Source organism: Amphiprion ocellaris, chromosome 6 (genome assembly GCF_022539595.1).
Source record: "Amphiprion ocellaris isolate individual 3 ecotype Okinawa chromosome 6, ASM2253959v1, whole genome shotgun sequence".
Taxonomy (NCBI): Eukaryota; Metazoa; Chordata; class Actinopteri; family Pomacentridae; genus Amphiprion; species Amphiprion ocellaris.
Genome location: NC_072771.1, coordinates 23,055,450 through 23,189,144, shown reverse-complemented (window position 1 = coordinate 23,189,144; position 133,695 = coordinate 23,055,450). Strand labels below are relative to the sequence as shown.

The following is a 133,695-nucleotide window of genomic DNA, read 5'->3' as shown; positions in this document are numbered from 1 at the left end:
GACTGCAGCTGGTGGGGTTGCTAGTTCGCTAGGCTGGCAGATGGCCGCTTGCTGTTCTAATGCCCGCTGGCATTCAGCACCATCAATAAGCCGGATACCCATTTCTGAGGCCGCGGAGATACAGAAACCACTGCTTAAAATCCAAACATCCCAATCACACCCTGTCAATCCACTGTCAAACCTGACAGCTGAGTGAGTGAAGTGGGGGGGTGGGGGAGGAGGGGGAGAGGGTGAAAAACTTAAGGGAGGGGGGGGGACACACATCACAAACTATAAGGCACACATCTCTGTTGTTATAAAAGTTTATTAAGACTTTCATGTGTGCATCCATGATGAGGAAAATGCGTAAATGCGCACACAGCAGCATGAAAAGTGCCGTGATGGGATGTGTCCAGGACTTTTGCAACAACAGACTTCACACTGAACTCGGGCAGAGAAGCAGTTTGTTCATTCATAAACATGCTTCTTCCCTCTGACAGGTTCCTACATGAATCTGAAGCCCTATAGGCTATTGTGGAATTAGGGACCTCCCTCTATTTTATGAATGTGGGCAGATACACTTGTGTTTTACTCCAGGACTGAGGTTCAGGAGCTTTTCTTGATGAGACTGATGGATCCTCAGAAGCTTATGGCGGCAGAGATACAATAGTGGCCTTTTTTTCTGGCTTACGGCCTGATTACAATTAGTATTTTTAGTATCAATCTTTACAAAATACAAGTGTTTTACTCTTTCGCACACTGTAAAGTGACTGTAACATTTGTCCACTTTAGCCAAACATCATCATCATCAGTTCCCTTATGCACAATTTCAACCAACAATTCTGCTACTGACTTGTAATTATAACTGCATTTGTTAGTGAATAGCATAATAATAATAATAATAATAATAATAATAATGATGATGAGAATACTAATAATAATAATGATGATGAGAATAATACTAATACTACTACTACTACTACTACTACTACTACTACTACTACTACTACTACTACTACTACTACTACTACTACTAATAATAATAATAATAATAATAATAATAATAATAATAATTATTATTATTATTATTATTATATTATTATTATTATTATTATTATTATTATTATTAATAATAATAATAATAATAATAATAATAATAATAATAATAATAATAATAATAATGATAATAATGATAATAATAATAATAATAATAATAATAATAATAATAATAATAAAAAAGAGCTATTATTCAAAACTGTTATTTTGTGGTTTCTCCCTCACAATAGAGTTGTAAATAGCCTTTTTTTTATATGTGATTTTAGAAAAGTTTACGCTGATCCAGAATATCTTTTTAGATGTTTTTCTTCCTCTTGCCCTTTCTATGACTTATGTTATTGTAAAGTTAAAGCATTGTATGCTACAGTGTATTTATCTTGTTGACTGATGCAGTGTTCTTAATCATACACAAACAGCCTATTAAGTCAGTTTTATTACAGCTGGGAGCAGAAAATGTACACCGAGATCATTCAGTTTGACTTAAAACAACAAAACACATGGTTTACTTGGTCGTCTGAGAAAACCAGTTAAATCACATCCCTTGGTATGGGGGGGATGGGCTGCAGGAGGGGTCCTTTCCGAATTCTTTTAGCTGTGGCCTGAGTCTACATGGCTGGCTGAGCACTGGGTTGCTGCCCCTGGGCCCTGCTGCAGAGGCACGATTTATGCGTCCTTCCTCACTAGCTTATTGCACAGATTCTTGTTGTCTCAGTGGTATCATATTGCCTCTCAGAGCTACAGGCCTTACTGCTGTTCCTATCTGCAGAGGAGGGACTGAGGCTGTGTGAGCAGCGTACACTGGGAACCAGTATGTAGAAAAACAGTGGAAAATGAGGGAGGCTGTGGACCTTCAATATCCAGCCCAAAAATAGAAGGAAGGGGAAAAAAATGGTTCACTCCAGCGTTTCCAGGCCCCTGGAGCAGAGTACTGCAGCAGACCCCTCAGAGACTCTCGCGGTGGGGTGGAGAGACGTCGACCAATGGGGGCTCAGCCGTTCAGTGTGTGTGTGTCTGTCAGTGTGTGTGTGTGTGTGTGTGTGTGTGTCTGTGCGGCTAACTCAGCTCCTCCACAGCTCAGATCCTTTTCTAGGGGATGAGTTCAGAGATGGTTTCTCTGTATGTGTGAGCGAATGGTGCAAACCACTGCAGCTGAAGACAGACCAAACTCTTCCCTCTGTCAGTCCCTGACATCGCGGCTGCGTGGCTTATGTGTGTCTGTCAGCTTATTAAAAATGATCTCTCCTTCCACTGCCAACGGCACCCGTTAGTCTCAGCTGATGTGATTGGAATTAAGACAGCAAATCACATGCGGTGTGGTGGATTTGTTAGTGAGTAAATCATTGGCTTATTTAATGAGGCTCTTTGACCTAATTGGGGACACTGATGTGCGGTGGTGGTATCTGACTAACTAGCTGTTTCAGGACAGCTGTGACTTTGGCTGAACTGCAGTATCACATCTGGGAGACAATTGCATCAGTTATAGTTGACATTCTCTGCCTCAGAGAGTGCTGCCTCCTCATAGACTGGTGGTGTGCTGTCGTGAACACTGTTACCTGTTCAAACAATTAGTGTGATGTGTAACATTGACCTTGAAAAGCACTCACCTGATTGCCCCCTCCCTTTAGGCAATAGTCTCACACTGCCCTCTAGTGGTGGATGCAGAGAAGTAACTACTCAGCACTTTGGCAAAGTTGGATTAAGGCTAGAATAAAAAACTTTCTTTGTTTTTATTGAGGAAAAATAAATCAGATTTGCTATATCCTATGTATTATATAGTATGGTTGAGATCATCTATGCCAGAAATGACAGATGCAACATTTTAGTAATGAGTAAGAACAGGGTTGTCGTGTAGAGACGTGAAAATTACAGGCCAAGAGTCTCAACATCTATTTCAAAATAAATCTGGTAGTGACTGTGGACATTTATTAAATAAAGAGCAAGAAAAGACTGTGATTTTACAATCTGAGCTGTTTGTGTTTGCTCTAAAGCAGCCAGCTGTTTCTGAATATCCCTTTATATACATACTAGTGTATATGTACCTATAAACGTAAACAACCCAATACTAACTACACGAGATATGAAGCATCCCTCAAGGTAGGCAACAGGTTATCTTACAGATCAAATAAAGCAGCTGAAGAACTTTATTTACTTTTGACCACTAGATGGAGGAAGAAGACAGTACACAATCTAAACTATACATCATGTTTTATACTTTCTGCGTGAACAAAGTTCTCCTAACAGAACAGTGGAATACAAATTGTTCGTCTCATTCACTGATCTAAGATCTCACTTGGTTGTCAGACCATGTGTTCCTCATTATGCCTTTCTGTGTTGGACCAGGACAGAATGACCTGGTCACTGAGGCCTTGGTTCTGGTCTGGACACACTTTCTGGGCCTCTGCCATTTCTGGTCTCAGTTAAATTAAACATCCTAATTATTATAATTATACATCACTTTTTGAGGTTTCATTGGCTGACATTTAAAATGCTGAATGAAAAAACACAATTACTCTGTTCTGAATGATGTTGAGGCAAGTTAGGCGACTAATTCTGCATATGCATGAGACAAGTTTAATATCTATGTTAAATATGAGATTTTATTTCTGCATGCTTCTATAGCCTGGACTTCTCTCTATCACTGCATCTAAAAACTAGAATTTTATAGCTATTATTGCTGTTAGAGACACCTCTGTTTGATTCCGATGGCTTTATGACACCTTGGAAGCAATTGCTGATTCATTTGATTTCCCCTGCAGGAAACATGAAGCTGTATGTAGGTGGTGAGGATGGAAAAAAGGAGAGAAAAAAAACGTACGAAATTGACAAATTTTAAACACATTACACTGCAATTGTTCACAAGTAACATTTAAACTCCTCATGATCAGGGAAAGAACATACAATTTGTAAATGTCTTTCTTCAATTACATAACTTTCTGCTCATTTTCAAAGAGAAAATCAAATCTTCTTTGAAGATTTGTGTTTTTTTTCCTGCTTCTATTTGTCCTAAAAGCAGCCTGTGAATTAATACGTCGATCACGCACATCATCCTATAAAGACACTTATCTTATAAATAAGAGAGAAAATGAAATGTCTGTGGACTGTAGTGAGGGTAGCTGTTTAATTTGAACTTTCAGGATGATAATTATTAGTCTGAGAGTTATCAGTTATTGTCCCGATGTGAACTGTCTAGCTATGGTGGAAAGTTTCCATCAAGAAGATCTATGTGACTGAGGGAATCCCACTTTACCATCAACCCCTGGCGAAGCTTGTGGCTGTTGTTACTTTGTCGTCATGTGACATAACACCCAGAGACAGATTCCCACAATGACGCATCGTAGACCACAAAATATGGCACATTTGGGTATTGTGCAGAAGTGTTTAGTCTGCTGATTACAGAGAATGACCGGAAGACTTTTCACACAGTAATAAACAAACACGGCAATTGTTTTGAAGAATGTGTCACTAATCCACTTACACATGTCAATAATTCACACAGTCCTTTGTATGCATTCGTGGGAAACTGAGCATCACAACTGGTCTGAGATGTAATTAATGTTCTGAATGGATGGCAGTTGATGCAGATTGCCTATCATTGGCTTATCCCCTTTCAGCTTAATACTCCGCTGTGATTTTATTATTAGCAGTAAATCATCTGTTTGCGTCTGAGTCTCCCAGATTACAAGAACTGTTTACATGTTGTCTTTAATTAGATCCAAATGGCCTGGATGGGAAAAATATCAACAAATGGATTGTGGGTAGTGCAAGATTATTGAGTATCAGAGTTGCGAGTAACAAACAATTCATTCATTTCACTGTTAGTTTTTTGCAACTCACATCATCCACAGCAAACTCTAAGCAACACAAAGTCGATGCTCTTGTAGAGGTCTTTCTAAATCCACATCAACTGCATGTTTCATTATTGATTTAACATGGTTTTGTCTAAATTACACAGGCTTATGTTGGTTCTTAAGTTCAGAATCGTGTGGACGCACGCAATACCACAAAGTCTTACTAATAGCCCAACAGATACGTCAAATATTTCCCTTGAATCTCAGAAGTAGCACATTCAACCAGATGACAAACTCATTGCTCCTCACTGGGCCCGTGTGATGCAAATAATATGGCGCTTCAGCTTTTGTTTCGAATCTTTTTTAAGGTGCATTCATGTCTCAAGAGAAAATTAGGCTCATGGGAGCTTGACTGCACTCCTGTATGATTCTGCAACAATCAAGGTTAAGCACTGCACTGCCAGGAACAAGTCGATCCACAACAAATTCAGACTCAGCTTCAGATTGGCTTTCTTTGTCATCTGAGCCTCGTATGTTTCACACGCTTGGCAGAATGAAAAGGCATTTTTTTTAGCTGGGTGTGCGTGCCAAGACCACTGACATAACGAGTACAGATAAAACAACCCTCACCTAACCCCCGACTTAAAAAGATCCCACGATGAGGTGCCAGGTATCTGTAATCCTCAGGACATCCCATTCTCTTATCACTCTTAAAAATCGTAAAAATCTCAATTGCATCAGCGTTGGATGTTTGTGTGTACTGTTACTTTTACAGACTTGATTTGGGATCAAGATGTCAGTGACCAACTGCATGATCTATGATGGGAAGCAAAATGTTTCCAGGTCTGCTTCTTGATGCACATTTCTCTCTTCTCTCTCTTCATGTCAAAGAAAATTGTTGCACAAGGAAGCTTGTAAGACTTTTTTCCCCCTCTCTGTTAGTGTCTTTCTTCTTCCTCTGGAAAGTTAATCAATGGATTCTGTAGTCTTGTTAATACAGCCTCTTCACATTAGGGCAGGAGAGGGAGGAAGTGACCACATATGGACCTTGTTACCAGCCCTTGATGCACACTACAGGTCACAGAACAAGGGGGTACGTGGGGTGATGCATGTGTGTGTGAGAGAGGACACTCTAAAGCCTGCAAATGCCTGTGATCCTGCTGCACAACCACAACCTCCCCCCTGAGATCTCATCTCTAGGTACTTACCACTTCAGTTGATACCTAGTTTGACCACAACTGCTACACTGGCGTCCAAATAAAAGAGTTAGGCGTATTATTCTTTTTTAAAATGGTGTTGCACTAACATAATGACATGAACTTTAATGAAAAACGTTTGTATGCAGCGAGTCTTTTGAGGGTGGGGGCCTTAAGATGAAGAGGACCATGTTCTTTAAAAGGAAATGACTAATGAACCAACTTGTGAATCGGAACCTAAACATTCTCATGACTTCTGCAAACAAAAAAGGGAAAAGCAATATATATCAAAGTGAGGGAACTATCACCCCTCTGCAAGTGTTTGGGCTGAACACAAACTATTCCCCGAGCTCTCTGTAAACTATAGGTGATTATTTTCACCAGCGATTTTGAGCGCAAAGATTTAGACATGGGAGCGGTTAAGAGAGTGAATAATATATCAACATGTGGCACAGTTTCAAACTGTCAAGCAACACTTCCGCAAGAGACAAACGACATTATGGGCTGTATTTCATGCACGTGGCTTTTAAAGTAATTTCCCAAACGTGACACTGTGAGTTGATGAATCAAGGGGTTCCCAGTGTGGTTGTTTCTTATATCTGTTATCAATTCATATGGCTCCTTCTCCAAATTTTGAGCATTTTCCCTATTTATGCTCACCTACATGCAAATATGCACACTCACACTCAGTGCAAGCACAGAAATCTGCTATCTGTAACCACAAGCAGATGTGTTGAAAGTTTTTGAATATGACTAACGTAAAGACGCATATCTGTTTCTTTACTGTTGCTGTTGTGGCGTCACAGCTAAGAGCCAGGAGACATCAGCGCCCTCACTCAGCCTGAGTCATGTCTGAGACCAGGAGGGGACAGAGGAGCCTTTGTACCTCTCTCAGTTCCCACATCTGAAAAGCTTGTCTTATCTGGGCAAAAACATTTTTCTCTCCTTCGCAACAGCACATACAGCAGTTTTAGCTCCACGGTACTCCTAAATATTAACTGCTTGCTTTACAGCATAAACACAAAACACAGCCTTGACGGATTTATCTGAGAGACCACTGTGGTTTGTTGTGATCAACTGTTCTGCTGTGGATTTTCCTCCTCACTCAGCAGTTTAAACCTCGTTTTGGTCATTGCGTCACACGAGGTCGCACCCATGGGCAGAAAAAAAATTAATGGTGATTAGGAGACTCAACAGAGCAACAGGAATCAAAGACAAAAACAAATGAAGTTGCCAAGATTGTGGAATCGAACTAATCGTTCACACCGAGTGCACCATGAAAGGCAGTGAAGTGAAATTTTTGGAGAACATCTCCATAACATCATATCATCTCTATAGAATTACTTTATCTATGATCCCGCAGTAAGACAGACATGCCCAATTTGTCTTATCTTGAAGTGTACTTAATGTGTTTGACAGTTTAAATCTAAGAATAATCTCAGTCTTCACTAGAGTTTCCTTGTAAGAACAACACAGCAATTGGCACAGAAACTGCAGATAAAAGTGAATTGCTTATTAAAACATGTCTCTGTCAAGAGAATAGAAAAAAGCGATTCTCCAGTCAACCGTTATATCTGTGCTTAGCTGCCTCAATATATCACTTCTCTTGTCAAATGTAAAACTCCCACTCACTGCAGCAGATTTCAGGCCAGTTTAACTCTATTTATCCCTCGAGTCACTTCTGAACATGGGAACCTTTTTTCTATCACTTTACAGCATTAAAACGAAAGGATTTACAGAAACTTGAATATCTCGTCCCACTGGTCAATTTTAAACCTTTAAATCTGAGACTGTTTAGTGATTTCTGTGATTGTTGCTAATTCTGTATGTGCTTTTATTATAGCTGGATTTGGTTTTTGGATGTTATGCACTTTTCTTTGTCTTGTGATGCTTGTTTTTTCTTTTCTTTCCTCACATCTCTGTTACACAGGATGTTGATTTCAATAAGAATACCTGAATAAATGAAGATTATTTGAAGCTGTCCCCAAAGTAGTAGAGTAAAAACATGTTTATCTAAATGTGTCGAGTCTAAATAATCATAATTTCATCATGTTTCTTACACTTACACCCAAAAATCTTGTATTTCCCAGTATTCTCTTTGAAGCTCCACAACTTCCTATGAGCTGCCGCTGTTTCCTCACCATCTGCTTCAGTAAAGACACGTTTACAACTGGAAAGGGCTTCAACTCGAAGTAATATTTAAAAATCGGTGTCAAGACCCTCGTATGCGTGATTGATACGATGCTTGTCGAAGTCATCCAGTCGCTGACTTTGTTTGTGGAGTGAGGCGAGGTCACTCAGCGGCGCGTGTGTTAGATGATCATGTTAAGAAAATAAATAAATAAAAAGAAACACAGTTTACACTTTGGATGATAACTCATCCTCTTGCTTGCGCGATCTGACAAGCATGTGTTAAAAAATCCCATGGACAAGATTTATTTTATGGATATTGTTTTTCTTAACAGGTAAACAGTTTGAGGAAATAAAGCCGTCGGCATGTGAGTGACATCTGGAAACTCCTTTTCATTTATGGATTCAGGACGTCCCAACACTAGATTTTTTAGTGTATTGTGTGTGCTGAGGGTCCAAATAAATATACAGTATTGCAATGTTCTGATTATAAATAAGAAATAATGATGCTTGGAAAAAAAAAAAAATGTGAGCCAGATACAGAAAACAGCGTCCAAATGGCAGACTGCCTTTCTTTTCTGGAAAAGTTCAATGTGAAATCACAGTCAGTGTGCCACAGCATATGTTCTCTGTATGCAACCCACAACTCGCCTGCAGCCTCTGCCTTGAACTACTTAAACCTAGAGCTTTCATTTCAGTTTTACTAATTCACGAAATATGTTAAGCTGAGCGTTGACGGTTTGTGATATTACATTTTTTTCTCATTTCACATCCAGCCAGTGACTCGCAAGTGGTGATGGTGGTGAGCCGCCCCTTAAGTTTCTCCTCTGACTCAAGATTCTCCAACCCTTCTGAATTTCACGCTGCAGCTCCAGCTATTGTGCTTATGTGAATATTAAGACAGGAAGCCATGAGGTAGTCTAGCTGCTCTAGTGTAGCTCAGGTGAAACAGCAGTATGAGAAGGGAGTGTTTGCAGAGAATTCAACCCAATAGCCCTAGAAACATGTTCTTGTTTTCACCACGTCAGTGTTATTAGTGCTGCACAGTTTTCCACAAGGCATTCTGATGTTGACTTTAACTGCAAATAACTGATAATATATTATTTCACACAAAATAAACAGCTTCAGCTAATCAGCACTGTTGTTTCTCAACAGAAAACAGTTTTTATTGCACAACACCAAATCCTGTGGTCAGCTGAGTGTGAAAATGTTTGTGGCCCCGTACAACGTCACTGCGTTGTTGCATCACTGCTGTTTTCCATCGTTCAGCCAAAGAAAATTTACTGTAAATCCAACTTGTGCTCCAGAATGTGGCAGGCCAATAAATAAAACAAATGATACACTTGTAGGCTAATTAGAAACACACCATTTTCTGTTACAGTTTTCCTCTCTCTTGTGAAGATGGTAAACCCTTGCAGACGTGCAGCGGCGTTGGGTGCAGCCCCTGATACAGCTGGAGACTATTCATGGTATTACTTCTCAACTTGAGGTTACACCCATGAGTTTGACTCTAAGATGGGCATGTGACAGAATTTTCAAACTAACGACTTCAAGCGAGCTGGTGTGTTTGCTTTGGCCAGCACAGCTCTGTGAGTAGCTCTGCTGTCATTACGGGTTACTGTGCCAGGACACGCCTGGTGATGCCTCCGACTGTGGGCCCTCTATGCATTACGCCAGCATTAGTGTAGGACGACAGTCTAACTCCAAAATATTATTGCACTGCCTGTGTTTTTAAGAAAACCAATTAAACAGATGAAACACTACAAGTCATTCAAAGTCAAAGCAGTAGAAGACTGAGGGAAATGCCACTGCAAAGTCAATTATAGACCAATAAAGTGAGTTATGCTTATGTGGGAGAGTCGTGATAAATCAAAGATGTTTACCGAGAGTCTTGTTGTGGAACAAGGAGAAGTTTAATTGTACAATGCATATGATATCCAGCTGTCGTCCACATGGCACTGCGGGATCCCCAGTCTTTATGTGACAGAACCCTCTGAGGACTTCTGATAGTGCTCAGGTCAGGATTTATTAAGTGTTTTGAAAATTATGACCAGTAAATTATCATAATATAATTTCCACTTGACATAGACCTGGATTGCTACTCACAGCTTCATACTGAAAATGTATTGGAATTTAATAGAGATTGATTGTTAATTTTGACCATTCTCTATACCGAATGACTGCAACATGACAGCTTGTAATCTGTAAATATTTGTCTCACAATGCCGTAAAAGTAAAAAGTAAAAAGAATGCTAACCTGCAAAAACCTGTTTGATCTTAAAAATTTCAACAGACTCCCATCTCTTGAAAGAGCCTATTCATTTCAAACAAAAAAAAGAAAGCTCTGACCTGATGTGACTCCCCACAGCTCCAGAGCAAGATAATCAATGAAGTGGATTCAAGTATGGTAGTTACAGTTTACAGTCAATTTTTCACTATTGTTTGATAGAAAATAAGTCTCTATTAGTGCTTTGGAAAAGAAGGATTGTTAGTTTCCTAGAGGTGGGTGTATAAAAGAGTCTGGATGTATGTGCTGACTGACCTCAGACCTGAATACCGTATGTGTAAGTGCACTGTGTGAATCATGCAACAGCTCTCACATTTCATTCGGTGACTGGTTCGGCTCTGTCTGCTGTTGTTCCTTCATCAGCAGGCTCCGCTCAGCCCTTCAAGTGCAAACTGTTACTGTATGTGTGTTGTTCTACTGCACAGTTCCTATGGCAGCTCTGAGAGATGAAGCACAAGAGCTCAAGTCCCAGCTCATATCTGGAAACTTGCCTGCTGGACTCGAGTGAACATCTCAAGTGCCAAAATGGAAAAACTCCTTGGTCTTCCTGGAAGTGATAGAGGAACTGAAACTAGTCAGAACCACAGATTCACACAAGTTAAAGGGACACAGAAATGTAGTGTCCTGACGTGTTTTCATATAGTTTTGTAAAGGGGAAAAATGCTGTAATAATCCTGATTTATATATGCAAATCTGACTGCACAGGCTTTGTTTTTTGTTTTCATTCATAAATAGATCAAATGTGTTTTTCTGTCTGTACTTGCATCTTGTCATTCATTTTATGTGTAATTATGTCCCTTCCAAGAATATATTACATATTGTTTAGCCAATCCTGTTTTCCACTTTAAGTTTACATGGATTGAGCTGAGACACCTGGTAAGAGAAGGACATCTGCCAACAATAGCAAATCAATAAATTAAAGAGTCAGCATTGAAATACTGACGTAAAATGTGAGTGCAGCTTCTCTGTAATCGCTGTCTATTACTACGACTTCCACAGAGGCCCAAACTGTTTTTTGTGGTTTTGAACATACCTGCATTGCAAAATCACTCACATCACCAGCTGACAAGAAAATAATGACTCTAAACAAATTCTTCAGATTGCAACACTTACACAGAATCTGAGGCAAATGTAGGTTTGCTAATGACAACAAAAAACTGTGACTGTGTGCGCAGAGAAGTACGGACTCGGTGATAGCAATGAATAAGTACTTACCCAGTATTGACTACATCTGAAAACCTGAGGTCATGGGATCAGAACAGCATTTTCTGTGTTTGAAGAGAATGTGACCCACTTAGACACACACAATGCTTACTTTTCCTTCTGTTTTTGCCATTCTCTTGTTCCTTTCATCATTCTGTTTAATCTCTTTATTATACCTAATAAATTGCAGTCAATGCTTTGGAAGCACTGACATTTATAACAGTAAATAACTGATTAACTTACAGTATCAACATCTGACTACTCAGCTTTATTGTGACAGAAAAGCAAATGTGCAAATACCTTTGTAAGTCCTGACGTGTGTGAATCTCACTTAGTTAAATCATTTAATCTTACACAGCAACTGACATGTTGTTACATCGTTTGCTGGTTATTTTCTGGTTAGTATTGCGGTGTTGTTACTTTAGATGGCTGTGAAGAGCCACATACAGTAGTCATTTAAGAAGAACAGAAAATCAAATAATGACAGCAGTCTTTTTTTTCTGAACCAATGATTTAACAAAGTTTGTGAAAGGGCAAAATAACTTATGTAAGGTCCTACTTGTCTTAGCAGGAAAAAGGCGTGTTTAAATAACAGCCTGCAATATGACTTTTTTCTATTTCAGTGTAACAAAATCCCACACAAATGAGACGGCATGCCTGACAACCCAACCACTTTCATCAAAATTAAGACACAAATTGCCATATCAGGACTATAAGGTTTAATTTCCCATTTGTTCCCTTGGGTGAGTAGGAAGTCTAACATCAGTGTCTGTTGTTCACCCTCATCCAGACCCAGTAACGTCTCTCCACTGGCACAGACCTTGGGTTTTGTGGAAGTGCCTTGGTATGCAGAGCCTTCTCCTGCCTCCTCAGGTTAATGAGCAGCACTGAGATGTCCTATGAACAAACTGTGAATGGCACCTTCAAAGGAGACACGCAGCGCCCCGGTTACTGTGGCCACAGGGAGCTGTCTAACAGGAGTAAGTTTAAAAATTTCTCTTGTTACCATAAAATTTCTGGTAAAAGATTACATGTGGAAGGAGTTAGAGTGACCCAGAAGAAACGGGTCTCAGAATGACACTACATAAAATAATGTACAAAGTATGTTGGAAATATCTAGAATCCATTATGGTGCCATTCACACACACTGTCATCAGGCTGCCCGCTGACCCAGACTTGCCCTACGTTGAGGATATTGATGTCTTTCAGCCGGCAACATTATTCTTGTCGTTTGTTCCCTCAGAGGGCAGAAAACAAAGTTTGCATGTTTCTAATGAGGAAGTGAGGACAGAACAAAGGCTTTACAGTATGAATGTGATGTCAGGCTTTTTTAATCTATGATAATATGGTCTTTGTAATCCTCTGTGTCTAAAATGGAGTTTGGGTGTGCAGCCACAAGAGAGAACTCGCTCTCCGAAGTATCAGTAAAAGAAGAAGCCTCAGGCTTTTAAATAAATAATCAAGCAGGAAAATATGGGGTCATGAGGAGGTTGATCACAGAGATACATCAGCGGTATAATAAATAAATAAAATACTAATCCACTCTACTCATTTACACTTACCTCCCCTTATGCTGTCTCCCTGTCATTATCTGGCTCTCGTTCTCACTTGCCTCTTCCTCCGTTCATCTTTAATTCCCTTTAACAGCAGTCAGCGCAGTGATTCAAACAGGCTCCACTGAAAATTTTAAGGGTCAGGGTCTGTTTGGACACTTCTGGTTCGCTCAGCAGGCGATGCTGGAGGTTTTAATAGCCTGATTGCCTTTGAAGTCCTCAAAACGGCTGCAAGAAACTCTCCAACGTGATCAAAGGAGGAAGGAGACACGAAAATTAGAGTAATATGCATCGAATGCTCCTCTGCTGGAGCTGTACGAGAGCTGATGCAGGACATGAATGCTTACGATACGAGTTATCGTGGATATCATTATGTCATACAGTGCAGAGCTGCACTTGGACCATTTGCTGAAGGAAATTTTTGCAAATGCAGATAAATATTCAGAGGCATTTGGTCTTGACCCAATCTTAAAACAAACAAAAATAGGACGGAATGAGCTCAGTCTTGTACCACTCAGAGAGATCAGCATGACTCTTGACTCCCTATCAGTAATAATTATGAATGTAAAATAATGATACACATCTGTAGCGACTCCCTAATCCTTTCGTTAAGTGGGCTTCACTTATAAAAAATAACAGTTTTAAAAGGGGTCAACAAGTCTGTTTAGGATCTTTGGAAAACTGAGGTCACACCATGTTATTTTTAGAATAAACACCAACATAATTATTTCATTTTTTTCATTTGAATTGATTGTATTGTCTGTAAATGGGGCCCTAAATGCTGTTTCAGAAGACTGTAATTTTTGATACCTACCGCATGGAAGTCACATTTTGAATTCATTGGCCCTGCTTTGCACTATAAAACATTATATCCAAACGATTAGGCCTGTTCGCATTGCCTTCGTAGTTATAATACACATATAAGGTTATTAAATCATGAGGTAAAACACTACTTGATTATCATTTTGAGGGTTATTCTTTACACGAAAATGGCAGATACAGCTGCTCTGACCAGCTTGTTCCACATTGTTCAACACAGTTAGTTCAGTTGCCAGTCTTGCCAGTGGCTGGTGAGAACTGAGAAAGTAACAAAAACTTTCAGGGTGAAGGTAATGATCCTCAACAGATGACACTGGCAAATTTCCCCACTGCTGCAGATTCTCCTGCTGTGGGATTAATAAGGAATAAAGGATTCGAAAGATAATTTTGACACATTTAAAATAATGAGGTCTGTTTTCTTGCATCCTCAGCAATTTGGCAAACTCTATTTTGATCAGCCAATTCAAACACAAAAATCAGGACATGAATTAAATTACTTCAGTCCAGAAGTTGTTGTAGGCATCCGTTCACTGTGTTTCTGCCATATGATATGTTCCTCATGATTATTTTATGAGAAATTAGTAATCATTAGGTTAAATTGAAACGTAAAGAACAAACACTTGTATAGTTTGATTTCATCTCTAAATTACCCTCGTCAGCCCTAGAACTGTGCAAATGCCAACCACCAGTTTGCTTTGTCAATGTTCTGTATAGAAATTTTCCCAATCTTTCCTAGATGTAATGGGACTGAGGGTAGTAGATGCCATCATCAGCTGAAGCCGGCACATTAGGTTCTCCATATCATTTTCCTTTCATCATCACCCAAGACATTAACTGGGTTCATTGACCCTCCACCCCACCAGTATCTCTGCTCCCTAATATAGAAGCACATCACTGAGCCCTTCCTGCTCCTCTGTGTCTCTTGTGTCTGCTTCACTGCCTGATAATCACAAGTTTACCGGCAGGCTTTGCTTGATGCTTTATCTCCAGCCAGGGAGTGCCAAAACGGATGCACACCAATATGGGATCTAGGTTCCCTGACAGGGAGTCTGTGTGGGGGTGTCGGGATCTGGACACTCACCAGTGACCAGAGTATCAAAGGTGAGTGTGTCAACAAGTGTCCTCCTTTAGTCTGACCCTCTGCACCACACAGGAGATAGAAGATGTGGGTGTGATTGGTTTTTTTTAAACCGCTCTCAGTACTCACTTCTTCTCCTCTACACATTTACTAGTGCTTAAATAAGACAAGTTTGCAGTAAAGATTTAGCGAATTGGTCAAATTCTGTGGCTGATTATGAATAAAGTTAAATGCCACATGTTGAAATTAAGTGTTATGTGACAACTAATTCTGCTTTTACGCTGTCAAAGTTGTCCAAAACTAAAAGAAAAAGAACTGAGTGCATTTGTCTAAAATCAGCAACTACACATGGCAATAACTTTCCCAAAACAAACATTGTGGATATATATACACACACAGACCACAGTCTACTGAATTTTGTCCAATACTTCAAGGAATTCCTTTTAAGGCTTTCTTGGTATGACTGAAAACCCTGCAGTCAATTCTTATGAGCTTTATTCATCTACTTATCAGACTCAATATGAGCCAGATTTCTGGTGATGTCACGTTATGTGATACAGTCAGTAGACAGCCTTTTGCGGTGCGATGAGTGTTGACTGCAAGGTTATGGACGAGGTTATCGTGAACTCTCCATTGTCTATCCCACTCCAAGAAGAATCCTGAGGACTACACTTAAACCTACAACTACTCATGAGACTTTGTAACTCTGTAGTTGCTGCAGTCTTACATGTGTAATACATACAATCAGGCTGTTGAAGAGAGAAGACTGACAAAAGATTTATCATCAATATGTATTTTGTTTGTCTGAAGTCATTTTTGACACAGCGTGGTATTGTCACAACAGGCATAAGGTGTCAACAGAAAACACGAGTCAGAAAGGTTGAATTTAAATTACAAAAACCAAAAACTTAGCCTCAGACCAGTTCTTTAATAAATAGTGGCAAACTGACTGACTTTACAAAGATCAGAAGCTCTTTTAGGCAAATGTGTAAGACAACTAGACACCCGAAGAGCTATAATACCGTTTTGCTTGCTGTGGATTATGATCCCTAATTTTAGATACAACAAACACAGGACTGACGTTACAAATATAAGTCGCCGTGTAACTCCCTTAACAGCTTGAACATTAATGAGGGTCCTCTTCGCGGAGAATGTTAAACAAGTTGATGCTCTTGTGACAAAGTCAAAGTGAAAAAAATGCTTGAAATGTTTAGACACACTATGAATCATTTGATCCCACAAAGCAGCCCCTCTCCCACTGTCATTCACGCTCTCACACACACACACACACATACACACAGATCCACAGTAAACATTCCACATAAGCAAACACAAGTACAGACCTGGAAGTCTGTGGAGGGCTTCAGACACACTCTGGGGCTATCAGTTCACCCCTCCTCCTACACAGTCACATTTTGTGTCTCCGTGGCTAAGGTATGTGATGACAGGTCTCCGTTTTTACATTATCTAAGTGACAAGCACTGGAGGTCCTCTTGTGCTTATAGGATCGTACTGTCCATGCCTCATTGTCTGTTCATCTCTCCAATGTTTCCATCTGGGGTTTTTCTTTGGAGTGCTACTGTAGAAACAGTATACTAAAAGCCATGATGACACAGCAGCAAGCCACCCAGGGACTCTTCCGCTCACCTGGAGGAAAGACAAGATGTTAAGTTCATAGCTATGAGGAAAATTCGGACTTAATTTTAAAAGGTATGGGGCAATCAGTGCCTTACCTATTCTGGCACACTTCCAGAAAATTCCTAGAAGCCTAAAAGGAAAAAAAACAAGCAGTGCCTTAGTTTATTTTTCTGGTAAGGAAAGGTTAAATGTCCTTTTAGTGCATTAAAGAAAAAGGTCGACATTTAAAAAAAAAAGCTAAAGAGAGATTGCGGCAAAGCGACTTCTAGTCAGTCTTCAACTTCTAGTTTGTGATCTCTTTTCTACAAAACCAAGGGACCCATCACATTTCTATTTCCATGTAAGGATTGTGTAGTGCAAGTGCAAGAAATAGTGACAGCAGGGAGTCTTATTATCTCTAGTGACAGCTGAAGCAAACGTTGCATTCCAGGCCTTCATTTTTCTGATGAGTCTGTTTGTGTCTGCAATTGTATCTGTGTGTGTTTAAAGTCCATTTTTTAAACTTTCATACTGACCAGATGGTGTCAGCATGCCATTGCAAAATTTTCCTTTACTGGCTAAAAATGGCCTTTGTATAGAAGTTTGATTTTCTATAATTTAGACAAGACTTTTGTGTAGTTAACCACCTTTTTCTGTAGAAAACACAAATCTGACTGGAAATGGTATTCCCCTCAGATTCTAGAATTATTTGCATGTGTGGCACCAAAACAATCCAAATAGTGGCTCATGCCTTGGTCAACAAATCAATCAAGATGGAAAACTATTAAATCATCCCATCTGCCACTCGCAGTCTCATGTGTTTGTCTGAAGAGGCGGTCCCTCCCTGCTCCAGTGATGTGTGTGTATCACCGTGTGAGGCTGTTCCTGGGTTGTGACAGATTTATTAGAAATGAATCGTAGCTTTTGTACATCCAAGAATAATAATGACTGTGTAATGATGAAAATTAGGCCTTCTGCTACTTTACTCGCCCCGACGAGGGGGTTCAAATGAACTAAAAAAAATAAGCAAATGTCCATATTAGCTACAGTGAGTTGCACAGGGATAGATTTTTCTTTTTTTGGGCTCATATAGTAGAATAAGTGTATCATGGAGAATTTCTAGTTGATAAACTAATATATAAAAGAAATACAGAAGTAAACTACTTGGAATCTAGTAGCATTGAACAGAAACCATAGCACCTAAAAAACACAAAATGTGTGTGCCGTACAATTGCCTTGTCAGTGATTGATGCAGCACTACACTATGACAAGCGCCGACTAAAATCCGATGAGCCTTAAGACTAGGATTTGATGTTTTCACTGGCCTTATTCTGGCTCTGAATCTTAGGCTGAGGACTTGGTTTCATGGCCAGCTTTCCTTTTTGCCTGCTTCTATGCAAGTGAGGACTTTTTTTCCCTGTGTATATATGAGTAATAGTAACACTAAACTGCAGGTCTAAATGTACTGTCAAATTGTGATCTTGCATATTTTGCAAGATAACTGTTTACAATTTACTGAATCACAATATTGCACTGAATGTATATTATATCATGCTAATAATTAGATAAAGGGGCTGGTTGAGTGGGCGACCCATAAACAGGGGCTATAGTCCATGATGTAGTGACCATGGGTTTGTGTCCGACCAACGCCCATTTGCTGCATGTCCTTCCCCCACTCTTCTCCCCGTGTTTCCTGTCTCTCTCTCTCTCTCTACTATCTACTATAATAAAGGCTAAAAAAGCCCCCCCAAAATCTAAAAAAAACCCCTAAAATTACATAAAGAAATAAAGAGAAAGACCTTTAAAAAAAGACAAATAAATCGCTAAGTGCTGATAGAAGCAACACAGTATGTTGGCTGGCAATGACCATAACCGGAACCCATCAACAACACTTCAGTTGATTTTTTTGTTACTTTTGTTGATGTTCCCCTTTGTTACTGAACTATCCCCTTTGCTGCTGTAACACTGCAAATTTCCCCACTGTGGGAACCCCTGATTTGGTAATACAGTTTGATACTGAGTAGTGTCTTGTCCAAAAAGGCAAAGACCTTAACCACAGTGGAGACTTCAGTGGCAGCATCTGCATTGCTAAGCATCTCAAACAACAGCTGATCATACCCGGTCTTGTTCTTGTCCAGCAGGCTGGGAGCCAGCGCTCTAATGTAGGCACAGGTACAGATCAGGAGGAGAATCACTGTTAACAGTGACTGGAAGTTGAAAATGGCCGACTGAAAGATGAAGGAGAATGAAATATTTAGTACAAACAAAGTCGCTTCAAGTTTACCAGCAATATGTCTAACAGTTAAAAGCACTGAATTGTCTGTTATTCTGCTTATACTGAGGAATCTTGTTGTACCAGCTGTTCATTCCAGTGCTGTGAAAAAGACGTGGGCGGGCTGTGCAGACCCCTTTACAATAACAAGACTGTCAAAGACTCAACACCAAACTGGGAGACAAACAGTATGCTTTCCATAACTTTCATTCAGAAAAAAAAACTGTTGTGTTTGTCTGAGGGGGAGGTCCCCGTTGACATGTGTATGTATACTAATTTACAAGATCAACCACATGCCTAAATTGCAGCTTGAGCATAATCCAAATCTGCTTCTATGCATCAAATGGCAAGCAAAGACTCCTCTGTCTGTCTTCTAGCTACGCAGCTTATTTATAAGCTTTAACAAACTGTAGGACAAGATTTCATTACACTAACACACTTTGTATATTTGCATAACTTTTCAGCACCTGCATGTTTCTGCTGATGCTCCAGTTATTATAGTAATTGTGAGGATGACAATGAAATCATAACACCTTAATTAAATTCAAAAAGTTACACCGGGGTGCAGCTTTGTGAACTCAGCCTCTTAATAAGCATATGGCTACTTGACAAACACAGGCAGCTACACTCATGAGCTTAAGCAACAACTTGGACGTTCAATTGTTGTTTACTTTTAGTTCTTGAACACATATGGCACTCCAACGCTACGTTCCAAGTAGCAATGTCATGCTTTTTGAGGCAACTCCTACTCAGTTCATGTAGCAGCATATGTTGATCTCATTTGCACCCTTCGCTAGCAAAATTCAAAATTGTCCATTTAAATTAATACTGACATAGTGACAGACCTACATGATAAAATTCTAACATGTGGCTATTCAACGTGGTTACTAAAGCAAGGTTATTAAAGTACTTTCTTTTATTTATTTCAGTCGTATCCCTACATTTGTTCAATCAATATTTGTATTTCTCATAACTAGTACTTACAGTCCTGCTTAAGACATTTAGAACTACAATACAACCATTTAATAGAGGTCAAAGGAACAAATGATAGCCACGTTGTATTTTATGTCATGCTTTTTAATGTTAAGATGCTACATAATATCTGCAGCTCATTTCTTATCTTCTCTGGCGGTGTTTGGTGTTACATGTTGCGTAGAAACAAAGCTAATGAATGTTCGTCTTCGAAATATCAGCTAAATAAAGTTTTAAGGAAACGATGAACTTAATTACTCGCTTATAAGCTAATGTATATAATACTCCAGTTACTGCAAGCGCACGAACAACTTGGTAATGTCCCTGCACATTATGCAGCTCACCCACACACGCATACATTCATGCTTATTGTGGTGCAGCTACGTGGCACACACCTACTAGCGCTTATCGTATTTAATCATCAGTGATATATTGTCTTTAATATCAAACGACTCATGTTAACACGTAACAACAACTTATGTGACGATGTAAATGTTGTATGTGACGGTATATCATAACCCAAACATGATATGATAGCTAGATTTGTTAAACTTTTAGCCTCTCGTAGCTAACCAACAGTAGCTTGGTTGTTAGCATTAACTACACGTCCTGTTACATACCAAATGCTAGCATCAGTTGTCGCCAAAGTGTGTTAGCGACACATATCATATTTCGAATGCATGTCACAGACAATGCTTGAAAGTCACTGTAAAAGACCAGAAGCCGCCGTTTAATAGAGGCAAACTTACCATTTTAGTAGGGATTCAAAGCCACATCACACTTCCTGCTGTCTGGAACTTGCGTAACGTAAACGAGGACAATGTACGTAATTACGTAATGCGGCGTTGGAAAACCTTGGTCGCTGATTGGCTGAGAACACACACGGGTTGACAGTTGAAAGCTCTGTCGAAGCTGTCAACGGGGAGAAAGCTGCAGTGTTTTCTGTTTCACGCAAATAATGCTTCGCTTGGACATCGCTGTAGTTAACTCGTACAACACCGTAAGTTTTCCGAGGACCATTTGTACGCTACGTGCTTTTATCACACCGAAACTGCAATGAATTTAGACCGACTGAGAGAACCACTGTAAAATTGAATGAGCACGTTAAAGACTCGGCGCCCTGCCATTGCACCAATACTAGCACTATACTCTGTTCTGCCATGAAGTACTGCTGTAATCTAGTACTGCTTTAATTTACTGTAGTTTGACAACATTTAAAACACGTATTGATGTTATAGTATTATATTAGGTTGTGCAAAATAAAATAATTTGGGGTATTCAAGGAAAAAGAGAAGTGAAGAAAGATACTATAAAGCGTGCAATGCTCTGAGACTAATAATACTGAATAATTAATGTTTGTCATCATGTTAAAACTGTGTGGACATATTTAAAGGTTAGAGCGTATAAAATGTGAGCATTTGCTTGAATTTATTTGTTTAATAAAAATCTAGACTAGGTTCTTGACTAGAGTTGACCAGACAAATTTATTTTTTTGATAATTTGTAATCTTCACAATTAAATAATTACGCGAATAATTCTAGAAAAATATTGATCACTAGATCCTATTGTCTGTCGATGACGCAAGACTGAAATATCTGTGGTTCACTTTTCTCTCAGCGTTTTCACAATGAATTCCCCTCTCTCCAACCAGCCACGACAGCATCTTGATTGCATTTAAACCATGTTTCGTAACCCCCCTCGACCCTTCCTTTCCAGGCACTCCTAGAGAGCCCTTCATGTAAGAAGAAATGTGTCAGATTTTAAACCACACATAAAGAATGTTTTGCATATTTTACTCCAACAGTGTGGAAGAAAACTTGTTGTAAAAAGAAACTGTGTCAAAGAGAGAGGCTGGTTTCCTACAGCTGGAGACGACTGCTTTCTTCACTCTGGCAAACTTTAAAGAGGCTCACAGTCCTCTTTATTTGATTTAGTTTTGTTGTTCACAGTGCACTGTCCAGTTTTGGCCAGTGTTGTACATGCATGCCTGATTACTGCAGTCAAATCAGGGCTTGATATAGCTTCAGTATGTGCAGCATTTTTCAGTTAAAATGAGGGAGAGCATGAGGCTCAGCTCCTCTGTGTAGCTTTTAAAGAACAAGAGTAAAACTAGATATTGTGAGTTTTGATTGTAGGAAAAGTGATTCTGAAGGTAACAGTAGTCACATGTTTTCTACACAGTTTAGACCCTCAATCAGACTTGTGCAAACTGCAAAGCATGATGGGAATTAAAGGGTCTCTTTACTTTCATACAACTTTAATCTTCACTGAGAGTTGTGTGTGTGACTTAGGTTTTCACAACTTTCACTTATTCCTATATGCATGTTGGTGATATGAAAATGGCATTTTGTGAAGAGATATTTAGCAACATGTTGTATCGATGATGATTTTTTTAAATGTATGTATTCTGAGACAACTGTTGCTGACTGAAGTAATATTTAGTCCTTGTGTGAATTCAGTAAAATTTCAATGAAAATTTATGGCACTGCACTGAATCCACCGTCTGAACATGGTCTCTATTAGGCTGGCTTGCAGGATCATATAATTTCTTCAGCTAAATTGTGTTGCCAGGAGAGCTTTTGTTGTTAAACTGCTGTTCTCCTTTCATTTTCCACCCACTGGTCAAAATGTGCCATCAGAACTAGTGCTAGAATTACAATTATAAACTCCATGTTATGTCTAAAGAGATGAATGCAGCCTGTGTTGTGTTGATCTCATAATTAGTTAAAAAGACACTTTGCCAGTGATGTTAAGTATTCAATACTGTACTAAAGGTAAAGTGTGGATGCTTCTAGGTACATTTTCACACATTATTTTTGACCTAATTTGCAGAAATGTTGGTCAAAACCTTGAAAAACAATTTCTCCATGTAATTCATGTTTGTACACCATGTCATACTTGACCCAGACCCATCACCACTAAATCATTTCTTCTCTGTAAACACCAAGAATATAAGTACAAACAGTGCCTGTGGTTAAATTACAAAAGCTTTTCAAACCTGGTTTCAAAGTTAGAATAGAATAGAATAGAATAATACTTTATTGATCCTTTACAGGAAGTTACTTTGTTACTTGGCTGAAGCATCCATTCGTGCGATTGTGGTGACTTTTTACTAATTCTACCTCAGACATGATTGTGGTATAAGCCAGTTCGAATAGAGCTTTAAATACATGTCATAGTTATACCTTGATTTATTCTAGTATGCATTGTATTTGCTGATACTGTTTATATTGACCAAATGACTTGAGATAGTCAATACTTAAAGAATAAAGAATAAAGAATAATAGGCTGTAACCCCCATTGCTGCTATTCAGGGCATCACTGAGCAGGGCACAGGACTAAAGAAAAGCAGTGGACTCTCCAAGGACTTTTCCTTTTCTTCTTGAAATTACTGTATTAGAGAAAGCATAAGGGGGAAAGTCCAATGAAAGGACAGTGAGAGGACAGGCCTAATTGTCAGGGCTCATTAAGGATACAGTTTACTACAGTGGTTTTTTAGTTCTACATATGCAAGATTCATAATTAGTGACTCTCCTTGTGTCTCATTTGTTTCTTACTTCTACACAGAATCACATCTTGCAATTTGCATGTGAGGTAATACAGAAGACAAGACAATGGCAAGGTTGTGCAAAAAATACAGAACAAGAACGAGAAGAAGATAAAGTCCATGTGTCAAAGCTGTGAGGGAGTTTTGGATGATGATTTAAGCATCTCAGTGATTGTGTCCGCTGGTCAAGTAGCTGAACAGATGCTAACAGTAAGAGTTCAGGACTGGCTTTGATGGTTTTGCGCAGCTCTCCATTCCTGACAGACAGTGCTGTTTATTTAATTGAAGTGTCCTTCTGTCATTACCACAGGGTCATCGTCCCTGCACAACAGATGTTACAGTAACTAATGAGTAGCTGGGCTGACTTTATGAGGTTAAAGTTGATGCTTTCAGCTCCCTCATCTTGTTTGGCCCCTTTGCCCAGCCACACCCCTTCTTGAAGCACAAAGGGTCAACTTTAATCTGTTGCACAGTTCTTTGTGCACGTGCATATTTGCGTTTAGTATGTGCGTGTGGAAAGGGTGCATGTGTGTTTAGGTATGAGGTCTTCTTGTCTCATTGTGAATAACCTTGACCACCTGCTCTGTCAACGTACATGTCGGAGGATACATAAGTCGGAAAAAAAAGAAACCTGCTGTCACGTCATAACTTACAGGACAGTGTCCAAAGGCACTCATTTTCATTTTTTCCGACATGTCCAGCTTGGCTAACTGCCAATTTAGCTGTCCTTTTCCCTCCATCTCCACACTCTTTGCCCTGTATTTAAGTAGGAAAGCTGTCCGACTCACCTCTCACTTCACGTGGAAGCGGTAATCACATGTTCTGGCCTGGACATCCATAATCAAGTAAAAGTTTCTCAAGCAGTTTGAGAAGAGGAATGATGCTTTGCCAGTAAACTAAATGAACTGTTAAGGAACAATCACATGGATGATATTATATTCTATACATCAACTTCTTGTATAACAATCTAGAAAACATGATTTTTTTTTTTATGGCACTAGACTTAACTTTACCTGCAGCAGTGAGTTAATCAGTGAACACATTAGCCTGAGGACATGGTGGTCTTACCTAGCATGTGTGCTCGGAGTGCTCATCAAACTGTGTAGTATTCGCTTACAATGATTTAGTGTTACAGCATAAAGTAATTTGAAGTGACTGGATCCCACAGATTTTACTTTACCTCTTGTGGTCTGGCATGGCTATGGATGTATTAGCATTAATGTGGCGTTGCTCCTAAAATATCCACCAATGTCTGTATAGGTGGGAGGTACAAGATAATCTATGCAGCTAGAAAAGTGTGAATAATTTTAAATGAACTGTGTCGTGTGTATTTCAAAAGCTTTGTGAGTTTAAAAAGCTTAATCTATTCTCAAGTGAATGTCTTTGGACTGAAGTCTTGTAGAAATCCACGACAAGTGGTGTGGCTGTGTGAGGCTATAGAGTAAATGCTCTACATATTTGCATAAATGTACACACTGAATAGAATCAGACAACAACTGGTCCTTTTCAGTAATATTCCTCCATTTATCTTTAACAGCATGTAATTACCTTGCTGGTGGTGGGAAGCCCACACTCCCACACAAAAACCTGCCAAAACCTGTTAATCTCCGTGTGGTCCCACTGACTCAGAGAGACCCCCATCGAGGACACACACAGGAACTTTTATTACCAAATCTGAGCTGAAACAATGAAACACATTGATACAACTGGAAGGTTAACACAACCTTGCAATATTACAATGGATTGATTAGAGGACTGTCTTTGGAGGAGGTTCAAGGAACAAATACTAACTTGCAAAATCTCCTGAACACAGTGAGGGCTCGTTGCTGGAAATATTTATCATAATGGCTTCTTGTTAAGAGTTTCTGAATCACTATCTTTGACTTTCTGTAGGTCTAAAGGCCATACCACAAACATGAATGGTACAGTTTGCCAGATTACTCTGACTACTGATCCAGGAACCCCCTACTACCTGCGAGTGGACTGGGCTGCAGACCTGGGTGCTGGGTTCACATTAGCTCTCACAGATGGAAGCTCAGCATGGATTGGAGAAGGTAAAGAATAGTTCAATTATTCAATCATTCTCAGGCCATGTCAGTTGTAACTGACCTGCAATTTAAAGTTTACAGGCTCTCCCATCTTCGGACCGTTGACTAGACTGAGTTGTCACCAGGTATACCATTCATCAGGCTGTTCGAACTGCAGGCACCTGGCTGACCCCGTCTCATAAAGTTGTAACTGTTGGTCCTTTAACCAGAGGGACAGTGGTGACCTTGTTTCATCGTCCCTCTTCACTCCCATACTGCAGCTTACAGGTGTATAAAGCAGATTAAATTCTACAAGGCTTGTCTTTGTATATGCAAGTCAATGGTGAATGTGTGTGTGCCTGTGGTTACATATGTACATGACTGCGTATTCTCTGGAGGGACACCTGGAACATAACTGCTCCCTAGTTTTCTTCTGCTGTCCATCTGCACGGTTGACAGGTAGCGATGGGGTTGTGACAACTATGTGCGGGCTTCTGGGTCGTCAGTGTTGCCGTGTTTGATGTGTTAATTGGGACCTTCAAGCCCGCGTGAGCAGCTGTGGAACAGCTGATGACATTCTCCGTGGTTTCTCTCTGTGCTTCCTTTCAAATCCGCTTTCACATGCAGTCATGTGTTACTACATAATTAATGTTTATAGTTTAGTTCTGCGATGTGCTCTCATCTCTGTTCAGTTTCTCTCAGCTGTACACCTTTGAAATTCTGCAAAAAATTAGAAAAATGTTCTTAAAAGGAGATCGGATGTTTGATCAGTGCCTTATTTTGTCAGTTTCAGAGGATGAGGTGACAAGGGAAGCCACTGACATGGGAGTCACGAGGGAGAGATATGTGGGGGATCTTCTTGAAGCGCTAACGAAAAGTGAAGAAAGAAGAAGAGGAGGAGGGAGGAGAGGAGACGACGAGGAGGTGTATGCTTTCCACCTCACTCCAGATCACTGTCGTTTCTCCTATCAGAAAATCTGTAAGGACATTTCGGTAAGCCAAAGCTTATGCTGGATTTTTTAGTTTTATTTTAATGATCAACAGTGTCAAAGCATTATTCCTACCAGTATTCAAAAGCAAATACAGAATAAATTTGCCATCTAAACCTTCAATACTCTAATACTCTTGCAAAAAAAATGCAGGGTTGCCTAATAAAACCTGATCCTAACTCAGCTTCTCTTGCACTGTACTGTTATGTTAACGTAAACTTATTTGTCAAAGTGGTGCAATGGTTAATGAAATATATGGGCAGCACATATTCCTAGACCATTCATTTGTAAAAATAGAGCTTTGAGCTAGACTACCACTGTTCCTGTTTTGATTGTCATTTCCTAGAATATCATGAATGCCCCTGTGTAGTCAAAGACATGGCTAAGCCTTTACTGCATGAAGGGGGATATTGGGAAGTTGTAACTTCTCCGATATTGCAACTTGCAATGGTGTAGCGTAGAGTAGTTTTCCAGCATTTGAGCAGAACTGCAGTTGAGCTTGTGTGCTTAAGCTGCAGTAAGAGACAGAAGAATGGGTGGAGAAACAGGCGGAGACCTCAGTGATCCAGCCTAGACTTCAGATTCGAAAGGAGACTACAGTGTTGAGTTCCATCTTAGCCATTTAAGGCAAGAAGGGGGTATTTTCATGGAGACGAGTTTCAAAATATGTAATTTTGATAGACGGAGATGGGTTTTAGGGGGTTCAATCAAAAACTGGAGAGGGACTTTAAAGAGGAAGTGACATCTTTTGCTTGCTGGTAGCACAAGTATCAAAAATGCAGCTCGTAATAACTTACCTTGCATGTGAATGGAGCACATCAAGACTTTGCATATTTAAACTTTCCTCTCTTGCTGACGTACAGCACCAGTTTGAACTTGGACTGCTGTTTCGAAACAACAGGCACCGAGGCTCTGCTGATGAGCAATATTTGCTGGAACTGGTTTTCGGTGCTTTGCATCAGTGGCAGAATGACTACTCATTTACATACATACAGTATAATAATGAACCATCTAACAACAGTATAGATGGGCTGCCACTATGGATTGTTTTTATATTTATTAATCTGCCTATTTTTACTTATTAATACAATAATCTAAACTATTGATTTTCCTACATAAAATTACCATTTATTTTAGGTTAATTTTATTTTATAATCCAGTATGTCAGTGTATAATGCAGCACAGTATGAAATACAAAGAAATGTTTACATATTAAAGTACAAAACAGATTAAACTGACAACTCAACGTGATAAAACTTGGTAAAAAAGAGTGCTTATAATTTAAGTCAGCTGTGCCTATAAGTTCCTATTAAACCCCTTAACAAACTGAAATAATTCTGTGTGCATCATGGACACGGTGGATATTTTACAAGCACGGAGCAGCTGAAGAACTCCTTTTCTTCTTATTGTGTAATTGTGCTATAACATTGATAGTAGCTTCAAATTCTATGTAACTACCGGACAGCTGTCATCTTTAACTTGTGTTCTTGGTAAGTCGGTTGGATGGCGTCACGGCTATAAATTCAGGACTTTAGCGTTGCAGAGCAGCAATTTGGAAGTAACTGCTGATTAATGCAGTCTTAATGAGTCTTGTTTCAGTTTATATCTCATAATTGTTCCATTGTCTGACAGCAAAAACGGAAAGTATGTGAATGAGAGCATATTTACTGGTAATATGGCTGTATTAAAATAGAGTATATGTGAGCACAAGGTGGAGGAGAGAAGCAAATAGACATTAAGTACTTCCACACTGAATACTGCCTGTGTGTTTGTCTTTAGGTGTTCATACACTGCACTGTGCTGCTATGAAACCACCTTCTTGCTCTGTAATCATTTGAAGTACTCCCATACTTTGTAGCATTGGGCCTTTGGAAACCTTTAGACTGAAACGTGTCAGACTTTGTTGCCGCCACTCTTGTCTAAACTGTATCACGGAGTGCAGCTGATCAGTGACTCATGCAAAAAACAACCAACCACAGTTACTCAATTACATAGTGACACTGAAGAAAAAGAGTTGCTGTTGTGGGCAGTTTGACAGGTCTAATAAGTGTTTAATATTCTATTTGTAGATCTTTTTAGAAAGTTGGTATTCTTAATTGTTTCAGTACTTCAACGCTAAAATTTCAGAACATCACAAACTCCCCTCTTGTCATTGTTCCCTGAGGATACATGCACCTAACGACAGACAACAAAATAGAAAGGAAGTGTTATTTTTTACAGGGGGCTGTTTAAAAGATAAGGTTTACAGTCTCCCTACATTATAGCAGAATTAGAAAGGATTGGTTGCCTTCAGGGAACTGTGGAAAAGGCCACAGATAGGAATCATTCACTTTGTTACCAGTCGTCCAATAGCAACAGTATGAGGTAGTGGTGTATTGGCCACAGCTTGTAAATAAGAAAAAGGCTTGTTGACCAAAAGTTTGTTACATGGGAAGATGGAGTTGGCTTGTGTGAACGTAAACAATCCGGTTCCCACATGAAACCAAATCTCTTGCTAAATAAATGCAACAGTCACTGAGAAAATACTGAAAATGCTCACAAACACTTGTTAAATGCTGTGCAACGGAAGTTTTTTTTTTACAACAGCTTACCGTGAGAGGCACATTTGATGAAGTACAGGTCACAGTGCTTTTGGTGGATTTTGATGTTCTTCTTCCAAACTGTGAGAGGGAGCTGTTGCCTCCAGGGAACAGGTCATTTTTCTGTCCTGTGACCGCTGTGCTGGTAGAGGAGACCAGAGGAAGAAGGCCTGGAGGTCACGAACACTGTAGCGACCGTAAAATCCTGATTTATGGACAGGACCGTCCACATCTAACAATGTTAAACAGTTGATTAGACCCTGTTTCTTCTCTTTCTCCAACTTCCCCTGGCTTTCTTTGTCTCTTTTAGTGTGGGGTGTGGATACAATTGTGCCTGTGTGTGCATGTGTCCATGTCCAGACATGAGCAGACATACTGTTGGTTAAAGGAAAGGCTGCCAGGTTGTCAGCCTTCAGGTGCCATACTTGACACGACTGTTACTTGTGCTGTATGCCACAGCATCCCTCATTTCACTATTGAACGTCTGACATAAAGAATTGATATTTTAAACACATATTTTTTCTCACTCAATCAGATTTAGAAACATGTGCAGGTATGTAAGATGTAGCAAAATGTAGCTCAGTTTTAATGCAAAAACAAAGACTGACTGGTGTTATTACAGATGTCATAAGAATACAAATGGGACATCCCTAGCTGTATCATTAATGAAGACAACGTATTACTGATGGTTGCGAGAATTCACTATTAAATTCGGACACTTGATTGTCATTCTATGTTGTGCTCTGTATTAAAAATGCCCCAGTACATTTGATCAAATCACCGAGATCTATTTAAAAAACAGAATTTGACTTCTTTTTTTCACAGTACTTGACTTTAATATGAACTCTCTGTTTTGTGTAGGTGGATGTTTTTATTTTTTATATTTCTTTTAGTTGTTGCCAAAAGGAGCAACTGGACCACACAAAATGATTGACAGCGGCCCAAATCTGTGCAGCCCAGTGTGTGCTTTAAAAAAAAAAAAAAAGTAGTCCATATTCCATTGTTGCTGACAGTAATCATCGCTGTGTGCAGGATGTGTGTGGTAGACAAAAAAAATCTCTGAATCCATGGGGGACTGTTTGCATTAAGTGCAAACTACCGCTGCTGTCTAACACCTGCTTCTTTCCTGTTTTCCTCTGTTTTGCTCTCTCTTGCTTGTCTTTTTAATTTTTTTAAACATCAGAGGTGAAAAAAAAACAAAAAAACAAGTGGAGCATATTTCTGCAGCCAGATAATTTGAGGGTACAGAAATGACCAAAAATTAGACAAGTTTCCTTTAAGAGAAGAAGAAAAGAGGGTAGCTCAAACCAGGTGGTGAACTTAACCTGACATTAATATTTTATGAATATGGTGACCTGAGAAGTTGTAATGATGAATGTAATTGGGCATTGGTTGTTAAACTGCTACTAAGCAGGTGTTTTACATGAGTCTTTCAGACATTATCTCCTCCTTAATGTCTATTTAAGTACCAATCTGTCATTGGTGGAAAAAAAATCCTGCTACCACTTGCCAGAACAGACACTTAATGCCTTTGCTAATTAAGGACTTTGAAAAGTTTATGGCACTAACTTGAACTGTATATTTTTTTCAATTTAGTCTTTTTTTTATTATCTTGGCTTAACTGTGAGGCGATAACATAGTTGTGCGATGGTCTCGGTTGGTGGCTTACTTTTTTTTGAATTAACCACATCATTGGTGCTTTGCTTGTTAAATTTAAAGTGCATTTTTTAAAAGAGCTATCGCCTCCGCTGTATAACATGTGATGTTTTTTGACATAAAAATGCAAATGATGAAGTGTAAAATTACAGAGACATGTCAGTAGAACTGAAACGATTCAGCGATTATTAAATTAGCAGACTGAAAGGAAAGTAATGTAATTTATTTAGCAAAACTGCCAAACTGTCCTCCTAAATGTCAGGTTGCTGCTTTTCTCAGTTTTCTATCATTGTGAACTGATTGTCTTTGGACTTTTGGCTGGACAAAACAATTTGAAGTTCTTCAAAATTATGATGAGTACTTTTCATTATTATTTGATAATGTACATAAAACAATAAAACAAGAAAAACAGATTCACAAATTTGCAACTATTTCAGAATCAAGGGACGATAACTACATTTAAAATGCTTTCTTTAGCTCTAGCTTGCAGTTTTTAAGTTCTTTACTAACATTTCATTACAGTAAATTATATGCATGATGGACTGAACATCTAGATTTTCACCAGAGAGGTTTGCTTTTACTTAAATGGCTTGACTGTGCTTGGTATATGACACAAAAGTGAGGAAATTGAAAAGCTGCAAAATGAACATGTAATAACTCAAACCATGAAAAGCCAGTCACATAACAGCAAGGAAGAAAAAAACATGCCAACAACTAATCATGTATAAGTTTCTAAAACATGGCTTAGCGGCTGTAGGAAAGAAGTAGGTCGGCTGTTAGTGAATTATTACGTGTAATGTTTGTACTTCTGGGTAGATTTTTAGATTTCATTTTCATCTTGAAACACCTGACTCTGACTCTATCAAAACGTCATGCGCATGATTTAGTAGTATTACTGTTTCTAAACAAACACACTCAGAAGAACATATTTTGTAATTTCACACTTTAGAATTTGAGATGTTTCAATCAGAATGAGAGAAGATGCACTACAGAAGTGAAATTTGTGGCTGGCGTCTCGCTGTGCAGCTGGAATCCCCTGTGACCTATAAAACGAGTTCTATTTGGCAAACATAAAACACAGAACAATCAGTGTCACATTCATACAGTTGGACTCATCTGAAATCCTGTGGCTTCAGTCACCACAACTGTCAAGAATTATCGTCCAAACCCCCTGCTTCGAAGCCGCTCTGAAATACGAACTATGCTGAAAATGACAACTTTGAGGAAATTGCAGGAAGCCTCATTCTTTTGTGTGACCATTGTGATGCTTGTCACAGTGCAAAAATACTGTATTTAATGCTAACAGAGGCGGTTTTTGGAAAGAGCAGTAGAAAAAAAGCCCTCACTAAATCCATTTTTGGTGATTGAAATGATAAATTCCTGAAAGTGGCTCAAATGCTTTTATTGTGGATCCAGAAAAATGCAGTTCGATTGAAATCAGCAATCACTGGCACACCAAAAGCCAAAATGAAGACAAATTGGTTGCAGGTTTAGCTTTTGGCGTTGTATTGAAGTTTTTGCTTTTAGTATCTGGCAAATTGTGGCACAACAGGAAGCCACATTTGTACACTAATGTCACCGAAGTGTCTGATCCGCCAACGCGTCTCTCCTGCTGTCACCGCCAGCATGTTCCCTCTCACGGTAGATTTTCAAGGTCGTCGTTTATCTGTTTACATTATTAACTTGACTGAATCTCAGTAATGTGTTCCTGCCTTGCTCAAACATCTCTAAAGCCAGTGTTCTCAGCAGACACCTGAGTGAGAAGGAAGTTTTTCCCTCGACAAACTGCTCTTGGGCTGGCTGCTTTTGTGAAAGTTTGTGTTATCAGGGATGGACCGGCTGCTGTCGCCCCTCACTTCCTCCTCTTTATCTGGCCTCTACGCCTCTGCACAGCGGATGAGGGAGCTGATGGGACAAGCTGACCTCTACTTCGATGCCCACATTTCCCATACTGAGCACCCGTGCCCACCCTTGAATACTGTCTCTTTGTCATCATGCACACAGCGCTCACCCACTCACTTCCCAGTTCCCTTAGACACAATAGTTATTTTGAGACAGAAAATAAAAAAAAAGCTTGATCTCTGACATGCTCATTATATTTTACTTATATTTCAAATAATAGGGTATGAGGACATTGCCTCTGTGCTGCTTTTCAGTGTTTTAGTAAATAATAAAGTCAAATATGACTGAAATTTGAATTCTTTGACTTATTAGAATATTTGTTTTTTGATTAAAGGGGTTATTATCCTCTGATCCTTGGAACTAAATGGTGGTTTAGGTCTCCAGCAGTGTGTTGGATGGTGTAATAACGAAGGCTTTGTGTCCTCTGTGCCCACAGTGTGTTGTGGTATCATTTTCACTGGGACTGTGTTCTTTTGGCTTTGTCCCCCACACCTACATCAACGTTTGACCTTCTGCTCTGGCTAACTGTCTGGAGACACACACACACACGCACAAATAAACAGTCAGACCACACACACACTGGACCACGTTTTAATCTTTGACAAATGTATCCTGAGAAGAAGATTTTACGTTCACATCTTTGGCTAAACGTGGGTGAAGAGGATGTCCGATTGTTCGGGGTTTGCAAGCTCGTGAACTCTACCAAAGATGAAACGGAGATGTAGGAAGCCTTGCATCTTATTTTAGTGGTCTTATCCTTCCGTTGCTGCCCTTGAGGCTAACAGAAGCACTGATCCAGATCTTTTGAACGGCAAAAATGAGCCACGTTTGGTTGAAGCAATTTATATTTTCCTTATTTTATTGTTGTTTCAGTTGAGCATCACAGTAGAAAAATGTGGCAGTGGGTTGTGCATCACAGACAGTCTGACCTCCCACACCTTGGCAGAGGTTGGCAACAGTCTGCAGATTGACTTTTAACTTTATCTTTGTGTCTCAGGAGAGAAGCAGCAACTCGAGAAAATAAAGAAAACTCTTCTCTATCTTTTAACAATTGACTTTAATTACGTAAAACCATTCATCACTATCTGTCAGTGCTGTACAGAAATTAGCATGCTGCCTGCCCACCTTCTCAAATTCATACCTTGTTTAGTGTAACCCTTCCTCTTTTCATGCAGTAAAGGTAAACTTTTGCCGATGTGTTTACTGCAATAGGTCTTCCCAGAAAACCTGAGAGTAAAGACAGTGAAACATGCAACCTTTGTTATTTAAAAAAAGGGAGCTGAATAAATAAACACAAGTAGAGCTCCATTTTCAGTGTTAATCCTGTAAATAAAGGTTGGCCTTCCAGGAGTTTAGATGCTTGTATCTTGTGTCTTAAACTGGTAATACCATGTTAACATGCTGGACAAGTAGATTTATGGTCTTGAAAAAAGTGTCAGTGACCTCGATGAAAAAGTTTTACAAACTCATAGTCATTATTATGGTTTGAGGCTTCTAGAGTAAAGGTAGGGCATTACGACATTCTTGGAAGTGTGGAAATATCAGTGTACTCAGCATGTCAGAAAGTTCAAAGCTGGCATATTATCCATTGTCACGTTGCTGATTTATTGCCAAATGGCTTTCCTCTGCAGAGTACAGCAGTGATTTAAGTACAGATAGCAAGAAGTAGAGAAGGGGCTTGAGGAGAAGGTGGAAAGGAGGTTTGACGGAAGATCAAAGCTTTCACATTCATCACTTTGCACAAATTGTGCAACTCATAATGTGTGTATATCGACATTTATGTAGCCTACTGCAATGTGCAAGTTGGTATATCTTGTATGTAGACATGTTCACTTGCATACTTCAGCAACATCAGCTGTTCTTTCGGGGCTCTACCTACATTAGTGTCACTGTTTCATATTAATGAAATCTTACCCAACCACTGATTCACAGCTATGCCAACTTGTTGATGATTTATAAGTCTCATTGTCACACAAATTCCCTCCACAATAGGAGCCTGCACTGGATCACTGTGACATCCTGATGTTACTCTAGATTTTTATGAGTTCTCTGGACTCTCATCCTTCTTAGAACCCGGGTGGTCTCCTCTCTGGCCTGATCCCATTAAGCTGGCTTTGGTTAAATGACCGATTTCCTTGGTATGATCACTCTGAGAACTGACAGCATGGGCACTGAAACAGCTGGGCTTAGATGTTCTAAAAAATGTGCAAACAGGATTTTATTAAACAATCTGTTATTCTGTTATACTGTCTAAGAATACTGAGCTAGGTCAATATCTTTAAACAGTATATCTACAGTAATATTTAAATTTACATTTTTTGACAGTGATTTAGGGCTGAATTAAACATTTTAATGACAGTACTCTTCACTCTGTGTGCAAATGTTTTACCAAAACTGTTTCCCATTTGCTATGTGGAATAAACACTGCCACAGCAGCATTCAGCTCTGTCCAAGATGAGTGATAGATTTAAAGAAATACAAACATGTCAGACTGATTTTCACCCCATATCAAAATACAAGGTGTAGGTGTAGTCAGATCATTCTACATAGCGCTGAGTTAGTGCTAGAGAATGGTTTGGATATACAAGACTACTGTAAAAGCATATTGGTGTGTGAGACCTATGCTCATCAGATGTTTTTTTTTTTTTGCTAATTTCAGGGATTGGTCAGATAATGATAGTTTGTAGTATAAGTCACTAAAGGAAAACAACGAAGATGATGACCCAATAGCCGAGTGGTTAGGGTACATATACTAAAAGAGTGTCTGATTCAACTCATGGCTAGACCATTTGAGGACCATGTCCTTCCCCTACTCTTTTTTCCCCTCATTTCCTGTCTCTGTCTGCTCCTACTGTCCACTAAAGGACAAAAAAGACAAGAGGACTACAGAGTCTACAAGAACACTAATGGCTCTGTGACACTTTTAACAAGATGTTACCTTTAAAATGCTGATGCTTAGCAATGGTAATATTTACTATGTTGACCATCTTAGTTTTGCCCCAATGTTTGCCAACTACCAAGGTTCCTGTGTATAATATAGCAAATGTGGATGAGAGGGTTGTTGATATAGCATGCTCTGCTTTATTTGGGTAGGAAGTATGGAATAGGTATGACAGTTTTCACAGTAGTACTTGATGCCTTTCACCTAAAATATTCTTACTCTGTCATGCTAACAAGCTAACTTTTGCTTAGTCTAAAGCTGCATTCAACCAATTAGTCATTATTTCTGCTTTTTCACCTTTGATATTTGACGGGAAAACCGATCATACCTTAGCGCCCAAACAGAAAGTACAGCTGAGGCTGATGGAAATACCCTAAACTTTTGCAGGTACTTGTTTATAAATGTCAAATTAAAACTCCAGATGGTGGTGCTAAATGGAAAGTCAGGCGTTGATTGAAGTTGCTTTTATTGACATTAGTTGCAAACTATTAGTAATGCAAGTAATTTGGTGTAATAGAGTTAATATTGCTGTACATTTCATTAATAGAATATTTCTTGCTCGTTGGAGAAAACATTGCAGTGAGACACAAAGTGAGAAGGACAGGTAGAAACAAATGGAAATTGAGGGAAAGATGCAGAAGAACATAGATTCTAAAGATGCAGATCTTAAGAGCAATTGGAGGCAAATGTTCATCCAGTGAACCATGTTCAGGTTCACCAGCAGAGGGGAAACAGGTGTGTGGCCTGCCAGGACAGCATCAGCCCAGGACAAAAATGACAAGTATTTTATGAGAGCTTTTGAAGATGGCGGCTTTATTACAGTGGGTCTGTGACCTCAATGCAGCCCAGTGAAGATTTAGCACCTTATTACCTTCTGGTTTTTGAGTGCATCATGAGCAATACTTCTGTGTGTGTCGGTGTTAGAATCTCCAAGACAACAAGGGAAGATAGTGCAGTGATTTGACACACACCCAGTCGTACGAGGTTTCTGTGCCTTGGTTGATTTTGTATTTAATTACAGCTGTTTACAGTAAATTAAGGTCTTTTTTTTATTTTATTTAAAATTGTCAGTCTACGGTGGAATTCACTGAATTTGACACATCAAGGAAATGTTAGAAATTTTTACATTTTTCTGTCGATAGCTGCGCTGCCTCAGCCCTGCTCTGTGACTTGGTGCCAAGCTGCAAACCAAATGAGGAATGTTTTATTACATCTCAAGCCTGCCTGCGATTCCAAGGAGCCATCGTTGAGAATCAACACAGCGGAAACTTAGTTCTCACTTGCATACTTTACTCGTGACCAATGAATTCATCCTGTGTTTCTCCCAGACAGACGAAAACACCTCATCCTCTTTAAAAAGCCTCCCGCATCAAAGAAAATGTTGTGTAATATTTGCTGCACCTCTGTATTGCTGAACATTTTGGGATGGAGGGAAGGTGCTAATGCTTACTCACTTTTCACTGGGAGCTGATTTTGGAAGCAAGACGAGACTATTAGTTTATCAGATTAAACCTGTTAGCGTATGCATTGCTTGTACTATGTAGCTTTTGTCAGGAATATGATGGCAAATGTGCTTTCTGCAGGGAACTACTTCTACCTCTTCTGAGAGGATCCCGCAGATACTGGGATACAAGGGCGACTCAGAGATGTAGTCTTAAATCTGTCCTGCGGTCAGTCAGGTATGCTCAAAGGGAGGCACCCAGAGGTTATGCTAACCATGAGCAATGAACTACCTTTACCTGTTAATGCAAAGGAAAAAAGATTGAATAGTGAGGTTGTCCATGTTTCTGAGTTTCTCAACTGTTTATGAAACCAGACAGCCTGCATAGCTTTATTTCCTGCTATTTGTGACATAGAAGTCAATTCGTATTTGATCTTGCCCTCTCATTTTTTCTCATCTGTTACTCTTCTTTCCCTCTTTGCTTCAGGTGCACTTGGGCTCTGTGGAGCTCCAGCCATCTCCCAACCCTCTAGAGCTCACCCGTGAGATGATTGGCCAGTCCCTAAAGCGCAGCTTAAATCTGGAGACTGAAAACTCCCAGTTGTTGGAGGAGAACCGCAGACTGAAACAGGATCACCAGCGAATACTTAGAGAGTAAGGATGTGGAGGGAAATACCCCGACAAAATCAAATAATTTTCTTAAGATTTCCAGAAATTGTATTTAGTTGATGATTGTCTTGTTTGCATGCAAGCTCTATTTGCGTTTTAAGTTGTATTGCCAGCTGTTTATACACACAATCCCCCAGTATGACATCATCACTGGTCACCCATTTGAGAACATTGTGGGTTCCACCCAGTGCAGCAAGCTGGGCTTGTGACTTCTGGGAACTAACTTCAAATTATTCATTTGTATGTCCTTTGCTTTATGGATGCCTGGTGCGTTGTTTGTGCTATTGTTGATCTGCTTCTTGATTGCTTCATCAGTGAATGGGGCCTTGCCATAGACAAAGGATTAAAGTCATACAAGGTCTAGGCATCAGGACCATTTTTCTCAATAAATTATTGTCAGAAGGCAGAAAACAAGAATCCTCCTTGCTTTTAGAACATGTTTTATACGCTTTTTAATCTGTCTGTGTATGCATGCAAATGTGCTCTTGTGTTTTTCTCCCCAGGCTAAAGCAGCAGGTTCAAGATAAGGAGGCGTTAGAGAGAGGGCTGTACTCACGTTTTGTCATGGTGCTAAATGAGAAGAAGGCAAAGATCAGAAGCCTGCAGGATGCTGTTCGTCAGCTCCACCAGAGCGATGACCAGCAGGGAGATAAGGGGCAACAGAGGTCTGCAGACTTATTTTGCATGATTTGCTCTGATTTTGTGCTTATCTGTTTTAACTGACTGACTTTATGTCAAATATTCACGGGTCATAGTATGTTTAACTAATTTGAAATTAAATAAAAATCATAAAACTGTGAAAATGCCCATCTGAACTGGCTAGAGCCTGAGGTAATGTCTTGAGACTGTTCCAGTTTGTCTTACAGTACTTGGAAAACCTAAAATGTTTAGTTTAGTTTAGTTTAGTTTACTTTAATGTAAGACAAGGAAATGCAGCAACTTCTTATGTATGTAAATTAAATGAAAAATGCTAAAGTACTTGAAATGAGGGATTAACATTTTACTAGGAGCACTCAGCTGTGTGAAAGTTCATTTAATTTTTGATCAAACATAGAATAAATTAACCTATTCTGATGTTTGTTTTAGGGGCTGCACAGTGGCGTAGTGGTTAGCACTTTCGCCTTGCAGCGAGAAGATCCCTGGTTCGCGTCCCGGCTTTCCCGGGATCTTTCTGCATGGAGTTTGAATGTTCTCCCTGTGCATGCGTGGGTTTTCTCCGGGTACTCCGGCTTCCTCCCACAGTCCAAAAATATGCTGAGGTTAATTGATTACTCTAAATTGCCCGTAGGTGTGAATGTGAGAGTGCTTGTTTGTCTTTGTATGTAGCCCTGCGACAGACTGGCGACCTGTCTAGGGTGTCCCCTGCCTTCGCCCGAGTCAGCTGGGATAGACTCCAGCACCCCCCGCGACCCTAGTGAGGAATAAGCGGTGTATAGATAATGGATGGATGGATGATGTTTGTTTTAGCTGCACACTTGCAAGTTTTGTTTCCAAGCAGGTCAACACAGTGAGTCAAATCTTCGTATGTGTTTGCCACATCTCTGGCTTCTGCAGAACACAAAGGATGGCTGACTTCTTTCTTTACAGAATAGATGGAAGATCTTACTCATAATTCCTGCTCATATGCCTGGCCTTGCCAGTGTCTCTTGTGGTCAATAATATTAAATCCTACAAGATGGTTACCTAAAGGTTTTGCAGCACAGTAAAATGAGAAGCTGTATTTTCTCAAGCGCGTTCACTCATTGAATTAGTTTTTTTTCTTTTTTCCATGCTCTCCTTTACATACTAATATTTCTTAATGAAACGCTTCTCTTAAATTTCATTTCTATCAGTGACAATGATGCAAGTCAAGGTGAAGAAGGGAGCCAAGACAGAAGAGAGGAGACAAGTCAGAGCATCCATCCATCTCAGGAACCAACTGTCCTCATCACAGGTGTGTGTGCACATGTGTACATGTCCATGAAGGCACTCTTTCCAATAAGGCCCTTAAATATAACTTTCTCAGTCTATGCAGAATGAATGATCCGGTATAAACGGGTATTTAAATTAAAAATAAAAAAATGGTAAAATGTAAGTTATAATCTTAAGCATGGAAGTGGAAGCATTATGATGACGGTGTGCTTCCCGGCAGCAAATCCTGGGTGGCTTGTAAAGGTGGAGGGGAATATTCCACAAAGCATGTGGAATACCATAAGGTCAACGTGATGCAATCTTGTGACCCAAAGCATACAGCCAAAGCTACACAGAAATGGTTTAAAGACAACAAGATGAATGTTCTGAAGGGGCCGAGTCAGTGCCCAGACCTCTATCCAGTTGAGTCTGGAACAGGGCTGCTCATTCATGATCCCCACGCAATTTGACAGAGCTTGAACAGTTTTGCAAAGAACAATGGGATAAAATTACAGTTGAGTCCAGATGTGCAAAGTTGAGTGAGACCTATTCACACAGACTCAATGCTGCAATTGCAGCTAAAGGTGCATCTGCTAAATACTGATTTGAAAGGGGTCAATACTTATGCAGTCACCCAATTTACATTTTGTATTTTTAATCTATTGACATTACTTTATCGAAATCTGCTTTCACTTTGACATGAAAGAGTCTTTTTTGTAAACTAAATTGACTGTGATTCAATGCTGAAAAGCAAAAAAATGGGAGAACTTGCAGAAAGGGTCAATACTGTATACAACACTCTTTCACACTGGGTATCTTAATCGAAATGCCCTGTTAAATTGCCACACCATGCACACATTGTGCTCCAAGATCCACTTACTTGCACATGAACTATGTCTTGGTGGAGCAGGGTGTGCAAGTATTAAACATGGCAAGTTTTCTCCCATTCCCGGTATTCTTTGTGATGTCATAGGTCACAATGTGATTCAGTCATGATGCAGACTCTAAGTGAAACTCTTGAGTTTTAACTTTCCTCTAACTGATTTTACTGTCCAATAAACTTGACAGTTGAATGTAATTGAATATGTAAGCAGGGGGTTTGAGCATAAACTTGAAAGCACACATAAATGGAGAATATACCCTGGAGTAGCTGGGTTCTGGGAAACACTTGTCAGTGAGTGATAAACCCACTCGGCAAAGTCTGCTGTGATTGCTTCAACACGGCGGGCAGTGAGGTGGTCTTCCCCTTCCTGCATCATGCAGAGCAGGCCTCTGATGTCACATCTGCTGAGTCATACCCCCCTGTACTACAGTGCTGCAATCTGCTGGGATAACCCACTGATGGCTCTTTCAATGGTCTTGTTTGTGTTCAAAGCCAAACTCAAACCACCCTGAGGGGATAATACAGTTGCAACATGCATTGACGTTGTGGTGACTTAAGCAGGTTGTGTTGTTTGGCTCTCATTGTCTGCACTTTTTCTCACTCTCACACATGTACGTACTTCTTCCCCTCCATGCACTCTCTCCCATCCTGGCCTCAGTGAAGATGGATGCAGTCCAAAAGGCTTTTTACAATTGCTTTCTTGTGTTTTCAGCTTGTTGGTGAAATCACCTGGCACTTATCTTTGTGCTGTGATGAATTTGTTCCCCTAATATCTCTGTATTCTAAGCTTTTTAACATTATGGGTGTGTTGTAGTGTTTAATACTGATGTCCAACAAATCAGTCTCTGGGCGTTGCTCTCTTGGCCAAAAGCACAGTGGTGGAAACAAGCCACATATTCATGTCAGTGGCTGCTAATATGCTAATGGATGTCTAATGTATTGTTACTCCTTGTTGCTATGCAGGCATATTCTGGTAACCCCAGTAACCACTTAATTCATAGCCATCTTTACAATGATCTGACCACATGAAACACAGAGCATGCGCCACCACCGTTGTCTGTGTTTGCAAATTCAGTAAACATACAACCAGTGAAACATGTCTCTGACATTGCTGTGTTTGATTTGAGTCCCCACCCATTTGGCTTTTGCAAATCTTGACTCAGATCAGACTCACAGAACCACAGCAGACTGATGTTTTATTTGCATTTAGAAATCCTGCTAAGCTTTGCAAACACAGTGGGCTACCCATTTACCCTTTAACATGCTTGGCCCCTGCTGACCTTTGTGCCCCAGGCTGTGTTTTCATGTTAAGCAGACCTGGAGGCTCTGTGACCTGCTCCCTCCAAGTCTAGCATGCGATAGTGACAACATAGGAAGCATCACTCACAATGAGGTGACCTGAAGATAAGAGAGATATGGAGAGAAGAAAAATATGGTGAGGGAAAAAGTAGTGACACTAAAGAGATGAGAGAGGGTCTGAGAGGGAAAGGAGTCGAAAATGATAGAAGTGAACACCAGATACATGCTTCATTCATTTAACTGATTACTGTAACCACATTAGCATTCACATGTTATCTCCTAATGAGTTTTTCTTTGATCTAGTACAACTGCCCAATCTGTCAAATCTTTGAATTTGAATGTGCTAGCTAGCAGCATTGTTAAAGGGCAAACAGGTGTGTTTGTCTTTCTCTATATAAACGGTTGTATCCGAGTGGCTCTGGAATGCCAGATCTCTATGGCCGATAAAGGTCACAGGACTGAAGGTGTGGAGTTGTCTTGGGTTAACAAAGGTTATCTGAGGTGATATGTCCTGAAACTGCCACAAATGTGCCACAAATGACACTGATGGAGAATCAGTTTCAGCGACAAAGAATTTGGGCCTCTGTAATGAAACCACCCGAGTAATCCCAAAAATTTGGAACAAGACGAGACATCAGCTTGCAGGCACTCAGAGGCGTTTGTTTTGTGGACGATGAGGAACTTGTAGTCCAACAGTTGGAGGTTATTGTAAATATATTGAATCTAATAATATTTGAATTTACAGTAGAGATGGGTGATTTTTCTGCCCAGATGATTGCAGTTATATGACATCACACATTATAATGTAGTGGCAAGTACACAGTAATGATGTAGAAAGATTCACAGTATCACAGATGGTTTTCAGACCATTTCTTTGTGCCTCTGTGTGTTCATGTGAACTGTTTCTGTCGTATGCAGATCGTAATTTGGAGTGGCAGGGCATCTCTATTGACCCGACTTTTTCGGATGAGGAGGACGAACAACCGAGACGGAAGCAAAGGTTGCCTCACGCCCTGAGTTCAGACTCATCTCAAGAGCAATAAAACAGCAGGTTAGTCAGAAATCCAAAGCACTTAATGTAGCGCCATATTTGCAATCACACTTGTTCGCTGTGATTATTTGCATTTTTTTTGAATTAATGCATTTTGTGGAGCCTTTCTTCACATAAAGTAACAGCACAAAGGCAGAACTTATCATTGGAGGGGCTTGGATGGAAAGGTGGTAGACAATACATATTGCAGATTTTCAGGTAGCCCATATAAAGATAGTGTCAACATGACACACGATCTGTCCAGGTTTTTTCAGTTAAAGAATAAGCTGTTCCATGTGACACCAAACCAGAGCTTTAGAACAATTCAAGGAAGTCTTTTCAAGCTTTGACTTTTGTGGCCTTTTGGAACATTTTTTCTGTTTCCCCTCAAATTTCATTCATGACTTCTTTCATTTTCTGTACTCAAAGTTCTGAAAAACCACTTCAGTAACAGATGTGGGGTGACTTGGTGGATTTTTAGCCCCCTTTCCTTCCTTTTCCTCCATTAACAACGACTGAATCATCTTTTTGTCGTCATGATTGGTGTGAAAGAAAAACCTACACATGGGCATTTCTGGATAATTAACAGGTTTTATTCATCTTGCAGTACTGATTGGATCACTTTTTAATGACATACAGTACTCCTCCTCCTTCTTCTGATCTAAGCACTGGTCTTAGATGTGGTGCTTGTCTCTAGATGCTAAAGAATAGATGCTGTCTCCACCTAAGGGACATATTTGGGGGTTTTGAAATTGCACTTTCCAAAAGCAAACCTAGCAAACAACAAAAAACAAACCCAAATGATTTTTCAAACTTTATACCTGTTAAATTCGGAAGAGTAAAATTTAGAGCACATTTTTACTAATAAGGAGGTGCCTCCTGAATATCTGGTTCAAACATACAATGTTGTGACATCTTTCCACATTCAACAGCTGCATGTTTTCTCATGTTGTTGATCTGCAATAGACTGCAGGATGCTCAGACCTGCACTGCATTTTTACATCATATTGTATATTTTTCTGCACACACACCACTCATTATATATATATATATATATATATATATATATATATATATATATATATATATATATATATATATATGTATATACAGTATTTACTTGAATATGCTTCATTTATTTAATGTCTGCTACATTTGTTGTAGTGACACTTCATTTGGACGTTAATCTCAGAATATCCTCCCTCGGCTTACACTTGGGTGTTGTCTGGCAAATAAATAACACTGAAAATGACTGCAGTGTGTACTGCTGCTCTGTTCAGCTAAGCAATAGAATCACTAACTTTTGAGCCCCGTAAATACAGTTCTTCTTCTCTCATTTGCATCCTCACTTCTGCATTCTATCAGATTTCATTTGCTGCTCACATTTTTTTTCCTCTCGCTCTGAACAAATAAGACAAGCTTCAACGTCTGAATACACGGTAGTGTAATTCACTCTTGGTTCATGTAAAAATATTACTATATGACTGTATTTCCCAAGGTACAGCTCCGTATCGAAGGGTACAATATTCACTTTGAATGTGATATTGTTTTTGTTTTTCTGTTCATGTAAATCATATTTTACCTCTCAGCTTTTGTCCTCTCTGTTCTCTTCAACTTTGCTTCTCTTTCTTCTTGGCTTGTCTCCGCTCTCTTGTTTGAGGAATAGGTGGAAGCCAGGGCTGATCATAAACATGAATAAAATCCTTATTGATGGACAGGTTTTCTTGATCTCTATCTAGTTATGTGGCAAGCTACGTTAGGCCAGCCCTGCCTTACAGCGATACACACAACCAAAACAATGACAACCAGGCAACAGTGTGTCGGAAGTGTCCCCAGATTTGATGTCAGATTTTGACCCGAATTGTGAAAGCAAATGTATGAAATGTTACCACCATCTGGTAAGCTTTAACTGTGACAGTCTCTCTGAGACTTTCTGCTTGCCTCTTGTCTTCAATAAATCAAAACACTAGCAATTAATGATGCCATCTCTTCCCCAAACTCTGCAGGTTGTGTAATACCTTCTGTACTGCCATAAAGACTTTGCCCAGATGCGTTAGCAGTCATGTGATAATACACACTTCAGTCCCTCGGTGCTTTCTAAGGAACTGATGATGTTTCTGCTAACGACTTGGAGAACATGGTAGAGGATCTGAACCAGGAATATGGAAGCAATTTCTTAAGAGCTTGACTTCGCCCTTAGCTTGAAATTGTCTGCCAAGCCCCTGAGCCTCAGCCCCATGTGAGACTGAAGAAAGAGCAACAACTACTGAGGGACATCATCCTACACCCAGAAAACAGGGTGTCACCAACAAGGAACCGAAGCTGTTTTGTTGCTGCTCATTCATCATGCCTTGCTGATGTTTTCCTCCCTCTTTTCATTATGAAAATAAACTAAACGCTGTCTCTTTCATTTCCACTTTCTAAACTAGCATTTTGCAAAAGATAATTTGACCTCCCCCCTTTTTCCTTGTTTTTATCTGCTCTTTTATTCTGTAGGCCCAAACTACCTGCTGCAAATTTTCTAGAGCGTTAATAGGATTATGTCCTCACTTCTTCACCTCTGCAACCAGCTTTAGGTCCTGAGGTCATCGCAGTGTGTCTTCACACTGACAGTAATGAACCTATGGAGACCTGTTCATGGTCTTTATTTGACCATTCTACCTTTGGCTTCTGGACCTCCTGGCTGTCTTTTATCATGCTGATGATACCTTTATGTCTGCTGAAGACCACGGGTGGCCGCCAGGATAATCCCACAACACGTTCTTGCTGGTTTAGTAATCCCCAAAAGAATGTCACACTCTCCTCTATACATCCCATCAATAAAGTATTCTGCAAAGGGGAGCAGAGAGAGTGTCAAAGGGTAATTTACAGATGAGTGCATGACAGCGTGCCATGGAGGATGGGATAAAGGGGGAAAGATAGGAGACTACACTGAATATTTCAGTGGTTCAATTTATAGGTTTGATGTAGAATATTCTAAAAGAAGATTTATTTTTTGACTTTGTTTTTGAATAAATCTGGTCACCAGTTTTTGCATTGCTAATTGCATTTGCAAATGCACATTTTCAACCAGCTGATATTTGATTGAGAAATATTTCCTGGAAATGTTTTTAAAACATTTGAAGGAGAAACGTTATGATTGTTTTTGTAAATGTACGAAATGGATATGACATTCTCAAAATGTCCACAAAACATGTAAATGTCAACCTGACTTGAATAAACATTTGACATTGCCCTGGTTTTACATTTTGTGCATTTTCTAAATCATCCATCCTTGTCTAGGATTCAAACAGCCTCATCGTGTTTTTTCTAAATACACTTACCACACACATTTAAATGAATTGTTGACTGATTTTACATGACTAATTTTTAATGTTACATTGTGTCCTCTGTGGACACATTTGTATAGCCAAAAATATGAAATAGAAACCTTATAACAGGTTAAACCGAAAGAGCGAAGAAGCTGTTGAAAAGATTCCGCATAAAACTGCTCAGTCAGTGGTGTTCGAACTCAAACTGTGGTGATCAGATGTAAACATAAATATACAAAAACGTATCCATTTATTAAAGTCAGTGTATCTAACATCAGTTCACAAAGTCAAAATTACGAAGTCATTGTTTCCATCATTTTGTTTCACAAGATAGTTTTGACAACTTACCATGAGGCCTGAAATACTTGTGATATCAGCATGTGTTGATTGTATGTTCCAATACTGAAATATCTGATAGGCCAATATCGGGAAACCGATCTATTGGTCAGGTTTTCTAACTAGTCATCATAAGCCAAATTCATTTGTGTATTAATGAGGGAAAGTGACAAACCATGAAGCAGCACAAGTTCCTGCCACCCTAAATTCACAACGGTTTAAGGCTTACAGAAATTTCCTGCATGATTTTGCTTTATGTTGTATTTTCTGATGTCATGCAATTAAATTTTGTCCAAGTTATTTTTAAGATTTAAGATTGTCAACTTCAGCCTTTTGTCAGAGCGTTGTGGTTTGAGTTAAGCTCGTATTGACAGAGGAATTTCAAATTATTGATAGATTTTTGTTACAAAGGGCAGCATTTTGGAATAAAACTGCTATAACCTCATAACCTCATAAAAAGCACAGTACAGATCAATAGACCACGTGTGGTTTTGCAGCTGAAAGGGTTAACACTTGGTGAGAGAGCGCTGATGGCTGTGCCAGGCTGAAATTAAACATTCAGTCACTTATCATCGTCATTCACTTACTGAGTGCACCTGTAGAATTCCCATCATCCAGGGAAATGACAGGAGTCTTCCTGCTTTGCCGCCACAGCACTGGGACAGAGCAGTCTTTGTCTGTTTCCAGGCTGCGCTATGCTCTCACTGCAAACCGCCTTACGCTGTAATGTCTCAAACAACTTGACCTTGCACAAACAACGTTTCAGAAGATGACATGTCATTTGCTAAATTCTATCATCAAATAATGAGAAATGAGTAATATGAAAAATATACTCACGCTGCAAACATACCTGACCACTTGCTGTTTAGTAATCCTTTTGATATTTGATTATTAGAACTATAAGATACATTGCCTGTAAGTCGCCACCTTGATTTAACTAAGTAGATAGGTAAGAACCTTCCATTGGATAATTACTGCATTTATGGCAGCTGGCAACAACATATTTAACCCTAGGTGATGCAGTGAGTAGCTTCTCATTTCCTAAACAACCATCTTGGAAGACGTATCCTGTGGTCCCAGAACTTATGTTAATCTGTTTCAGAAGGATCAATTTATTTGCCTGCATCAAGCAAAGAAAACAACTGAGGATATGTCTGACACTAAAATCAGGTTAAGAACCATCCAATGCATTATTAAAACCTGACGGATAGTGGGGAACCATCATCTTTGAGGAAGAAAGGGTTGCTCATGTGGTCTGATGACTCCAGATTTACCCTTTTCCAAAGTGATGGGTGCATCACAGTAAGAAGTGAGGTAGATGAAGTGATGCACTCATCATGCTAATTAGTGCCTCCAAGCCTGTGGGGGTTAGGGTTATGATCTGGGGTTGGTCAGGTCTAGGTTTAGCAACGTTATGTGCCCAAAGAATGAGGTCAGCTGACTACTTAAGTATACTAAAAAAATGCAAGGTCTTTCCATCAATAGAGTTTTTCTTCCCTGATTGCACAGGTATATTCCATGCTGTGACTTTGCAGAAGCTTATCGAAACGATGCAACAGTGAATGTGTGACATACTCAAAGCTAAAGGTGGTCCAACGAAATATTAGTGTCTGACTTTTTTTGTGGACAAGCAGTGTATTTGACACATGAAGCAACATTGTTGTACTGATATCTGTCAGAGGAGCTATCTTTTTTATGTTGTTTTTAAATTAGAAAAGTTTCATTAGGCCAGTCATGTTTCCTCCATTACCTGCTGCCGCTATTGCTCACAGTGAGCTGTAGTGTTGTTTCTGCATTGGGCAGGACACATGGAGGTAAAGCATGAGGCAGGCTGTTTGAACCTGAGGAAATATGCTGTATTTTAGGACCAGCAGTGTGAGTGAGCTCCTGCTCTTCTTGTTCTCTGTGTAAATGTTTTGTGTGAGACCGAAGTGCTGGTCTGTGTACCTTATACATGCATGTGACTGTTAGCACAATTCTAGTGAAGCATAAAGACCACCAGTCATGTTATACTTCAGTTTTGATATTAATTATAACTGATGATTTGGAAAAAGAACATTGTGTTGAATCGCCTCCGAGATATTATTGCTTACATATACAGAATAATTATGCTGCAGCCATGTACAACGTATCATAAGATGTTTACTTCTGTGGCAAAAATCAATAGAGATCTGTATTCCACATTCAGCACTGAGTTGTCTCCCAGTCACAGACTTTTGTTCTGCAGTGCTCTCGTATAGCCAGTGGCAACCAACACCCACTTTGTTTCAGCACAGCCATAAAAACAGCCTTTTGATCATCACAAGTAACGAGTGGTTTCTCTTTGAGATGCTGGTGTGAACTGATTGGCCTCATTATTGAATTAAAGCAAATGTTCTGCAGGTTTGAGGAGGATGCTAGTTGAACATTAAGTGTGCGATAATGACAGCCTGCTACAGTGCGCTTGAGGGAAACTTTCTTTTCTTTCCACATTGTGCCGCTGTTAGTAACTTTAAGAAACATGCTATATATGAATCTATTTGGCTAAGCTTTAACTAGAAAGTTTACTGACCATTTCATGACACTTTAAATATGATTAGGTGGAGATGTGTTCCACATGTGGGCTTGTTATGATGAATTAAAATGTTTTGTCTTCTCTCACTGTCATATAGTTTTTACATATTAGCATGATGGAGGTCTGTACTTACTGTGTCTGTACTGTGACGTACAGTAACTGCTAAGCAATTTGAAATGCCGTGTTAGCCACCCAAGCATTTTAATGCATGACCAAAAAACATTTGTATTGCAGCTTTACCAAATAGTAATTGAAACCAAAGAAACCAAAATGACTTTCTACAGCTGACTTGATTTTCTCCCATGGCTGGGAATGCATTATGTTATTATCTTAACTTCGTCTTGGTCAGAGACCAAAGGATCGCCGAGCTGTCCACATTGCCTTCTTTCGTGTAGGCCTAATTGCTGCCTGAGTTAATATCTGACTGTCTCACACATCCGTTCCTTCTGTGGTTGAAGTACAGTTTGAAGCGTGACTCCCTGGGGAAGTTTACCATAGGGATTCAATGAATGTTCATATAAATGTCATCACACAGTTTTTCATCACCTTGATACTGAGTTGTCAGCTATGACTCCCAAACTTTGAAATACTGGAGTCACCAGAGGTTACGCGTAGGCTAATTGCAAAAATGAGGTTAGAGAGTTTAACGATTTCCACAGTGCTGCATTATCTGAACTGCAAGTCACACAAAAAGTCTCTAACGTGGGAATGATCTGTGTTTGGTTATCAACCTCTACCCCCCATTTTTACTCACTTCCTCTGTTCCTGTTTCACTGCAATTTCTTCAGAATTGAAGGTTTTGCTAGAAGGTGGCAGATGCAGTGAATTATAAAGTTCCGCTCTGCTGGGCTTCTCAAACAATCATGGTTAGAACTTGCTCCTCTCATACCTGTCACACAGTGATGATGCTAATAGTTGGGCTGAATCACTGCTGAAGAAATCTTGCAATCACTGGGAACATTTTGGCAAATGTCTGCAGAAATTGTGTTCATGTGTGTTACATTTAGGGTTAGTGAGAGGCCTCATTGTCTTACCAAGTGATTCAGCCTGATTTGACCCTCCATTTTTGATGCTTTACATAGTTTTAAAACCCCTCCATTATATTTTATCCAAGCTTACCTTAACTTAACTTGGACACCCTGCAAGCTGATCTCCGCTAGGATCCAATCTGCTATCTTAACTTTCATGAAGTCTTACAGTATTAGGAGTTAGCCAACACCACATGACTGGGAAGACAGAAGTGTAGAAAAAGAAGCAAAGCACCACGTGAATACAGAAAAAAAACTTAACATAGATTACCTAGGGTACCAGTCAGTGGATAGAAAGGGAAATCTATGCATTTCTGTTTCTCCTCAGACCAAGTGACAGCCGGTCAGCTGTCCCAACATGAGTGACACCTGCCTGTTGATTGACACCTGGTACCAATGACTCCAGACAGTTGTGCCACTTGTTCAGGCATCCTCACAATGGCAGTGTGCAGCTTTTTCTGTTTTCCTTGTCTTTCGTTTACCTTTCAATTATTTTTATGGTGTTTGGAAGTCATAAAGACGGATGGGTGTGGCCGGCTGCGAACCCAGTTGCTGCTGTCTGGTTGTGCGTCTTTTAAAACATAGGTCATAGTTTTTTTAGTGCGTTGGTTTCATCTAAAGCATTTAGACTCGACTAACAAGATTAAGATCTTACAGATTTGTGCAGATGCATCCCTCAGTTTCTCATTGAAAACAAAGAAAACAGCAACATTTTCTTGCCAATTTCTGGACCGCTAAGTCGGTAATTGCCTGTTAGACTCTCACTGACAGACATCGAAGTGCCAACAAATTACAAATTACAGCTGAGAAGTCTTTTATGAAGTGCATCTTTTTTCTTTAATTTTGCTATTCAAAGTGTTTTGTCTTTTGATCTAACCTTACTGTCAAATTTAGTAGTTTGTTTTTAAACTGCAAAATCCTACCTCAGTACACAGTTTTGTCACAATTGGATTAAAACCAAATTTGAGGGTTCACTGTCAGAAATTCTCCCTGAGAGCTTTATATTGTTATGCTTGTGTTTTTATTGTGCTGGAGGCATTGTGTTGGTCTCATTCTCATGTATGTGAATTTCTCTTGAATGCCTCGAAGAATTTTCTTTAAATTTGGCACAAATGTTCACATGGACTCATCGACAAATTAATGACAATTGGATGGTCAAAGGTCACTGTGACCTCTCAAAACTGCTTTTTGGCCATAACTCAAGAATTCACACATTATTCCCACAAATATCTAAAGAGGAATAACACAATGAAGTGATGACATTGTGATGGATGGCCTTCACTATGCATTATTTAATGCTACAAATCTGGAACAAAGCGTGAAACTAGATCACATTTTACATTTGGTCAGATGCTGAAATGGTGACACTAGTCTTGGATCCTCACCTATAAAAATATATATATAATAAGCCTCTGGGCGGGCATTAAAACTGACTGATTGGTGGAAGCATACAACTGCAAGGTGGTAATTGTTTTTTTTATGTTTTTGGTCTTCTGAATATCAATAAGTAGCTGCATTAAAAAACATTTTATTAATGATCCTCTAGGCATATTTGAACATCTAAAGTTACTCTATTTTGAATAATACTTGCTATTTGATATGCTTTTTTCTATTAAAAAAAAAAATCCCATCTTGTTAGAAATTCTCAAAGTCACATCACCGCACCTCTCTAAGTGGAAAATCCAGAATTGGTGAATATTAATTTCTCATTTTAAAATTGTAACTACTTGACACAGTATGTTTCCAGCATCACTTAAATGTTATTATAATGCAATACATGTGGGTTGCAGGTGTCTGGTTTCCCTCTTTGTGCTTTCTAAGTTGTCTTATGAATGAGGAAAGGGTTCTAAACTGTGATGTCACAAATCCTCCTCATTTCAACTCAGATTTGATTTGAATGTAGAGAAACTTTCCACTTTCAGCAGATGGACTCACAGTGTTTTAGTGCCGCTCTCTGAATATATTCTGCATAGTGAAAGTCAAACATCCAAGATAAGAAATATTTGCCAAAGCTTGCTTTTCTCTTCAGACAGTGTCACAAGTTCTTGTCAAAGAAAAAAGACACATTTTGGTCTGATGAAATTTGATTAAAATCAGTTCCTGTGCTGTTGCTTACCTTTGTTTTCCTCTCACTTAAGCTAAAGGGATCAGCTTCGGTGGTCTGGGCCTCCTCACTTGACTCCAAAGGATCAAGGTTCATGTCTGTCCAGAGGCAACTTCATTTTCCCACATTTTCCGCTCTAAACAGGGGTTCACTCACAACAACACACACACTACAAGCCTGTTTCCCTGTGTCTTGGGAAATCACAGCGCATTTGCTTTTTTCCTCTTTCTACATCACAGGTTTGGCTTTTGTTTGACTCTTTAATTGTACAACTTGTTTTACACATTCATAAATTTATTTTTTCCCAGCAGTGCTCATAAGAATAATTGTGTTTATTCATACAGAAGCTAACTAATTATGCGAGTAATTGCTTATTTAATTGATTTTCTCCACTTGACATGTGCTTGTAGGGAGGACTGGGAGGACTGAGGTACATATATGTAGTTAGTTAAATATATTAAATGGGTACATCTATGAGCTTTAAAATTTCTGCAATTTCTACAGGAGAGCTCCCCTTAGGTTGGAGAAATTTAGTGCCCCTTTTATGCAGTCTGAGGTGGCATGGGGCCGGAGGTAGACCACCTTTATAGGTCATGTGATATGTGGGTCATCGTGGGGCCCACACAGCGGATCACCAGGATCAAACGCTCTCTGACTCGCTCCTTGACTCATTGATTTATTGGCACTGAAAGGCAACAGGACTTCCACGATTCCACATGCAAAAGGGACTTTTTACGCAGCACGAAGTGACTTGCAACTTTTAACTTAACGATGACTCAGTTTAGAACTTTGAGCAGTAAAGTGATTAAATGATTCCTATAACTAAGACGCTGAGTGGTCGTTAATTATTGAGGTCAAGTGGCAAATTCCACCCAGAATCAGGTCAGTTTGAGCTCTGTAAGAAGTTGAAGTTTTGAAACCCGTTTACTTGAACTATGTCATCAGACGACAATCTGTCTTTGTCTATTACCGACTGACATTTCTTCTTTCAAACTGCTAATTTTCAGATTTTGTCAGTTTTTACTGTCTTTTAGTACACATACAATGCCACACTTAGTGTCAGGTTCTGCATGGAGAAATGAGTTCAGATTTACAGCTTGTTACCTCCAGCCTTCCCTTGCCTCCTCTCTTTCTCAGAGTCTGGCTGTCCAGACCGGTCCAGCCTTGCAGGGGAAAGATGTATTGTGGGTAACGGTTGTTGTGCCTGGAGATGATTACAATGCACCTTGGTAGGAAAAGACACCTACGACTTTTTACAAGGGCCCTCAGGCCTCAGGGGCAGCCTTTTCTTCCAGAGGCTTTTCACCTCTGCTCTGCCTCTCACCTGATTTCTAACAATTAGTCTACAGAGTCAGACAACAGGCGTTAATGTCGATTTCAAGTCACACGCAGGAACTCATACAATGTCTTTCAGATGCTCTCATTTAGAAACCAAAGATATGTTGCAAGTTAAATTTTCTGTGCAGTTTTGATGTAAAATCGCTCTTTAATGTCTATTTGTAAAACAAAATGACGATTTAAATTGCACATATCTCTGGTCTTAATCATACAGAGTTCTCTTTCTTTCTAGATTAGTAAAGTTTCCTTGTCTCAGACGATTCCTCATGCACAACACTGGGGATTTTCACAAGGAACGGATTCCGAAGTATTTCATCCAGGGACAAGCTGTTACTGTTAAGAGAAAAATAAATGAGCATGTTTACAAAGCAAAAATCTGATTTTAAGCATCCATAAAAAAAATTGATTAATTGGAGATGACACACTGGGAACATAGACTTTCTTTTCAGTTTAATAAGCAACATCAGACACATTCACATTATTCACTGCTGTCAAGACCAACTTCCAAATGCAGGCACACAACTCACTCTGCTGAGCCCTCCTACCTGTCCAGCAGCAGCCAATCAGAGGCATTTATTAGGCAAGAGTTGATAAACTGTGGTCCATCCTCTCCCCCGTGTGGAAAAATCAAGCACGGGGTTCCAGTTAACCACTACTTACTGTTCAATCAGGCAGTCGTGCATGCTGCACAGAGATAACCCATTTCTGTTTCAGCTAATCTGTTCTGCTGATGAACGCTTAGTTTCTCCTTGACAAATACTACAAACTCTGTTGTTAAACTTGGTGTCAAGAATAACAAACACCATTACTGCAAACTTGGTGTTATTTGTGTGCGCATGAGAAATCTTCTCATGAGAGATGAGACTGTTTGAAGTGTCTAAAGTGGTTGGAGGAGATGGATGGGAAAACTCCCTCACTATATTGACAGAAATGTGTTGTTGGAACAAACAGTATGTTGTGACTCAATTTCAACCAGAGACATGTCTGCACCACCCTGTTTCCATTGCGCACACTTGGATATGACTGGTGCGCTCTCCACATGGCATCAGTGTGAGACCCTCATTAAAGATAGATGTGATTAAAAAAAATAGATATCACACTTATAAAATGGTTGAAAATGTGATATTTTTTATTTGATTTGTGATTACCTTTATATATTAGCGTTTCGGAGTCAGATGCGCCCACTCCATTGAATTCCAGATGCGTTACCTGCTGAAAGCTCTGCGTGGTGTCGGAACAGTGATCGGATGAGGACGCACCTCTTGGGCACATGGTCAAATTAAGTTTTTTCCCCTCCTCCACAAGGTGTCTCATTCACTTTTTAGATGGGCCCCTCCTCTCCAACACTGACGAAATAACAACGTGAGTTAGGCAAAATTGAACTTGTTCCTTGCCAGCACTTCACGGTTTCTGTCGCCCTGTTCAGAACCAGGATCATCCCGCAGTGGGACCCTGCAGCTGTGGGGCATCAAGGAGAGGAGAAGAGCACACCGGGAAGAGACGTGCTGATGCGCCAATTTGGAGTGGACCTACTGAGGCACTTTTTACGCACGCATGTTACGCACTGGAACTAACTCGATTTAAGGACATACATCGATATTTGTGCATTTTATGGAATAAAATGCACACAAACGTGAGTATTTCTCCCTTATTTTCTTTTGAGCTTAAGTGTGAACTGAGACTATTGCTCGGAATCAATCGATTATTCATTGTTGGTGATTTGTTTTCTCAGTATTTTGCAATGATATTAGGCAAATGTTTGAAATAAATAACTTTGAAATGAAACGAATCAGTGTATTTAAGTTAACATCTCAGTCTGCAAATGACCCAACACAGCCAGTGATGCCGCGTTGTCCTTAGATAACCTGGACTGCTGCGTCCCGCTACTCAGGAAAGTGAATCTTAAAAAAAAAAAAAAAAAAAAAAAAAAAAAAATCGTAACCGTGGATCTCCGAGTTTATAAAGTTTAGTTTATAAAACAGCTGGAAATGACAGTAATCATGTTAACATGTTTTGATATATGATGAGCATCCAGAAACAACAGGTGTTTTTGGAAAGACAAAAGAAAAAGCGCACAAAAAACTAGATCATTTTTGAACGAATTCCTTTATAAATGACGATAAAAAGTATTTCAATCAGACATTTTGGTTAATAGCGGAAAGCATCTCCAAGCTGCACATATAAAAATAAAAAAATCTGCAACCAGTTATACCTCTGTGTGATACTTTTCTTTGAATGACTCATTTTTTTTCGTTTTCCTAGAAAACCTTCCGCAGCTCCATGCAACCTGTGCACATTACTCTGCAAGCATTTCAACATAGTTTTGCAAAATCAATAACCAAAATGATGTCAAATTCTTCGAGATGCTCTTCTCTTCTCCTGAAACTCTTTTTTACTTTAATTTCCATTACAGTGGCTCTGTTGAGTCAGGATCGACTAGGTCACAGTCACAAACTGCCACTATTTAATATTCTAGATGATGATCTTTGGTAATTACCAGCTGCCATTAGACAGTGAGTGTCTCGGGTTTTTTTTTTTCCTTCCTTTTAAAGAATAACAGTTTTAAGCTCCCACTGCGACCCACCGCTTGTGTTTATACAGTGGGGTGCAAATGAGGGCGAGAGGCTCCGTGCTCCTGTCCCCCTGTCTCCAAAAACCCTGCAGTCCGACCCCACAGGAAGTTTTATCTCTTAACTCTGCCACCCACCAGTTCACTGACTACACCAGACTTGGTCAATAAATGTTTTAATTCTAATAGAAACAATAGAAAATCTCCTGGTGGTGTGATAGATCAGGTAATGCTGTGGTCCTTGTATCTTAGGGTTGTTCAGTGTCATATTTTTATCTAATAAAATATATCCTTTGTTATTTTATATGTAATTTGTGGAAGTTTATTTTCATTGACAAAATTTTAGATTGATTCCACTTGAATGCTGATTTCGGCTGCACCAATGGACAAAACCATTTTAGACTAAGTATTTACACTATGTTTTTTTTTTGTAAGGATACACACTATAAAGGAAATCTTAAGCAAACTTCTGTATTATGACTCAACAAATATATATCTCCTTAACTGATTGTAGTGGATGCATTAAAAAAACAACATGAAGCATAAAGGCTCTGCACGACTTGTTTCCTGATGCATCTTTTTTTAATTTCCCCAACAGATGATACTAAATATAAAGCATATCCTGTGGTTATATTGTCTCTGTGAAGCTGCAACCGAAACAGGTAAGTTTTGAGTTGGTTAGTCCCTCTTCCTCTGTTTTTTTCTCTAGTCACTCCTCTCTCCCGCCCTCCATTTATCTCCCTCCTTCTCTCTCTTTTTTCTTCCTTCATCTCCTCCCCATTTCTCCTTCTCTTCTACTTCTATTTGTTTGTTGCCTTGTTGCATTCAGATGGCATCCATACTCAACGACTTATCAACATTAAGGTTTCAGACCTTTCTTAAAGTGGCACACTGTGATAAGCTCATTCTAGTCTTTACCCTGCGAAACCTGTGAGACTCTTCTCAAAGGCTGAAGGGACGTCTTGGGCTCCCTGGCCCCCATGGCTCTACTGGCCCCTTGTCCCTTGGATCTGTCTCTGTGTGGGGATGGACACCTTTCAATTAGACTCTGCTCCCAGTCTGGAAGCCGAACAGCTGGTTTTATCCTACATCCTAATAAGACCCCTCTGTTAAGGCCTCAGACTTTTGCCTCTGGGGCTGTCCCACCACTGTTTCCAGAGCATTCCCCTCATTGTTCCCTGTGAATGCCCCCCTAACCATTTACAAAAAAGAAAAAAGGGGGAAAAAAAGGTAAATGGTCTTCCTCTCCACTGAGCTAAGTATGATTCAGCTTACTGCCATTCACATGCGTCTGGCATCCTGTGTGACACGCTCACCGAATTAAAACTGTTGTCTCATTTGGAAGCAGCTGAATTCTTTACTGTTTGCGATAGAACATTTAATTTGCAGACTTAAACTGAACTAAATGTGTAACATTAGTACTTTTCAGGTAAGAACATAGCCGGTGGTCATGTGAGATGACATACATAATATCATCCAGTGACACATTTCACGTCTTTATGTGTAGTTCTGCTTGTCATGATCAGCTAGTCTTTTTCTAGGTAAAGGAGGGATTCCTTGAAACGGAAAACTAACATACACAGGGTTAAGCAGTGGTATAACATGAGGTGATGCAGCCATGACTCCACTGTTTAACTAATTATCTTCAGACAAACATACTGTACATACTACACTTAGCGTTAAATGTGTTCCCACACCCATAGGGAGGAGGTTTGACTTTCCAAGAGCCATTTTCAAACCATGATGCATGTTTTTTTATTAGGCTGGGTGTAGTTGTCACACCCTATCAATGTAAATGAGTCAGATAATTTATAGTGCCTACGTGCACCTATGAGAATAGGAGTAAACAGACAACACGTGTTTAAATGAAAGAATAACTGAGGGAGGAGGGCAATAGTGAAATATAGTTAGGATGAACTGAAGCTGCATTTAACTCTTCTGTTTTGTACCTTTCAGCCTCCAACACGTTATCAATAATCAGACCGGTCACTGGGTCCCTCTCAGGGAAGGTAAACCTTCCCTGCTTCTTCTCCACAATCCCAACCTCAGCACCTGTCATCAGTCCCAATGGAACAGCCATTTATAGCACCGACTACCTGCGGATCAAATGGACCAAAATAGAGGGGGAGGTAGAATCCACAGTGCTGGTGGCACAAAATGGGGTCATCAAGATCGGCTCAAGCTACAGGAACCGTGTATCAGTGCCCAGTCACCCTGAGGATGTCGGTGATGCCTCACTGACAATGGTCAAGCTACGAGCCAGTGATGCGGGCACATATCGTTGTGAGGTCATGTATGGCATAGAAGACACCCAAGATACAGTGAACCTCGATGTCAGCGGTAAGAGATTCTCAATATCCTTCCCACATCATGCTGAATCAGACAAAACACATGAAAATTGTAGAGGGGGGTTGCTGCAAGGGCTTAATAATAGTGAAATGTAGCAGAAGTGATGATGGAATTGTAAATGGCATGAGAGAACTATGGGCGTCCTTTTGCTTACTTTGATAGCAGCAGCTACCCACTACTTATACATGGTAACCACAGTTTTCAGTTGTTCTTATTTTAGAGGTGACGCACTCTTAAAAAGAGGCAAATAAGTTTCTGGGTCCTTGTCCATACCAAGTACTGCAGTGTCTTAATTCCAGTGTTCATCCATCTAACCCAGTCATCCATTAGAACCAAAATATGCATGGCATTCCAGAGGCTTGAATGGGAACCGTGGAAACTAAGGTATAACGTCATCAACGTAATCTCTGTCATCTTGGGTGCCACCTTGTCAGTGGAGATTTTCTCTTGGTGGAGCTCTCAGTGGGCATTACCAAATATTTTTACTTTGCATTCACTGAGCAATTCCACCATATCCCCCAAATTACAGTGTTATTATGGTGGGGGGAGTACAGGATTATCAATCCTTACCTAGTGTCATTATGTGCATTCTACATGCTCTCCTAAGACAAGCATTCTGGGAGACATAACTCATGTAGCAAACATGGGTGGGGGCATGCTGAGATAGTTTTGGTTTTCACTGGTTTACAATCTGCATAACCTCTTTTCCAACTATCTGCAATGTTAATTATGACTATCAATCATATCTTTTGCGTCTGTTTACTGTCCACAAATATGGGGATTTCAGGGCCATGGCATCATATGCAGTTATCTTGTTCATTTGTGGTGAACTGTAGAGTATTTCGCTTATCCTCTTGGTTTATTGCAAAGTTCCTCCTTTCCAAAGAAGACTCAATTATTTCACTCATAGAGTGTGCTTTACAAGACATTTGCCATAATTTACAGCACTGAAATTATGCTGATGAATTCCAGATCACTGTGTTCCAAGAGTCTATACAATATAAACTCCATTATGTTTTATCTTTGAATGTTTTTTTCTTTCTTTTTACTGTTTGTTATCAGGTGTTGTGTTTCACTACCGAGCTAGCACCAGCAGGTACACTTTGGGTTACCAGAAGGCTGTCCAAACCTGTCAAGATGTCGGAGCAACCATTGCTACTTATGACCAGCTGAAAGCAGCCTATGAAGATGGGTTTGATCAATGTGATGCCGGTTGGATTGCTGACCAGACAGTGAGGTTAGCTTCATTTCAAGATGTATACTGTAAAATCACTTTTTTGTAGCTATATTCTGAGGTGGTGAGGTGAAATGCTTTTGCACAAATGTAAGATAATGTGACCCATGCATTATAATGGATCTTTTGTTTCTCTGTTTATACAGATATCCCATTATAAAACCTAGAAAGGGCTGCTATGGCAACCTTCTTGCCAAACCTGGTGTGAGGTCATATGGAACCAGGAAACCCACGGAGACCTATGATGTATACTGTTATGTAGACAAGCTTGATGGTAAGCTATGAGGTGTCATTTAGAGGCACTGACACACACACACACTCTGGTTGAAGTAAGGAAACCTCCAAATTATTGCAGTGCCAAAGCAAATGACTTTGGCAGCTTATAGAACTACTGTGGAAATACAGTTAAATGCTTTGAATATTGACAAGTGGGTGACCTCTAATACATTTTAAACAATCTCTAATGCTGTTGAAAGGGAGCTGGGATTACAGAGAGGCTCTTAATGATACAACTCTAAGGCGGGAATTGAAATTCATCCTCTACCAAAGTGGTTTTTGAAAAAGTCACAGCAAAAATGTGATAATGGGATTTTTAAATGACTTTGGCACTGCTTATGGGAAGTCTTTGCTTTTTAGCCAACAGTCTCTTTCTGTCTGTTCATTATCCAGAATGTTATTGCTGATAGACTAAACTCCACTTGGAGTGTTTTGTGCACATTAACATCCCTCTTGTCACATGTATTGCACAGACATCTCCCTGTGCTCACTCTGCTGGGATTTGTACATTACAGCTGTGTTAGTGTACATGATATAGGTGTAAATTCATTTGGCACATTTTGCAAGTTGAAGCCATCGGTCAGTATTGTGACATTAAAATGATCAGTGTTATGAGCTGATATAAACATCCATATCTGCCAGGACATGTTGCATCAGTAACTCTGAACATACAGACATGTGCAAACACATACCCTCCAGAGACTATACATACATGTTGACTTAATCATTATTGTGTGTATTAGGGTGTAGAGAGTAACACAGAACTTGAGGGAAACACGGAGAGAGAGAGGGATTAGATGCAATAATGGTCTTCCTCTGGAACTTAACATGGAAGACTGTGGTTGCATTTGTATGTGTTCTACACTGGTGGGAACCCACAAGGCCATGGATATTCATTAGCATCACAATGTTCATTGATGCTATCCTTTATCTGTGATCTAGGACAGCAGACAAGCTTGTTGTAAGTGTTTTGACATGTTTTAAGTTGAATGGAAATATCTGATGTCATAATTTAACTATGAATATTCATCTAGGAGCTATAGGATCCAGGCTGAGATAAGATTTGGTGTTCGTGATGTAGTCTAGAGGAATTTGAGATACAGATGGAAAAGGAGCCATAACATTAATGCACTATGGTCCTTCAGTATGATATTTAAAGAGCAGAAAATGTCCAGTAGAACTACTGCAAACATTGAAATGTGATTGTTGAAAGGTTGGCATGTCTGCTGTCTGCGTTGAAAACGGAAGACATTCCTGGGTGGACAGCGTCTTCTAATCTCAATACCCTTGTAAATCAATGGGATGAAACCAACATATTTAAAACATTACTAACGCCCAAGACTAAATGAAAACATGTAGCCAGTCAGCCCTCCTCTCCTGTAATGATGTTTGGTTTCAATTAAGATCATGCTTTCCCCTGGTTTTTCATTTATATTATCCTGTAAACAAAGACAAATGTTCATATTGTTCATTGTGCATTAGCCTTTATGAGGAAAGATCCATACAAGAATGTGAAGGAAGGAAAACAGAAGGTGTAGTTTAGATCACTCAGCCACTGAGGGGAAAACCTAATGTCCTGAAGGACAGACACATTCATTGACACGCCAGGCACATTGTCTACATTGCTATCCCACCTCAGATTAATATAATGAATGAACTACTGTTGTCCTAAATATGATCGGTGGGAGATGCTTTGGGTCCCTGCCCTGCACAGCTGTGACTTTTGTCAGCTGTTTTGGCTTTTCTGAAAGGTCAAAATGGTGTAAAAATCTGCAGCCTCAGATTACTGTTAATGAGGACTGTTTGGTTCTGTTTTCACTTGAAATACTTAAAAATTAAGGATGGAATGACTGTGCATCTGCTAGCAATAGAGTGACTTATTTTGAGTATTGTTGTTCTGTTGCTGTGACTACTAATAATTTGTTGCCATTCTGCCTTTATTTTGTCTTTCTACATCCAGTCTTCATTGCATTTTGCCCTTTCTGATTCAGGTGAAGTCTTCTATGCTCCTGTGACCCGGAAGATGACTTTTGAAGAGGCCCGTGAAGAATGTAAAAAGAGGAATGCTGTCTTGGCAAGCCCTGGCCAGCTCCATGCTGCTTGGCGACAAGGGCTGGACAGATGTGACTATGGCTGGCTCTCCGATGGCAGCGCACGGCATCCTGTTGCAGTACCCAGGATCAAATGTGGGGGTGGCCTGCTTGGTGTCAGGACCATGTATCGCTACAGAAACCAGACCGGCTTCCCAGAACCAACAAGGAAGCTTGGGGCGTACTGTTTTAAAGGTAAAATCTCACTACAAGGATATTTGTTGTTACTATTTAGTGTATATGTAGTACATCATGGAACATAGTCTTGCCTGTAAATGCTGAGTCATATGATGTATGCATGTTTTTAAAAGACAGACATAATTGAATGTACAGACCATGTCCTGACAAAATCCGCTCTGACCGTAAAGCCCAATGATGTCATCTCCTACATTTATTCTCTTCTGCTTCCCCACCCTTTGATTTTCTGCTTCTTTGCACCACTGTACTGCTTCCCATGTCTGGACCAGACTAACATTTTAAAATCTCTGCAACCTGTGTCATCCTTTGTCAATTGTTCTGTTCAGTTTGCGTCTGTTTCATGCACTATGACTGCACAGCTTCAATGACAACAACAACATGAGCAAAGCATAAGGGAGGATTTTCTTATGAGCATTGCATGTTATGTGCCAGACTACAGCGTCCTGTTGACCTCACTGTCTCTCATTTTAGTCTCCTGCCCATTTCGGAGGCAGCAAAATTAGCCAAGAGGAGAGTAAAATCATAGCGGTAAAGTCTGTTTACTTTGAAAGCAGTGGACATACAAGCTCTTTTTTTCTAACTGAGGCTTAATATTCGATATTTGCTTAAGACTTTGAGAACAGACAGTATCTGTTTGGATTTTTTTGAAATCTTTATTGCTTCCAGCTGGACTAATCAAGACTCCTTAAGCTTTATCCTCATACAACCTCAATGGTTATGTGAAACAAACTGAAAAAGTTCATGTGCTCTCTTACTATTCTGAATATTAAACAAATCCTAAAGCAACCGGATCAGCTATTATTTCTGTAATGTTTCACTTAATTATAGCTTAGACATACATAGAAATAAGAAACCATGATGAAGCAAACTTAGGCATCTATAAATAGTGATGCTTCCTGGTTCACTGGAACTTAGCAGAATTAGACTAATCCCTCAGAATGTGGGTGCTTTTAACTAATCAGTATTCCCAGGGCAACACCAAACGACAGTTGATAATTGCCATTTAGAAGAGCAGCAAAAGTAACTAATACCACACCTGTCAGCCTTTTTAGACTCACTATCTAACTCCCTTTCCGTCTTTCACCTCTCATTTCCGCTGTCAGTTTGCCCTCTGTCATTCTCACTTGTACTTATCAGAGCAGACGTTTGGATAATGGACAAAGCTACTGCTGGACTTCTAAATTCAGTCATCCTTGGTGACCCCCGACCTTTCCTTTCCATCTTTACAAATGAGAGGTTGGACAGATAAGCTGTCCACTGCCTGGCCATTTACTGCCCTTGGGCCATGCTAACTCTCGCGGTGATAAGTCTCCATGGAGTTCAGAGGGCACACAAACAGGCACCCTCACCTCCTGCTCTGTGTGCTCCATGTCAGCCCTCTCAGTCATGTTGTATTTACACCCCAGTGTAAGTGCTTTTCAAGTACCCCCGTTTTCCTGTTTTCCCACTACCCGTAATACCTCAAAAATGATATAGTGTACACCTACGTCACTTAGATTACACAGACAGACAAGGAGAAAGGAGGTAGATGCAGATAATTGGTCACTGATTGGTCTTTGGATTGGCCTGAAGGCCTCAGTAACAGCGACAGCTTAAATGCGTTGGTGAGATAATGCGCTCCCTCTGAGACCAGCCCTGTTTTTCCTGTTAGGGAAAAACGTGTCTCACACTTTACATCAGAGATAGTTTAATAAAGAAACGGTTCTAGTACGTCATAGTCAACAGCTGCCCTCACACATTCAGTCTGGGTCACTGAGGAAAGCTTTCTAAAGCTGCTTCACTGGTTTTTATTGGTGTGAGTAAATTGGAGAGCATAGGAGGACAGAGGGGCATTCAGGAGGATCAGAGAGAAGTTAAAAGGACTTGCTCAGTGTAAACTAAATGCTGTGGATATGTTTACTACAATGACAAGACAAAATACAGGTTAACACTCAGATGAACTGCTGTGTACAGTAGAGAATAAAAATAGATCAACTCTATAAAACCACGACTCCAGATTCCTGAAAGTTTATATGCTCTTTAATTCTTCTGTTACAGTCACAGGGACTCTTTTATGCAGATCAGCAAATGTTTAAAGAAACACTCAAGGGGACTTGGTTTTTCACAGAAAACATAGTAAACACTGGCCTCACTGCTACAGATAACTTTGGTTAGTTTCCCATCGCTCCATTGCATGTCAAAACTTTGTTCTGTAACTTCGGTCCACTTCTTTGGAAACATTGCATATGTTAATGTTATAGCTAAAGTTAAACAATATTACGATTTAAGAGAGGAAGTCCTTCACACTAAGCTTTCTAGGAAACTCTGGAAACTCTGTGAATGTTAATGGTAAGTGTCACACTGCTGCAGCTGGGCCATATAGCTGCTTGGCTGACTCATAGGGCTCGACTAATAAACTGCTCACTTGACATATATACAAGGTTTAATTTCATGGAAGTCAGGTTTACTTATATCACCTCTTACCAAATCTTACCACAAGTGATTTCAGGACACTTTACACAGTAAGCTCTATTGAGAGAATCCCAACAATCCTCCCTTGAGGAAACACTTGGCAACAGATAGAAACTTCAGACAGAAACAGGTTCAGGAAAGGCGGCCATCTGCATTGACCTCTTGGGATGAAGGGAGAAAAGATCAGCATTTAAGAAACAGCAAACAATAAACAAGTAGCCACAGATCTAAAACATGCAGCTCCAGAACCGGAGATACCTGCAGAAAGATCCAGGGACAGAGAGGACTGATACTACGGAACAGAGCAGACACAAAGTTAATGACATGCAATGGTACTCGATAAATGCACAGAGACCAAAAGAGCAAAGAGGAGCTCGGTGCATCATGGGAAAACCCCCCCCAGCAACCTTTATGTATAGCAGCATAACTAAAGGATAGTCAGGTTCACCTGAGCCAGTCCTATCTATAAGCTTTATCAGTAAGAAAAGTTTTAAGCTAAATCTTAAAAGTCAAGTGGGTGTTAGCCTCCTGAACCTAAACTGGAAGCTGATTCCATAGGAAAGGAGCCCATTAGTTGAGAGAACTGCCTCCCATTCGACTTTTGGAAAGTCTAAGAACCACAAGAAAGTCTGCACATGGAGAATGAAGTGTCCAGTTGGGATAACATGGTACTACATAGTCTTTATGATATGTCAGAGCTTGGTCTTTAAGAGCTTTGTCTGTTAGGGGAAGGATTTCCATGTCTGTTCTGGATTTTACAGAGAACCAATGCAAGAAGTTAATGGGGGGTAAATTCTCAGCCTGGTTCCAGTCAGCACTCTCACCACAGCATTCAGAATTAGTTGGAGGTTTTTCAGAGTTATTGAGACATCCTAATAATAAGGAATTGCAGTAATCCAACCTAGAAGTAACATATGCATGGACTAGTTTTTTGGCATCGCTTCGAGACAGGATGTTTCTGATTTTGATAATATTGAAAGAGATTAAAGAAACTGAAAGAATGCCATCCTAGAGACCTGATTATGTATGCTTTAAAGGACTCATCTTGGCCAAAAATAACACCAAGGTTTCTCACAGTGGAACTGGATTCCTAGGTAATGCCACCCAGAGTAATTACATGGTTTTAATTTGTGTTTCTGAGGTTTCTAGGGCCAAATGCAGTGACTTCAGTTTTCTCTGAATTTAGACAGAAAATTACAGGTCATCCAGGCCTTTATGTCCTTAAGACATGCTTGTAGTTTTACTAACTGGTTTGTTTCTTCTGACTTCATAGAGAAATATAGCGTGTGTTATCTGCATTGCAATGGAAATTTATGTAGTGTTTCAATGAAATTCAAATTTTATTTATATTCACAAAAACAACTCCCTGTTAACAGGAAGAAACCAAGAGAGGGCAAACCTCATCTAAAATCGGTTGGAGTGAGAGGACTAAAGGATAGCAGAGAGAACCTTACAAACGACACATAAGAGAACAATAAGAACTGGGTAGACTGGGGAGGTCTGTAACCATTGATCAGAAATATGGAAAAGCTCTAGAGTCAGAAATACCGACAGAGTGGACAAAACACAAAGTATGGGAGAAAGAAAGTCAGTGACTTGGCATGGTGGCATAAAAATGCACAGGAAGTGAAAGTGAAGAGAATAAAAGAGAGGTTTTCAGTGCATCATGGACTTCCCCCAGTAGCTTTGGCCTATAGAAGCATAATGACGGGATGGTCCGATGCCACCTGAGCCAGTACGAACTGTAAGCTTAATCAAAAAAGAAAATTTCAAGCCTGATCTTAAAAGTAGAAAGAATGTCTGCCTCTTGAATCCAAACTTGACGTGGGTTCCATCGGAAAAGAGCTTGATAGGGAAGGCCTTGACTCCCGTTCTACTTCTAGAAACTCTATGAACCACAAATAAACCTGTTTCCCAATATTAGCTGAGAGAAACATTTAAAAGGTGAAAAGTATCTGTTCTGGAGCAGTACCCAGAGGAACTGTAAGACCAACTTTTGTGAGCATTGTACTGTAGAATCACTGTGGCATGAACAAATTGGAACCTATTTGATAAATTTGTTTAAAACCAACCAAGTGGGATGCCAATATTCCCAAGGACATCTTCCAGTCTCTCTAATAAATTATTGTGATCATTGGTGTCAAATGCAGCACCGGGGTCTAGCAGGGCAAGTATAGAGATGAGCCTATTATCTGAGGCTATGGGACAATTACTGGCAACTTTTACCAGTATTTGATCTGTGCCGTAATGTACTGTAAATCCTGACTGAAAGCGTGGATACAAACCATTCTGTGCCAGTGGTTACATAATTGAATTCCTACAACTTTTTCAAAGATTTTAGAAAGGTCGCTGTAATGAGGAAAACAGAAGCTTTTCCCAATACTGTTTGATGTGCTGGCCCTATAAAAGTGGTTGTTATGTCTGGTGATGTCCAGGGATGGAACATAATAATCTAACATGACAAAGTTGCAAATATTTATTGTTGCGTTTCATCATAAGCCTTAAAAGCAGCCACAAACATTCTCAGATCTTCACCAAATTTGGCACCAACCATTTTCACACAAATCCTCACAAAATTTATTCTACAAATTTTTTATTTTTAAAAAAAACATTTGTCATTAACAGCAATTGATTTTGGCATTGAAGGCACCAAACCAGAAGTGAGGGCAAATGTTATCAAAGCTTTGATATGCTGATACCAAACCTGGTATATGGATTTGGGATGCCTTCCTCAGGATGTGGAAGTCATTTGTGTCATTTGACAACTGGCGGGTGCTACAATAAGCTTTTTACCTCGTGTGTGTTGATGTGTTTCCCGTTTTTGTGTCAAGCGATACCTTGGGAGTTCCCAAAGATGAGACATGACGGACTGTGATGTCGTCGCTTAGTGTCAGTGTTCAGAGCCGCACTTTCAACATGGTCAGAGTGAGCTGCCATGGTGACTATGCCCTGCTGTGCTTGGCCCCCCCGTCGCTGTTTGCAGCTATATTTTTATTAGGTTCTCATCAATAACTCATTTCGTGTTGATTTTTGATTCATTTAATTTAGGTGGTCGGGGAGCAGACACATTCTCTATGGGGTTTTGGGAGTTTTGGGAGGGTCACGACTGTAAGGGAAGAACAGTGACATGTATCAAAGAAGGTACTAAACTTGTAATCTGTTTTAAAGATTTTGTATGTTTTACACATCATGGACACATCAAAATTGTGTCTTTCTATGTGTAAAACACAATGATTCAAATAAGGTGACTGACAAACTGCCCGTTGGATCTTTATTTTAATGTTTTCATCTTTCCTCACATCAGTATGACGTCTGTATAACACAGAGTAACCACTGGCTAACTGGACCGGTAATGTGGTGGATGTGTGTGGATTTTCAAATAGAATTTAAAACTGATAACAGCAGATAAAAGTACTGGTCATGGTCTTGATAATTGATAATAATAATTATTATTGTTATAATTATAGTTTCTCACTGATTGTTTTTTTTTCATCATTTCTGAGTTTTAAAATGATGTGCTTATGTATGTTATATAGGAAGGACATGGGTGATCAACCAGACTTCCTTTGTGGATGTGTCCGTGGCAGCAATCACCACCAGCACAACCAGTCCCACTACCATCCCTTTGCTTGAAACCACCACCAACATACTAACTACAACATCTGACACAGTATCACATCCAGAAGAATCTCCAGACTCTCCAGCTACGAATCCTCCATCCTACCCTATGTTCTCCACCAGCATGGCTCCACCTCATCCTACTCCAGGAGGCCAAGAAGAAGAGTTAATCACAACAGTTGCACCCACTATCAAAGAGGAACATGAGGACACAGAAGTTACAACTGCAAAAGACTTTGACATTAATGACTTTGTAAATCAGAGTATAAACTTTGAGGAAATTGTTCCACATCGTGGTGACACAATCTCAAAGCCCACAACGGACAGTACTGATAGCACAGTGTCCATCGACACAGATGATCACTCAGTGATTGAGATCAGTACAATACAACCTGATGTCCCCATACCAGATGACTCTCTCAGCACAGAGCCCATGTTTGCTGAAGGGAAGACAGAGGAAACTATTGTGGATTCAGGGATCACCACAGCAATGACCTCTGATCTTACTGACAGTCCAACAGAATCAACAGAACCGACCCATGAGGAAGACCTCAGCTCCTCAGAGTCACCTTCATCAACATCAAACATTGAGCTTCAGTCAACACCTTTCCCAGACTATTATGATGAGATTGAGACTGATTTTGCATTACACGCTCTGCCGCCTGTTCAGCCACCTGAACAAGACCTCTCATCCAGCCCATCACACAGCACAGGCATGGTTGATATAACTGATCAAACAACGATCCCCACAACTGTTCTCACTGATACCACCTTTATGTGTGACACCCAACCTGGTAGTGAGGTGGCGATAACCACTACAGGACCACCAGAGACCACCAGCACTGCAACACAAACTACACCTCAAACACAGGATGCACAGACACTGGTCACATCTGCAGCCGCAACATCTACTGTTGCTCTGATTGATAGTGAAACCTCAGTTGAAGATGAGGCATCGTTAACAACTGTTCGTATCTTTGATGAGTCCACCACTCAGATGCCAGAACACAGCGGTGACACCCTCACTGAATCTGACACAGTAACAGAGATTGGCACAGAGTTCTTCACATCCACTCCAGTGGCTTCAACCGTGTCCAGCACAATCACTTCTCCAGTTGCAGTGGTCACTGATGAGCAGTCCATCCAAATGCAAAACATATCAGGTAAGACACCAACAACACCTGAAATATTCATGTGAAATATTTAAATTTAAGTGACATTCAGATTTGGTTATGTGAATAATGCATGCCTGTTATATCTTTATTTGACTACAAAAACGGCGTGGTACATTATTTTTGCATCTTATTTATAGACTGGTTTTTAATAATGTTGCTGTGCAAAAGCTGGGGTTTGGGGCAACAGTGCTGTTCAGGGTGTTGAAGACAAAGCTTGATTTTGACTGTTGGAGATGATCTATAGTTAATGTACAGTAAATGTGCAGTGGTTGAAGTAAACTGATCAAAGTATGCATAGCAAAGTCTGGGTATTGGGCCTCTTCTTGGGCATTGTATTTACATGCAGTATAATCAAATAGATGTTTGAAATCTATTATCCTTTTTGCTATATGATTTTACTGTTATTTTTGACTGCTAAACAATAAGTTTCAGTTATGGCTCAGTGACTTGATCTCTTACATATACAATAAAACACATGCAGGTTCAGTGTGTTAGTGCTCACGTTTGCCTGGTGGGTCAACTTTCAGCTTATATGTTCTTCAACAGTCAGTCAGGTTAGACTGTTTTGTTTTCCGGCTCCCTGCGGCTCATGTTTACGTTTTTATGTTATCAGTGTGAACTGCTGCTGAAAGACTACTTAGCCTTAGGTGAGCAGATGTTCTGATAATTATTCTGACAAAGGCAATGGAAAGAAGATGGGAAAGATATATGAGGAGAGAAAGAAAACAAATGACACAAAGAGGCAGATTTGGAGAAAATGTGACAAGGATTGTCATAAATGAAATGCTGAAAAAAACAGTTTTAAAACTTAATGTAAAACATAATTCACTGAGGTTGTTTGCATTATCAGTCAGTATCAGATTTTAAAATCAAATGGCAGAAAGACTATCATCAAGTTTTGCTGTTAAAGCTACATTTCATTTAAATTAATACCTAAACCTTGAGAGTAACAGAGTGTAAATCACTGGTAAATGTGGAATCAATAAACCATTTGAATGTTTGAGGTAATTACTCTATCACAATAGCAAAACTCTTTGGACAGTGTATTTTTTTATTTCATAGTGATGTTCCATAACCTGGATTTCTGTTTATTTATGGTGATGCAAGTATTGCTAAAATGTTGTCATATAAGCTATGTTAAGTATATTAATACAGACAGATCTTGAATATATTTGGTTACAGAAAAGCACATATTTAGGTCTTTTCAGGTCAATGGAAAGATTGTAATGATAGATGGAGAAAAATATCTGTTAGTTATTTAAATAAAAGCTGCAAAATTCTGATTTAGTGATAGTCCGGAATATGGTGAGAGCTGCAAAGGTGCAAGCTGCCAAACAGCGGACATCAAAGTCGCCTGGAGGCCTTCTTATCATATTAACGTAGCACCAATTTTCAAAATAACCAGCAGCAGAACTATTAGACATATTTTTAGAGAGAGGTTGACTCTTTGTTGCCAGCATCTAGTGGCCATCAGTGGCATTGCACTTGAAGGTGTTCCTAGGCTTTGTAGGGTCAAGAGCACATGATCTCACAGGCAAACAGCAGCTGCACCAGTTTTTATTCCTCAAATTTTCTCTATCTAAACTGCAGATATTGTCATCGTGACTCATTGTTTGTCCCTGAAGAACAGCTCGTGTAGAGGAAGGAGATCGGCTGAGTTGGAAAGGATACAAATGAATGAACTAGTTATTTGGCAGAATCTGATTTTGAGCACAACTTTGTGGTAGGTGCTAAGTCTGCCTCAGAGAGCAGTAATCTGGAGTACAAATTATACACAATCAGTGTACTCGAGTGTTCATCAGGTCGGTGCATATTCACTACATGGCTTGTATGCCCATCTGTGCATGCACAGTATTGTATGTGAAAGAGATACAAAATGTGTATCTTTTGTGTATTTGTACTGCAAATAACTATGCATTTGCAGTATTTCTCTCCTTGTGTATGCACGCAGCCACTTACTGACAGCCAGGCTGGCAGTAACAGAGGTGTGTTGGCAGTCTACCTGAGTAAGCACAGATGCCTGTTTTCAGCACAGACTGGACACCACCTCAAGAGTGATGTCATTGCTAACTCACAGTCTCCCTCTCAGTCAGGACAGCTGGAAGCTGCCTGGCCAGAGTGGGTGATCATAGCAACTTCTACTGCTACATCATGTGATGTAGCTCAGCTGAGACACTCAAGGTCTCTTTTCTACCCTCCCAGTTTATGTGGGAAAAGCCTGTGGAAAATATTGTGGCATGGGGAGATGTGTGTTGTCTGGCTGCATAGTAACAAGCTGCACGATAATTTTTGGATATTAAAAAATTTAAATATTGGTCATTGGGTATTTAGTGTTGCCCAAAACCTGTTTCTGATTAATTGATGACAATTTAATTTACTAGTTACTAAGTGTTTATGTGGCATATTATGACTTGTTGTAACGTTGATGCTGTGAGGCAAAATGTCACATAACAATTCACAAAACCACCTACAGTACATTCTTACTGTATTTGAACACCTGTTTAACCTTCAGTTTACAAAGCCTTGCTACACTGATCCTTAATATAATACTTTGAAATTTTGGGAAATTCATGTATTTCTGTGTTAAATGTTAAATTGGTAGACTGACACAATACTAATGTATGCAGATTAAAAATAAGGCTATTACCAAATAAATCTGTTGGCTAAACTTGGAAAAAAAATCTAGAAAAGTTCATAGTTAAAGGTATTTAATGATTGAAATTTTCTTTTTCTATGTTGTTTTTTTAATTCATTGATTAAGACTGCTGTTACCTCCAATAATGTTGGCTATGCAGCAGTCCAAGAAAACCGGTAGCTGTCATATTCAGTTATCTGATGACGTGAATGCTTAAAATAGTAAACATGCGGACTATTTTCCATCATTACCTTTACTCCCACAAGATGCTTTTATTGCTTAAAGTCCCTAAAAAAAACTCTGGGTGTATCAAAGTTACATATTTAGAAATAAGATTATTTTTTCCCATGAAAAAATCCTTAACTGTCTTAAAATGGATTAGATGTATTTCTACGCCGCTGTTTACTTTAGAATTTATGAATTCCTACCTCTTCCCTCCCCACTTACTGCAGCTCAGGCAATCCAGCTCACCTACAACTCTGATCAAACACTCTAAAAGCTACTCTACACAATGCAGTGGAAAATTGTAATATAAGTCGTATTTGTGCAAACCAGGGACCAGTTTGGAAGAATAATGACATAGAGAACTCCACCCAACAAGTTGACAGGATTGGTTCCTTAGGTTTCTTGTGTATGAAACCCTGGAAGTCTGAATCCATGTTTTTGAGACTATCATTGGTACACTATTGTTTCAAGATGGAAATGCTCTGCTATGGTGGTGACTGCTTATTTCACTCATAATATGTCTTCTAGCATATTAGAAAGCCACCATATCGACATGTTAACAAGGTAAAAATTGGATTTTCACACCTGTAGCTGTATATTGTATACATGTAACATTTTCTTCCTTAAGTCTCTGCCAGAAAGAAAACTAGTGTATTTCCAAAAATGTTAAACTGGTTCTGTAAATACTTTCCTTGATTATAGTGACAGACTCAGATAAGCTGGTTGTGGATAATTGGCTTAGGTACAGAATATAGACTGCACTGGCACATAAGTGCTGAACTCAAATTTGTCCTGTTTGTTGCCATTACAGTTGTGTTTGTTCTTGACTCTGCCATAAAGATTATATCAACTAGCACTTCTTTGGAAGCTCCTGCACAGCCAGCAGATGCTGCTTCATGAACATGGACTAGAGAGAAATGCTGTACATGTGTGTGTTTCTAGTGTAGTGAAGGATAGTATGCGAGTGTGTGTGGGTCAGTCATGTGCATCCATCGCCTGAGTTCCCAAGCCTGACCTGGACTTCTAACAGGTGTCTCTCTGCAAAGCTGTGCTGGTGCAGGTGTCACTGGTTGCAACCAATAATCTTTTTAAATCATCATTTGTGGGAAACAGAGAGAGAAAGGCGGGGCAAGGGAACAGAGACGGAGCGAGCAAGAGAGCAAGAGAAGGAGGAAGAAGGATTAAAGTTTGTCTAGCAAAGAATTACCAGTTTTTGTTCTTGGGTAATCACTTCCTCCTCTTTGCCTTCACAGTAAACACTGCTAAACAGCTCAGGCCCAAATGGACCACACTGTAAATTTTTGGATTAACCACAGCTCTCTTATCACCAACTGTTATGATATTTGTTCAAAGCAGGATGAAATGACTCAACTCAAAGCTTTTTTTATATGGACAAGCAACACGAAACAGGAATCCATGCTCTTGTAGGGAGGCTGGACAGATGAGTCAGAGAGATGAAGGTGATTTATGGAGATGAAGAGCTATAGTGTGTTTATATTAGTTAATTTTCTTTATTTCCCACCACATCATGATGATAGTATGTGTTGTCAGGATTTTTTTACACTTTTTATTTTAACTAAAGAGAAACCCATGGACTCAAGTCATTTTCTGAGGTTAAAATGTCATGATTTGCGTCTATTATTTTGAATATCTTCAATATCTTGATAGTGGGTTTTATGTAGTAGATTAAAGTCACTAACTCTTAGAGGAGGTGGATCACTTCCAGCCAGACAACATCTCGTTTATTTATTTGAATACATAAACCCATCAGAGGCAACGTGGTGTAGGTGGATGATGATAACACTGCTGAAACAAGAACTGAACGCTGCTTCTGTGTTAGACTTAAAATGAAGAGCAGACAGCTGACATCTGAAGTCACTTCAGGAAAGCTGTATTTAGATCATATACAAGGTGTGGGCACAATAACATGAACACTTTTACAGTATTCAGATTAGTAGTTATACTATAGATCTTAAATTTGTATGATCATAATGTCTGGATTGCTTTTAAGAATTGGACACAAATGTTAAAATTCTGCCGTCTTTTTATATTTTAGTCTATGTTGTGGATTTGGAACACGTTTTGGATTGTATTATATGATATGATATTTATGTGTCGCACCCCATTTGCATTGAAATATACTGGCAAATGTCTCGACAAAGCATTTAACAGTAATGATATATGTCATAGGCCATAATTGTTGCTGACAGGCTAATATACTATAGTTATTGTTTTCTGTGATCCATCTGCTGTCCTTTGCTCAGTGAAGACAGAACAATTTTACATCCCATGTAATTTATTTTGTAAATATTATTAGTATTATCTTTAGTACATCAATGAATGAACACTTTGTTAATGTTGTTGAAGGACCTGTCTATGGTCAAGTGACTTCCTGATAGTGTTTTCTTTTCATAACAGTTTAGAATATAAATCATCCAGTTATGGTTTGGATAAAATTTAGACACTAACTCGGCCAAGGCTTATAAATATGTTGGAGAGAGATTTATTTGCCATGTTTTGCAATGTTTGTTTATTTGGTACTTTGTTGGTTTAAAAGAATTAGTTGATGGAACACTCATAAGAACTGTGAATGCTTTGTTACTGTGTTGAATTTATTTTTTTTTTTAAATAAATTAACTTGATAGTATTTGCAGAGTAGGTCCCATGCTAAGCTTCATAAGTGTGCAAACACTTTCAGTATAAATGTTTGCGAGAATGTTTATAAAAATTTTCAATATTCTGAGCATTACTTTTTTAAGATACAGTATGTATCAGCCTTTTGTCTCACAAATACACTAAGTCCATATAGTTGTAACAAGAAAAATAATCCATAAATTGGAGAATGCAGAATTGACTGATGTACTATAACAGTCATCAGTGTGCTACAACTTAAAAGGCATAATGTGATGAGGTATAAATATTATATATTTAGATTGTTGATCTAGTATTACAGTGTCTTACGGCAAAATATTTTGCAACACAGATAACAAGAAACGCACTCAGAGAACGCAGTACTCTGCCAAGGCTGCTCAGTTGACATATCATTTCCGACGGATGAAATCTTTAATAAAAAATAACCTTGTGCTGAGCACAGGAGTGTGTTTTGCATGTGTATGATAAGTACGGATACCGAATCGAAACCTTGTTGTCATAGTTAAGGTGATGCCATGCCAACCACTATATCTGACAATGGGAAATCCTTAACAAATCCATGGATCCAGACTATAAGCCGCATCACTGCCAAAATCTAATGGGGTGGTCCTTGTGTCATTTCTGGCCTTCCCTGAAAATTTCATCTAAATCCGTTAGTCCTTTTTTGAGAAATGTTGCACATGGACAAACAGACAGATTCACAGACAAACATATGCTGATTGACATATAACTCTGCCGCGTTCTTTGGCGGAGTGATAAAAAGAGAGATCCTGACTGTTAGTTCCAGTTTGGGACAAATTCCAATGTAGTGAATCCTACATTTCAGTTTAGACAACATTCATGTCTTTTAAACTCCATGTTCTTGTTTTTAACCCTGGCTTTTTGTTTAAAAATTTTTCTTATAAACTGAGCTGAGATAACACAAGGTTTGTGTTTTTAGATTTGGCAAAGGTACCACTGGACCCACCAGAGTCCTATAGTGTTAATTCCTGTGACAAATAAACTAAATTTAACCCCTTGACACCTGAATTTATTTACAATGAAATAAAAAAAAAAAAATGTTAGTTTTTGCTTTCCAGCCAATGCTAAAATAAGTGGAGATTGTTCATTTATCTATTACACATAGAACACAGACACACAGATAAATAATAATAATAACATATATGTAATAATTAGGTCCCACTCTGACCGGTCCTACGAGAAATCAGAGCTTGCAATGTTCTGAGGTACGTATTGAATATGCACAAACCGGCAATGGCGGAATGGATACGCTATCTCGGCTGCAGTCTGAATGAAAGTGGTATGTTGCGAATTCACGGCAATAGGCGTCAAGGGGTTAATGTGTAGAATGGGCTGAGTTGCTGATAAAACTAACATTTAGATTAATCTTTTAAACAGTATGTACTACATGTAACGTGTGCGATAGTGTGCGTATGTGTATGTCATACCCACCACTCCCAGAAGTTTGGAAATGAAACGCAATCAGTGATTCTTAGTCTTTCTTGAATAAATATACATATTGTATGTTTAGTTGCTTTGCAATCAAATTGTCACAATTTTCTCTTATTTCCCTTTTTCTTCTTGCAGTTGATCAGGCTCTACAGCCACAAGATTCTCAGTCTCCTGCAATACCAGTTGTGCCTGACCACCCCACCCTATCCATAGCCGATGGTGAGCCGATCCTTCAGAGTGGAGACCCTGACGCTTTCCCCGCTGCCACTGTAACTATCACTCCAACTGTCAGCTTTATAAATGGTAAACAGGAGATCACCCTGGAGCCACGGAGCCCCGAAGTTAAAGAAGCTAAAGGTACTGAGATTATGACAAATGCGACAACTCTAGGAGCTAGTGATGAAATAACTACAGTGTTCGATTATAGTTGGACCGATGCCCCTGGTGACACCTCCACTGAATCTACAGAGGAACCCACAGCAACACTGACAACCTCTACAGAGATCCCAGATGTTGATGAATATGACTCCAATATAATCCCAATAGTGGAGTCAACGCCTCCTCACATTGAGGATGAGCTGACCACAAAAGGCCAAGCAGAAACAAACATAACTTCAGCTCCAGCCTCAACAGTGGCGGACGAGGCTTCATCAAATATTACACAGAAACCTGAATTTTCCCCAGCTGCCACAGATACCACTGACTTTGTTCCAACAGTAATTCCAGCTGGGACAGAGATCACCAAAGGAACTGAGGAAACCCAAACAACAAAGCCTCATACGGATAGCTCTGTCAGCACTACATCTGTACGAGAAGAGGTGGGCGTGTCGGGGTCTACTCCCACGTATGTGAAAAGTGACTCAGATGTAACTCTGAGTGAGAAACCTGAAGATGAATCCCCTGTTACCTCTGCAACTGAACTTTACTCAATGAGAGATAAAGCTGAAACCACAGCGGAAACAAAAAGCACATCTGCCACTCCAGCTGCTGAAGACAGCACTCAGTCTGCTTTACAGACTGTGTATACTCCCTCATCTGATGACGCTGATGGGAAAACACCAACATCAACTAGTGACTCACAGGGCCCCACTCAAGATGTAAAGGGAGGGACAGAGATCCAAACCCCAAAAGAATTTGCCTTCAGCACGACTCCTTCAGTATTTAGTGGTTCAGGATCTCCTGAACAGATAGCCAAGACTGAGACAACACCAGCTGTAGATATAGGCAGCACTGAATCATCAGCATCTGCAGCAACTGCTCATGCTGAAACTTCAGAGAGTAGACTCACAAGTCAGGGAGGGAGTACAGTCAGTCAAATACCTTCCATCTCACCCACAGAGAAAGTTGCAACTGATGCAATGTCTAGACCAGGGGAAGAGGGTTCAACAGTCCGAACAGTAAACATGTTTACAACCAGCCCACAATCACATACCTCTTCACTGACGACTACACATACAAAAAGTCAAGTTCCACAGGAGAGTGAAATAACATCACAAACATTACAAACAAATGACACAGATAAAGCATCTAGTCCTGCCACAAGTGTGATGGAAAAAACTTCCGTACTCTCCACTCCACAAGAGGATGAAACAAAAACTACTTCCTCCTATAAATCCATTGCAGCAACTGATTCTCCATTATACAGTGCTATTGAAATTATCAAGACGACAGTGGCCTCATTTACTGAATTTTTCAGTCAGTACTCATCACAAAGTGCACCAGTAATTACTGAATTGCCTGAAGAGAAACAGGGTTCAAGTGAAGAAATTGTCACAGGTGTCACAGATATGAAGGCTTCAACAGATCAAACTTCCTGGTCTGTGCCCACCTCTGCTTCTTCTGTTAAACCCGCTGAGTCTCTTTCGACTGCAGTTGCAACTGTGGAATTATCAAGTGTAGCTGTGGACACTGCTCAAACACAGTCTTTTTCAGTGAATCTTACAGAGACAGGTGCATTGCATTCTGGCACTGCTGGAGAGATTGCAGATGACCAGACACCACGGACAATAATAACAGAAGCTACAGTATCACCTTCAGTGCTTAGCACAGAGAAAGCAGTTACAGGAACAAAACAATATGAACAAGTTCATGGTTCAACCACAGCTGGCACCATAGTCAGCTCGAAAGACTATACATTATCACCTGACATATCAAAAAGTGACATTACTAAAGGAACAACAAAGCCTTCAGAGTCTAAAATAACATTAAAGACAGATACTTCTGAAATGAGTATGGCCCCAACTTCCCTCCCATCATGTAACACAGGCAGTGAAGTAACCAAAGAACAGACAGAAACAACATTCATTTCAATGGAACCAGTAGCTAGTGGCGAAACAGACATAGATATCAGCACAGTGCCAAGTTCAGTAGCAGAGGTGAGCTCTGAACGTCCAACAACTGCATCGACTGTGTTTAGTAGTGAGAACACAACATTAACAGTATTGACCACAATGTCTTCGGTCACAAAAACAGAGATTCCAACAATGACAGCATCACTTGAAACCCAAACTGATGAAGAGACCTCAGGTGAAGAGAGAACTAAGACATTTAGCACAGACTATACATCTGTTCCAGCTTCATCATTGTTTAGCACTGAGAATCTGACAGCACTGCCAGTTGAGAGGCATGAAAGTGCTCTCACTGGACATACAGAGAAAGCCTCAGTGACTTCAGTTGCAGATACGGCAGAGGAAAGCTCTGTTCTCACTCCAAAAGAGGAAACCATGTCCATTCAGACCGCTTCTGTGACAGCTTCTCTCTACAGCTCTGAGCCACCAACAACAAATATAGCTGAGGAGACAGAAAGTGACATGAAACAGGAGACAGAGATGACCTCACACTCAGGGCCACCATCTGATTCTCCACTCTTAGATGTGACATCAATAAGCTCAATAACCATGTCTCCAAGTGCGCTGTCTGTTACAAAATCAACTGCTGTAGACGTTGAAGCTGAAGACATTAGTAGCCAGCCCTCTGTTTATGATTCCATTCCTTCCATTGGTGGATCAACTTTGAAACCTGAATCAACATCCTTCTTCATTTCAACTGAAACAGAGATGTCAAAAGACCACACCTTGGACTATACTGCAGAATCATTTATTGTATCAACCACTGTCTCCTCCGTCACCAGAAAAGATACACCAGCAGTGACACAGGCAAAAAAAAATGAATCAACTGAGATCTCCAGCAAACACACCACAGTTCCAACAGGTTCCTCATTATTCAGCACAGAGACGCCAACAGCAGTTTCTGTTGAGAGACATGACAGTTCTCCCACAGATGAAACAGGAAAGACTTCACTTGCTGCTGTTACGGACAAAACAGAGCAATCTTCTGTCATTACAACCATAGATGTAGATGGTTCAGGAGACCAAACCCCAGACATGTTTACCTCATCTGCTTCTGTCAGACCGACATCTTCATCTCTATACAGCACTGAGGCACCAACAGTGCAGTCATTTGGAACAGCAGACACACTTGAAACAGAAAAATCTATGATCACATCTCGTAGTAAAGAACCATCAGTATCCACAGTCTCTGATGAGAAAGTGACAAGCCCTTCAACAGTGTCTCCAAGTGTGGCTTCTGTTATGCCATCAAGTATTTCAGACATTGAGGATGACGGTATTAGCAGTCAGTCTACAATGGTGGAGTCTGTTCCTTCCACCAGTGGCTCAACCTTGAAACCTGAAACAGAATCCTTTCTCATTACCACTGATGCAGAGGGTTCTGGATACAGCACTGCTGATTCTACTGAAGGCACAAGCATCACAGCAACCTCTGTCTCATCATTGTCAACTACATTATCACCATCAGTCACAGCATCACATACATTTGACACAAGTGATTCCTTAATAACAGGTGTTACTTCAGCTTCTTCACTCTACAGTACAGAGAAACCATCATCATTGTCTCCTTACACAAATGAGACAATTGCCACCAGTAAGTCTGATGACGCATCAGTGACACCATATGAGAGTTCTTCTTTGCCAATAACAGATGAAGAGATCTCAGGCGATGAGTCAACTGAGACCTCCAGCACAGTCTCTTCGTCTGCTACAGCTTCATCATTGTTTAGCACTGAGAAGACGACAGCACTGCCAGATGAGGAGCTTGAAAGTGCTCTGACAGAACAGACAGAGAGAGTCTCAGTGACTTCAATTACAGACGAGTCAGAGGACAGCTCTGTTCTCACTCCAGAAGATGGAAACATATTCATTCAGACATCTCCTGTGACATCTTCTCACTACAGCTCTGGGCCATCAACAACAAATATACCGATGGCAACAGGAAGTGAAATCTCAGAGCAGACTCTGATGACTTCACACTCAGAACAACCATCTGTCTCTCCACTCTCTGATGTTACATCAATTTCTGTGTCTCCAAGTTTGTCCTCCGTTCCATCCTCGACTGCTGTAGACATGGGGGGTGAAGATCTTAGTAGCCAGCCCTCTGTTGATGATTCCATTCCTTCCATCAGTGGATCAACTTTGAAACCTGAATCAACATCCTTCTTCACTTCAACTGATACATACAGCTCTGGAGACCACAGTTTGGACTATACCACCGAATCATTTATTGTATCAACCACTGTCTCCCCCATCACCAGAAAAGATACACCAGCAATGACACTGTCAATTGAGACTGAAACAAGCGATGAGTCTGAAACAGCCATCACTGCAGCTTCATCGTTCTACAGTACTGAGATACCGACATCAGTGTCTCTTGATACTCAGGAAACTGTGACCACAAGTAAGTCTGAGGACGATTCAACATCATTAGATGAAAGTACAACATTTTCAACAACAGATGAAGAGAGTTCAGGTGACCTAACAACTGAGATCTCCAGCAAACACACCACAATTCCAACAGGTTCTTCATTATTCAGCACAGAGACGCCAGCAACAGTTTTGGTTGAGAGACTTGAAGGTTCTCTCACAGATGAAACAGGAAAGACTTCAGTTTCTCCTGTTACAGGCAAAACAGAGCAATATTCTGTCATTACACCAATAGATGTAGATGGTTCAGGAGACCAAACTCCAGACATGTTTACTTCATCTGCTTCTGTCAGACCAACATCTTCATCTCTATCCAGCACTGAGGCACCAACAGTGCAGTCACTTGGAACAGCAGACACACTTGAAACAGAAAAATCTACGATCACATCTCGTAGTAAAGAACCATCAGTATCCACAGTCTCTGATGAGAAAGTGACAAGCCCTTCAACAGTGTCTCCAAGTGTGGCTTCTGTTATGCCATCAAGTATTTCAGACATTGAGGATGACGGTATTAGCAGTCAGTCTACAATGGTGGAGTCTGTTCCTTCCACCAGTGGCTCAACCTTGAAACCTGAAACAGAATCCTTTCTCATTACCACTGATGCAGAGGGTTCTGGGTACAGCACTGCTGATTCTACTGAAGGCACAAGCATCACAGCAACCTCTGTCTCATCATTGTCAACTACATTATCACCATCAGTCACAGCATCACATACATTTGACACAAGTGATTCCTTAATAACAGGTGTTACTTCAGCTTCTTCACTCTACAGTACAGAGAAACCAACATCATTGTCTCCTTACACAAATGAGACAATTGCCACCAGTAAGTCTGATGAAGCATCAGTGACACCATATGAGAGTTCTTCTTTGCCAATAACAGATGAAGAGATCTCAGGCGATGAGTCAACTGAGACCTCCAGCACAGTCTCTTCGTCTGCTACAGCTTCATCATTGTTTAGCACTGAGAAGACGACAGCACTGCCAGATGAGGAGCTTGAAAGTGCTCTGACAGAACAGACAGAGAGAGTCTCAGTGACTTCAATTACAGACAAATCAGAGGACAGCTCTGTTCTCACTCCAGAAGATGGAAACATATTCATTCAGATGTCTCCTGTGACATCTTCTCACTACAGCTCTGGGCCACCAACAACAAATATACCGATGGCAGCGGGAAGTGAAGTCACAGAGCAGAATCTGATGACTTCACACTCAGAACAACCATCTGTCTCTCCACTCTCTGATGTTACATCAATTTCTGTGTCTCCAAGTTTGTCCTCCGTTCCATCCTCGACTGCTGTAGACATGGGGGGTGAAGATCTTAGTAGCCAGCCCTCTGTTGATGATTCCATTCCTTCCATCAGTGGATCAACTTTGAAACCTGAATCAACATCCTTCTTCACTTCAACTGATACATACAGCTCTGGAGACCATAGTTTGGACTATACCACCGAATCATTTATTGTATCAACCACTGTCTCCCCCATCACCAGAAAAGATACACCAGCAATGACACTGTCAATTGAGACTGAAACAAGCGATGCGTCTCAAACAGCCATCACTGCAGCTTCATCGTTCTACAGTACTGAGATACCAACATCAGTGTCACTTGATACTCAGGAGACTGTGACCACAAGTAAGTCTGAGGAAGATTCAACAACGTTAGATAAAAGTACAACATTTTTAACAACAGATGAAGAGAGTTCAGGTGACCTAACAACTGAGATCTCCAGCAAACACACCACAATTCCAACAGGTTCCTCATTATTCAGTACAGAGACGCCAGCAACAGTTTCTGTTGAGAAACATGACAGTTCTCCCACAGATGAAACAGGAAAAACTTCAGTTTCTGCTGTTACAGGCAAAACAGAGCAATTTTCTGTCATGACAACCATAGATGTAGATGGCTCAGGAGACCAAACCCCAGACATATTTACCTCATCTGCTTCTGTCAGACTGACATCTTCATCTCTATACAGCACTGAGGCACCAATAGTGCAGTCACTTGGAACAGCAGACACACTTGAAACAGAAAAATCTACGATCACATCTCGTAGTAAAGAACCATCAGTATCCACAGTCTCTGATGAGAAAGTGACAAGCCCTTCAACAGTGTCTCCAAGTGTGGCTTCTGTTATGCCATCAAGTATTTCAGACATTGAGGATGACGGTATTAGCAGTCAGTCTACAATGGTGGAGTCTGTTCCTTCCATCAGTGGCTCAACCTTGAAACCTGAAACAGAATCCTTTCTCATTACCACTGATGCAGAGGGTTCTGGGTACAGCACTGCTGATTCTACTGAAGGCACAAGCATCACAGCAACCTCTGTCTCATCATTGTCAACTACATTATCACCATCAGTCACAGCATCACATACATTTGACACAAGTGATTCCTTAATAACAGGTGTTACTTCAGCTTCTTCACTCTACAGTACAGAGAAACCAACATCATTGTCTCCTTACACAAATGAGACAATTGCCACCAGTAAGTCTGATGAAGCATCAGTGACACCATATGAGAGTTCTTCTTTGCCAATAACAGATGAGGAGATCTCGGGCGATGAGTCAACTGAGACCTCCAGCACAGTCTCTTCGTCTGCTATAGCTTCATCATTGTTTAGCACTGAGAAGACGACAGCACTGCCAGATGAGGAGCTTGAAAGTGCTCTGACAGAACAGACAGAGAGAGTCTCAGTGACTTCAATTACAGACAAATCAGAGGACAGCTCTGTTCACACTCCAGAAGATGGAAACATATTCATTCAGATGTCTCCTGTGACATCTTCTCACTACAGCTCTGGGCCACCAACAACAAATATACCAATGGCAGCGGGAAGTGAAGTCACAGAGCAGAATCTGATGACTTCACACTCAGAACAACCATCTGTCTCTCCACTCTCTGATGTTACATCAATTTCTGTGTCTCCAAGTTTGTCCTCCGTTCCATCCTCGACTGCTGTAGACATGGGGGGTGAAGATCTTAGTAGCCAGCCCTCTGTTGATGATTCCATTCCTTCCATCAGTGGATCAACTTTGAAACTTGAATCAACATCCTTCTTCACTTCAACTGATACATACAGCTCTGGAGACCATAGTTTGGACTATACCACCGAATCATTTATTGTATCAACCACTGTCTCCCCCATCACCAGAAAAGATACACCAGCAATGACACTGTCAATTGAGACTGAAACAAGCGATGCGTCTCAAACAGCCATCACTGCAGCTTCATCGTTCTACAGTACTGAGATACCGACATCAGTGTCACTTGATACTCAGGAGACTGTGACCACAAGTAAGTCTAAGGAAGATTCAACAACGTTAGATGAAAGTACAACATTTTTAACAACAGATGAAGAGAGTTCAAATGACCTAACAACTGAGATCTCCAGCAAACACACCACAATTCCAACAGGTTCCTCATTATTCAGTACAGAGACGCCAGCAACAGTTTCTGTTGAGAAACATGACAGTTCTCCCACAGATGAAACAGGAAAAACTTCAGTTTCTGCTGTTACAGGCAAAACAGAGCAATTTTCTGTCATGACAACCATAGATGTAGATGGCTCAGGAGACCAAACCCCAGACATATTTACCTCATCTGCTTCTGTCAGACTGACATCTTCATCTCTATACAGCACTGAGGCACCAACAGTGCAGTCACTTGGAACAGCAGACACACTTGAAACAGAAAAATCTACAATCACATCTCAAAGTGAAGAACCATCACTATCCTCGGTCTCTGATGAGAAAGTGACAAGCCCTTCAACAGTGTCTCCAAGCATGGCTTCTGTTTTGCCATCGAGTATTTCAGACATTGAGGATGACGGTATTAGCAGTCAGTCTACAATGGTGGAGTCTGTTCCTTCCACCAGTGGCTCAACCTTGAAACCTGAAACAGAATCCTTTCTCATTACCACTGATGCAGAGGGTTCTGGATACAGCACTGCTGATTCTACTGAAGGCACAAGCATCACAGCAACCTCTGTCTCATCATTGTCAAGTACATTATCACCATCAGTCACAGCATCACATACATTTGACACAAGTGATTCCCTGATAACAGGTGTTACTTCAGCTTCTTCACTCTACAGTACAGAGAAACCAACATCATTGTCTCCTTACACAAATGAGACAATTGCCACCAGTAAGTCTGATGAAGCATCAGTGACACCATATGAGAGTTCTTCTTTGCCAATAACAGATGAAGAGATCTCAGGCAATGAGTCAACTGAGACCTCCAGCACAGTCTCTTCGTCTGCTACAGCTTCATCATTGTTTAGCACTGAGAAGACGACAGCACTGCCAGATGAGGAGCTAAAAAGTGCTCTGACAGAACAGACAGAGAGAGTCTCAGTGACTTCAATTACAGACGAGTCAGAGGACAGCTCTGTTCTCACTCCAGAAGATGGAAACATATTCATTCAGACATCTCCTGTGACATCTTCTCACTACAGCTCTGGGCCATCAACAACAAATATACCGATGGCAACAGGAAGTGAAATCTCAGAGCAGACTCTGATGACTTCACACTCAGAACAACCATCTGTCTCTCCACTCTCTGATGTTACATCAATTTCTGTGTCTCCAAGTTTGTCCTCCGTTCCATCCTCGACTGCTGTAGACATTGGGGGTGAAGATCTTAGTAGCCAGCCCTCTGTTGATGATTCCATTCCTTCCATCAGTGGATCAACTTTGAAACCTGAATCAACATCCTTCTTCACTTCAACTGATACATACAGCTCTGGAGACCACAGTTTGGACTATACCACCGAATCATTTATTGTATCAACCACTGTCTCCCCCATTACCAGAAAAGATACACCAGCAATGACACTGTCAATTGAGACTGAAACAAGCGATGAGTCTGAAACAGCCATCACTGCAGCTTCATCGTTCTACAGTACTGAGATACCGACATCAGTGTCTCTTGATACTCAGGAAACTGTGACCACAAGTAAGTCTGAGGACGATTCAACATCATTAGATGAAAGTACAACATTTTCAACAACAGATGAAGAGAGTTCAGGTGACCTAACAACTGAGATCTCCAGCAAACACACCACAATTCCAACAGGTTCTTCATTATTCAGCACAGAGACGCCAGCAGCAGTTTTACTTGAGAAACATGACAGTTCTCCCACAGATGAAACAGGAAAGACTTCAGTTTCTCCTGTTACAGGCAAAACAGAGCAATATTCTGTCATTACACCAATAGATGTAGATGGTTCAGGAGACCAAACCCCAGACATGTTTACTTCATCTGCTTCTGTCAGACCGACATCTTCATCTCTATCCAGCACTGAGGCACCAACAGTGCAGTCATTTGGAACAGCAGACACACTTGAAACAGAAAAATCTACGATCACATCTCGTAGTAAAGAACCATCAGTATCCACAGTCTCTGATGAGAAAGTGACAAGCCCTTCAACAGTGTCTCCAAGTGTGGCTTCTGTTATGCCATCAAGTATTTCAGACATTGAGGATGACGGTATTAGCAGTCAGTCTACAATGGTGGAGTCTGTTCCTTCCACCAGTGGCTCAACCTTGAAACCTGAAACAGAATCCTTTCTCATTACCACTGATGCAGAGGGTTCTGGATACAGCACTGCTGATTCTACTGAAGGCACAAGCATCACAGCAACCTCTGTCTCATCATTGTCAACTACATTATCACCATCAGTCACAGCATCACATACATTTGACACAAGTGATTCCTTAATAACAGGTGTTACTTCAGCTTCTTCACTCTACAGTACAGAGAAACCAACATCATTGTCTCCTTACACAAATGAGACAATTGCCACCAGTAAGTCTGATGAAGCATCAGTGACACCATATGAGAGTTCTTCTTTGCCAATAACAGATGAGGAGATCTCAGGCGATGAGTCAACTGAGACCTCCAGCACAGTCTCTTCGTCTGCTACAGCTTCATCATTGTTTAGCACTGAGAAGACGACAGCACTGCCAGATGAGGAGCTTGAAAGTGCTCTGACAGAACAGACAGAGAGAGTCTCAGTGACTTCAATTACAGACGAGTCAGAGGACAGCTCTGTTCTCACTCCAGAAGATGGAAACATATTCATTCAGACGTCTCCTGTGACATCTTCTCACTACAGCTCTGGGCCATCAACAACAAATATACCGATGGCAACAGGAAGTGAAATCTCAGAGCAGACTCTGATGACTTCACACTCAGAACAACCATCTGTCTCTCCACTCTCTGATGTTACATCAATTTCTGTGTCTCCAAGTTTGTCCTCCGTTCCATCCTCGACTGCTGTAGACATGGGGGGTGAAGATCTTAGTAGCCAGCCCTCTGTTGATGATTCCATTCCTTCCATCAGTGGATCAACTTTGAAACCTGAATCAACATCCTTCTTCACTTCAACTGATACATACAGCTCTGGAGACCACAGTTTGGACTATACCACCGAATCATTTATTGTATCAACCACTGTCTCCCCCATCACCAGAAAAGATACACCAGCAATGACACTGTCAATTGAGACTGAAACAAGCGATGAGTCTGAAACAGCCATCACTGCAGCTTCATCGTTCTACAGTACTGAGATACCGACATCAGTGTCACTTGATACTCAGGAAAATGTGACCACAAGTAAGTCTGAGGTAGATTCAACAACACCAGAGGAAATTGCAACATTTTCAACAACAGATGAAGAGAGTTCAGGTGACCTAACAACTGAGATCTCCAGCAAACACACCATAATTCCAACAGGTTCCTCATTATTCAGCACAGAGACGCCAGCAACAGTTTCTGTTGAGAAACATGACAGTTCTCCCACAGATGAAACAGGAAAAACTTCAGTTTCTGCTGTTACAGGCAAAACAGAGCAATCTTCTGTCATTACAACCATAGATGTAGATGGTTCAGGAGACCAAACCCCAGACATGTTTACCTCATCTGCTTCTGTCAGACTGACATCTTCATCTCTATACAGCACTGTGGTACCAACAGTGCAGTCACTTGGAACAGCAGACACACTTGAAACAGAAAAATCTACAATCACATCTCAAAGTGAAGAACCATCAGTATCCTCGGTCTCTGATGAGGAAGTGACAAGCCCTTCAACAGTGTCTCCAAGTGTGGCTTCTGTTATGCTATCAAGTATTTCAGACATTGAGGATGACGGTATTAGCAGTCAGTCTACAATGGTGGAGTCTGTTCCTTCCATCAGTGGCTCAACCTTGAAACCTGAAACAGAATCCTTTCTCATTACCACTGATGCAGAGGGTTCTGGATACAGCACTGCTGATTCTACTGAAGGCACAAGCATCACAGCAACCTCTGTCTCATCATTGTCAAGTACATTATCACCATCAGTCACAGCATCAAATACATTTGACACAAGTGATTCCTTAATAACAGGTGTTACTTCAGCTTCTTCACTCTACAGTACAGAGAAACCATCATCATTGTCTCCTTACACAAATGAGACAATTGCCACCAGTAAGTCTGATGAAGCATCAGTGACACCATATGAGAGTTCTTCTTTACCAATAACAGATGAAGAGATCTCAGGCGATGAGTCAACTGAGACCTCCAGCACAGTCTCTTCGTCTGCTACAGCTTCATCATTGTTTAGCACTGAGAAGACGACAGCACTGCCAGATGAGGAGCTTGAAAGTGCTCTGACAGAACAGACAGAGAGAGTCTCAATGACTTCAATTACAGACAAGTCAGAGGACAGCTCTGTTCTCACTCCAGAAGATGGAAACATATTCATTCAGATGTCTCCTGTGACATCTTCTCACTACAGCTCTGGGCCACCAATAACAAATATACCGATGGCAGCGGGAAGTGAAGTCACAGAGCAGACTCTGATGACTTCACACTCAGAACAACCATCTGTCTCTCCACTCTCTGATGTTACATCAATTTCTGTGTCTCCAAGTTTGTCCTCCGTTCCATCCTCGACTGCTGTAGACATGGGGGGTGAAGATCTTAGTAGCCAGCCCTCTGTTGATGATTCCATTCCTTCCATCAGTGGATCAACTTTGAAACCTGAATCAACATCCTTTTTCACTTCAACTGATACATACAGCTCTGGAGACCACAGTTTGGACTATACCACCGAATCATTTATTGTATCAACCACTGTCTCCCCCATCACCAGAAAAGATACACCAGCAATGACACTGTCAATTGAAACTGAAACAAGCGATGAGTCTGAAACAGCCATCACTGCAGCTTCATCGTTCTACAGTACTGAGATACCGACATCAGTGTCTCTTGATACTCAGGAAACTGTGACCACAAGTAAGTCTGAGGACGATTCAACATCATTAGATGAAAGTACAACATTTTCAACAACAGATGAAGAGAGTTCAGGTGACCTAACAACTGAGATCTCCAGCAAACACACCAGAGTTCCAACAGGATCCTCATTATTCAGCACAGAGACGCCAGCAACAGTTTTGGTTGAGAGACTTGACAGTTCTCCCACAAATGAAACAGGAAAGACTTCAGTTTCTCCTGTTACAGGCAAAACAGAGCAATATTCTGTCATTACACCAATAGATGTAGATGGTTCAGGAGACCAAACCCCAGACATGTTTACCTCATCTGCTTCTGTCAGACCAACATCTTCATCTCTATACAGCACTGAGGCACCAACAGTGCAGTCACTTGGAACAGTAGACACACTTGAAACAGAAAAATCTACGATCACATCTCGTAGTGAAGAACCATCAGTATCCACAGTCTCTGATGAGAAAGTGACAAGCCCTTCAACAGTGTCTCCAAGTGTGGCTTCTGTTATGCCATCGAGTATTTCAGACATTGAGGATGACGGTATTAGCAGTCAGTCTACAATGGTGGAGTCTGTTCCTTCCATCAGTGGCTCAACCTTGAAATCTGAAACAGAATCATTTTTCATTACCACTGATGCAGAGAGTTCAGGAGACAGCACTGCTAATTCCAATAAAATGTCAACATCAACAGCTATTTCATCAACCTTCACCACAGAATCAGTCTCAGTCACAGCATCACACATATTTGACACAAATGAGACCTCAATGACAGCTTCTTCTGTTGTCATCAAAGAGTCCTATAGTGACTCAACTCAAGTACAGCCAGATGAGGACGTCTACTATAGTGGTAGCACAGATTTCACATCAGTTGAATCTTCACCAAGCTTTTTGAAAGAAACTTTAAAGCCTACTAGCGCACCGTTTACCACTGACTTGAGTTCATTGTTCACTGATCAAGAGGATTCAGCTGATGTTTCCACCTCTCCTGAGATTCCTGTCCAAACAACAGCAAGCACAGCTACTCCCAAGTCTTCTATGTTTAGCACACAGAGGCCAATATTTACAACATCACCAAAAACTGAAACAACAGAGGTCTTAAAATCTCAAGTAACAGTGGCTTCTTCTCTCTTCAGTACAGAGAAATTAACATCAGTGCCACCAACTGCTTCCAGCCAACCTCACAGCCAATATGCATTCTCTACAGCAGCAGATGAAAGCCAGGTAGCTTTGACTCAGAGCACATCACAGCATGATGTTGAATCATCAACCAAGTCCTCATCTGATTTCATGTCTACAGAAGCTATCCAAATATCTGCCACAACTGAGCTAATGACATCATCAGTGTCTGACTCAGAAAGTGTGGATTTCACTGAAACAGGGTACTCAGGAGATGGCATATCTGCATACACAGTTGAAACTTCCATAGAGACACAAACAATGGCTAAGGGACCCTCTCTGGTATTAACAGCATTATCAACAAACACACATATTCCACCAAGTACATCCCTATTTTCTGAGGAAGCAACTTCAAGCAGTAGAGAATTTGCAACTTCCACACCAAGTCCCTACACACTTGAAACCTCTCAACCTATACCAATTTGCAGATTCACTGCATTTACTACTGAGGAACCCTTTCCTGATCCTGACAGGGAGAGCTCTGGTGGCTTCCCTGAAGAAGATGATTTGGAGTCAAGTCCAGATGGATCTGGTGCAGAGGTACCTATTGAGACTACTAAAAATCCCCAGGATGATTTTAGTGTTGCAACAGATGAGACTGAAATAGATGAGACTAAGAGCACCACTACACATGTTACCGAAGAAATTATGTCATCAACCCAATCTCCACACATGACCACGACTGAGAGTTTCATTACTGAGCAGGGCAGTGGAGTCTTCCCAGATGATTCTGCAGTTGAGGATGAGGGTTCAGGCACCAACTTCAATGTGTCAGCTACATTTGTACCAGTCACAAGTTCTCCTGTGATTTCCATGACTCTAGCAGCTATAGAACAAACTGACTTCACTCACAAAATTATTACAGAAAACCCCGATACCTCCACAACTTCTTCTCTTTACAGCACTAAGAAACCAACAGCTGAATCTCCTGAAACACTCACTTCAAAAGCGCCAACTTTGAGTAGTGCTCCTCCCTCAATATTTACTGAAGAAGGTGGTTCAGGTAACCATACCACTGACATATTTACTAAAGTACATGGTGCAGACTTTCTTATGCTCAGCACAATGAAACCAACAACAGCAACAACTCATACAAGTGAATCTACCAACACCACAAGGAGTATAGCCTCTTCCCTTTTCAGTACAGAGAAACCTAAAACAACAACAGCATTATATGAAAGTAGAACATCTGGTACTGCAAAATCTACTGTAACTGCAGCTTCTTCTCTCCAAAGCTCTGAAAGGCCATCCATTACAACAGAATATGCTTTTATTGACACATACCTGTCGACCACTGATGAACCAGCATTAAGTTCCAGTTTTACTTTGACAGAGGGAGAAAGTTCTGGTAACCAAACCAGTGAGTTGTTCACCTCAGAGCCAGCGGTGATGCAAAGTGTCACATTTGGAGAAGCGACAGGTGAAACTGAAACCTTTGTTTCAGTTGCACCAACCTCTGATGAGCAGACTTCTTCACAAGAGAGTGAAATTACTCTAGATACAGGAAGCCCCATTACTTCTGAAGCAACAGAGCATCCTGTGACAAGCACTGGAAAAGATGAAGTTGCTGTGGCAGAGCACATAACACAATCCTCCTATACAGCGATGTCCTCCCATGCAACTGAAGCTTCAGTTAGTGATCACACTGTTGTTGACTTTACCTCAACGAGCTCCAGTAGTGAACATAGACAAGATGAAGTTGCATCAATGTCCACTCCAATTCCCACCATTTTATACCACAGTGTTACTGATCAACAGGTTGTGATCATTACTCCCAGTAGCAGCCAAGCCAATACAGACCTAACTGAACAAACACCTACCATGGTCCTGCATGGATCTAAACCTTCAACCAGCACATCCATCATATTCACAGAGGGGCTAAAAGATGAAGAAGAACTGTTTTCTGTAGCTTCAGACCTCATGAAGGAAGACAGTCCCACTCCTGAGCTTATCACCATCGATGATAGAATCATTGATGCAGATGCTGTCTCAATAGTTCCTTCTTCTTCATTTTACCCAACCATACAGACAGAAGAAGCTGGAGGTGTCACAGCAATTACAATGACACAAGGGTTGGAGGTAGCAGAAGAACCAGAGGGTTCAGGGACTGTTAGTGGCACCTTCCTCACTCCTACACAAATAACTGCACATGCAACTTCAGCGACTGGCTCATCTTTAGCCTCAACAGCTTCACTATCGCCTTCAAAATCATCACCTGTAGAAGGGGTTTCTACAATAAAGTCATCCAGTGAGGAGAAAGTCACATTGTCACCACAGGCCACTCTAGCTACTGCCGTGTCTGCGAAGTCAAGCTCTGAAGAAATCTTTGATTTAACAACACCACATACAATTGTCTTTATTGAGACTCATACCAAACCAGACCCAGAGCTACCACATGATGATTTGACTTTGGCTTCACATACATTAACAGCTGACAGAAGTTTTGTCACTCCAGTGTCCAGCGAGGAATACATGTCTAGCACTGCTGAAGAAGAAAAGTCCTTGACCTCCTCACCCACTGCCATAACTACCACAGCCCAAACAACCACAGCTCATGTCATAAGTGATGAAATTTCAAGCTCATCCATTTTGACACAAACCACGGAACCTTCAGTTACTGTCATGGTATATACACCAGTTTCCACTGAACTTGGCACAGTGAAAGCAACCAGTAAAGCAGCCGATGATGGTCATCACTCTTCGGTGGAAACTTTGGAGAAAATTTCAGCATCCTCTGTGGATGGATGGACAGCATCTGAAATCCCAGTAACCTCTACAGTTTCTTCAATGTTTAGTACAGTGACAGAGCCTGTGACACAGACAGCGGCTCCTCTACACAGTACAATGAAAGTTGACCAAATGCCATCCACAGCAACAGTATATCCTTCCTACCACACTGATAAAATTTCAATGGCAAGTATCACAGATGTTGCAGGTATGGAAGGCTCTGGTGATACTACAACTGAACTGTCTGATTCAGTGACATCTGAAACTGCTGAAACTCCAGTATCCTTTCTGTTCAGCACAGACAAGCCCACTACAGTCACACAAAAGGATGACAGTGAAACCACAGATACAGAGAAATTATCATTGTCAGAATCCGTTTCATTCCCTACCACAGGAGCAATGTCAACCACAGCACATGAAGAATCCACCTTTATGTCCACAGTTCCCTCTCCTCAAAGCACCACAGAACTTGAGGTCATGGTTCAGTTTGCCACCACTTTTGCCCCAGAACCAGATGCAACACAATCTGAAATGACCTTCCAACAGGCCAGATCTGAGATTACATTCACTCATCATCCCCACAGTGACATATCCTCTGAGACAGCTGTGTTAGCCACAACCAGCCCAATGTTACCTACTGAGGAGTCAAGCCAGGACTTAAACCCTAGTGATACAGCTGAAGCACCAAGTCGAGCATCTGTGACCAAAGAAGTTTCAACTGATGCTGAACGTGGCTCGGACAGACACGGTGACAATCAGGAAATGTCTACTTCACCTCCTATGAGAATAGGCACACAGCCTTCTGAGGTTGAGTTGATGACTCCAAAACTAGCTACTGACAAATCTGTCAAACCTGAAGATGAAGCTGTAATTGCTGAGACAACATCTTCCAGAGTCTCAAACTCAGTAGAAACATCGGCACAGAGTTCAAGTGAACAGACTCTAGAGGAAAGATCTTCTTCACCTTCAGTACAAGCAAAAAATACTCCATCTCCAACTGTGTCTTCACTATTTAGCACTGAGACTCCACGGGTGGCTTCCACCTCAGATGTTACTGAACAAGAGGCCTCTAAAGGGTGGATAACTGGATTTCCTCTTGATCCTTCTCACTCAACCACTGAGAAATTAACCTCAGTGTTACTGGAGACCTACACTTCAACTGATCAAGAAGGCTCAAGTTACAATGAGACATCATCAGAGAGTGAGGAAATCACTACATCAACAGAAAAAAATCCAATAATTTCAACAGATGAGGATGGTTCAGGTGAAAAGGTGTCTAGTACCTTTGGTTCTGGCTCTGTCACTCCAAGTGTTTCAATTCTGTCCAGTACTGTTAAGATGAACATTATCACTAGCACTTCATCGTCTCAGATGGCAAGCACCCAAACCAAGAAGCCACAATCATCTACACTTGAACAAACCACAGGTCAGAAGTCACATGAGACCTTCATCGCTCAAGCTTATGCAACACAATCAACTGATATGACCAGCTTAGTTGAATCACCAAAGGCATCAACTTCTGTTGAGTCAGGACCAACAGATCCTAAAAATGAGGAGACACAAGATGCAGACTTAACAAGCACCCATCAACCCACTGGTGTTACAGGGCCTGCAGAAATCTCTGCAAGCTCAGAGACAAAAATATTGGTCACCACAGTACCTGCTGAACACATTTCCTCTGAGATCATTTCAAATGTGCTCTTAGCAACAGCATCATCATCATCACAGCCTGATGTTACGGTCCAGTTTGACACAACTGTGTCTCCTGTACAACCCCTAACAACCTTCCAGGAATCATTTGAGCAAGTCAAGTCAGAGATCACACTAACACACCGCCCTCACACTGATCTTTCTTCTCAGGATGTATTGCAGTCCACAACTCATCCTATGCTTCCAAGTCATGAAACAAGCCAAGATTCAAACTCAACAGCTGTACCTGCTGCTGATTCTTCAGAGGACAGTAATCATGTCTCGAGTGGTGAGGGTACTGACCTTTCTCCAGATACAGATGTCCAAACCTTTCTACCTGACGATTATGATGATGACCCAGATTATGGATCACCAGACCCCCATAGAGTTGAATCAAAACCTAACCCCGATGTAATGCCAGACAGAGATGTAGTGGTCATTACTACACCACCTGATGTTTCTCCAACATCTGAGAATCCACCTTTTAATTCAATGAACAGTTCTGAAAGTGGTTCAGAAGAAAATGCAACCAAGCCTCCTGTGGTAGCAGCAGCGATCACTGTCATGGCATTAACTCCCATCAATACAGCATCAATCTCTAGCTCTGAGAGTGGTTCAGAAAGCACCAGCAGCTCAGAAGAAAGCACTGCCACAGCAAGCACTGTTAAACCGGATGGTGATGAGGTTGAGGAAAATGGGCCTGTCAGTTCTGACACTGTATCTGTTAGCTCTGATAGTGTATCCGGTGAATTTATGACTACAGAGATACCAAATATCAACAGTATGGGACAACAGACTCTGTCCAAAGATGAAATTCAGACTGTATTCAAGGTGAATGCCACAGCATCTTCAAAGATGGAGTCTGCTAGTGCTGATAGCACCACTGAGGAAGAGGAAGTTGTGAGCAAAATTAACACAGGTGTTTCTCTTCACACTGAAAGACCCCTAAGGACCATTACAGAGTTCACAACATCACCAGCTCAAGCACAGAGCCAGTTAGTGTTAGTTACACCTGTAGCCACCACACCATTATCTGTTACAAAAGAAGACGATGAACTGGACAGTGATTCAACGGCACCTTCATCTAATGTTGAAGGAAAACCACCAATAAAAGCGGACACAACAACTGCCTCTCCTGATACAAGACTTGATTTGGGCCACACTGTTGTCGGCGAGACTGTTGAAATTCCTGGTACGTTTCCTCATATAGAAGTACAGCTAAATATTTAAAATTATCAATAAATTTCTTAATTACCCTTTTTTTTCCTCAACAGGAATCCACTCATGTACTGAGAACATTTGTTTGAATGGAGGATCTTGCTTCAAGACTGGCAGTGTCCAAGCATGTAGCTGTGCTCCTGGTTACACTGGTGATAGATGTGAAACAGGTAGGATATTCCTACCATATTTCACTGAAAAAACTTCCAACCAAAAATGGCTAAATTGACACTAAAATTACTTTCCATTTCCTTTTATTGATTATGTCTGTTTCTTATAAAGATATTGATGAGTGTCAAACAAACCCCTGCCGCAATGGAGGAACATGCGTTGATGGGGTGGCTTTCTTCACATGTGTGTGCCTCCCAAGCTATTCTGGGCTGTACTGCGAGGAAGGTAAATTAGTAGTTAATTTAATTCATTTTCTCCCAAATTTCTTCGTCAGTATTCTGTTGCAGATGAAATAAAGTTTTCATTTGTTAGCGTCATAACTAGTTCAACCATACATCTAAACTGTCTAGACTGAGCTTAAACTGTATTCACATAATATGATACCTTAAACAGTTTTAACATTAAAAGAGTCCTTAATTTCATAATGCACTGTATTATAACACTTAATGTAATCATTCACCGGAGTCTCTGGTAATTGACGAGAAAAAATGAGTCACTCAAATTTTGCACAGATCACAGAAATATAATCAGTCTATCTGTATATCATTGTGCGTCATCTTAGATTTCTCACAGGCATTAGCTGAGTCATAAACACCTTTATTTCGTCACCACAATCCCTTTTTACAGTCTCTTTTTAGTGTTGCCTGAAGGTCCGTCAGAGAGAGCTTAGTTTCCACAAGTTCTAGACACACAGACAGTTGACACAGTGTCAAGTCAGACTTGCTGAAGGTATGCTAGACTTAAAGTGACCTCTTGATACCGTATTTATATCTAGGTCAAGACAATCAGACTACAAATAATGAAGTCCCTGAGTACTTGATGGGTAACCAAACTTATGTTTAACAATGCAACTCTTGAATAAAGTGGAAGAATTTATGTCCTATTATTTTCTTAAGGTTCCCATTTGCACCCTACTTTCAAAACAAGTGTGTTAAATCCAGGGTATCAAATGCCTTGGCTGATTTCTCTTGACCAGTGTCTACACCCTAAATTTTGTCAGGATCACTCTGCATTGAATCCCACCCAGACTGTGTTTTCAGACACAGCTGTTGTCTTAGCAACTTTTGGCAAGAGAAAGGGAAAAAAAGTAATTTGAAGAGGAGCAACCCAGAGAAGGATTTTACCTCCATTTTTGTATGTCCTCTTTGGATGAATTGAGGAGTGGAGGGAGGGAAATCCAAGCAGTGTACTGACATACTATATGTGCTGTATATAGTTGGACACACACACCATCAGTAGGGTGAAGATAAGAGTGACTCTTAAAATCCTCTGATACAGAAAGCCATTTTAAAACTCACCTCTCATCTTTCAGGGTTTGACCTGAAACTGACCCATACTACATACATTAGCCTATGTCTGACCGATTGTCTAATTTGGTTTTATAATTCCAAATATTTATGAAGTACTTTGATTAGAATCACCCGCTTTACCATATTAATCACACCTTTAAACAGAAACTGGCAGAAATTGGATTATTTCCTGTTTTGCCTTCACATCCTTATAGCGCTGTTGTGAAGGGTTAAAGAAAGTAATCCATTATGTTGTTCCTCTTTCAACTAATTTAGTGATAATAGCAGGTGTTAGAGGTAGTAGCAGTGTAGATTCTGTATTGTACATAATGTGGTGAGGTAGGTAAATGGATTCATAAACAGAAGCAATCACTAAAAGTTTGTTGAGTTTGGGAAAATATGAATGCATTTCATATTTGTTAATCTTTTGCAGATAATATTTCTGTTTCCTGTATACTCATTCCTTCTCATTTTATCGCTTCCGTCAGATACAGAAAACTGTGACTATGGCTGGCATAAGTTTCAGGGGCACTGCTACAAGTACTTCCCCCAGAGGAGAAACTGGGACACAGCAGAGAGAGAGTGCCGCATGCAGGGCGCTCATCTTGCCAGCATCTTGTCTCATGAGGAGCAACAGTTTGTCAACCGTAAGTTAGAGACTGCAATTACAATCAATAATATATAAAGCTATATGCTCAAATTCTGCTTTATCAAATGTATCGCAAACGGTGATATTGAAACAGGACAAGTTCTCAGATAAAGCCACTGAAAGTACACTGATGTAGTTGTACAAGAAAATGATTAAGGTCTTAAAAAAGGCTATAGCTAACTGTCTTTCTCTTGCACTTTCTGTAACTGAACAGTCCTTAAAAGGACATGAAGCAAAACAGTAATGCAATCTGCTGTGTTTCACTCCACCCTGCGTGGCAGGTCTTGGACAGGACTACCAGTGGATTGGCCTGAATGATAAGATGTTTGACAGTGACTTCCGCTGGACTGATGGCAGCACTATGGTAAGATAGCTTGCTTTTTCTTATATTTTTGTCTCAACAAACATGGCACCCAGACAGTATAAATATTTGGAAGTGATCAGGGTGACAGATAAGGTCATCTAGGGAGAGTCGCTCTTCTCAGGGAGCTGTGGTAACTTTCACATGACGTACTCTCTCCTGCCTCATATCACTACACCCTGGTGATTGCTCTGGTAATAAATCTGGTGTAGAACATGTTGTAAGGCACCAGTGAATCCTTTAAAAGACTGTGAACCCAGTGTAGGAAAACCAATAGCTGCAACAATGCAAGATGTAAGAGAGGAGGCAAGGGAGGAAAATGCTGCTCGTACATGCAGTGAGTTATAAAGCACCATACAAGTGCATGTTTGCGGTAGTGGTTGTTGCTGCTGAAGATCCCTCTCGCAAGACAGAAAAGTAACTAATTACTATGTGCATCTATGTTGTACAGACTGATGTCCTCACTTCAAAGATAGTCCTCCAGGACTAGACATAGAGAGGAAGCAAAAAGACAGCCTGGGGGTTCACAGATAAGCACGGGCCTCCTGTGGAGCCCATTGCTCAGCTGAGAGATTGAGGGATGATGAGGGTGTGAGTGACGCTGTGTAGAGGGGAGTTTGGCGAGCGTAGACAGGCATGATCCCCCTTTATCCCCCACACTCATGAGAGAGCCCAGCTAGCAGGCAGCCACCCGGGGGAAGGGCCACCAAGCAGGCAGATCCACAGATGGACAGCACCTGTGCTCAGCTGCAGAGAGAAACAAAACTGCAGGGTGTCCGGGTGGGTGGTCACCTCCAGTGGATTTAAATCTTAAAAAAAAAAAAAAAAAAAAAAAAAAAGACTCTTTCAAAATGACTGTGAACTATTCACAACTGGAAAAAATTAAGAAAACTGATTAATATTTAAAGTAGGGCACTGAAACACACATGCTGAAATGCCTTTGGACGTGTGTTTAGGTGGGTGATCAAAGTTTGTTTGATTATTTTGAGGAGGATGCAGGCCTGCTGAGCAGTTGATGGGTCACCCATTTGTAAACCTGAGGTGAGTGGTGCAGGAAGTCAGTGAATGTTTCTTAACCATAATGACAGAGTAGCAGAGCCTCTGGGCATAATTGGAGTAGTAGGGGGTCATAGCTTTGAAGAAGCTGTTTGAACCTCGAATGCGCTGAAAGACTGCAGGTAGCATCAATTCCAGCCTGAATGCCCCACAGCGCTACAGCTGTGTGTATACTGTATAAATGTGTAAATGTCCATCTCTGAATGGAGAATATGGCACCTGCTAATTCCAGACATGCAGGCTGTGTGATGAAATATCACCACAAACTTCCAGAACTGTCCATTATCACAAAGTACTTTAGCCCTAAACACACAGTACTGACATGGATACCAGTCATGCCAAGTACATAAGGTCATATCATTGTGTGATGTAAGGCATGTTCTGTTTTAGAAACATATTTGAAAAAATCTTGCCCGTTATTATTTTTGTATATATTGTGGGTTACTGTGAGATCTCCATCACCCTAATGTCGCTGACTCTTTGGTGAACACACTGTTGAAGCCCATTTTATAAACGTGCTGTTTTTTCTGCCCTGTTTTAATTTTATAGTGTCTGAAAGGTCATCAGACTTGAGCTATGAGGGGTTTCTGAGTATTAGTTGTACAAAGATGCAGTTACTCCCTCTTGTGGACATTATTTAAAATCCCAGTGGTAAAAAAAAGTGCTGCTTTTTATCTCTATTTCTAGGATCACTATTGTGGAAGATGTGGTAGGAAAATACAAGCACATGCAAAATAAATACACATAGTACATTATTGCTCCCCTTGAAATGGGTTAAAATAATCCAAATATTTGGCATTTAATGTTGAGTTTAATTACATGCATTTACATTTAAAGGAAAATCTTCCAAAAGACATCGAAACCAACCATGATGTCTTACTATTTATCATCTGCTCTTCTTTCAGCAATATGAAAACTGGAGACCCAACCAGCCTGACAGTTTCTTCTCTTCTGGCGAGGACTGTGTGGTGATGATATGGCATGAGGACGGCCAGTGGAATGATGTTCCTTGCAACTATCACCTCACCTTCACCTGCAAAAAGGGCACAGGTATGAAGGGGCTGCTCAGTTAGCATAAACCATGTCTTCATTTTGGGATAGGATGATTTCATTTACTTTAGATCTTTTGTTTCTGTAAAGTTGCTCATCTGAGTGCTGCTTTCTCTCCTGTTTCTCAGTGGCCTGTAGTCAACCTCCTTTGGTGGAGAATGCTCGTACGTTTGGTAAAAAGCGTGACAGGTATGAGATTAACTCACTGTTGAGGTACCAGTGCCGGACAGGCTTTATTCAGAGGCATGTCCCAACTATCCGCTGTCGTGGGGACGGACAGTGGGATAGCCCTAAAATCACCTGCATGAACCGTAAGTACAACCGAGTATTACTCTCAACAGATATGTATTGCTCTTGACATCTGCACATAATTTTACTCACAAATTTATGATTTTTCTCTGACAGCATCGAGCTATCAAAGGACCTTTATCAGAAGACATCAGCACAATAGTCTTTACAGCGTCAACAACTTCAAAAAATGGCAAGATGAGGCCTTCCGCTTTCACCATCAGCGCTACCGGTCAAGGAGAGACAGAACTGAAAATAAGCGGAAGAGACAGTGATTGCCGAAAAACATGGCAGAGCTTCCCAGAGACGAGAACGCATGCCTGATGATTGTGTGGAGAGATGAAAAGGAAAAAAAGCACAAAAGAAAACTCATCAAGAAACCAAGAGGATAATCTGCAGTTTTCTTGCATTTTGGATAACGATGGAATCTTATGAAGTGCCTTTTATGGAGATGTTGACTTTTCTTATCAAGGGCACTGTTTCACAACAATGTCAATGAGGATTCAGAAACCTTTCAGCTGGCTACTGGAAAAGAAAAAAAAATACTGTCGTCATTTTTTTTTACATTAATTACTGTTGTTTAATACCTTTATACACCAGCTGTGCTATTTAAAATCACTGCAAGTGTCCCTTATTCCTAGAAAGAAAACTGTTGTGAAATTATAGCGCTTATGTTATGTAAAGAATTCATTTATGTTGTCATGCTGTTTTAAGCTGGACTTCCTTTTAATGAGCATGCATGCATATGCATTAACAATGAAGTCCTCAAACTTTTAACTGTTTATTGTTCGTCAAGAGATCCAAGTTTGGCTTCTCAGAGCACAAACGGAGGTGATCACGCAAAGGGCTCATACTGTAGTTTATATTATTTAAACATTGTATCGCATACATAAAACTATAAACTTTTATACAGATTCTTTCTCCAGTCTTCAATCCTAATCAACAGAGGCACCAATCATATGCTGAAACATGGTTTCATAGCTTTGCTTTTGGTAGTAATTCAGATTCCGGATGAATAATTCGCCCAAGTTTGAAGCTTCAGCAAATCAATCAGTCATCAGCTGGAGGCTTTCTTTGTGGTGGCAGCTTTCAAAATACAAATGTCCACCTTTCATCCTCTCCTGCTTTCATTGGATGTAATCGATGTCACGTTTAATATTTACAGAGAGATTTCTACAGAGAGAATCTTTAAAATGTCATTTCCTTTGTATGGTACAATTTAACATGACAGATTGCTCTCTAAGTACTTATCGACAATGAATTTATCCACAGATGGAAATTGATCCATGAACTATTTTAAAATGAAAGAAGGGAAGTGTGGCTCAAGTAGCCTGTATTTTCTGCTCATGTATGTTCAGTGCATAACTTACAAGTAGTTGCTGCAGCGTGTTTACAATAACTGCAGTGCTGTTCGTAGTCTCACACCAAAGAATCTTGCTCTCATATGTTGTGCTGTAGCCTTTGATAGTTTTCTAACTAATGATCGTCTTCACTGAACTTTTGTGTTATTGTAGTCTATCAAAATCACACATTGAGAGAATGTATTTTGTGAAACACTCAAAAAGACTTGAACGTAACAGCTGTTTAGGCAGACATGCATATAATTTATTTTCAAGCTGCTCTTGATCTCCTTACTTGTTTCATACTGAAAGGTAAAATATGATGCTGTCACTTGGCTCAGCAGTGCTCTTCATATATATGTTATGGTATGTTCAACAGGAGACCAGCCACACTCACAGACTGTCTAAATGGGATGCATTAAGGACGAAAAATTACTCAATATGCAAGACATCAATTTATTTTTTTTATTTTTTACATCTTTAATGACAACAGTGGACCAAAGAACATGGAGGGCCACTTCAGCAATAGTCTGCAATAATTTTGCTCTGAAACATTAACAAAACATTTGTGGATGGTAACATATTTCTCCAACATTTTTTTTTTTTTTTAATGGGGAAATGTTTTGTTGTGCCTGTGAATGTCTGTGTGTTTTTTTAGCCCTAATGTGCACATAATATCATTTTATATTTATAACAGTTTTTTAAATTGTATTTTACAATGTGAATGTCTGGGATGTTTGTGAATTATTTTTTGAAAAAGATCAAACTGTTTTTTTTTCCTGTTTTAAATCACCAAAGAAATAAAAATAAATATATGGTTATTATATACTTAAAAGCATTTAATTCAGACTCATGGTGTTCTCCAAATGTTGTGGATTTCAAAGACGTGCAGATATGATGAAGTGATCTATGCTGTCTGTAGTTTGTCTTATGCTTTCTGTATCACTCTGAGGGCTTTGAAAGAGTTGCAACCTTTAACAGTACTTTTGAATACATATTTGAAAAGTGTTTCTAAGTTCGACAATTCAGGTAAAGATGTTAAATGAATCAAAATGTTGCATCCTCTTACGTGAAGTTGTTTGCACGGAATGAGTAGTGTGGTGGTTTCACCAGCAGGTAGTGCTATCAGACTAAGCCATAAACCCTGAGTTTATGTATTTCTTCTCCCTCCATATAGCACACAGTCCACAGGAGCTGAACGTACAGTTAAGAATATAAGCTTCATGGGAACTGCACTCTGTAGAACGTCATACCACTGGCCTATTTTCAACGTATTACTGTGTCTTGCACATACATCAGTCTGTTCTGAAAAACCTATCAGACATGCTCCACATGCTCTTTTCAGGAGGAGCAGATAGGAAGTGAGAGTATGAATTGCAGCAAACATATGGAGTAAGAAATGGATGGGGGGGGCTTTGCTGAAATGGCTGATGCTGCAGAACTGTGGACCTGCATAAGTATACCGCACTCCAGTTTTTTAGTCAATAACATGACTGAAGGTGCTCTTCTTGAATGTCAGACACTTCTTATGTCTACATGCTGGTGCATAAAGGAACCAGATGAATTCCCTTGGTGTAAAAACAGAAGCTTTTTGAGTACATTACCCTTCACCACTATTCCCAGTCTACCTCTTTATGCAGCAGTCATTTGAAGTTCACTCTGACACTTTCGTAATAGCAGAATGCATCATTACCTGGGTAATAACATCAAGTTGCTCGATGTAATCTTTGTGTAAGTTAAGGTTGTTGTGGTTTTCACCGTCGCTGCCACTCTGTCATTAGAGAAGACTAGACTTGTGATTAAAGGCAGCTCCTGGATGCCCCAGCGAGAGTAAAACCTGCAATCTTGCCTCATGAAATGCAGATGTCTCAAGGCTGATCATCGGAAAAACCAAGGCGTCTCAGCCCAGGTCTCGCTGGGATTTAACAGGATTTCAAGGTTTATTTTGGAAAGGAAATGCACCCTGGCTTTTCCTGACTTGTTGGCCTTGACAGGCGCCTCAGACTTTGTCTAGTCTGATGTAAAAGTGCCTTTCACTCACTCATTAGCCTGCTATTCTCCCGTCATGCGTATCTTAATCGAGATATCTGACTGACAAGCATTTGGTATGTAGCATTATATGACTTGTTTAAAGTCTGCGCAACGTTTGACTGGAAACCACAGAAGCAAACAAAATGAAATAGTCAAAATTACACTTGAAAAATCAGCCAACAACAAGACAGTGATTGTCTGCTTAAACAAACCAGGGACAAAGAAAGGCTCACTTTGTACTTTTACTTGTATAATAGTGTAGTTTTCTGTACAGACTTTAAGTACACAATGAACATAATTATTATCTTTCTCTATGCTGAAAAAATCTTACAATGCTCGTCACAATCTTGATTTAGATTCTGTTGCTTTCAGCTGCAACAGTGGACTTTTCTCTATCACACACATTTACATTTGTCTGGCATTTCCCTGCTGTATCCATCTAAATCTGACCCCATTCCCATGGATTCCCACGAGCCTCTTAAGGCCTGTGATACTGTTCCCTTTGTCTAACTTAGTGGTGGGCTGGCAGGCTGGCACTGAATAAAAAAATGGCAACGAATAAATAAATGTGAGGAGAGACTTAAGTTCTATCAATGACATGGGTTTATGCCAGACACATGGCCCCTGATTTGGCAGCTTAAACAATACTGTTTAAATCTCTGCTTAAACTTCCACATCTCCACATAAAACATGCTGACTTTGTTCCAGTGGAAATAGAAATGTTGGTGAGAAGGAACACTTAGAAAATTTGATTTGAAAGTCATATTCTTTATTTCAAACTGCTTTGTTGAAAAAGGTACATGGCGATAAGATACAAAAATACGTTAATCTGTATTTCATGCGCGAATGTGAACAAATACATGAGTTTGACAGACATCAAGTTTTGCTTTTACAAATGATGCCATATTACCACATGTAATCTGCAGTAAGTACCACATGTCAGTGCCCAGGGTTAGAAAAAGTTAAAAAAAAACAAAACAACAACAACAAATATCCAAAATAACGTAGAAAAAACACAAAATTTCAAAATATTTTTGTAATTGGTACCTATAAATTGTTCTATCTACTGGTTGTGGCACATTTTGAAATTACCAGCTCTGTATGTCAAAAACATGGCCATTGTGGTCCACAGAAAACATTTAGGGACACATTTTGAGGTGCAGTCACTACAGCATGACTATCAATGAACTGGTGTAGGAGCTTAAGTGATCATTAGTATTAATCAGTTCTTAAAAAAAAAAAAGAATACCAGTGGACATATTACAGCTCATAACCGCAAGAAAAATATGTGAAACTGTCAGCTGTCGGGGTGGATTAGCATCCAAACATGTGATAGTTGTACTGTGACTGCTGTAATATTATATTTCTTGCCATCAGGGGTACATTTTGTTTCAGGAATTTACTATTCAGTTGAAATCCTGCTTGTATGAGTCAGTATAAATTGTATAAAAACTACATTTTACAAAAAAGCTGCAAGTATTAGACAAAATCGGTACTTTTGCTTTAAAAACACCATGGATGTGTAAAGATCTATCGTTAAACCATCATTATGAAGTAAAAAAAAAAAAGAAATGTTTTGTTAGAACAAACCAACACATTGCTCAAGGTTATAATAGTAAAAATGCTTTTCAGATTGTAACTGGGAGTTGATCTAATAGGAGATTTCTCAGCAGAAAAGGTCACAGATTAAGACATTTACATTCAGTTTCTTGGCAGTTAATTTGATCACAACTCCTCTGGTTATAAAAAACCTTTCTGCGTTTTCAGAAGTTGAAGAAAAAGAGATTCAATTCGGATTAGAGATGGATCCAACCTATTACTTACTGCAGTATGACATGTATTTATCCGTAGCTCAACAGCGACAGTCAAGTTATGTTCATGATTTTGTCATCCATTTATTTATTATTTTAATTGATGTGAAAACTGAGGAAATAAAATAACACGTTGTTTTCTTTTAGAGAAATTTTAAAGCAGCACGTATCATCCGCACAGGAGCATTTTTGCTCGAAATCTTGAACTTCACGCGTCTTTACATTCTGTGGAAGACAAACTAAACTTAGATGATGTTGACCATTAAGTTCTTGTCTCTGTCTCATCAGTCATTTTAACACTGTTGCCCTTTACCCAACAGCCCGTGTAAAATCAATGAATGCACAGCTAGAGAAAAACAAAAATGAACGGCTACAAACTATTTTGCCTTTCATTACATATGGGCATAAAATGTACAGTATCTGCTTAAGGGTTATCACAGCTTCAGAAAGGTATTGAGTTCATGCTAGTTAAGATCCAAAGCTTATCTGCTTCATTGTTGATTTAACTGGTTGTGGTTGTTGCTGCTCTTTGGTGGTTATGGCTTCCCTGCTTCTATCTACCTCCCCTCACTGATCAGCCTTGTAGCAGTAGACGCCATAAGACTTTTGGCTCTTGTCAGGGAATCCAACTAAACGCACTGCAGCTTCTGTGGGGCTGCAGTTCTTGCGGGGCCTGGAGATGGGGTAGCGGACACTTCCATCAGCCAACCAGCCGGCGTCGCAGCGATCGTAGCCCTCAACCTTCCAGGCGGAGTACATGTGGCCCACCTTGGCAATCTCAGCGCCGTCATTTAAGCATGCCTGCACAGCCTCGTCGAAGGTCAGCCTATCGGGCTGGACCAGCCAATACAAACGTCCTGACAGCAGAAATAAAGCAAAAGAGTTGGTCAGAAGAAGAAGTTACTCTTTATGTATGAAATGGCATACATTTTTTTAAAGCTTACCCTTGAGGGCCGGAGCATAGCAGAACACATCATAGCGGCTCATCCTGTTTTGACGTCCATAGCTTCTGAGGCCAGGCCCGCTGTTGGTACCACCACAAGGAGCTCTAGGTTTGGTGATGGGATACTGCACAGTGCCATCGCTCAGCCAGCCAGCATTGCACCAGTCCAGACCACCCTTCCAGGCCTCAAACAGCTGGTCAAAGGTGGCACCCACAGCACCCTGGTCTGCACAGGCCTGCATGGCGTCTTGGAAGTTGAGGTTGTAGCGGCCCACATGAGGGGAGTACGGGAATACCACACCTGAATGAGGAAAAACAGATAATATTACTATGATAATAATGAAGGGCCATTAAAGGTCATGATTTTCTTTCTTCTAAGAAAAAATAAGTACCCCTTTGATATTGTCTTCATTTGTCCATAAATTTTCCTTAAAATATAATTAGATATTCACCTACATTACAATTATGAAACAGCACAATTTACTTTAATTAATGATACTCAAATCATTGTAATGTTTTCCTTTACACTGAACACCATGTAATCATTCACAGTGTGTGCTCACAAATTTATGTCAACCCCTAGGCTAATATCATCAGCAAAAGCTAATTGGAAACAGGAGTTTGCACCCCTGGAGTACAATCAATGAAAAAAGATTGGAGATGTAAGTTAGAGTTACTTCAGCTAATGGAAAAAAAACAAAAAAAACATCTGAGCTTGAGCCTGCTAGGTATAGAAGGGAATCTCAAGGAACTTACACTTGAAAATTGTTCATTACACAGTGCAGGAAAGGGTTAAGAAATAATTTCAAATAATGAAGATACTGATCAGTTCACAGTTACACAAATTGTCTAAAACTAACATGATTTAGTACTGTGTCTCCTCTGCCTGGATAATAGGCTGCCAAGTAAGATAGTTCTAAAGGTACAATGCAGAATGAAGCCCCAAGTGACATCTTAAGACTTAAAGGACTCCTAGGATCTAGTCAGCATCTCGGTTCATGAGTGTCCATGGCAGGACACCGCTGAAGTTCAGTGGTTTTGTAGCTGATTTGCTTCTGGGTCTTGACAGTAACTGTGAAGTTACCTTAGCAGAAGCAGAAACTAAATAAAAGTTGAGCGATGCAGCACGACAATGACCTTAAACATTGAACAAAACCTGAAATGAATGAAAGAAAATCTCCTTTTTGTAGTGGCCCTGTCAGAGCTCAGACCTTAATCCAGTAGATGTACTGTGGAAGGACTGCAAGAGAGCTATTCACACCACACATCCTCAGCATATGGCTGAGCTGAATTCTACAAGGAAGAACGGACCTAACTTCCAACTGAAAGTTGTGCAGGTCTGATCTGCAACCTAAATCCAAGGTTTGTCTGAGTAGAGCATTGTGAATTTTTAATGGCTGTGTTTAACACAGACACAAATTACAAGAATTGTTGTTAGCTTACTCATGTCTTACATGAAGATCAGTTCATATTCTTTGATCTAGTTATACCAAAAATCTGTAATTCCAAATGGATCATATCCTTCTTCTTGTTACTGGATGTCTTCTGTGGCCATGCACAAAACAGTTATCGTGTTGTATAGTTTTGCTAGCATAGTTTGCTTTTCTTCCAGTTATGATGGTGATTTACAGCAATGCAGGCCAGAATGTGTGTGTGGTCTTGGAGTCCACTGCAGCCTCTCCAGGAAAGCTGGTATAGCTGCCATACAGCATGTTTAGTGTTATATATGTGAATATAGGCCTATTAGTCTTTTAGGTACAGCGGCTTGCAACATGTTGCCAGTGGTCTCCAGAGGCCAGACGTTGCTAACTCATTAATTTTATGTTTTTTGGCCGCTCTGCACAGAAAAAAGAGTGATCTTATGGAAAAATAGGTGCTATGTTCTGCAGCATTAAACTTCAAAGTATTATAAAATGATTTAACTGCATGTATCTAACAAGAGGTAGTAAAACATTGATTCAAAAGTGCATTTACACATCAGTACAACCTAATTCAAGAGAAGTCTTCCTTAGAAGTCTTCCCTATGCCAAGTGTTACCTCAATACATTATCTAATGTATTTCATGATTATCAAAAAGGTGAGTGGACACTGACAAATGACACTAAAGTGTTCTGCGTGCTGATTTTAGTGAGTCACCCTTCAATATTTCAGGAATCTGCTTTATTTTTACATGAACATGTAAATAACCGTGCTTGCATGAAAATGACTTCCTCTTGGTGTGCCTCATTTTAAAAAGGAAGACAGTATAGTGATTATAAAATCAAATGCAAGTCAGATGTTTGAGGATATGGACTGGAAAAGATGGAAAATATGTTTCTGTTTACTGGTGCTGAACAGTATTCAAATGTAATCATGACTGAATCATTGTAGCAGTTTGGATAAATCATCACAAGCTGTCTGTTCTTTTTCCTCCCTTGTACCACAAGACAAGGAAATGTGGACGGTTTCAATAACTAGAAACAAAAACATTTCTGAGGCTGATCAGTAATTATGCCCTTTTAGCAGGGACGGGAAAATGACAAAATAACGGAAGCTGATTATACACTAATGTCATCACAGCTGGTATATTAACTTACACTCTAAGGACCATTTCAGAAATTAGGTTTAAAAGCACCAATTAAAAAATGGGATTTACCATCAATGGCACCACCTTGCACCTCCAAGATGATCTCCTGCACCGTGTCTTCCACCCCATTGATGATCTCACAGTGGTATTTTCCCATGTCTTCCTTGGAGACTTCGGTTATTATTAGGGAGGCATCGTCACTGTCAAGCTCCTGCAGGAAGACACGGTCCTCGAAGCTTCCGTAGGTCTTCTTGTGGAATCCCATTGAAACCAGCACATCCTCATTCAGTGATTCATCTTCAGCCACTTTGGTCCACCTCACTCGGATACCGATGTTGCCAAAGGATGTGGTGTCTGAGCTCTGGAGCTTGCAGGGCAGCGTGACATTGCTGCCAAGATCAGCAAAAACCTTGACTAGAAAAGAAGAAAATATGATATAACTTAATATGGCTTAATGGTGATTAGGTTTATGGTGCTTGGACTTGGAAAACATCATGTGATGTTTACGGAACTTGGAACTATTTTTACGCATTGATGGATTTTTCTTTTCTTCACAGTGCTTGGCATAAAACTGATGTAGCAAAGGCCTGCTTGAGAAAACACCAAAAAAGGAAAAATTTCCAAACAATATTTCTCTACCTCACTTTTGTACACATCATATGTTTTGGCTCTATTTGTATTGTTGTAATCTGTGCATACATGTAAGCAGTTACAGTTCAAAGCATTCTCTGACACAAATCTATCAAAGAGTCAAGAGGTATCCTTTTTGCTTTATTAAATATAGCACCAGCCAGTCGTCAAACCCTGGAGCCAATCGTCCTCTTCAGTCTCCATCCTGCTGTTGTCAGGCCTGGCAGTTATAAGCCTTTGGTTCCTCAGCATTAACCTTCAAAATGAAGTGCTTATCTTTCATCCGCTCCATCTGATTCCACTTAGGTATGTCAGGCACCGAATGAATAACAGGAAAAGGGAGCAGATAATATACTTAACAAAATACAGAATCCTGCTGTCATCATCATTTTGTCTTCGGCTTTTTTCTTCTGTGCACTCCCTTTCTATCTTCCCTGTCCAAGCGAGGCCACCCTTTAACTCAAAATGGCAGCTCATCGGTGTCTCACCATGGGTTCCCATCATCTCCCTGACCTCCATGTTTAGACCTCACAAGACTTGCTTAGTTAAGGAGACCTCAGCCAGCAAGGGGTGGCCTGTGCCAGACAATAACAAGCACCATGTGAATGGATGTACAGGACCTCTGACCCCACTCACACAGTCATCACCCACTTCCACCCCTCACATGCTGCCCTCCACCCCCCAACACAACACACAAACACACCACGGGTCACGCCTTAAACAATCAAACTTGTAACCAGGGATGCAGCCAGAACAACATTTTAACTGAGGTCCAGAAATATAAATGAATAAAACAAATAAAACAGAAATTGTACTCTTTTCAGTTGCTTACTAGAGAAAAATAAGTTTATTACCTGTTAAATGTCTGTGAATAACAAAATAACCTACAAACAGAAAATCTACTTTTAAACCTAATAGAACTATTCTAAAAGAAAAATAAAACTTTTCTAAATGATTTTCTAAAATAAATAAGTTTAAAAAGGTAAGCAACAACAAGATAGTCTAACTGTCTGTGACTATTCTTCCACGCTGTTGTCATTATTTTCTGCCAAATATAAGCGTGTTTAGATCCTGTTGCTGTTAGGTTTGATTAATACTGGTCTTGCTTTAACTTTTTGCCATTTTCTGATTTCCTACACTGTTAAAGTAAAAAAAAAAAAGACGATAAAGATGAATACATAAGGGCAGGACCAGAAATACATAGGATTTGACTTGTTAAATAAAGCTTAATTAATAAATAGGTGGGCACCCACAAACAAAAAATAATAATAAACAGTTAAAAAAAAAAGTAAAAATAAAGTAGCTCTCCTTAAAATGGTGTGGAGATGAAGATTTTTGTAATATTTGGTACATGCATGCAGATTACATAAACTGCAAATATTAGTAATAAAGGTTGTGAAATATTACTACCAATAGTAGGAGGCCTAATTATTTTAGATGTTATCATATCGTAATGTAAGTATAATACAATCTCAATAATATATATTTAAAAAGTCATTTACAGAAGGTCCTGACAATTGTTCCCTGTTAACTCAGTAGACTAGTCCTTGCTCTTAAGCAAAGATGTTTTTTGGAGACATGATTAGATTAAAAAAAAAAAAAAAAACAAAACGACACTGATCTGAATGACCCATGTTAGCTAGACAATCTTATCTAGCTAATCTGCAAGTTAGGTGGTACAGAATTGTATTGTATTTATGTTTACTGAGGGTGACCATATTTTGGTCACTAGTTAGTCGACACTAAAATGTTTCTCACTGCTGGCAGGCTGTTGTTTCTCTTACCTAGCCAACGCGACAGAAAAATTGACCTCTTATAACTGAATAATAAGTTGTAATTGGCTGAAATACTGTAAGTCTTATTTTGCTTGACTGATTCGACCACACTGCCTACGCAGAATTCCCTCGGATTTATTGGCTGTTGAGTGAGGCTATGCTCTCACATTAGTCTTGCAGTTACATCACTGGGGGACGATGTCAGCAACGCTTTCGTTCAAAATGTCGCTTAATTCAAAATGTCAGCCTGAAAGGGAGATAATTACCAAGGTCCAGACCTCATACTGGCTACTGGGGTTGTTGTAAATGGAAGCATGATGAGGTAAGAGGAAATGCACGAGACTTGTCGTATAACATGGTTCTTACTTAACTGACAGAAATCGACTGGCGTTTTAGCTATAGCAGTCTCAGACATAATTGCAACCATGCAATTTTTGGCTCAATCCAGATTCAGTGTTTTGAGTGTCTGGAGCTGCTCTGTGTCTGATTTATTTTCTACCCCTTTAATCAGTATGGATGATCTGTGTCTAGAGCAGTCAGTCTCATTTCTGACTCAAGATGCCAGCATTCATGTTGAGGCGCCTCCCTTTGAGCAGCCACACCAGAGCCATGACTGGAATACTGTGTCACTGGCTCTTGAACAGGGAGAACGTTTCCCACAGGGGTAATGCAGGAAATAAAAGGGGCTACTATTTTGCTGCCTTCTGCTCTGATCAACCCATAATCTTCCCTCCACACACACACACACACACACACACACACACACACACACACACAAGAGTGACACTAAATTGACTTCTAATCAAACCCATGCCTGATACGTTCTAATCCTCCAATGTAACTTCACAGTAGACACGTGTCTGGACTTCGTTCAGTGGCACTCGGATCATTAGTATTGAGCACTCCTGCACAAGGATTTAATTAGCAGACGCACTGCTGACAGACCTAATCTACCCTTCAGTCCCACCGTATGCCACTTTATATTCTATTTTCTCATTTCTTTTATACGGCTGCACATGCCAGTGACTACTTCTATTACCGAACCACCACACCCAGTAGCCTCACTTGCCTCTTGAGTGGTCAGCGAGATGCCAGGTATTTTATGAGCTTGGAAACACCCTCCTGCCGCTGCTAATTACTCATGTCTTCGAGAGCAGCGCAGTCTGGACAAGATTCCACTTTGAATGTTTTGTCGGTGAGAAATGACTCACAGCCTCTCTGTGCCTCATAAATTCTCTGCATGGGTAGCGCTTGCATGAAGTGTGATTGAAACCTGGGAGATCCAGAGTGACTAAACTGGTGATCAAAAGCTCTGGCAAAGGTGAGGGGCAGAGGTGATGTCACCACCAAGTCGCCAGATGTGATGCCACCCGATACTCATGGCTAAAGATTTCCAAATTTCTAAATTTCACTGTGGAAATTAGAGTACATTGAATAAATGAGTTCATTATACTGTGTTGTGGAAACATTGTTGTGTCCAAGGATGAAAACCAATGTGGTTTGTTAATCCTGAAATGTGAGATGGAAGAAGGGGATTGAGTAAATGCCATGGAGCATATGCTGAGAAATGAGCTTGGAATGAATCACTGTGTGTACACTAACTTAATACCTTATAGAACATGAAATGAAAGTATTCTAAAGAACTCTGTCTCCTAGGCATATGCATTCTGGCGCGACCTTGATGGTAATAATGCCTGAGAGACAGTAGGAGCAGACAGAGACAGGCATGTTGCAAGTAATTCCACACTCCTTCCTGATTCTGCAGTTACCGGCAGACACATGTCCCACGGGAGAATGTGGCCCCGACCATGTGTGGCTCACTGCACTCATAAAGCAACAGTTTTGTGTATTTTTTGGGGAATAGAAGGAAGCCTTTCTTGTCATTGACAAACTTCAAATCACATTGGACTCACTGGGATCAAAGGTGGCGCCGCATAATCTTATTTAACAACAACAAAAAAAGGTTGGTCAAATAATACCAAGCATTTTGTATCTGAAAATTTTGTGAAAAGTGCAGTTGGAAATGAAAACACGGCAAAGAAGTAAATGAACACATGTGTCTAACAATAAAAAAGCTCAGCAGCTGCAGCCAAGACCTACTGCCATTTTATTACCAAGCCCAATTCTCTCTCACTCAGTAAAAGGCTGCATTAGCGAATGATTGAAACCATCTGCTTCTTTGCAACACCGAACTGTAAATTAACAACAACATCACAGTGATTCAAGCCTACTCAGTGTCCTGTATCACAAACTACAAGAGTCTAATTATGCCGTTAAACCCCATAAGCATTTGAGCTTTAAGTTCCTGAATGAACAAAATTGGCTCGAATCCGTGAAAGGATGGAAATCTGCAGAGTGCATGTTTATATCAGCCTATACACAATGTGCCACACCCTCTGACAGAGCAGCAAGGCATGAGATGCTTTGCAACATCTCACAGCTTTGCTCTCTTCTGTTGCTGGCCTGCTTGTGTCAATATGGAGAAAGAATTAACGAGCACAGCTGGGACAAACACAGCGGGCAAACTCCTGCACACTATTCCCAATAAAGTCTTTCCTGCGTTCTTCCATGCAGAACTAGCACAACACAAAGTGTTAGTGTTTGCACACTCACATGGGTTGCACATCAACACACATGTACAACAGCATGTCTTCAGACTCGATTGTTAAATTTCTGTCAAGCTGAATTAACTCCCATGCAACGGCATTGAAATCGGCCCCACCAACATCTCATCTCCCAGCCTAGACACGTTTTCAACTCAGCCCCCAGCCTCAGCCCATTTTCAGCCGAGCCCCTTTTCCCACCCAGCCCTAGCAACTGGGCCAAGCCTCAGCAACCAACAACCACAGTAAGCATTAGACTTAACAGACTATTACCTCACAGGGAAAGACACAGTCATTTGGCTGCTTTTCAGCATGGGGTTCTATACATTTGGCTCTGGGTCATTAATCTTAACTTCGCTCTTGTCAGGCTGCCTGTTACCATGGCCGATTTCCAAAAGCTCCCAGCGCCAGAGTGAGTCAGTAGGTATAAGGACAGGCAACGCCCCATGAACAGACACAGAATACACTGCTCACATGGCTAATAAAGCACACTGTATGGAACAATGATTGACCTCAATGGAGCTGAGCAAATGCTTTGACATGATGCAGACAATTATAGAATAGAATAGAATAGAATAGAATAGAATAGAATAGAATAGAATAGAATAGAATATTCTTTATTGTCATTATACAGTATATAACGAGATTGCAATGAGGTCATTTATAAACAGTCAAGTAGTGTAAATTCATACACACACATGCATGCATGCACGCACGCACACACCTGTGACATCACTGGTCTGTGAGAGAAATTTCAGTGTTTGGATCAAAAGGCATAATATCCTCCCAGAGTGAAATCCTGCTCCCCACAGATGAGCTATTTCCTCTGCTCTTGGAAGGAGAGAGAGCTGAGACATCCCTAATTTGACATCTACTGAGTCAGCTTGCAAGGCTGCTGAAAGCACATTAAATATCACTCAATACATATAACATGAGGGCTTCTGGCTAGTCTTCTTTTCCTCCTCTTCTTTCACCACAGTAGCAGCTCTGTTCTAGTATTTTATAGCTTGCAGTTGCAACAGCCATCACATCGTGTCATACTGCAGGCAGGTGTGAATTTGAAATTACAACAGCCTCTTGAAGGAGTGCAGGTGTTGGCTGATAAGATGCCTTTCCTAAGTTTTCATTTTCTTTCTGCTGCTACAAGTGACAGAAAGTAAAATTACAGAAAAAAAATGTGACAAAAAGGTCTAAATTTCACAGGGGGACATTCCTGGCTGTTCTGATGAGAATTTACGCCCTAAAAGGACAAGAATTACTACACCAGTCGCAGCCACTGTGGCACTTGTGACCCATTTTAAGAGCACAACTGGAGCTGTTAGATTTGGTATTAGTAGTGTTTTTGTCATTCAGTAGCGCAGGCAGTAAGCCCCTGTGAATGACAGGCTAATTTATTCACCAGTCAGTCCATGCTGTGGGGGTCTCTATGCAGCAAGTCAATGAGTCAATGGTGAGTCATACTGTGTCTGTGTGTGTGTTACCCCAGAGACGACTCTGTTACCTACTGCTACAATGACCCTGTTGTTACACAAGCCTGTACTGTGGTACCGCTTTACTCACACAGTTCATCCTTCCTGTTGCTCTTCTCCTGGCACAACTTGTACATACACACACGTGCAATCATAGAAAAAATACTAGCACACACACTGACACACAATCAGCCACATATTTTAAAAAAATCTAAGCATTTTTCCATCATTTGAATCTTACCTGATGGTGATGAGGGAGGGCTTGTCACTTGGCTGTACGCGCTGCCAGCCAGGGTCAGGGAGATTATTGTGATGCACAGCAGACTCATCATTTTCTCTATTTCTTTCTTCTTTTTTTTAACACAAAGGGCCCTCTTCAATAAAAATACAAATATTAAACTTCACAATAAAAATGCACTGAGTTATCTAAACTGTAAATATTTAAAGAAAGTTTAGCTAGCAATTTTATCTTCTCTTTTAATTTTTATTTATCGAGCTGTCCCTCTTTCCGTTTGTCTTTGTGCAGCAGCCGCCTGTGGTGCTACTGGAAAGTTTGGGCTCCTCAGAGGTCCAGACAAGTGCCTTTTATTGTAGCCTAACGTGGTTGAGACCACTCCTCCTCCCCTCAGCCCATCACCATGCTTAGCTCCATACTGGCTCCCCTTTGCCACTTTATTTATGAAAAACTCCCGCCTCTCCCTTGGGAAAAAAAGGGATAGAGCAGAACTCCAGCCAAGTAACCTGCAGATAATTATCCACAGTGATATGTGTATCAGATAGAAGTGGAACTACAATGATCCATGTGTTGAATGCAATATGGCAACAATTAAACAACTTAGGTAATATTATTATGACTAATCTGATGCAAATTTATCCTAGGCAGAGGCATAAAACACAGTCCTAAAACAGAAATCTTCACCTTCACAATGTCTGATTTTCGGGGGGATTTTATCACATTTCGTATTATTCTTGTTTTATGAACTCTTTTTGGCTTTAATTAAGGAACTTTAACAAGTGAAAGCCTCCAGAGTTAAAAGTAATTATTTCATAGCTCTGAACTGTGAATGGCCAGAGCATTTTTTTCTGTCCTCACACAGATGCAAACACACACTTGCATTAAACTGTCTTACACATACATTTGATGCAAGTCCAGTAAATGTAAAAGGGTTATAAAAATGATGCATAGTGCACACAGTGGGTCTGCCTGCAAGTCATTCTCTTTTTTTAAAATCTCCTTTGCCTCCCTTATTTATTACATTCTCTTCCCCTTTCTTTCTTTCTTTCTTTCTGTTTTGTTCTCTGTAGCACTTCTTCTTTTGTTATAAACATCTGTAACTAGGACACTAAAAGACCAGATCAGTTAATACCCACCCTCCTTCAGTTACTGTAAATTGTGTGAGCATGTTGCTCTCAGTCTTCTCTGATGCTGTAGTGGAAGCAGAGACAGTGGCAGCTCTGAGCAGGCAGCTTGAGGGAAGTAGAACATGGATTTGCAACCATCCATGGGTAAAGAGTGGCCTGTGTGGTCTTGCCTAAATGTTTTCTCAGGCGTTCTGGTGGTCTTTGAAATTTGGCAAGGCTGCGGATGGAGCTACATGCAGCAGATGCTTCTCTGGACCGCTCCATCAATGCAGTTATTACAGCTGGGGTAACCCAAATTGTGTTCTTTTCCTCTGTCTCTGTCTTCCCTCTGTCCCCACGCATCAATCCTTCAGAGCCAGCAGAGATGCCAGAGGAGTGCACGGTGAGCCTTTGTTGTATATTCTATTAGTCTGTAACACCAATCCTGAATGGATCTTCCGATCCAAGGTAGGAGTGAAAAAAAGGGACCCTTCAAAACAACTGTTACATAAGACAGCCACGGGCCCAGTACACTGGGTGAAATTATAATCATACATGGCTCCAGTGTGATGACACAGCAAAACTCCTCTCACAGACAGTGAGCTTAAAACAGAACTACAATCAGCTATTGCACTATGGGAGTGTATGGGACCACTCTAAGGACATTAATGGTAATTCTTTCTGTAGCCATTGCACTGGTGATGGCAAGATAGCTGTATAAGTGAGCACTTCCTTACCTCCCAGCAACTGGGCATTTGTAAGAACACAATAGTGGGGCCACTGTGCTTGAAAGAACTGACTTTTGTCTTACAGTATTCCCATTCAGTGTTGCTTGACAAAAGAATTTAAACAAGAATAGGCTGCAGCCGCATTTGCAATGTGTACGCATGGCGGAGGTGTAAAATGAACCAGTTGGCTACACTCAACAAAAAGTGTTACTTGGCTTGTCATGGGTAGCGGATCCATCAACGGCTATCTAAGCCACGTTATAACACTGTAAATATTTGGGTAGTCAACATAATTGCATTTGAAAGACCTTGGCAGGTCATGTGAGAAACACAATGGAGCTGTGGTTTTGGAGAAGCTGCGGGGTTTGAAGTAATTGTGAGATTTCAGTTCAGCATAAAACTTGTGTTCTCTTCTTCAGAAACGTGAGTGATGAAATGTTACATAATTTCTGTAATTACCAGTCACATGAACAGAAACACACTGTACTGTCAAGACAGATAGATAGATAGATTATTTCAATTTCTACATTTTGTAGCTAACAAAGTGTCATTTTAACTTCAGTGCCACAAAATGTAGACATTTATCAATGCATACACCTAAAACAGTCCCCAAACATGTAACATATTTGAAAGAAAGGCTACGCAAAAGGGGTGCTATTTCTGCACGTATACAGATACATAAAATTATGCATGCACTGATACATCTGTATGTGTTTGTACTTTTGGGAGTTGTGAGAGGATTTGGAGTCCCGCCCAGAGACTCCTACATGGGACTGCTGTGTCAGAGCCAAGTCTCAGGGCCATGAGCACATTCACAGCTGGCTCTCTGCAGATTGAGCTCCAGACCTTTGGCCAGGAGGCACAATTCTTGCTAACATATAGCAGCTCTTTGGGTGCCGGCCATTGAAGGCATTGAAGGGTAGGATGGTGTGAAGCGACCAAAAAGTGACTGTCAGGACCCTCGAGAGTCTCTTATATAAACCTCTCCATAACACTGGACAGGAAAAGGTCAAAGCTGAACAAGCATGGGTTATCCAAAGTTACACTGGCCACCGCCAAACATATGTTCCTCATCATCTGTACCAGTACCACACGTGACTAGGCTTGGATGCATTTCTGAAGATGACGTGGGGATAATACGCTGTATGCTCCTGGTAGTGAAACAAAGAGGTGATAGACTGGGACTTTAAAAGGTCTGGGTGGGGACGAGAAAGCAATTGTGCTGAATGGATACATACGTGAGCAGAGGAGCTTTGACGCCACACAGCTGGTGTGTCACAGCCTCATCCCCTCCATATCAGATCAGGGAGGAACAAAATGAGCGTTTTTCATCTCGTGTTTGGTAATGGATATTCTCTGTCAACACATCATGATTAAAGACGGCTCCACACATGGCAGCCTTCACTTGGCTTCTCTGGCTCTGCTGTGCGCCATCTGTATGCAATGACTGAATGGTGGCCAGGGTGGCAGAAGCAGCGTAGAGCTGTGTCTGGGTGTTGGGGAGATGTCATCCGTTTTGGTGGCTTTGGCACGGAAACACACAAACCACAGTGCAGCATTTAGGAAACTCGAAAGGTTCAAATGATTCTTCACAGCAAGTGAAGATCAAAAGATCAAAGGCCACTGAAATGTTGTTTGTCATTATTATATATTACATATGATTGATGTCTGATGCCAAAAAAGATGACTTTAACATTACATTGCAATTTTCCTCTCTAGTGTGATGAGAATTTATGCTTGACTTATGCTGTGTCATATACTGAGTATGATGTTCTTTTTTAAAATCTTAAATCTAACTTGTTTCATAGGATTTCCAAATATTGGAATGCAAGTGGGTGCATTTACTGTACTGAAGTCAAATTTTGAGATACTTTAGCTTCTAGTGCTTTATATTTGCACTCCACTTTATTTCAGAATAAATATACTTGTTAACCCACTATATTTATTTAATATTAGATTAAAATGTTGCTTTAACACTAATGCATTAGAATCTGCTCTACTGCCAGAGAATATCCTTAATTTTGCTGTCAGTGCTCTCCGGCTGTGAATTAGTCCTCCCTGTGAACCGATTCAGGTTAAGACCTTGCAAACTTTTCCAGAGTTTTATATCTGTCCTGAGATTCCCCTAAAGTTTCAGTAACCTCACATAAAACCCGCATTGTATACGTGAATATATATGCAGTAGAGAACATCTTGGCTTGATTTCCACCATGAGGAAATAGTTTGAGTACATGCATGGTGTTGTCACAAACAGACATTTGTCTCTGCTTCACTTTGTGTTCCCTTTTTCTCCTGTCTCCATCTGATGTTTGGCATTGTTCTTGCACTTGGCTGCCAAGCTCTCACTGGGGGGTTGGATGGAGTTGGGTGGGATGGAGGTGGGGGGACATGTGGGTGTACGGCTCCACACTAGCCACAGCTGCAAAGGGCTGGGGGAGAGTCACCATGGTAACACAACTTGAGCAATCACACTGGTTATGTCAGCTCACAATATTAAATCATCTATTCAAAGATGGCTGTTGGTTTTACTGTCAGCAACCACAATTAAGCTTTTTGATAGAGTTGATAAAATAAATTAATTCTGTCAATATGGATCAGTATGGAAAACACATGCGATGATTTTCCTTTGTAAATGATTACCTTCTGAAAACCTCAATCTGTGAGGAGCCGTAGAAATGGGCAGGGACATTTATTGCAAACACTTCTTAGAGCCACGTCTCCGACAACTAGGTTGGTAAAGATGGCTAGTAATGGAAATAATTAGTGTTAACTTTTCTTAAAACGTCATCTGTTGTAAAAACTTCACAAGAGTGAGTGTGCTGGAGTCTGTTACACAAGTTGTTGGCACAGACACACACACATAGACATTTATACTGTATCCAATGCAGAATACACACCTAAAGTACCTCCGTAGGACATGACTCACAACAGCATACATATATGTGAGTCATGCCTCACCACACAAATGGCCCATGGTCTGACTGCACTCTGACGTATTATTGGAAGCTGCAGCAGGATTTTGACCCGTGTTTGAGGTGAGCTAATGGAGTCTGGGCAGCCATAACACAGCGAATGAGACATGGTGAATAAAAATTCAAAGAGGACAGCACACCGTTTATTGTTTACTCATGCAGTGCACTGATGTTTCAAGTAGCCTCCCTTCCTGCACACTGCCATCAATGTAGATTGTAAGATGTAAGATGTAAGATGTATTTTTTATTGCAAACTCCTTGTTGAATTGTATTTTTTTTGAAATTTGAATTCTCGTATTGGCGTTTGATTACGTTATCCAGCTTACCTGTTGCCAGCTTGCACACTAAGAAAGGGTGGCTGCCAAAATGTCTGTGCAACGCTTAAATAAACTTTTTAATTGGGGCAGCTTTAAGCTTTCGATTTTTGCCTTTGAGGATTTGGTCACAGCCTATAAAAACAAGTCTGAAAGCAGTTATCAATTCTGAGAAAACCATTTTACAATCACAAAAAGAATGCAGGTACACAGTCTCTACCATTTCGAGGAACTGGGAAAAGGAAATTATGAAAAGGTTGCCATCGAAAGTTTATACATAAGAGTTGCTTTCCCCATCAATAGCTTTGTTACTATATAACTGTCTAGCAAATGTGAAACAAACCTTTGAAATGCTGCAAATAAATGCAGAAGTAAAATGCAAGAAAGGCTTTTTTTCCGCTATCCATTTTGGAGCAATACAAATAGGTTGTGGCATGTCATCAGAATGTGACACTACAGGTGATATTATGCATGCCTGTGATAAACAGAGTAGACAAAGCTGAAAACAAAAAAACAGTACTTTTCCAACCACTAAAACTACTTGAAGAAGAAAAAAAATCTATTCAATTCAATTCAATCCAGTTTTATTTAATAGCACCAATTTACAATGTATACCATCTTAAGGCTCTGCGCATAGTAACTTGAAGACCTTATAAAGTACAAACTTCCAGCAGAAACAGGCTCAGGTAAATTGGACATCTACCTCAACTGGTTGGGGTGAGGTCAAAGGAGGGAGTGAAGAGGGTAGCAGAAGGAAAACAAACTTTAGGAGACAAAGAAGAAACAACATCAATGAGGGAAACAGGAAAAGAAGTTTTCATTAATTGTTTTCAGTTGGGCCTGTAGTCATTTTTCTATCATGTCAGCTAGTATTGGCCATGTTTTGATGTGTCAGTTCACAAGAGAAGTGGTCTCAATGCACTCCACATAGAAGGTGAAGACCTTTCATTACTGTATTATAGAGAAGACCCCAAAGAATCCAAAGATTTAATTTGACCACAGTGGTAAGAAGATAAACTCCCCTTTAACAGAAAGAAAGCTCCAGCAGAACCAGGCTCAGGGAGGGTGGCCATCTGCCTCAACCAGGAGAGGAGAGGAGAGGAGAGGAGAGGAGAGGAGAGGAGAGGAGAGGAGAGGAGAGGAGAGGAGAGGAGAGGAGAGGAGAGGAGAGGAGAGGAGAGGAGAGGAGAGGAGAGGAGAGGAGAGGAGAGGAGAGGAGAGGAGAGGAGAGGAGAGGAGAGGAGAGGAGAGGAGAGGAGAGGAGAGGAGAGGAGAGGAGAGGTGCTTTAGAAGTATTACTAAGATGTGGTTCAGGGTTACCTAAGTCCGCCCTAACTATAGAGAAAGTTTTAAGCCAATTCTTTCAAGTAGAATTTCTGCGTCCTGAAGCCCAAACAGGCAGTTCACAGGAGACAAGCCTGATACTTGAAGCTCTGCCTCCCTTTCTGCTTTTGGAAACTCGAGGAACCACAAGTAACCCTGCAGTCTGGGAGCAAAGTGTTCTTTTGGGAGTAGATGGCACATAATGTCCAGAGAATTAACGAAATGGAAAGGGCTTTACAATCTGCAGAGTACATGACACTCTCTTTGCTTAGACCTTTGATCTTATAGTTCCTCTGATACTACACTACAATGTGGTTTTTAAATGTGTGTGTGTTTTTTTTTTTTGTTTGTTTTTTTTTTACATTCCAGACAGTGAATGACTTCTACCTTATGGAGATTTGGAACCTGCTTAAAACAAACATTCCATCACAACGAGTATTAAAATCTGACTCAAAACTACACAACATTTAAGAATTACCATATAGTGTGTGACTGGGACATATCTGCTTTCTTTTAATTTGAAGGAGCTATCCCAAGCAAGTTCAAAGTCTGTTAATGTAGCTTTTCATACTGTAGTCAAAATAATCAAACTCAGTAAGAACCAGAAATGTATTTAATACATGTTAGCAGAAACGTGTGGTAAAATGGGTCTTAAGCTATGAAATCACTGGTATGGTCCTTTAAAACAATAACAATATGTGACTTTAAATGTTTTGAATGGAAAGCTGTAAATTCCACACTGATGGAGCTGCGTAAAGATAAACAAAAGGGAGCCATGGAAACCTAGATGTAATTACTATATGTTGTCAAGACCTCCACATTTCTCTGCAGGCTTTCTGGGGTGTATTCACAGACCACGCTGGCACAGTAAAAAAAATTACAGTTGCCCTGAGAAATGAGTATATTCAGCAGTGATCATTTGTGTGAAACCAATCTGCCTTCAGTTTTCTTTCGGTAAAAGTGCAAAAAAAAAAAAAAAGCAGCCCTAATAGTGTGACCTGTGATGAATCATCATTGAAATGATTACTGGCATTCCCCCTCTTTACTGACTGCTGTAGGCTATTTTTATCATTATTACTCATCTGTACATGATACTCCTCCTCAACTATATGTTAGACCTTTTAAAATGCCTCAGAGTAGTGTAAAAATCATGTGCAGTTCAAGGAGAAAATATGTGCTCAAGCAGGTATAAAGTAGACTTTCCTGTAGAAAATATAGTATTTGACATGTACTAACTCAATTTCCTTTGACTGCTGTACAAACATTATCATCCAGTTTACTGTATTTAAAAAGATTTACAATTGGAGATGAAATAAAAGGGACACTGAATTTCTAAATGCCTCATTGAGCCCCATGGAGGTGAGATGCCAGAATGTGGTTGAAAACAGCTTAAACTGAAAGGAGAATATTAGCATCAAATGACAATTCATATATTAAGGGATGGAGTATAGGAACAAAAAGTTTGGGTGGATTCATGGCAAATTATTGCGTCCTTAGCAGTTTAATGAAGAACCCAGAAGCCAACGCTACAGTCACATGTGCTTTTTATTCATGATTGATTTAAGGAGCCATAAAAAGTCATACAATCCATGCAGATTTCAGGGTCCCAACCGGAGTTCTGGCCAAGGATACGGGCGGGGTCACCCTGCCACCTGGCACTGTGAAAAAAGACAGGAATCGGCTTCAATCAAATCTCTGTCATGATGTTGAGATTTGCTTTGAAACTAAGCACCATTATCACGCTTCTTTGTGAAAGTGAATAAACCAGTACAGCATGGAGTTTTGTAGAGCTATCTGTTTCCAATCAGGAAAAAAAGTGGACTTTTACCATCCATTTGCAGATTGGAAACAGATGGTGTCCAAACTAAAAGCACAGCACAAAACACAATAAGCCTAAAACATGTCAGGAAGACCAGTGCTTAAAAAATGCAAAAAAAGTTACAGCTACTCAGACTTGAGGGAATCACAGAAAACTGTCAGTTAACCAGTAGATCTTAAACTTTAGAGAGTAACTTCACAGCACAGCTGGAGAGACAAGTGAGACTTCAAGTAAAATGATCTAGTTCTCCTCCGAGTCGGTAGTACAGTAAACTTATAGATACCATATGTTGTTGGAGGCTTAAGGTGAGGTCTTATGGGAAGGAAAGAGAACAATGCAAACTTAAAGAACAATCACACATAGCAGGAAAAAAATAGCTTCAAGATAAACTGCGTGATTTGTTTCTGTATTTAACAAAGACCAGGAATTACTCCGAGCAGTTCCTTCATTTGTATTTGATTAGAGATTAAAAACCTACAAAGTGAGCCAAACACAGGGGAACAACTGATGAGTACAGTCCAGCAGTTCTCTGCTGAAGACTGCCTCTGCACATGTTTAGTAAAATCTCACTTATTATTGCGTGTAAACAATCATGTCAGACAAAATCACTGCAAAAATACACAAGTTGTTGGGTACTGTAGCTCAGAAAGCCATTACGAAAAGCAGTTTAGTGAAGAAACCGCAAGAATTTCACATGCTTCAATTAACTTTTGTCCACTAGCAAAATAAGGCTTGTGTAGTGTGACCGGCTGATTAGCCATCATGCCATACAGCTGGGGGGGAACTAATGATTGGTTTGGCCGTTGCAGCAGGGGGTTCAAATTGATTGACGGACGTAGCTCCAGTATACACCTGAACACTCCTGGACAGGTACGCGCTGTGCAGCATGCGAAACACTGGTAAGCTTTAGATTTTGTATTAATATTGTTTCTTCTTTTAAGACCAGTCTTCTGTGGCTGCAGGGCAGAGTCTGCTGACGGTGTCTCTGCTTATCGGCGGCGTCATGCGCGTGTAGCGTCGGACATCCGAGGTAAACAAAATGTTTGTTTATGCTTGTTGTTATCGTTCTGTTGCTTGATTGTGGTTAAACATTTCTTTGTTTCATTACAGTTTTGCCTCTGTTGCCTTGTCTTTCCGCTTGTTTATTTTGTTTCTTTCTTTTAGTTTGTAGTTGTTTTGTTTCAGTTTGCTTGGTTCGAGTTTAGTTTTGTTTTCTCCCCGTGTGTGTGTTTATCTTTAGGTTGTTGTGGCTGTGTTCTCTGGCTCAGTAATCAGGTTTCTCCCCTCCATAGCTGCGTAGGGCCTGTGTGACTTCCAGTTTTAATAACTGCATTTATATTAACATTAGTGTGTGTGTGCTGAACATATTTTTGTACCAGAATAAAAATTGTATTTATATTTTTCTATACACGTCTCTGTATTCATTTGTGCACGTACCTGTGTTTAGTAGGGGAAACCCTCTGTTGAGAGGCAGGATTGTTAACATTCTTAGGGTGAAAGTCCCTAGGTGGTGTTGTCGGTTCCGTGTTCAAAGAAACCAGAAGACCCTCACCAGTCCTAACTTGGTTACAGTAGCATACAGTATGAAGCAATTACTGCACACAAGGCTCATACTTGTGCCGAAAAACATGTAATCTGTTTATTAAATGACACCATTTAATGTGTGTTGTAGACATAAATTTGTGAACGATAATCGTAATTCTCTCATGAAGACTCAGTCTGAGGTCCAGTTATTTTAAATTGTCTTTATTTTGGCAATATAACTAACAATTGATACATTGTTGACTTGGCAGTTAAGATCTTTAATAAACGATGGCTGTCCCATGTGGCAGTGATGCTCACATGCAATGTAAACGTTGACATTACTGGTTTTCTGATCCCAGTCACTGTCTATTGTAAATGATTAGGCAAGTAAAAATCTTCACAAATTGCAGTTTCTCTCGGTTTTTTTAAAAAAATCAGAAACAGCCAATATCCCCACAGTTCCTTTCAGCTGTCACAGTTTAATTGCTTGAAAAGTGTTATTTTGTTGTGGCTTACCTGTGTTTTTTTGTGTAATTTACTTTAAAAACCTACTTCCATGTATGTTGTGGAAAAGTTGGAGAGTAATAGTCGATGATGTGACTGACCTACTTCCTAGCTAATTCACAGAAAGCTTGCCTTACTTTTTTTTTTTTTTTATGCTGCTAGTTTTAAAGCTTCAGTAAAACCGCAGGAAACACAATGGACTTCCTGTTATGTTTGCCGTCTGCTTGGCTGTGCAGAATGATGCCTCTGCTAGGGCGCAGCAGTTATGGATGGATTACGTACATGTTTAGCCAACAGTGCAATGCCATGCAACACAGTTCCTCCCATCTCCCCTGACCCAGCTCGTTGCCCACTTCCCCAACCCCCTACCACACACCATTTCTTCTCACAGAGGATCCTTTGTGTAAAGGGGAAGCAGTGTGAAAAGAAAGAAGAAACGGGAGAGGAATGAATTTGTTCCATCCTCCTCTGTTCTCAGTCCAGATGAACAGACCCCTGTTTGACAGGAAACAACCTTTGGATGGAGTGATGGTTGTAAACCCTATTAATCCCTCAAAATTGTTGGACTAATCATACCCCATGTCTCTCAGAGCCACATGTTTATTTACACTCCCATTCAAGGCAACCTGCTTCCCATGCTGTGCCCTATTTACTCAAAAGCATTTACCACCTCTCTGGCTTCAGGAACAAGGTAGAAGAAAGGTTGAAACAAACAAAAAAAAGAATGGAAAAAAAGAGTCACGAATCACATAAAACCAAAAACAAACAGAATCATGAGAAGAGAGAAAAAAATAATGAACACCAAGCATTCTTCCTTTTAAAAACAGTCCAAATAACTTTTCCTCTCATTATTGGTTTTATGGGAATCCTTAGGAGGCACAGGGTCTGCAGTCTTGTATTTGCTGTACTGTGATCATACTCCAAGGTTAAGTATGATAGCTTAAGGTCAATGATTCATCGAGACTTTGACGTATGTTGCACAAGATAACAGACTATGAAGTGTGTGTATAAACAGTTCTGAAGAATTAACGACCAATAAAAGAATAATTCTTCAACATGGGTGTCTCAACACACCCCACCCCACCCATCCACCCAAATGAGTGACTAAAAAAGTTTTGGGAATCAACCCATAAACGTCCCTAGCAGTTTCGGTGTGTGTGTGTAAACCTTCTGTCTCTGCACATGGTGAATGTAAACGCTGCCTAAAGTTCATTTAAACTTTCCCAGTGCTGGTAACGGGGTGAGATAGGGAGGTCGAGGTTTTAGGACCACCCTACATTTGTAAAGCACCATAACTGACAGGAAAGCCACCCCCTAAACCTCAGATGGGTTCAGGAACAGTGTTACAGAACGATGCCCAGCTGCTCCCATTTTCCACTGGAGTCCCCATAGATTTGATCTGAAGCAACATGTGGGTTTGATAAAAACTTTTATATAGGTTGCATTGATCTGCTATCCTGTGTTCTACAGCAGTGACATAACCTACTGCGCAATACCTCGTTTCGTTACAAAATGCAACAAATGAAAAGTAGGTCCTGCCACTGAAATGTTCTAAACTGCGTGTGTTGTCAGTTTAAAGCTGACAGATGGCTGCCTCTGTGCAAACTTCAAGATGTGTTCTTTCTGACAAGAAAGAAGCATATTCCCCACATGTAATGAATTATAAAGCAAAAGCATGATCCAGAATTCCTCCTGCAATCCCATCCAAGAAAGTTCAGATTTCAGCCATGGCTGTACAACACTAGTATATTCTGGGCACAGTAACAGCTCTCGTTTATTGGAGGACTGTGTAATGCTCTGTTCATGCCCATTCCCTTTCTTTCTCCTCGCAGTCTGTTTCCCATCCAACCTTACTCCTCCTTTCTTCTCTACGACTGAGCACAACACTCTCCCTCACATTGTTCCTCCTCCTGTGCCTATTAGATGGCTATTACTATATAAAATGGTGATATTTAATAAGAAAAAAGGACTATGAGCCACAAAGTTCACCTCCCATACAAATGTGCAAAGAGAAATGGAAATTGGCCATATGATTCACATGGGCTTGAATACAGCAGTCTTTTCATTCACTCCTGTCCTGCCCTTGAAACCATTTTACAGCTAGTTCTAGTGTATCTCTGTTCTAAATCAGTTTGGATGACTGTGCTGCCATTTTAACAATGATGTGCAGCTGCCTCTAGCTGCTTCATGTTCTGGGTCTGTACTGGAACATGAGAATCGCTTCCACGTGTCCTCCAGACAGGAGGGAAATAAGAAGAATGGAAGGATGAAGAGGAGGTAAGAGGCAAAAATAGACAAACAGTATGATGGCCTAAAATCTTCATTTGGTATCTGATTATCAATGCTATACTTGTAAAATATATTAACTACAAAAGACACCATGTGCTATAATAGCTTTGGGGCTAAAAAAGAACAATATACCTCAAGGGAGGTAAAAGAAGGAACTGTTTCCAAAATTAAAACACACTGTAGCTGTAATTAAGGACAATAAACAGAAATCTTTTTATTCCATCAAATACATTAATAGTGCCTATCCCAGAAGTTAGAAAACATGCACGTGTTGTTCGGTGTTTTCGTGCCTCTGGGTTTTTACAAGTTTCGCGTCTGGCAGTCTCCTCCATCTTTCTCTCATAGTTTCCCATCATCTTTATAATGACAACTGTCTATTAAAAGTCTTCTTCTGATCTGTTGTTGCAGCATAGTTCACTTCTTTTCTGAACTTCTACTTTATGACTATATGTTCTGACCGACAATATTTTCTCTAAAATACAGCCAAAGGCACTACTTGAATCAGCTTCTTCTGTTGATTGAATGTTGCAAATGAAAGCAAATGCAGTAAGATTACATCTGTTATAATAATTTATGAGGCTGACATTGGAACCTCTTTATCATTCTGCTATAGGGGAAAAAAACACTCTTTCTGCGTTTCGCTTGTTTGTACTTCTTTAAACCAATCACAGCCGTACTGGGCAGCGCTAAGCCCAGGGTACAGCAACTGTGTCCTCCTCAAAATAGTGTTGGTGGAATTGGTGGAACATTCACATATGGAGAGGTGAGCACTTCCAATAAATTTACACAATTCTTTCTTTAGATGCTCAGATAACTGAAGTTTTACAGACCTGTTTTGCACATCTGAGGCAGCCCTCTGGGATCAAGTCAGTCATTTCCCCTGCAGACTTAGGAAAGGTCATCCATGTGTTTACCTCATCCAGAGTCCTTCCCAAGACTGTAGATGACATAAAATGATGCTACCCTGCTCAGTAATGTGACAGTGACAACATCACAGTATTCCTTGTTGTCCTTCACTGGCTATCTATCAGTTTTAGAATTGATTTTTAAATTGTAATGCTTGTTTTTAAAGCCTTCAACTGTCAGGCTCCTGTCAGTATCTGTGATCTGCTGATGTACCACCATTATCACATTTTGTCTCTTGCAATACACTTTTAACTTCTACAAAAATGTATGAATAGAATGGGATTACCATGAACAGGAATTCAGGGGATACCCCTGTGTGTATATCGACCTGCGTCACAGATCAAAGCTGTGCATTTGACCTCACCTATTGCTCCCATGCAGAAAAAAAAACCCAAAACACTGTGGAACCAGTCAGAAACATGAACAACCATGTGTGGATCAGTAAAGTTCTTTCACTTATCCTGCTGGTACATACAGTACCAAAGACCTCTGTAGTTCACTTCAAAGAACCACTGTGAAACCATAGTGGTTTGTGAAAAGAAAGATGGGTGGAGGTCGGTTTTGTGGTCACAGAGTTCATATTAACAGTCTTTTGTCTGTCTTGTATAATAAAGCACGCTGTAGCAAGAGGAAAACAAGACACGCCAAACTGACAACAGAGGTGGCTATAGCATGAAGTTGCCTGATGGAATTCATTAAGCTATCCCTCATGCACAATGCTAAAGGTTGGCCTCAGAAAGAAAGTAAAAGCCTTCATGTTAGTGTGGTTATTCTCCTCAGTGGGGTCTACACTTTACAGAACATAACTCCCCTGGACTGGACCACGTGTGCTCGGTATTCCCCACTGGGCAATAAAACTCATTTGCTACTGAACATCAAGCTGTTTCCAATCTAGTTCTCTCCCGTTCCCACCAGCAGTCAGTAATGTGACAAAAACACATAGCCTTGGAAAATCTGTACAGGCTCAGTGTTAAATACATCATTGATGATGCTGTAAAGGTAAAAAAATACTCAGAGAGAAACATGGCAAGTCAAGATACCAGAGCCTGGTATTGTCATCTGTCTGGTTTATGGTAACAGAGAGTTTGTAGCCACACAGAGGTGATCTTTCTTTCAGAGCCATCTGACGCAATGTGGAAACACTGAATAGGCCTTTGGTTGCCATCAGTATCTCCGTGTATCGAGTACAACATACACCCTGATGTTTGAAATCTGTCAGTAAAAGTGAGTCCATATTTCCCCAGTTTGGGCATAATTAATTTATTTTTTATTTCTTATGTCATACTTTTTCCAAATGAGGTATTTCAGCATGTCCTTGTGCTAGTCGGGGTTTAATATGATCCATGTTGAACCCAGTTAAATTTGAATGCACGACACCAGGCACTCAAGTATAACAGTAGTAAAGTGTCACAAACAGAAGTGGAAATATGAAATTATTAGACACCAAGAGCAATTTCCCATCTTAGCTTGATGAATTAATGCAAAATTTTTGCAGTTAATAAATATGTGCAGTCAGATGTATTCATTTTAGAGTTTGCTTTAGATTGACCCCAGAGCATTCTGCAATACTTCAAAAGAGATTTCTGCAGGATCCCAGTATTTGTCAGTCTCTGCTTCTAGCCCATTACTCAGACAAGACCTCCATAGGCACTTAATGGAAAACGGCCAGTAAATGTTGGCTGTTCACTCATCGTAAATTATGTCTCTATAGCGAAAAGACCCCCACAACTGTAAAGAAACTTCACCTCAACCCAGATTTAGTCAAACAGGAGGTCTATGCTTCGACCACATGGATAGTTTTGACTGATTTGACATCGACTGTGGTGTGGGAACAGGGTAGTGTTTTCACAGCAGGTGGGGACAGAACCTGGATCTTGGTGTCCTGTCTGTAACATAATAGTAGTATTCAGCAGAAACGGAGGCCAGAGCTGCGTCAGTCTCTCCTGAGTCATTCTCTGCACATGCTGAGGTCTCATAATGGTTTCTGTAACAAGTAAATCTCAGTAGGCCTCAGTGGGGTTGCATAACTCCCATCTCCCAAGTCCATCTTCTACATCCTTGGGGCTTTATTGTACATCTCTTGTATCAACTTAGGAGAAGAGGTGGAACATATGGGTGAAAATGTATTAAGAGTACTTTAAAGAATAATCTGCAACATGTGCTGGCAACTGAAAATGTAACAACATAACAAATATGTTGGATATTTGCTTCAATGTAAAATCATGACAGAGGGCCACTGTCTGAAGCCTTATGGATATTGTTCCAGCCGTTTATAGATTTGGAATGGAATCAGTCATAATAAAATAAAACCTATGAACACAGAAATGAATTGTTTTCTATATAGTATGTCTATTGCACATGTTTTCAATTGTACTGAAAGTCCATTTATAGCAGCTAAATGATGATGGAGTGGCTTTTAGGTTTTGGGTTTCTGCAGACTCAGACCACAGCTTTTGAAACTTTTTGCCTTTCTGCCACAAATGATTCAGACCATCACTGACCCACTGTTACAAAAAAAAAAAAAAAAAAAAAAAATCACAGAGAAAACATTTGGTACCACTTACTTTTGAGGGGTGTCATATGTTTCCTCAAACATAAAAGCTGATAAAATTTACATGTGAGATTATAATTCTGATAATGTTCAGAGGGAATAATCATCTGATAAACTTTTAGAACAGAGAAAAGAGGGGAAGTACAAAAACATCTTTTGTACAAATTAATTCTCACGTCTGAAACATTCCCTCTTCAGTGGTACTAGCATGTTCCTGCAAAACTAATCTCACAATTCAACTGTTCATTACCTCTCTCTGCTCACTGACAGACTCATTGTATATTGACTGACTGTTCTGTAGATTACTTTAATTGTTGTGGTTACTCCCATACTGTGCATTTCTTTTCACTTTAGAACTTCCCGTATAAACTAAGAAGCTGGCATGACCCATGCTAGAAACCGTGACTAAACTAGGAGCTGTGGTTTTCGAAAATTTAGACTGACTTCTCCACAGCAGGGGTACAGCACATTTACGTTGATGAGAGCTACTGTTTAGTGATTCATTGATTTACAGGAAACTGGTACACATAATGCTCATTTAATGACTGCCTGCAGACAGTGTGCTACAGGCTTTGGAATGGGCACAGTGCTACAGAATTGGTTGACTAGCAGAAGTTGCCAGCTATTTCTCATTTATCTGGATTGGAAAAATAATAAATACATTATCTATCATCTGAGCCCACTTATCCTGCACAGGGTCACATGGGTGCTGGAGCGTTTCCCAGCTCATATTAGGTAAGAGGTGGAATACAACCTAGAACAAAGGCAGAAAACCATTTAATCTCACATGCAGACCTGTTATTTTAGAGTTTTTATTTCACCTAACCTGCATGTTTTTGGATTACAGGAGAAAAGCAGAACGCCAGCAGCAACATAATGCAGATAAGTATAGAAATGCAAACTCTATTAGAGATCCAAAAAGCACATGGTGGATTAAAACTGTAGACGTTTTGTTGTGAGGTGACAGTGCCAACCGATGCAGAGCCCCATAGCAAATATAAATTATGATTAATTGCACCAAAGAAATGAGTGTGGAATAAAGACAGTCAGGTGAAGCAGTCTATCTCACTTAAATCATAAATGACAGAATGATGAACACCTATAATCATAAATTTAATTGAATCTCCTA

The 133,695-nt window shown here is 40.2% G+C and overlaps 4 protein-coding genes across 6 annotated transcripts; 2 read left to right on the top strand and 2 right to left on the bottom strand.

Annotated features, from left to right (window-relative positions):
* Positions 1 to 15,861: 15,861 nt before the first annotated feature.
* Positions 15,862 to 20,801, bottom strand: tmem167a (transmembrane protein 167A). The gene is made up of 4 exons (XM_023281503.3): positions 20,700 to 20,801; positions 18,825 to 18,934; positions 16,823 to 16,857; positions 15,862 to 16,736 (listed from the first exon to the last, which is right to left on the bottom strand). The coding sequence occupies exons 1-4, from the start codon at positions 20,700 to 20,702 to the stop codon at positions 16,666 to 16,668; spliced, it is 219 nt and encodes a 72-aa protein (XP_023137271.1). The 5' UTR covers positions 20,703 to 20,801; the 3' UTR covers positions 15,862 to 16,665.
* A 30-nt stretch (positions 20,802 to 20,831) lies between these two features.
* Positions 20,832 to 46,036, top strand: LOC111576022 (DNA repair protein XRCC4-like). Of its 3 annotated transcripts, none has more exons than XM_035953461.2 (8): positions 20,832 to 20,950; positions 25,391 to 25,551; positions 26,312 to 26,517; positions 37,520 to 37,686; positions 38,205 to 38,366; positions 39,534 to 39,634; positions 42,692 to 42,824; positions 45,374 to 46,036. In XM_035953461.2, exons 2-7 carry the CDS (start codon positions 25,413 to 25,415, stop codon positions 42,814 to 42,816), a joined length of 900 nt encoding a protein of 299 aa, XP_035809354.2. In that variant the 5' UTR covers positions 20,832 to 20,950; positions 25,391 to 25,412; the 3' UTR covers positions 42,817 to 42,824; positions 45,374 to 46,036. The 3 variants fall into 3 exon arrangements, with proteins under 3 accessions (XP_035809354.2, XP_023137281.2, XP_035809355.2); XM_023281513.3 differs by having other exon boundaries at positions 44,810 to 46,036; XM_035953462.2 differs by lacking the exon at positions 25,391 to 25,551 and having other exon boundaries at positions 20,847 to 20,950; positions 44,810 to 46,036.
* A 1,976-nt stretch (positions 46,037 to 48,012) lies between these two features.
* vcana (versican a) lies at positions 48,013 to 103,310 on the top strand. Its single transcript, XM_035953455.2, has 15 exons — positions 48,013 to 55,107; positions 56,642 to 56,705; positions 58,000 to 58,383; positions 59,455 to 59,629; positions 59,773 to 59,900; positions 61,894 to 62,187; positions 68,178 to 69,422; positions 76,534 to 96,237; positions 96,320 to 96,433; positions 96,546 to 96,659; positions 98,212 to 98,370; positions 98,654 to 98,736; positions 100,695 to 100,839; positions 100,968 to 101,150; positions 101,245 to 103,310. The coding sequence occupies exons 1-15, from the start codon at positions 55,096 to 55,098 to the stop codon at positions 101,400 to 101,402; spliced, it is 22,962 nt and encodes a 7,653-aa protein (XP_035809348.2). The 5' UTR covers positions 48,013 to 55,095; the 3' UTR covers positions 101,403 to 103,310.
* A 1,935-nt stretch (positions 103,311 to 105,245) lies between these two features.
* Positions 105,246 to 116,858, bottom strand: LOC111576008 (hyaluronan and proteoglycan link protein 1-like). Its single transcript, XM_023281492.3, has 4 exons — positions 116,537 to 116,858; positions 109,888 to 110,232; positions 107,254 to 107,553; positions 105,246 to 107,166 (listed from the first exon to the last, which is right to left on the bottom strand). Exons 1-4 carry the CDS (start codon positions 116,625 to 116,627, stop codon positions 106,877 to 106,879), a joined length of 1,026 nt encoding a protein of 341 aa, XP_023137260.1. The 5' UTR covers positions 116,628 to 116,858; the 3' UTR covers positions 105,246 to 106,876.
* Between the last annotated feature and the right edge of the window lie 16,837 nt (positions 116,859 to 133,695).

What these genes read in the sequence shown, in the direction of transcription:
- LOC111576022 (XM_035953461.2), top strand. Translation starts at nt 25,413, where the DNA reads ATGAATGGTACAGTTTGCCAGATTACTCTGACTACTGATCCAGGAACC. An exon ending in CTCAGCATGGATTGGAGAAG is followed by an intron (nt 25,552 to 26,311) that starts GTAAAGAATAGT and finishes TTATTTTGTCAG; the next exon opens with TTTCAGAGGATGAGGTGACA. An exon ending in ACCAACTGTCCTCATCACAG is followed by an intron (nt 39,635 to 42,691) that starts GTGTGTGTGCAC and finishes TGTCGTATGCAG; the next exon opens with ATCGTAATTTGGAGTGGCAG.
- vcana (XM_035953455.2), top strand. An exon ending in ATTGCTGACCAGACAGTGAG is followed by an intron (nt 59,630 to 59,772) that starts GTTAGCTTCATT and finishes CTGTTTATACAG; the next exon opens with ATATCCCATTATAAAACCTA. An exon ending in TGGGCTGTACTGCGAGGAAG is followed by an intron (nt 96,660 to 98,211) that starts GTAAATTAGTAG and finishes CGCTTCCGTCAG; the next exon opens with ATACAGAAAACTGTGACTAT.
- LOC111576008 (XM_023281492.3), bottom strand. Translation starts at nt 116,627, where the DNA reads ATGATGAGTCTGCTGTGCATCACAATAATCTCCCTGACCCTGGCTGGC. An exon ending in GCAAGGTGGTGCCATTGATG is followed by an intron (nt 107,554 to 109,887) that starts GTAAATCCCATT and finishes TTCCTCATTCAG; the next exon opens with GTGTGGTATTCCCGTACTCC. An exon ending in CTATGCTCCGGCCCTCAAGG is followed by an intron (nt 107,167 to 107,253) that starts GTAAGCTTTAAA and finishes TTCTGCTGTCAG; the next exon opens with GACGTTTGTATTGGCTGGTC.
- tmem167a (XM_023281503.3), bottom strand. An exon ending in CTGGACAAGAACAAGACCGG is followed by an intron (nt 16,858 to 18,824) that starts GTATGATCAGCT and finishes TTTTCCTTTTAG; the next exon opens with GCTTCTAGGAATTTTCTGGA. An exon ending in CTGGAAGTGTGCCAGAATAG is followed by an intron (nt 16,737 to 16,822) that starts GTAAGGCACTGA and finishes TCTTTCCTCCAG; the next exon opens with GTGAGCGGAAGAGTCCCTGG.